Source organism: Suncus etruscus, chromosome 11 (genome assembly GCF_024139225.1).
Source record: "Suncus etruscus isolate mSunEtr1 chromosome 11, mSunEtr1.pri.cur, whole genome shotgun sequence".
Taxonomy (NCBI): Eukaryota; Metazoa; Chordata; class Mammalia; order Eulipotyphla; family Soricidae; genus Suncus; species Suncus etruscus.
The window spans coordinates 80850718-80952815 of NC_064858.1; the positions used below are offsets into that span (position 1 = coordinate 80850718).

Here is a 102098-nt window from a genome sequence, read left to right on the forward strand (position 1 = left end):
TTCAGAAATCAAGCAACCTCTGCATCAGAGATGTTATGCTGGGCAAAGTCTCTGCATTCCCCCAGTTCTTTTTGGGACCACGCACCTCTCAAACACTCCCAAGATTGTGAGGGAAAAAACAACAACAACAACAGAGGATTAGCTGGTGGAGAGCTGGTGTGAGAAAAAGCACTAAACTCAGAGTCAGAGATTTAAACTGCTCAACCATTGAAAAGAGTTATTTCTTCTGTCTCACAACTGAAATAAATGAGAATAACATTAACCACTCAAGAGGGACTTCATAGTGATTAAAGGGGGGGAAAACAGCTCATGAAATGTTACTACATGTTCCAAAATCTTGGATTCCTGAATTGCAGGCAGGTGATGGGAGGGTCTGTCTTCCATACCTCCCCCCACCACCGGATCCCTATGGGAGGAAAGCACCTGCTCTCACTCCAAACCAAAAAGCTTAAGCGACAGAGGTTTCCAGGGCCTCCCATTTCACCAGCAGCGTTCTGGAAAGAGGCCTCGGGCTGTAAGACAGACTTCTAGTTAGGGTGGAGGTCAAACAGAATAGTCTTCGCTGCTGTTCCCCCGACAACTACCAGGGGGCAGCACAAACTCCCAAATCACCCCAGGCTGCCTAACTGGCTAGAGGTATTTAGGACATCTAAGAAAATGAGTCCTAGGGCCAGAGAGACAGTACAGAAGATCAGGCACTTGCTTTACAAGTGTCTAACCTGAAGGAAAAAAAAAGAAAAAAGGAAAAAGAAAAAATGGGGCCGGAGAGATAGCATGGAGGTAAGGCGTTTGCCTTTCATGCAGAAGGACAGTGGTTCAAATCCCGGCATCCCATATGGTTCCCCAAGCCTGCCAGGAGCGATTTCTGAGCGTGAAGCCAGGAGTAACCCCTGAGCACTGCCGGGTGTGACCCAACCCCCCCCCAAAAAAAAACCCAAGTGTCTAACCGGGGTTCAATCTCCAGGACCCTCTACAATCCCCGAGCCCGCCAGTAGTAAGCTTTGAGCACTGCCAGGAGTGACATCCCGCCCACCACTAAAAAACAAAACAAAACAAAACAAACAAACCCACCACAACCAACAAAAAAATAAAATCCTGGTCTCCACCTCCTTCCCCTGTTCTTTCCATCCACTTTAGGCAAATGTTGGTGTCCTGAATTTACTACAACTCAGCTGTAGCACATTGGAGAATTGAAGTATCATTCGTTCATCCATCATGCTTTTCTGTTTTGTTTTGGGGTCACACCCAACAGCATTCAGGGGTTACACCTGACTCTGCGCTAAGAAATAGCTTCTGGAAGGCTCGGGGGATCATATGGGATGCCGGGTATCGAACCCAGGTCCATCCCAGGTTGGTGCGTACAAGGCAAATGCCCTACCACTGTTTTGTTTTGAGTCACACCTGATTATTCTCAGGATTCGCTCTTGGCTCTGTGCTCAAGGATCATGCCTGGTGGGGCTTGAGGATGTCGGGATTTATTTTGTTTTTTGGGGGACCGTATCCGGTGACACTTAGGGGTTACTCCTGGCTCTGCACTCAGAAATCACGCCTGGCTTAGGGGACCATATGGGATGCCAGGGATTGAACTGATGTCTATCCTGAGTCAGCCATGTGCAAGGCAAGTGCCCTACTGCTGCGCTACTACTCCAGCCCTGGGTGCAGGATTTAAACAAGGGGTGACCACCTGCAAGGCAAGTGCTGCCTTTTGCTCCACCTCTCATTTTCTCTCTCTGCTTTTCCTTTTTTCCATACCCTTTCTACTCCCACTTATCTTTATTGGATGGGATCATCTTCAGCTGGTGGGAAGGCACCAGGATCAAATCAGTGGCCTCCTTCCTTTGAAGTGGCTTTCTAACACTGAGTGTTCAGAGGCAGAAAACTACTTTCTGAACCGTTCTTTGGAAATCCCAAACTCAGAAAATAACACCTGCTACTTCAAGGTGTGTGACTTCTGTTGGGAGGGAAGCACCTGCCATCTCACCAGCCATGGTTGGTGTGCCTGGGGAGTTTTGTACTTGATACTAAATTAGACAAATCCAAGCTCCCTTGATGCCGGATCAAGTCATTATTTTATTTATATACCTACTTTGGGGTTTTAAGCCATACTCATAGACTTTGGGGTCTATATGAGATGCCAGAGATCGAACCTTGGTCACAAGGCAAACACTCTCTTGCCTCTCTACCTATTTACTGACACCAAACTTGTTGCTTGCAATTTCCTGCTTCTGCTCTGGATGGCAGTTTGGATGCATAGCTAACAACTTTACTTTGCCTCAAAAGGCACCTCCAAGACCTGTCCCCAGTGTAATCTGAAGTGCTTTTCAATCAAATTCATAAATGATTTGCAGATTATCTTCTGCTTTAAACTACCCAGGCCACTGCTTTCCTGCAATTAGAGTGGCTCAATTTGGACTCAGTGGAATAGAATTTATTCAAATGAACACAAACATGTTTAGAGTTTTATTCAATCAAGGCAAAGACATTCCTCCAATCCATTTCGTACACACACACACACACACACACACACACACACACACACACACACACACACACACACCTGCATTTCCTTGGTGAAGAGGGATAGTCGGTTTGGTCATCTTTTCTTGGGCCACAGCAACAGCTTTTGGGTCCAAATAATCTTTAAAGCACATTAGGGGGGGCCGGAGAGATAGCATGATGGTAACGTATTTGCCTTGCATGCAGAAGGACGGTGGTTTGAATCCCAGCATCTCATATGGTCCCCAGAGCCTGCCAGGAGTAACCCCTGAGTGCCGCCTGATGTGACCCAAAAACAAAACAAAACAAAACAAAAAAAGCACATTAGGGTACCCGTTCTTTTGTTTTGTTTTGGGGGTCACACCTCACGGCGCTCAGGAGTTTCTCCTGGCTCTATGCTCAGAAATTACTCCTGGCAGGCTCAGGGGACCATATGGGATGCTGGGATTTGAACCAATGTCCTTTTGCATGCGAGGCAAATGCCTTACCTTCATGCTATCTCTCAGGCCCCAGGGTACCCATTCTTTAGCCAATGTTACCATTATAATTCCTCCCACCAAGAAAAATGCCCTCTCATACCCTTCCTGGAATCACTTGAAACAGCCCTGGGAATTGAAGGAAGAAAGAAAACATCAGGTCCTTCACCTGAAGTTACTCAGGGTGCAGTCTGAAGTAATCTAAAAAAAATTTTTTTTATAATTTCAGGGCAGTTATCCAGAGCATAGACTGTTCTAACTCAGAACACATGAGGGTAGATGCTGAGCTGATTCATTACCCAGAGGACTTCAGCAGCAAGGGCCTCTGTGTTCTGGAGGTTTGTGGGAGTGGGGGTCAGTTTGCCCGAGGGGGCAGAGGATTTGGCCTTGGGGGTGCCTCTGGGAGCCTCTGGAGCCCTCACATATGGGCTTTGGCACGCTCAGGCTCCTGGCACATCATCTGTTTTTCCAACCCTGTCATCTTTGTTCTCTATTCATCTCTCTCCAGTCTTCCAGATTTTCACAGAGACAACTTTGTCCTCATTCTCCCTTGCATCTCTTCTTAGCCAAATATGGAACGTCATCCCCAACCAATATAGCACCTTAATCCAAACTAGTGAACCCCTGGGGCAGCAGGAAGGATGCAGGGATCACCCTGCCCCCAACCTATATCTCCCACCAGCATCCAATGTGTCAGCAAGCTTGAATCTCAGCACCCTTTTCTCTCTCCTTGGCATCTTACCAAGCCTGCTGAGAAGGGGCACTGGCTGTGGAGCCCACCTCCCCTTTTTTGTTGTGTAAGGGGCCATCTCATTATACACAGAAAGATATGCACCTGTTTCCAGGGGGGGCTGGGGTAGACAGAGCTCATAAAGTGTTGCAGTTTATTACAAGACAGCAACAATTAAATGGGGTTGAAATTCAACGTCCAAATTAAAGCTACTTGTGAAATTTAGTGAGAGTGGAATAGGGGAGAAAAATGGAATGGAGACCAGAAACAAGAGTGCAGAAAACACACAGAGCTAGTAGACAAAGGGGAAAAAACATTAAAAAAAAATTACAGCTGCACAAATAAAGGCAGAAGCTACGAGAAAAGAGCAGACACCTGGAAAGCAAGCTGGTGAGGCATCGCAGAGCAGGGAGCCTGTAGGAGGCCCAGACAAGGGCCAAAAACAGGCAGCTGGAGCAGACGCTGGAGGGCCCTTAGCTCAACTTTTAGCACCTGATTTTCCCCATCTCTGGAGGAATCGGCCTCCCAGCACCTGCAGGACAGGCTCCTGCACAGCCACTCCCACCTTCTGCCTTGCATGCATGTCTTTTTGTGCACCCCCCCACCCAAGGCTTGGGTAGCAGCTTAAACCCACAGACAGGAATACCCCCAGCCCCATCTTCCCATGTTCTTGTGTTGCATTGGGGCTCTTAGCCCCTTACCCCTCCCCCCCCCACACACACACCATACTTCAGCATGGGACTGAAGCTGGAGCAATAGTACAGTGGGTAAGGTTCTTGCCTTACATGCAACAGAACTGGGTCCCTTATGATTCCCCAAGCACCGCCAGAAGTGATCCCTGAATGCAGAGCTAGATATAAGTTCTGAGTACCTGGGGCCGGAGAGATGGCATGGAGGTAAGGCGTTTACCTTTCATGCAGAAGGTCATCGGTTCAAATCCCGGCGTCCCATATGGTCCCCCGTGCCTGCCAGGAGCAGTTTCTGAGCACAGAGCCAGGAAAAACCCCTGAGCACTGCCGGGTGTGACCCAAAACACACACACACACACACACACACACACACACACACACACACACACACAAAAAAAAGTTCTGAGTACCTATGGGTGTGTCCAAAAAAAACCCAAACAAACAAAAAAAAACACAAGAATTCACCACCAAGGCTGGAGCGTGGCTCAAGTGGTAGGGTGTTTGCCTTACAAGAGCTAACCTAGGATGGACCATGGTGAGATTTCCCATCGTCCCTTATGGTCCCCCAAGCCAGGAGTGATTTCTTTATTACTATTATTATTACTTTTTATTTTATTTTATTTTATTTTGGTTTTTGGGCCACACCCGGTAACGCTCAGGGGTTACTCCTGGCTATGAGCTCAGAAGTCGCTCCTGGCTTAGGGGACCATATGGGACGCCGGGGGATCGAACCGCGGTCCGTCCTAGGCTAGCGCTGGCAAGGCAGACACCTTACCTCTAGCACCACCGGGCCCGGCCCCCTTTTTTTTATTATTTTTATTTTTTTGGTTTTTAGGTCACACCCGACATTGCTCAGGGGTTACTCCTGGCTCTACGCTCAGAAATCGCTCCTGGCAGGCTCGGGGGACCATATGGGATGCCGGGATTCGAACCACCGACTTTCTGCATGCAAGGCAAACGCCTTACCTCTATGCTATCTCTTCAGCCCCAGGAGCGATTTCTGAGCACATAGCTAGGAGTAACCCCTGAGCATCACGGGGAGTGGCCCAAAAATTAAAAAAAAAAAAAAAAAAAAAAAAAAAAAAGAATTCACCACCACCACCACCACCACCACCACATCTTTCCAAAGATGTGAGTAGGCTTCATCTAACCCTGCAGTTTGCAACCGGTTCGACGTGGGTCTTCACCCCAGGCTCCACCCACCCCACCTCCACTGTTCACGCTGCAGCCAAAGCCCGGTGGCCCTGAGCGCAGACAGACAGAACTGCCGCCTCCTGACACCGACAGAACACCCAGAGGCAGGATTCTGAGAAGAGTTACGAGCACCGATGAGCTCATCTGCCAGTGCCACACAGGCCCACCCCGAAAAACACAAGAGGGCAACAAAAGCATGACAGTTGCTGAGGAGCGCGGGTGCAGCATCACCCCTAGAAGCCAGAGCTGCCAAGGGCCCGAGGCAGAGACAAAGTGGCCTGGAGGTGAAAGGAGGAGAGCGGAGAGAGAAAGGGGGCAAGCAGTCCCCAGCTTCAGATAGGAAATAAATAAGACCCAGAAGGGTCTGGCTCTGAAGTGGACCAAATGGCTCTCCTGTCCCATGTTTATGGGGTCATGGACCATTAAGTCAGCCAACCTACAGATGTCTTCATAGGATTTTACGAGATTAGACTGGGAAAACCCTGTAATTCAGCTGCAAGAAGGGAAAAATAAATAGGGGGAAATGCAAATCAAACAAGGTGGAAAAGAAGGTTCTTTCAGTCACATCTCAGGGGGAGATGTCTGGGCTCTGGGATCCCTCAGTTCCTTCAGTCTTTTGTGGGAGTCTCCCTAGAGCCATTATGCAGAACTACATCAGGCTTATAATACTCAATAAATGATGATGAGGGGGCCGGAGAGATAGCATGGAGGTAAGGTATTTGCCTTTCATGCAGAAGGAAGGTGGTTCGAATCCCGGCGTCCCATATGGTTCCCTGTGCCTGCCAGGGGCGATTTCTGAGCATAGAGTCAGGAGTAACCTCTGAGCGCTGCCAGATGTGACCCAAAAACCAAAAAAAAAAAAATAAAAATAAATGATGATGAGGATGTTTGGGGGGCTATGCCCAACAGTGCTCAAGAATTAAGGGGCTTTTAGCAATGCTTAGGAGACCATGAGGTTCTGGGAAATCAACCTTCATGCACAAACCTCTAGACTTTCTTCATGCAAAACTACACTAGGTTTCTATTTTTTTTTTTGGTTTTGATCAAGCACCCCCATCCAGCAAATTTTTTTTTGGGGGGGGTCATACCCGGTGGCGCTCAGGTATTACTCCTGACTCTCCACTCAGAAGTTGCTCCTGGCAGGCACTGGGGACCATATGTGATGCCAGGATTCAAACCACCATCTGTCCTGGATCAGCTGCATTCAAGGCAAATACCTTACCAATGTGCTCTCTCTCTGGCCCCCAAATCCAGTAAATTAAGATATGCTCATTTTCCTTCTTATTCCAACCTCCAATTTGCCTCCCTAGCCCCAAGTCCTGACCCACAATTATTAAGTGCTCCAAGAAGACAGTTTCTCTAGGGTCTAGAGTTTATTATCTGGGCCAAAGGCACACAGCCCAGCCAGGAGACCAGAATGCAGAGTTGAAATGAGTAGGGCAGGAACTATCTGCAGAGCTCAGGAAGTTTCGGACAGGTTTTTATTCCCTCAGACTTGTGCCATTGTGATTATATGCAGAAAGTCACACGTCGAAAATCCTAGAACAAGGATTTCCTTATATCCAAGTATCGTCTTTATTTGAAGGTGGATAGTGTGTGTGTGTGTGTGTGTGTGTGTGTGTGTGTGTGTGTGTGTGTGGTAGCTGGCAGAACCCTCCCCAACAATGCTGGGGTGGGGATACAGCAGGCTCCTCCTGGTGATACCAGTCTGATGATGGGCATCAAACCCCCCAGGTTCACAGCTAGAGAGGGTCCAGGAACCTGGTGCTGCCTGGATCCTGGGTGAATATATGGGATGGTGATAGAAGAATGAAGCTCTAGGCATCAGAATCAAGTTCTCTACATGCAAGGTATGGAAGTCATCCTTTCGCGCTATCTTCCCAGCCCTTGCTCTCCTTTCTTAAATGGGCATGTGTGACTTCCGGCTGACACTTTTGGGAAGAAATTAAGTTCAAGGATGTACAACCTTCAAACAACACTCAGGATCCATATTTGAAAAGCAACCATTTATTAGAACCAATACAAGAGTATGAAAAGAGGGAAAAGGAGGGGAGAAGGGGAGAGAATGAAGTCTGCATCAGACATCAGTTGTGGGAACACATAAATTGCCTACTTTCAAACATTTACATTTAAAGTCAAACATATATATGTATATACATATACATATATATACACATACACATATCATTTACCCTAAAAAAATCAAAAGTAGACATGTTTGGCTGAAACAGAACAACAAAAACCACAACCAAAGTTCCCGCACAAAGCTAAAAGGTCCATAGAGAATTTCCCATTTTTCCTTTCAGAAATCTGGCTACCAAGTGTGATTTGTTTTAGTCCAGAGGCTAAAAGCCACCTCTTGAGTTTCTTAGGTCCCTTTCTGTGGAAAGGCCAGTGGGCCAGGGGAGTCAACTCCTGGCTACTTGGCAGGGCTGGGGGTGTGTAGACCATGCTCTCTCCATCTTTGGGGCTGAACCGTAGAACCATCTAGTAAGCGAGTACTAGAGGAGAAAAGTTCACGATCTATGGAGAAGCAGAATATGACCACAGCCAAGGGGCTAGGACCTTGTGCTTTTTCATGGGTTATAATCCTGGGGCCAAGGAAAAAGAGTAGAGAATGAGCCCTATAGGGAAGATGATCCCTAATCGAGGATGGAAAGTAAGGCTCGAGTCCACACCAAGGCAAAACAGAAAGAGTATACAATACAAAGTTTTCCCAAACCAGGAGATCAAAATCAAATTCAGGCTGTGGACACTGAGAAAGAGTAACAGATGCTCACAATGAACTGGATAAAACTTTAAGGTGTATCACCACCTTCCAATTGGGAGTTAAATGTGCTTCTAGAAAAAAAATTTACCATGTGGCTTTTCTGTGATAGAGGACAGAGGAAGTGGTTATATTTACTGAACCATGTATCCTGCCTTCTGGGGAGGCAGAAGCTTGGTACTGATATCTCAGAGTATTAACCAGCTGTCCGAGGTCCTGTTTGGGGAGTGATATGCAACACTATCAGTCAAAACCAATGGGTTTCTTTTATTCCTAAGACAGCCCAAGTCTGTTCCAAGGGCACCTTCCTTTCCTACTTGCACAGAGAAAAAAGCAGTAGCACCCCCACCACATGATTCCTCAGTCTTGGTTCTTGGTTCTGAAACAACCTCTTGTGGATGCAAAAACAGAAAATATTAGGTGCCTCCCTCCGTAACATCCTAATAAGTCTGCATGACTGAGACTCCAACACTCACGAAAACACTGTCAACATCTGAACTAGCAGCTTTAAGGAGGGGTGGGGGGCAAAGAACTTGCCAAGGTCACAAAGCAGTTCCAACCTTGGGACAACTAAGTGAGGACTAAAGCCTTTTAGGCTCAAGATGTCCTCCACAGAGGACCCGAACATATTTGATCAACTTGGATTTATAATGCCTCACAACACCCCTGTGAGGTAGGTCAGTATTATTACCCCCATTTGGCAGATGGGGTACTGAGGCATTGAAAGGAGTGACTTGCCCAAGGTCAGCCATTATGAATCAGTTGAGGAGGTTGGCAAACACACTCAATTCTTGTTCCACTCCCTAGAGCAGTCTACTTCTCAAGAGTACATTCGCCATGTGCCTTGCCTGTGAGGGCCCTGATTGAATGCCTGGCACAACAACCACCAGAAAAAAGAGTGGAGGCTGGAGAGATAGTATAGTTATAGGGTAAAGAGCTTGACTTGTAAGTGGTAGACCTGGGTTAAATTCCCAGAACCCCACAATTTGATCCCTAGCACCCCATAATGTCTTCTGAGTTTCCAAGGAGTGACCCCCTGCTCACATACGCAGGAATAAGCTCTGAGCCTATCAGGTGTGGCCTAGAAATCCCCACTCCCCCCAAAAAAAGTGCACCTAGAAATAAAAGGAAGTTGGTAGGTATAGTTCACTATACAAACTAGATGAATTCAATCAATCCACAAATTTAACATTAAGAGCATAAGTTCTTTTGTAAAGAAATAATCAATTTCAAACTGTGGGTACGGTACAATTGTAGAATGAATGCCTTGGAAATGAAGTCCTGGGTTTGATCCTTGGTACAACAGCCTCTCCCCCAAGAAAAAGAAAATTTCATTTTTAGCTAAGGTGAAAGACCGGATTTCTCAAAGATGTCTGTACTGAGTAACCCAAATTCTGAGAAATCCTGAGCAAAGCAACATGCAAGAAGAAAGGACTGCTGCCCCGGTGCTGGTTGGGGGCTACTCTGAACAGCCGAGCTGGTGGCAAAGGGCAGCAAGAGGGAAATTAGTGGCAGCAGCAACATGTCTACAGGGTAACACTGGCAGTATTGGTACTGCCTATCACCTCCTTCGGCTGAGTCCTCTACACAATATCCTGATGGTAGCATCTTTCCAAGCTTTCTGCCTCAACCCAACTCAAGTCAAAAACTAAAACCAGTTGTGCTATTTTTAGAAGCAGCTCAATAATAAGAACATAAACTGTGGGCTGGAGAGATAACTCAGTAGGCTGAGAGTATGCTTCGCATGACAGGGGCACAGGTTCAAATCCCTGGCACTATATGGTCCCCTGAGTGCTGAGCCAAACAAACAAACAAAAAAAGAATATTACGGGTGAATCCTAATTTTTCCTTCAGGGAGATATAAAATATTCTCTGTAACAGTCAGTCAGACTCTTGTAGAATAATTCTTTACTCATCTTGAGGCATAACTCTTTCACAAAAGAAAGGCAAAGATAAAACAAAAGCGATCTAAATTGCAATTAAGAAAAAAAGATATTAAAAACAAAAAGAGCATCACCACCCACACTTTGGATTTACCCTGGACTCTGGTGGAAATCCTAATGTCCCTTGATCCCAAAAGTGGGGATGGGGGGAAGGAGAAAACAACAGTCAGCAGTGGGCTCTCAGGCCTTCTCAAGGAATCTCCAGACAGGAGGCTCCTACATTGAACAGAAGAGTAAGAATGCTATATCTATCTATCTATCTATCTCTCTATCTATCTATCTATCTCTCTACTTACCTACTTACCTACCTAACTACCCACCTATCCATTCATCTACCTCTGTCTATGCCATATAACATTCACCAGTGTTACCAATCATCCTAAAACTGAGATAGAATATAAACCCTCCCTCGCTGATTGCTGATCACAGCGAGGACATCCAGATGATTTAAAGCTGATGAAAGCAGCAATGACAGTTCAGGTTAAATCTGTGTCTGGATTCCACAGTATGCGACAAACTGGCCACTGGGAACTGGGTCAACTCTAAGGGTCATGCAGCCAATGCCAGGAGACATCACATGCAAAAAAGGAGAGAATGACAAGATAAAAAGTTCACTGCATTCAATTTGGTCTAATTTCTTGATAATAGTTTCCTATTAGATTTTCCGATTAATACTGATGGCTCTTATCTAGGTTGTGATAATTAGGTTTTGATCTATTGTGACATTAATGATCACAATCGGTTGACTTTGAAATTATCTTAATTAATGGCTCTTCCCTTGTCAGCAACCTCCATATAGGTCGGTCCCTCCCCCATCTGCTTGTTTTAACTCTTTCTCTTACTAACCTCAAAGACAAATAGTGTTAGGGATGATTTTCTCCCCCTGACCCAAGATTTGTTTTAGTTTTTGAACAACACCTGGTGACCAGGGCTAACTGCTGGTATGCTCAGGGTCAAAGTTTGGGGGACCATGTGGGGTTCCAGGGATCAAATCCCAAGTCGTGATCATGCAAGACAAACACCCTATCTCTCCAGCCACTCAAAACAGAATGTAAAACTACTACCAAACATTTCTCTGGTGGATAGACAATGTGATCTACTCAGTAAAAGGAGAAGCTGAATGAAAAGGCAAAGAGAAGAGTGTGCTATCACTGAACAGGGAAAAAACAAAAGCAAAGTCAAGATGACATTAAAGTGACAATAACAAGTTGAAATAACTAAAGAAAAGATGAGGTAGATTAAAATTCAAGAAATCCAGTACAAGCCGAAAGAGACTAGAACATTTTTATGAAGCTATCCAAAGAAACTTCACACTTAAATTGTCCAGGAATTACTCTAGTTCCTGGGAATCCTGACTTCCAGAGAATTGGATTTTTTTCCCTGTGGTTCCGAGTCATAATTCCAAAATTTGTTAGGTTTTTGACAGTATATCCCCAGGCCGTCACTTAGACCTAATGATTCGTGTGTGTGTGTGTGTGTGTGTGTGTGTGTGTGTGTGTGTGTGTATGTGTGTGTGTGTGTGTGTATTTTGGGGACAGATTTCCACATAACTGACACCAATATCTGCTTAGAAACAGTTTGCAGTGATGAATGAAACTACTCAAAATATTTGTCCAGATGTTAACAGACCAAAAACCAAGCTGCTTCCAAGCCTTCTTTTGAGTAACTGTTACCACTCCTAAGTTTGTCTCTATTTTAGGCTTAAAGCCAGTTCCAAGTTAAAGTTCCTCCAAAAGGCATGAGCCACTAAAAGAGGAACGAGGGACTCAGAGGACCTACAAATGTTACAGTAACACGTAACTGTATCTACCACAGTTCTTTCCACAGCAAGAATTAACTTTGCTATTAAACACTTTGGAAAGAATCTAAAATTGGGACCCAAATCAGAACATTTCAATCCCTATCACCTGTTTTCTCTCAGTCATAGCAGGATTTTTTCTAACTAACCTTTGTCTTATTTTATGGAATAAAACAAGTCCTTGTGGTCTATAGATAGTAAGTCCAGTTTATTCAAGATCAGAGTGTCATTCCTACACTAAACTGAACACCACCCTCTTCATTTAGGGTCACAAACTATCAACCTCAGAGTTGTTTCTGGCCCCCAATCAAGAATGTATCCAGTTACTGCTTTTAACAGAATGACTAATAGTTCATTCCACAACAATGTGAACATTCCCTGAGGTCAGGGATTGCATCTTTTGATCTTGATGCCTCAAAGTCAAAAATTATGAGTCGAAATGCTGATCTACACCACTGAGCCTGGGGCATGGAGAGCTCAATATGAATGTACCTCAATTCTCCCAACTCAGAGTGCAAGTTAGTAACAGCTCTCCTTTTGAGAACATAATTCTTAAGAGTAGATTCAAGCCAGCATGAATCTGGATGCATGTTGGAGCTATTCACTGTCCAGACATAAGTGGTCAATACCCGAGAAAACAGTCCCCAACACTCTACCTTTTCTTCCAAAACCAAAACTAGGATACTGAGGTAAGGGCATAAAAGGATCTTCCTTGTGAACAACACTACATTCTAGTGACAAAGCAATTGCTGGACTTTTCCTGTGATTACACAATAGTATATTTTAGGTCCTCAAATTCAGACTGTGAAAGTAGAGACAGTAACTTTCCAGTTGAAACGCACGATCTCCTTTCTGCCTCTCTGTTCCTTAGGAGAGTTGGTGTGAACTACAGAACCAGAAAGATGAAAATCTCAAAGTCCTATGACTTGGCCTCAATACAGAAGAAATGGAGACTATCGAGTGGACATAAAAAATGGAAAGAGAGAAAAAAGTATAAAAACAGACCAGGAATGTAGCTCAGTGGTACGAAAGAGCATTATGTTTCACATGTATGAGGTCCCGAGTTTGATCCCTGGCATCAACAAAATAAAAATAACCCAAAGCACTATGGGAAGATGACCAACATTTTTCATCCACAGAAAAATAGTAGTAAGCAGTTGTGGGGTCAGTCAAGGACCAGCTAGACCTCTGAGTGTTAAGGCCAGTAAACCCCAAAGCCTCAGGGACCACTCAGGAATAAGTCAATTGGTATCCAAACTCCTCCCGCAACCCCCCCAACAAAAAAAAAGGTACTTCCGGCAGGGCTGACATGCTGATTTGGGGAGAGACCTTCAAACTTATTTGCCATCGCTCAGACCCCAACCTGCTGATCTTAAATGGGAAGGCGCTGGCCCAATCCAGGGTCAGAAAATTATCTCCATTGGCCTGGGCAGCCTACTGGATGTTAACCTTCAACTGTCTGTGAAAAAGAGTTGCTCAATGGTTGATTAGCACAACAGAACATTATACTTTCTGAAAGAGGACTGAACACAGAAAAAATGTATATACATGCACCCAAAACAAAGATATTTAAGAATGGTTAGCCCATGAATTACTAGAGGAAAAGTCCCATGGAAACAAATTTGTTGCCAGAACAAACTACTTAGCACTAACAAGTGCCAAAGGCACAGGCAGGCATTTGGTCTCCTCTGTTGAGGGTTGAATTCAGTATTGGCCTCAGTTTCTACATTCCTACAGAAACAGTCATGAGTAGACAGACACTCAAGTTGCTCTGCTAGCACTCAACAAAAAACTAGATAAAAAAAAAAAAAAAAAACAAAAAAAAAAAACAATGGAAGAGCAAGGTACTAAAGAAGTAATGAGTATTAGGTGACACTAGGGTTATTCTACTTAAGAAATAAGATTTTGGGGGCCGGGAAGGTGGCGCTAGAGATAAGGTGTCTGCCTTGTAAGCGCTACCAAGGAACGGACCGCGGTTCGATCCCCCGGCGTCCCATATGGTCCCCCCAAGCCAGGGGCGATTTCTGAGCACATAGCCAGGAGTAACCCCTGAGCATCAAACGGGTGTGGCCCAAAAACCAAAAAAAAAAAAAGAAATAAGATTTTGAAGAGTAGCTTCAATATTACCTATTATCATAGCAACCAGGTATACCAGAATCAATTTTTTGTCTTGCTCTTTATACACATGCAAGAATTTGATTGAAAAACTAGGACCACTGCTCCTGGGGACAAACACTAGCTACACTGTTGTTTTCTCTCATTTGCAACCTGAGAGATCCTGATTCCCTCCTCAGGGTCTTGTTCTTGCTTATTCCAACTGAGACCCTCCATTACTGTGTGTGACCAGTCTATTTCCTGACCATTCTTCCTTCCTTTTAAATGCCTATCAGATTGAGTACTAGCATGGGTCAATTATCTAGCACTTGATCTAGGCTTTTAATTCTTTCAAAGAGGAAAGGAAGATGGTGATGAAACTCCCACCCACTTGAGGTATGGGCTCTTGAGTTTGCATCCAATCACATTACTATTCAGAAGAATTTTCCTGGGTGACTTAAACCCAAAGCTCCATTGTTCCAGTCTGTCATGTCACTGCAGCAACAGCTGTCTTCTCAACTGTGCAGTATAATTTCTGACATAATTTATACAAGCACGCAGAATTCAATCAGCAGCTGAGCAGGGAAGCAATGTTAGCAAATGCTATGAATGGGTATATAATTTGCATATTATTTGGCTCATCTGCGGACTGGAGCAATCCATCTATTTCCCTCACTATTCTGAATAGCCTAGAAATGGCTGAATGCTCTGACCAGACAACTCATTTTAAACATCAAAAGTAACAACGAAACAACTTCAGTGGCTCTAAAGTTAAGGCTATTTCAAGCATTTATTCTTATTTCTCAGTTTTGGGCTGGAACAAAGATACACACTCAAAACCCTGCTATTCCCTTTTCATCTTCTTTTCTAGTGCCCCTCCCACTCCCCCTCCCCGACTACAAGAAAAGTAGGACATTTGTTGGGGGACAAAAGTAGGAGGTGATAAGAAAAATAATCTCTCCTTATGACAAAGCAAGAGGAAGCCAAAGGGAATTATTTTGCAAAGTACGGAGAGGCTGTGTCAACATGCTAATACCAGGGCCTGTCACTTTTTGAGGTGATTGTTTTCCAAAGAAATGCACAAAATTTTTTTTAAAATACACAACTAAAAGTTTGAAGATAGAAAAAAAAAAAAAGGAAGAATGCTAATACTGTGAGGACTCTTGGTGGCAAATCCAGGAGTCAAGAGAGCAAGGAACATATGAGGGGAAATGCTATGAATATTTGAAACTGGTGTTGTGGCCAATAGTTCCCCCTGAAAACAATGGCATGGAGGAAAACAGATCCACTAAGAAGAGTGTCATGCCTGAAGCCTCTTTGGTAACAGGAATACTTTGGGAGGCCACGAAAGTTGGCAGGAGTAGAGGGTGCCTAGCACCTTGGCACAAGCAAGCACCAGGCAGTCACTCATACCTACAGAGTCCAAATATGAGGAATTGAAGGAAATAACACATATATACCATATGTGATAATAAAGACAATTGTATCCAACCTCCCATTAGCCTCATGTACTTTTAGCTGAAAAACTCCACAGTCAGCAATCTTTGTCCTTTTATGACAGACTGCAACATCTTGCAAATGTGGAATCAGGGACTGCTAATGAAACAGGCCAGGAGGAGCCCTGGAGTAACAAAGGTGTGCCCTGACCAACCTCAGTGCAACATTTCAAACCCTCTGAAGGCTGGAGCTACTCTGAGAGGACAGTTGAGGATAAACAGGACTCTAGAAGAGACTCTAGGAACCCTGCATCTTCCAGGGGGAGAGCAGACTGAGGCTGGGAGGCCTCAATAGGTAGGCAGTTGCTATTGGCTTTTTAAAATGATGGGCAGCATCTTTTCCATCCAACAACCTCTAAACAAAGGCCAGCAGGTCATCAACATGTTAAAAAAAAAAAATGTAAGAAACCAAATTTATCATCATTGTAACAAAATTTCCCAAACTAAAAAGTGACCAATCCTGAAAAGATCAAAACTCAAAATAAGTAAAAAGTTAAAGGTCACAGGGGAGTAGAAGGGAGAGATCAGGGTAAAGGAAAAAAAACATGGGAATTACATACAGTATGTAAATGCCTGGTCTTCACAGAGAGACACATATCATGAATCAGACCATCAGTTATGTTAACAAGAGAACCAATACCAACATTTCTCCCGTGGAACACAGTGAAAAGCACATTTTTATGGATATGTTTAGGATAGAAGGGGGGTGGGTAGAAGGAAGAGGAGGCAGGAAAGTAAATGTATTATATACAAAGAGAAATGACAGTGCTCCTCCCCCTCCTTTAGCTCTTTGCTGTTTCTTTCTCTTTGTTTTCCGCATCTTCGGGGTATGCATGCCACGTCAGTCTCTCTTCATAAAATGCTATCACAATCTGTGGACATTTTACATTTGCTTCTTTTGCCAAAACCAGGTCAGCTTCATCTGTGTCTTTCCTGGGAAGAAATAATATAAGATTTAGAAGGACGGGTATTTGGGAGAATCTCGGGATGGAACTATTGAGTCAGCACAGCTTCGTATACAGGAGGTGATTTTAATCCCCCAGCATCCCAGGGTCCCCTGAGCATCACCTTCAAAGACAGAATGGTAGTATCCCCTGAACACTGCCAGGTGTGGCCCCAAAACCAAACCAAACATAAACACTGGATAACCTGTCCAAACACAGGTCTGTCATATTTTATTTGTTTGACGACCACACCCAGCAGGTGTTCAGGGCTTACTCCTGGCTCTATGCTCAAGAAACACTCCTGCCAGGGCTCACCCATATGGGATGCTGGGGATCAAACCCAGGTTGGCTGCCTGGTGCCTGCTAAACTATCTCTCTGGCCCCAGGTCTATGCCATTAAATGGGTTCAGTTGATAAGATTTCCAGTGGGATTTCAAAGTGAAAAGAACCCTCATGACCCTAAACTTACTTTCTTTCTTTCTTTCCTTCCTTCCTTCCTTCCTTCCTTCCTTCCTTCCTTCCTTCCTTCCTTTCTTTCTTTCTTTCTTTCTTTCTTTCTTTCTTTCTTTTTTTTTTTTTGGTTTTTGGGCCACACCCGGCGGTGCTCAGGGGTTACTCCTGGCTGTCTGCTTAGAAATAGCTCCTGGCAGGCATGGGGGACCATATGGGACACCGGGATTCGAACCAACCACTTTAGGTCCTAGATTGGCTGCTTGCAAGGCAAACGCTGTGCTATTTCTCCAGGCCCAACTCTAAGGCAATGAATGAATTTATATGCAAAAATAACAGACAGGGCCAGAGAGACAAGAGTTAAGATACTTGCCCTGCATGCAGCTGTTAACCAGTTTGATCTCCAGCACTGTATATGGTCCCCTAAGCAGAGCCTGGATTAAGCCCTGAGCAATACCGGATGTAACTCTAAGCCCCTTCCCACAAAGTAGTCTTAATCAAAAAGCCTCAAAGTAGCTTTGTGCAGTGGCAGTATCGTAGCCAATGAGGTTTATCTGAGACACGATTATTGTTAATTAAAAAAAAAAAGCCTCAAAATGAGGATGGTCATGGTAGTAAACTTAACATAAGAGGGTGGGCTGAGAAGGAAAAAGTGCAATTAGTATAGGGGACCACTTAGGGCAGTGATAGTTGGAAATATCACTCTGGACAAGAACTGGGTGCTGAGACCAGAGAGATAGCATGGAGGTAGGGCATTTGCCTTAGACACAGTGGTTTGAATTCCAGCATCCCATATGGTCCCCCGAGCCTGCCAGGAGCGATTTCTGAGCATAGAGCCAGGAGTAACCCCTGAGCGCTACCAGGTGTGACCCAAAACCCAAAAAGAAAAACAAAAAGAAAAAAAATAGCATGATGACCTTTTCAGTAACAGTATTGCATATGAGAGAGAAAGTATCTACCACAAAGGCAGGGAGAAGGGGCGGGGCAGGAGAGGAAACTGGGATCATTGGTTGCAGGAAGAATAAACACAACAGGGAACGGGTGTTGAAACATTGTATGACTGAAACTCAACCATCAACAACTTTGTAACTGGAAATATTTTTAAGGGGCCGGAGAGATAGCATGAAGTTAAGGCATTTGCCTTGCATGAAGAAGGGCAGTGGTTCGAATCCCGGCATCCTATATGGTTTCCTGTGCCTGCCAGGGGCGATTTCTGACCATAGAGCCAGGAGTAACCCCTGAGTGCTGCCAGATGTGACCCAAAAACCAAAAAAAAATAAATAAATAAAAATAAATTTTTTAAAAAAGAGAAGTTAAATCTGATTCCAAAATGTGTGTATTTGTGTGTTTTGAGATCACACACGGTGATGAAAATCAAATTAGAGTCTGCTGCACTGAAAGAAAATGGTTTGGGGCTGGAATGATACCACAGAGGGTAAGGTGTTTGCCTTGCACGCAGCCTACCTGGGTTCGATCCCCAGGATCCCATATAATCCCTGAGCCTCCCAGGAATGATTTCTTTTTTGGGGGCCATACCCGTTTGACTCTCAGGGGTTACTCCTGGCTATGCGCTCAGAAATCGCTCCTGGCTTGGGGGGACCATATGGGACTCCAGGGGATCAAACCGCGGTCCATCCTACGCTAGCGCTTGCAAGGCAGACACCTTACCTCTAGCGCCACCTTCCCGGCCCCAGGAATGATTTCTGAGCACAGAGCCAGGAGAAATTCCTGAGCACCGCCAGGTGTGGCCCCCCCCAAAACAAACAAAACAAACATAAACAAAAATACAAAAAGACCCCACAAAAACAAACAAAAATCCACCTGAGATGTGAGCAAAAACAATTACTGTCTTTAATTCATAAAGATAAGAATTACGGAAAAAAAAAAAAAAAAAGAGGGAAACAGGACAACTTAAAGCAGAAACCCGTATTTGAGCTAGAGTGGGAAAAGAGAAAGTTTATCCACAGTGTTATTTTTTGGTTTCGAAGTATACCCAGTGGTGCTCAGATGTTACTCCTAGTTTGGTACTTAGGGGTTACTCCTAGCAGTGCTCAGGAAGGAGCACATCTGGGTCTCCTGTAAGCAAAGCGTACACTCAGTCTCTGAGCTATCTCTCTCTCGCTCTCTCCAGGTCCCCAGTGTGTAAAATCTAACTGAAGTAACAGACATGGCCAAGTAAAAAACAAAACAAAACAAAACAAAAGAACAGTCAACCAAATCCCCTTACCCTGACATTCTGGTGATTTTCCCCCCTCAATTTTAAGTTTTCAGATAATTTACCAACAGAATTTCAATCAGATAAAATATTAAATTTTCATGGTCATGAGCTTCCTTAGTGGCACTATAGCATGAGCTCTCTATTTAGAGACCAAACTTAAATCACAAGTCAGAACACTAGGAAACAGAGAGGTAGTGAGGGCCATACCATAAATTACCCTGTCTTCAAGAAACCAACCCGAGGGGAAGTAGCTGCACTTTCCTCTAAGAGCTGTTCCTTCTACCGGATGAAGTAACTTGTACCACGGCCAGTCTTAGTCTTAATGCTTTTTGTTGAAAATTTTTTTATTTTAGACATTATTCAGCGGTCAAGGACCTTAAATGATAGCAAAAAGCCTCACTCACTCCCCAACCCCCCGCCACAGGCAAGAGTCTGACAGTAAATGATCTGAATCATGTGCAAACAGATACTTAGGTCATGTTATGCTTCCTTTTCTGGTATGTGGGCTAATAGAAATTTGGCTGAATACCAATACTTGAGAATATCTTTCTTACACCCATTCAGAATGAAAATTCCCACTTACTACAGACATCTGTTGTCCACGATTCATTTACTCATTTCAGAATTTTTTTACCGAGATAGCATTAATTGGCACAACTGTATATGTCTTAAGGGGTATAAGTTCATATTCTACCAAACCACTAAAATTTCTTGAGAAATAAAACTCTGTGTTGGAGATTACTCAATCTTCCTACCCTAGCTTCTGTACATACTTAAGTCATTGACAATGAAAAACCAATTGTAGCGTAAGTGCAATCTCTCTCACCATTTCATTAAAAACATTAAATCGCCACAGGAATCTGTTGCCCCAATGATCTTTTCTGGTTCCAGTCCTCTCTCGAAGCCCCGTGCGATATCATTGCTTTGCTATAAACAGAAGATGAAGAAAGGTTACATCCTGCAAAGTGTAAACAGGCTCCCTGTTGTCAATTAAATAAAGCACAACTGAAGTTATCACATAATATCACTGCTGTCAATTTATAACAATTCTTAGAATTTAAGGAATACAAAACCAGGCTCAGCCAGTTAGTGATGTCGAGGCAGTTTTAGAAGGAGAGCAGTATTTCCTACTGGTATTTCTTCAAAGAATGAGACGTAGCCCGAAAACTATATCTCTTAAGATATATTGCGGGGGGGGGGAGGGGGGGCCCGGAGAGAGAGCACAGCGGTGTTTGCCTTGCAAGCAGCTGATCCAGGACCAAAGGTGGTTGGTTCGAATCCCGATGTCCCATATGGTCCCCCGTGCCTGCCAGGAGCTATTTCTGAGCAGACAGCCAGGAGTAACCCCTGAGCACTGCCGGGTGTGACCCAAAAACCAAAAAAAAAAAAAAGAGAGAGAGATATATTGCGGGGCTGGAGAAATAGCATGGAGGTAGGGCATTTGCCTTGCATGCAGAAGGACGGTGGTTAGAATCCCGGCATCCCATATGGTCCCCCAAGCCTGCCAGGAGCGATTTCTGAGCATAGAATCAGGAATAACCCGAGAGCTGTCGGGTGTGACCCAAAACCCAAAAACATATATATATATATATATATATATATATATTGCAATCATCAGCTAGGAATTTCCAGTTTCAATTCCTCAACAGTATAAATTGACTATCCCTAAGTTGTAGCTTTAGGTGATAAACAGGTACAAGTTTACTTGAACTAAACTTTTTTCCATGTTATGTTTACAAAACATTTTTGCAAGGCAGGAGAGATAGTAGAGCAGGGATGGTGCTTGCCTTGTATGTGGCCAACATAGATTTGATCCCCTTCACCACATGTGGTCATCCCCTGAGCCTGCCAGAATGATCCTTGAGTGGAAAGGATCACCTGAGCAGCACCAGATATGTCATCTAAAAAAAAAAAAAAAAAAGACAAATCGGGGCCGGAGAGATGGCATGGAGTTAAGGCATTTGCCTTGCATGCAGAAGATCGAATCCCGGCATCCCATATGGCTCCCGAGACTGCCAGGAGAGATTTCTGAGCGTAGAGCCAGGAGTAACCCCTGAGAGCTGTCAGGTGTGACCCAAAAACCAAAAAAAAAAAAAAAAAAAAAAAAGACAAATCAAACCCCACATTTTTGCTGTGGAGGTATGGCTAGAGGTGCAAAGGCAGGGGCAGAGTGTGTCAGGGATTAAACCCCAGAGCCCCAAACATGTGCTTTGCTTCTGCCGCTGAACTACCCCCAGTCCTTTTTTTTTTTTTTCCATAAACATGCAACACACCACCTCTCAATCTTTTTTTTTTTTAGACATTTCGTTTACTATAACACTGATCAATATTTTTAACACTGCTTTCCACAGTCATCAATATTTATGAAAGATCACAGGTAAAAAAGATTTAAGGCAGTAGGATAAAACAGCAGACTTCTTTTGTGGCTCATCTGCAGCAAAGCCTACTGGACTGGGACAAGAGGCCCAGCCTGTGCCTCTCTCCCCTCCTGATATGGATGAGTGGTTAGCATCAGAGGGCAGAACTGCAGGGTGATTTAAAACAAATCATTCTCCAGGGGATTGTTCAGACTTGGCACAAATGCAATCAGGCTAGCAAGACACGGAACACAGTCTGATTCGGGTGTGATGGCACTGGCGGAACAGGAGTGTAGCATTTTATACAAACCCAGTCACTGAAAAAAAATATCTTACTGTGGAAGATAATAGGAGCTGATCTAGTGGCGACAAAAAGATTTATAAAAACTGCCTTAATAAATTAAGTCTATGATGTCTGACTTTTATAATCCAATCTCTTTGATCTAACATTCATCTTGCTTTCTTCTGAGACACACAAAGCATTTGGGGTCCAGGTGGCCCCCAGAAAAATACCAGAACCCACAGTGGGAAGGAAATTCCAAGCCCAGATCAGGGGAGATACTGATTCAAAAACATAGCCTCTTTTGGGGGCACTTAAGGGGAGGAGGTTCCCAGATGTGAACACAGCTGCTCACAGCTGGAATGCTGGCGCATGGACCGAGTCGTAAATCATAGCTGGCGGCTGAAAACAGTTTGCCACATAGGGAGGGAAGGGAAGAAAAATGTTCAGGCTGCTGAAGAGGAGCCGAGGCGAGGAAAATGCTAAAATCATCACACAGGCAGTAATCTTAAATCAGGCATAATGCCGACTAACAAATTTCTTCTACAGAGGTCTAAAGAAACAAATGCACCCCCCCCCTTAAAATATACAAGCACCCCTCTTCTCGGCTGCCTACCTGACAGCAATGCTTGCCGAGAAGGCAGGCAGGGGCCCTAGATGAGCACTGCAGTGTTAGGTTGGATGGAGATAAGATGGTGGGTGGTTTTCAAGGTCAGCAATCTCAGAAACTGGCCTGGGAACAAGAACCAATGCACTGGCCAGCATAGTTCTAAGCTAATATTAGTGCTCCTTTTATTTAAAAAAAAAAAAAAAAAAAAGGCAGCTCAGGTTGAGGTTATGCTATTAGGTCAATATCAGCTGGTCTTGGGATGTATTGTTCTCATCCTCGTTACTTGGCTACTTAGCTAGAAAATGAATCAAAGGACAAAAGCCAGAACATAAAGGACTAATAAAAAGAAGAAAATAAGGAAGCCTCCTGTCAGAGAAGGAAAAACATTTTCAAACCCTTTATCAGTACAATCTATCAGAATAATATACAGGCCCCACCAGAATAGAGCAGTTTTAATAATAAGACTGTAAAAAATAAAATTCATTAGGAAAACAAGGAAACAGACACAAATCCAGGGTCCAGTTTCACTCATAATCTCCAATATTTCATTTTTCAGTTCCACCTTATTTCATATGAAGACCAGAGTGACTTGAAAATGTCCTTAGAAAATGCCTATATACTGATGCTGAAATTTTCCCCTCAGAAATTTGAATGTGGGGCAAGAGATAATACAGAGGGGTAAGGTATTTACCTTATACACATTCAGCCAGGGATCCATCTCCAGCAACCAATATGGTCCCCACAAAACCTGCCAGGAGTGATTCCTGAGCACAGCCATGAATAAGCTCAGAGTAAGGCTGGGTGTGGCCTAAGAACAAATCTGAATGTAACTGGTTACGGTGCTTCCTAGGCACTGCAGATTGTTTTAAAGTCTGTTTCCTGAAGTATCATATTATTGTAATGTACAGCCAGGACTGAGAATTAATACTGCAGGGTATCAAGAAGAATGAAGATAAGGGGCCGGAGAGATAGCATAGAGGTAAGGTGTTTGCCTTTCATGCAGGAGGTCATCGGTTCGAATCCCGGAGTCCCATATGGTCCCCCGTGCCTGCCAGGAGCAATTTCTGAGCCTGGAGCCAGGAATAACCCCTGAGCACTGCCGAGTGTGAGCCAAAAACCACAAAAAAAAAAAAAAAAGAGAATGAAGAAAAATAAGAATGCTTTATGACAACAATGCTAGATTAGATAGAAGTGCACTTACATTTTTATTTGATTAAGCTTTACAGAATATCATGCATTCTTTAACACAAGAGGTTTCATGACCTTGAAATAAATGAAAGGAGATGAAGGCTAAGGGCTGGGACCTGTTATCTGTGTGTGCACAGATGGAAAAAAATATACCTAAAGGCCAAAGAGTTGGCTCAAAGGGCTGAAGCACATGCTGTGTATGTGGGGGCCCCTCTGGGAATGGGCCCAAAAGAAAGACAGATGAAAAGGACAGGCAGTAATACTATTCATGCTCCTTGAGACTTAAATAAAAAGATCAGAAGGCAACTATGACTCAAACCCAAATATCATAAATAACCTTTTTCTCTTGGGGAGAGGAGGAAGGACCCCACACGTGGTAGTGGCTCAGAGCTTACTCCTGGCTCTGAGCTCAGAGATAACTTCTAGCAGGCTAGGGGGACCATATGGGATATTGGGGAGCAAACCTGGGTCAGCTCTGTACAAGTCAAGAAACTTACAGCTGTACTATTTCTCCAACCCCATAAATACACTTTCTAACCTGGACAACAGAAAGATTCCAAAGGAAGATAATATCCTGCTCAAAATCTAAATAAGTGGATCAAAAAAGAACACATTTGTCATTGAGCTTGACATTTTATTATTTATCAATGATCTTTTTTTAATTCAGTGTCACAGAGAATGAATCGTAACTGGGCAAGGTCAACAGTGCTCCTCCAGATCATATCCCCAGCCCTGAACTTTACATCTTACTTTATTTTCGGAGGTTTTCAGGCAAACTATGGCCCGCAGGCCACATATTGTATTTGTATCTGTTTTGTTTCTTCATTGCAAAATAAGAAAAATACAGTGTGCATAAGAATTCGTTCATAAGTTTTGTTTTCACTATAGTCAGACCCTCCAATGGTCTGAGGGACAGTGAACTGGCCCCCTGTTTAAAAAGTTTGAGGACCCCTGTGAGCCATGCATGCCCTGTAATGCTCAGCAGGTATTCTGGCTTTGTGCTTAGCAGTGACCCTAGTGGTTCCCCGGGGCCATGTGTGGTGCTGGGGATCGATGAACTTTTTCTGATTAACTATATTGGGCAGGAGATGGCTTAGGAGCTGAGCTAAAGTGCCTGTTTGGCACTAGTCCAATCCTAGTGTTATCCTATGCAGAGTGCAAACCCTTTTAGTTCCACTATTTGTGACCCCTTCTCTGCAAGCATTTTCCAGTGCACTCTCTTCCACTTCTGAACCACAGCAAAGCTGAAAACCTAGGTGAGGGGCCGGGCAGTGGCGCTAGAGGTAAGGTGCCTGCCTTGCCTGTGTCAGCCTTGGACGGACCGCGGTTCGATCCCCCGGTATCCCATATGGTCCCCCAAGCCAGGAGCAACTTCTGAGCGCATAACCAGGAGTAACCCCTGAGCATTACTGGATGTGGCCAAAAAAAAAAGAAAACCTAGGTGAGACCTGACAATGAGAAAACACTAGAGATCCTCCTCTCCACCACTGCAACATCAGTAGAGAAAGGAAGGGGAAAAGAAATTAAAAAAAAAAAAAAAAAAAAAAAAGGCCAAAGGCCAGAGCCTAGCATATCTGGTGGGGCATTTGCCTTGTACATGGCCAACCAAGGTTCGATCCCAGCTATCCTATATGGTCCCCCAAGACTGCCAGGAGTGGGGCTGGAGTAATAGCACAGGGGTAGGGTGTTTGCCTTGCACGCACCTGACCCAGGATGGACCTCGGTTCGATCCCTGGTGTCCTATATGGTTCCCCAAGCCAAAAGCGATTTATAAGTGCATAGCCAGGAGTAACCCCTGAGCATCACCGGATGTGGCCCAAAAACCAAAAACCAAAAAAAAAAAAAAAAAAAAAAAAAAAAGAAGACTGCCAGGAGTAATTTCTAAGCACAGAGCCAGGAGTAACCCCTAAGCACTGCCATGGGGTTACTGGCTGGGTTACCCCCTCAACCCAGAATGACAGTATACTGTTCTTACATACAACTGGTTTGGGTTCAATCTTCAGCCCCATGTGGCCCCTGAACACAAAGTGATCCCTGAACAGAGCACAGAGTCAAGAGTAAGCCCTGAGCACCAATGGGTGTGACCCAAAAAGGCAAAAATAAATTCATTTTTTAAATTTCAATTTTTAGTTGACTAAAATTAAAAATTGTAGAAAGGGCCAGGAATATATAGTTCAAGTGAGTGGATGGAGCACATGCTTTGCACACAGGAATCCCATATTCTGACAATACCACGTGGTATAATAATAAATGGTTTTGGGTGTAGACAAAAAAACTAACAATTACAAATCCTTTTCTGTCCTTAAGGAATTTTCTAGGTCTGAGCTTGCTCTTCAAAGCCTGTGTTCTCCCTTGAACATGGATCCTGCTTGTTTGTATCTTTTTTTGTTGTTGTTTTTGTTTTTGAGTCACACCCAGCAGCTCTCAGGGGTTACTCCTGGCTCTACGCTCAGAAATCGCTCCTGGCAGGCTTGGGGGACCATATGGGATGCTGGGATTCAAATCACCATCCTTCTGCATGCAAATCAAATGCCCTATCTTCATGCTATTTTTTTTTTTCTTCATGCTATTTCTCTGGCCCCTTGTTTGTATCTTTCTTTGATTACTTATGTTTTTCAGTCTGAGTCTTAAACACACATATCCTCTTTCCTGACATTTTTCTTTTTCTTTTGTTTTCTTGTTTGTTTGTTTTTGGGCAGCTCTCAGGGGTTATTCCTGGCTCTCTGCTCAGAAATCGCTCCTGGCAAGCACAGAGGACCATATGGGATGACAGGATTCGAACCAATGCCGGTCCTGGGTTGGCCGCTTGCAAGGCAAATGCCCTACACCACTGTGCTATCTTCCGGCCCGCTCTCACATTTTTCTAAATAAGTTTCAATAAAAGCTACCTTGTTCCACTAGCAAGAAAGAAAAGAAAAAAGAAAGTTACATAAAGAAAATAAATTCGGGCCCGGAGAGATAGCGCAGCGGCGTTTGCCTTGCAAGCAGCCGATCCAGGACCAAAGGTGGGTGGTTGGTTTGAATCCCGGTGTCCCATATGGTCCCCCGTGCCTGCCAGGAGCTATTTCTGAGCAGACATCCAGGAGTAACCCCTGAGCATCACTGGGTGTGGCCCAAAAACCAAAAACCAAAAAAATAAATAAATAAAAAAAATAAAGAAAATAAATTCACTAGGTCTGGGCCAGAAAGCTAATATAGGAGGCACAGTGCTTGCCCGTATGATACCCTGAGTACCACCAAGCGTGACTCCTGAGTACAAAATCAGGAATAAACCCTAAGCATTGCTGAATGTAGCCCCTCTTTCCACCTCACCCCACCCCAAAAGAAAGAAATCCAAGTGTTCTGGATAGCTACAGAGACAGCTTAAAAGGCTGAGTACACAGTTTGCATGCAGGAAGTCTGGGTTTGATCCACAGCACATTTCCTTAAGTACCATTCGAAAGCAACCATGAGCATTACAAGCCTGACATTAACTCTGTGCCCGAGGATTACAGGTTATGACCCCCAAAAAACAAAATTTCATCATGCCAAAGAAAAAAGATTCAACTGATTAGAGCATGAGCTTTGCTTGGAGAAGGCATGGGTTTAATTTCTGGTTCTTTTTTTGGTTTTGTTTTTTTTTGGGGGGAGGCCACACCCAGTGACGCTCAGGGGTTACTGCTGGCTATGCTCTCAGAAATCGCTCCTGGCTTGGGGGACCATATGGGATGTCAGTCCATCCTAGGCTCGTGCCAGCAAGACAGATGCCTTTCCACTCCGGCCCCTAATTTCTGGTTCTTTATGGAACCTCAACCACCTTTGGAAGCAGCCTACTAACACAGAACAGGAATAATAGCCCCTGAGCTAAACCAGAAGTGGCTCCAAAACAAACAAAAAATTCACCTAAGGGTTAGAGCACATGCTCTGCATATAGGAAGCCTTGGTACTGCTAGTTCTCCAGCAAACTAAACTAGGATTAAACCACCACCCCAGACCGAAGCCAGGTGTGGCCTCAAGACAAAAAGTGTTCACCAAACATCCTCCTCTGTAAGGAAGTTGTTTTCTATTTACAGGGAAGTTAAGAAAGTGGCTGAATTTTAACCGTGATTTAACTTATTTGTGGACATAAATCATTACACACCCAGCCAGGAGGGGGCACTATAGTAAAGCAACATACTTCTGGAAGTTCTTTTGTTAACAATCTTATCTGGGAGGTGTACTTAAAACACAAAAATGAGTCAAAAAAAATGTTTGTGAGTGGGTGAGCATAGTAAGGAAGGCAAGAGAAGAGTTTGTGGGGGGTGAAGAGGGATGAAAGCTTACCTCTCTCTTTTTTTTGGATTTGATATCATCAGCACTGTTAGAAAAATTAGATTTCCGCTTATTAGTTTCTGACTTCTCCCTGGGTTTGTTATTTTCTCCCTCCTTCATCTTCTTATACTTTTTCATAAACTCAGAAATTAGCTCAGGACAATCCAGGTTTTTCTCAGGCTCCCAAGTATTGTGCTCCCTGGTAAAAGGAATGGAGAAAAAAGGAAAAGAATGAAGAAGGAAAATTTAATACATTATTTTAAAAAAGACAAACAGGCAAAAAAGGAAAGAAACTAGGACCCACCCACAGAAACGAAAAAGATGTTCAAACAAATACTTGCAAACATTTATACTAGCATTTTAATAGGCAAAGATAGTAAACAATTCAGTTGTACTGTACAGCAAGAGGACGGAACGATAGTACAGTGTGGTAGAACATTTACCTCATGTAAGGTGGACCCAGGTTCGATCCCCATCATCCCATATGGTTCCCCAAGCCTTCCACAAGTGACTCCTGAGTACAGAGCCAGGAGTAATCCTGAGTATAACCCAGTGTGAACTCCCAGCCCCCGCAAAAAACTGTACAGCAGGTAAGCCAATATCTGCACACAACTGACTCAAGTTCAATTCGGTAACTCTTATCATTTCCCCAGCCCCATCAGGAGTGATCCCTGAGCACAGAGACATGAGTATGTCCTCAGCATGGCTGTGTGGCCTAAAAACAAAAACAAAGAAAATTTCAATTGTAGGGGCTAGAGAGATAGTACTATGAATAGGTACTTGCCTTAACAATGGCTGACCTGGGTTCGATCCCCAGCACCTCATATAGTCCCTGGAGTTCACCAGGAATGGTTCCTGAGCACAGAGCTAGAAGTAAACCTTGAACACTGTTGGGTGTAGCCCAAAAACCATGGAAAAATTCAATTGCCATCAACTATTAAGTGAAAAATTGTGGTACAGCATACAATGAAGTATTGATTTTGCAACAAAAAAGGGAAAAATATTGGGGCCAGAGACATCAAGCATAGCATGCTTGCCTTGCATTCAGCTGACCTGGGTTGAATTTCTAGCATACCATATGGCCCCCAGAGCACTGTAAGGAGTGAGTTCTGAGTGCAGACCCAGAAGTAACCAGAAGCTTTGCCTGGTGTGGCCCCAAAACAACAAAACAGAGGACATCAGAAGTGTGCTATGTGAAAGAAACCAGATATGAAGACTAGAGAGAGAGATACAGAGGTTTAGGTGCTTGCCTTGCATGTGGTTGACACCATTTAAATACCTGGCAATATATAAGGTTACCCTGAGCACCACCAGGGGTTCACAGAGCAAAGAGTCCCCAAGCACTGCCAGTTGTGAACCAACCATCTGCCACCAAAAAAACAGATGCAAAAAAACTATTGTCTAGTTCAATGTTATTTTCATTTAAGATTTTGGGGCTGCTGCTGGAAATATTAAGAGACTATCAGTGCTGGATGAACCAAAAATATGATCCCTCTATGCTTCACTGCAGCCTTATGAGTTCTCTCTCCCTGGCCCTATTTCTTCACATCTCTGCTATGCTACACTAGTAATTGAATTCAGAGTGTCATACATGTGAAGCATGTGCTCTACCACCCTGACCTTGTCTGGTTCCATTTACTTGAAATATTTAGGAAAGACAAACTTAGAAACAAAAAGCAGATCAGTGATCTCTCTGGTTGTGTCTGCACTTGAGCTAAAAACTTGAGCTAAAAAAAATTTTAAGGGGCCGGGCGGTGGCGCAAGAGGTAAGGTGCCTGCCTTGCCTGCGCTAGCCTTGGACGGACCGCGGTTCGATCCCCCGGTGTCCCATATGGTCCCCCAAGCCAGGAGCGACTTCTGAGCACATAGCCAGGAGTAACCCCTGAGCGTTACCGGGTGTGGCCCAAAAACCAAAAAAAAAAAAAAAAAAAATTTTAAGAGGGTAAACATCAGGAGTCTATAGTAATTTGAAGACACATCTCATTTATTCACTTAAATAAGGAAGATTTCTGGGGCTGGAGCAATAGGACAGTGGGTAGAGCACTTACTTTGCACAAGACTGACCTGGGTTTGATTCCTTGATTCCATTAAGGCCCCTGAGCACTGCCAGGAGTAAGCCTTAGGTGGCCCAAAATACAGAGATGGGGGTGAGGTATTCGGTGGGGGAATGATGCTAATCTTTCTTCTTGAAAAAGGGCAGGCAGTAGCCAAAGTTTGGGAACCACTATCTATGCAAATTCTGAAAAGATAGTTGTTTTTTTTTTAAAAGAAGCAGTAACATCTTAGATTATTAAATATAAGCAAAAGAATTTGAAATGTATTAATTTAATGCCCCGTTTATATTCACTGGGGAGTGAAAAAATACAGATGTATGTAAATAAGAAAAATGAAAATAAACCCTCATGAGATCTAACTTAACTTGAACCAAGCAAGTATTATAAGGAAAAAAACAAATATTTGATACTCACAATTGCTCTGTGTCTTGGCATAGAAACCCAAACCACTGAGCCGGAGAGATAGCATGGAGGTAAGGCATTTGCCTTGCATGCAGAAGCTTGGTGGTTCGAATCCCGGCATCCCATATGGTCCCCTGAGCCTGCCAGGAGCGATTTCTGAGCACAGAGCCAGGAGTAATTCCTGAGCGCTGCTGGGTGTGACCCAAAAAACAAAACAAACAAACAAACAAAAAAAGAAACCCAACCACTAACTACATGATAAGTCTGTAAAGTCAAAGCAACAAATGTGCCTTGGACTGGTAATGAGGCCTAGTGATAAGAGCACCTACCAGTCTTGCAAACTGAGTTCCATTCCCAGCACCTGGGGTGGATATATATATATTTTGGTTTTTGGGTCACACCCAGCGGCACTCAGAAATCACCCCTGGCAGGCATGGAGGACCATATGGGATGCCAGGATTTGAACCACCATTCTTCTTGGGTAGGCTGCGTGCAATGCAAATGCCCTACGACTGTGCTATTTCTCCGGCCCCCGGATAAATCATTTTTAAGTGAGAAAATCTAAATCTGACCTTCTTTTTGTTCCTAGCCAATGGACAAAGTTCTTCTGGTTATATAATGCATACTAATTTATATTAATAAATCTCTGTAGAGGTAGATATATCACAGAAACAAAATCTATGACCCCTCCATTGAGATGGGGAACCTTTTTTAAAATTAAGATATCCTCAAAGGGTATAGTGTACGCTTTGCATACAGAAGACACGAATTCATATCAACAGTATACATCAAGCAGTTTTCACCCAAAAGAAAATATGGCATTATTTTTGAAGAGTCTGGGCTTTGGCTCCAAGACCAAAGAAATCTCATAATTGATCCTTATTCTAGCACTAGTTACGTGTTCCTCACAAGTAACTTCTTATAAGATATCTACGTACTTCTGATAGTGATGTAATGGGCCCCATAAATATACTTTCTTAAGCTAATGTATATATAAAACTTAAAACCTTGGGCCATGGGGCCGGAGAGATAGCATGGAGGTAAGGCGTTTGCCTTTCATACAGGAGGTTATCAGTTCGAATCCCGGTGCCCCATATGGTCCCCCGTGCCTGCCAGGAGCAATTTCTGAGCCTGGAGCCAGGAATAACCCCTGAGCACTGCCAGGTGTGACCCAAAAACCACACACACACACACACACACACACACACACACACACACACACACACACAACCTTGGGCCAGAGGTGTTGGGCCGGAGAGGTAGTATGGAGGTAGGGCGTTTGTTTGCCTTGCATGCAGAAGGACAATGGTTCGAATCCCGGCATCCCATATGGTCCCCGAGCCTGCCAGGAGGGATTTCTGAGTGCAAAGCCAGGAGTAACCCGAGTGCTGCCGGATATGACCCCCCCAACAACAACAACAACAAGTTCTTCCCTCCCCACAAAAGACGGAGGGTATAACCTTTTTTTGTTGTTTTTGTTTTTCGGTTCTTGGTTTTGGTTTTTGGGTCACACCCGGAAGCGCTTAGGGGTTACTCCTGGCTCTATGCTCAGAAATCGCTCCTGGCAGGCTCAGGGGACCATATGGGATGCCAGGATTTGGGATTCGGGATTCGAACCACCGATCTTCTGCATGCCTTAACCTCCATGGTATCTCTCCAGCTCGAGGGTATATCTGATTGCACACATTTAGTCTTGGGGTACGCCAAAGTCGCCAAGTTAGTATCTCCAGAATCTTATGTATATTCTCAAAGCTCCTGAATTCATGCCTCTTTCCAAAGATTCTGTCAAATATTGAATCCTACCCCATCCTATTGGTGCTTTATTGCAAGTCAAAACACAAATCTCTTTCAGATTCATCACCAACCACTTCACTAAAAGCAACTAAAACTTCCCTGGTATCTGCCAAGATCCTGAGCCATTTTTTATGGGGTCACACCCAGCAGCGCTCAGGGGTTACTCCTGGCCCTACATTCAGATATAGCTCCTGGCAGACTCAAGGAACCATATGGAATGCCGGGATTCAAACTACCATCCTTCTGCATGCAAGGCAAACTCCTTACCTCCATGCTATCTCTCCAGCTCCAGTCCTGAGCTTTCTAAGGCTGCTGCAATGAATTTCTTTTTTGAACCAAAATAGTTTTTTTTTGTTTTGTTTTGTTTTGTTTTTGGGCCGCACCAGGCGGTGCTCAGGGGTTACTCCTGGCTGTCTGCTCAGAAATAGCTCCTGGCAGGCACGGGGAACCATATGGGACACCGGGATTCAAACCAACCACCTTTGATCCTGGATCTGCTGCTTACAAGGCAAATGCCGCTGTGCTATCTCTCCAGGCCTGAACCAAAATAGTTTTATTTAAAAAAATTTATAGAGAAATGTAAAGGGAGAGAAACAGATACGTGTTCATTCAAGAGAGAATGTGGAGGGCTGAAGTGATAGCACAGTGGGTAAGGCATTTGCCTTGAATGTGGCGGACCTGGGTTCAATCCTCAATATCCCATATGGTCCCCTGAGCCTGCCAGGAGTTACACCTGAGCCAAAAAAAAAAAAAAAGAGAGAGAGAGAGAGAGAGAGAGAGAAAGAGAGAGAGAGAGATAATGTGGGCTTCTTAAGAGAAGAAGTCCAAATATTGAATCCTATTTTGGGTTTATTTGTTTTGGGGCCACACTCAGCAATGCTCAAGGGTTATTATCTGTACTCTGGTAGTACTTTAGGGATCATATGAGATGCTGGGGATGAATCCAGATTAGCCATCTACAAGGCAAATGCCCTACCTGATGTACTATCACCCTGACCCAACCGAATCTTTAATTAGTGGTCTTTCTCTCCACATTTTTGTTTATCTGTTCTGTTTGTGGTGGCACAGTGGGGTCCATAAATAGTTTCAAATATGCAAGGGAAATGCTTTACCACTGATCTTTCATTCATTTATTTTTGTTTGAAGTCACACCCAGCAGTGTCCAGAGATCACTTCTGGCAAGCTTGGATCACCATTTGAAGTGCCAGGCCATGTTGGCTGCATACAAGGCAACTGTGCTGCCTCCTTTACTATCTCTCTGGCCCCTAAAACCTACATTGTAAAGCTATGATGTTTAATATAACTACTAGCCATGTGGTTATTTAACTCTAGGAATGTGACTAGAGTGAAGATGTGCTAATAAATGTAAAATACACATCAAGTTTCAGAGACTTTATATAAAAATATAAATAATTTCAATAGTTTTATTAATAAATATATAATTAAAACCACCCCCCTTTGCCACACCCCACCATGCTCACAGTTTACTCCTGATTCTGAACTCATGAATCACTCCTGGTGGCTCCAGAGACCATATGTGGTGCTGGGGATCAAACCCAGGTTAGCCACATGGAAGGCAAGTAGCCTACCTTCTATACTATCACTCCAGCACCTTGACTTAGTTGGCTCTGTACTCAGGAATCACTCCTGATGGTGCTCAGGGATGCTGGGGATCAAACTCAGGTTGGTCACATTCAATGCAAGGATCCTACCCACTGTATTATCTCTCTAGACCTTTATTTTGTTTAAATGTTGTATATTTGTTTAAACTTTGTATTTGGAGAAAATAAATGGGGGGAGGGGGCTCGGAGCCACACCTGGCAATGCTCAGGAGCTATTCCTGGTTATGTTCAGAGATGAACTTTGGCAGTGCTTGTCTTCTCCAGGACTATGTATATTTGAAGAAACTTTTAAGATTTTTTTTGTTATTTTGGGGCCATATCTGATTGTTCTCAGGGCTTACTTCTGGTTATATGCTCAGGGATCACTCCTAGCAGCTTGAAGAACTATATGGGATGTTGGGGGATCAAACCCATGTCAGCCTTGAGCAAGACAAATGCCCTATCCACTCACTATACTATCACTCAGGCCCTGTCTTTTGATTCTCTAAAATAGTAAGAGTACAGCTAGGATAAGAAAAAGAGATGGATGTAATTCTTAGGGAAGTAAGTCAAAGCCTAAGAAATGGAACTTACTCAGAAAAGCCTTTCCACTTTAGTAGATATTCCACTTGCCCTTTAACTACACGTCTGTCTAGCACCTTCTCCACGACGTACTCCTCCTCATCCTCTGAAGAAGAACTGTCAGCTGTTCGCTTGGTTTTCTTTCCCATGTCGCACTCGATTCCACCTGAAGAACTAAAGCTACCGGATTCCTGCAAAATAATAAGGAAAAGACACTCAGACTCTTTAAGTCACAAAACTTTGACACATTTTGATGGGATACACAAAACTGTCATGCATCCTTCCTTCTCGATGAATTTGACAAGTCCTATTAAAATAAGTACTAATAACAAGTCAATCCCTACTTTACCTTTATTGAACAAGACCAAAATCACTAGATTGTCTATCTTCTCTAATTTCTGATTTCAAAAGACAAGTGATATGTTAAGTTACTCCTTTACTGGACTTATTAAGAACTCATGATAAAATTAAAACCCTGCCCTTTAATTGATTCTTTATAAGAGGAAAATCTAAGTCACCAAAGTGTAACTTTCTTCTGCTTTTAATCAATCACTTAGCACAGAAAATGGCCTACTTGGGCCTTTCATGGTATTTTCAGTGAATCGGTACATTTCTCTTGAACAAATTGAGCTTGTTTCTTCGGACATCCATCAGTTTACAAAAGCAAGGCTGACATCTTAAGCATTAAGTCTCCGTTTTCATTTGGGGATGGGAGGGAAAGGAAAAATGTTTTTAGTCCAAAAAAATTAAAAACTAGCTAATAAATTGTTTACAAATTTTCAAGGCCCAGCCAATTTAAATAGTTAAGGAAGTACCTCTTCTCTTAACTGAAACTGGCTTTGGGCCAAAGAAAAGGAGGAGAAATAAGTTTGGCCCCAGACTCAAAGCAATGCAAAGCCTCCAAGCACAGAGGAACTATTCAGACTCAAGGAAAGCAGCAACAAGGCAGCACAAATGGAAATTGAGTTAAGCTCAGAAATATGCACAACTTGGGGGTACTCAACAGAAAATCTGTTTGTTTTTTTTTTCAAATTCCCACAATTTGCTACAATAATCATTTTTTAAGAATTCTCCCTTGACCATAGTAAATGATGCCTACAGTCTGCATTCAAACAGCACAAACTGTTTTCTTAGCTGAACTCCATTTTTATTATGCTGTCATCTTTAAAGACTTCTTTCATCAACATGTTCTAAAATATTTCCATTCTGACCAGTAGACCACTGCCATGAATAGGGGAAAAGCCACTACTAATTTCAGATGGGCTCAGTCAAGTAGCATGAAAAGTTCCATTTAACAAAATATTCTAGCAAAAAAAAAAAAAATTTAAGAGGAACTATTCCAAAAATACATAGTTGGCAACCAAATCACCAAAACTTACGAGCAATAGATCTACACATTAAGAAAAAAGAAACACGAAAAACACAAGAACACAACTGTGTTTGCACCGATTAGTGCCCTCCAGTAAAAGCTAAGTTCTCATTAAAATGCTTTATTTGGAAGAAAACACAGAAAAAATGGAGCTAAGAGGGGAAGGGGGTCTTCTAATAATTTTCTCCATTAATGTATTAGAAGAGTGAAGGTTCCAGAAAGAAAGCAAAAGGATTTTCGAATGCAAACAGCCTCCAACCTCCTCTGGAACAGGAAATGTCATATTCCAGGGGGAGTACCCCACACCCCACCCCCACTCACCTTGGAATTTCCGGGAGCTAAGCAGCTTAGGTCAGAGCGCTGGGGTTAAAACCAGCCCCGGGTTAGAGGCCTGCAGTTAAAGCATTGTGCCTATGGCCTCCTCAACCTCAGGAGGAAAAACAAGTATTTTTACGTTTGTGTTCTTCAGTTTGAGGGAAGAAAGGGGGGTGGGGGGAGATATTCCTTTAAACCTTCATGCAGAAGAGGGGCCCCAAAGGGGGGAGATGCATGGGGGTTCCCTCCTTTACCTACCCGATCGCCCCAGTTCTCTTTCTTTCCCTCTGGGCTAAACAGGAGGGGCCTCCCTTCCCAGGTCTAGGGCTTGGCGGGCTGGCAGCTCCCCCGCCCCCACCCAGCTGCCTGGGCGCCACTGCGCAGCTGTCCCAGCCCGTTGCCGTGGCAACTGGCAGCAGCTCTCCACCGAGGGGTGGGGGAAAGCAGCGAACGGGAAAAGTTGAAAGGCTTAACTTTCCCTTTCGGCCAAGACTGGGCGAAGTTGGAAGGGACCTCCCTGGCCTCCAGGCTCGGGCCTTCCTGAGGCTCGAAGGAATTGTTCCAGGGGGTTTAAAATCCATAAACGTACACGCATTCCTCCTCTACCAACATTGGGAGTCAATCAACAGCATTTTAGGATCATAATTATAAAACCTTGAGTGGACGGGGGAGGAGAAAGGCGATGTATGTCCTAGTACAACAGAATCAGAACGAACCATCCACCCCCTAACCCAGCCTACCAGAGGCACTAGACTAGGCCTCTCCCACCATCTGTCACTGAACAGTTAATTAAAATTGCTGGGGGGGATAGAGAAGTGGAGGGAAGGATAACAGCAGGGGGGAAGGGAAGTCTCTCACAGATGCTATACAACTTTCCTTCTTTGAGGACTACTAGAGACAGAAATAAAATCCAGGGACTTGAAGCACTACCAAAGGACCTTTCAAATCGAAGGATAGGGGCCCGGAGAGATAATACAGTGGGTGAGGTGCTTGCCTTACACAAGGCCTACGGGGGTTCAGTTTCTTGTACCCCAGATAGGCCTCGAGCTTTGTTAAGTGATCCCTGAGAGAAGAGCCAGGAGTAGCCTTGGAGCACTGCTGGATGTGACCACAAACAAACAAATCAAATGAAATTATAGGTAAGAAAATAAACCTTGGGGCCGGAGAGATAGCATGGAGGTAAGGCGTTAGCCTTTCATGCAGAAGGTCATCGGTTGGAATCCCAGCGTCCCATATGGTCCCCTGAGCCTGCCAGGAGCGATTTCTGAGCATGAAGCCAGGAGTAACCCCTGAGCGCTGCCAGGTGTGACCCAAAAACCAAAAAAAAAAAAAAAAGAAAATAAACCTTAATCTTTAATTGGTTTAATAAAAAGGGAGGGATACAGCAAGTGCTTGCTTGCCTGCACTCCACTGACCCCAATTCAGATCTCTCTACTATATACGGTCTCTGAGCCCTGAGTACTGATTGATAGGGTCGCCAACCTATAGGTAAGTATAAATGAAAGGACAGAGCAGTTTAGCCACAATCGTTACGGTTAAATTAAAATTTAGGGGCTGGAGAGATAGCATGGAGGTAAGGCGTTTGCCTTTCATGCAAGAGGTCATCGGTTCGAATCCCAGCGTCCCATATGGTCCCCCGTGCCTGCCAGGAGCAATTTCTGAGCATGGAGCCAGGAGTAACCCCTGAGCACTGCCGGGAGTGACCCAAAAAAAAAAACCACAAAAAAAAAAAAAAAAAATTTAAACAAATTTGTTATATTATGGAAAAAAAGTTTTTTTTTTTTTTTTTTTTTTTTTTTTTTTTGGTTTTTGGGTCACACCCGGCAGCGCTCAGGGGTCACTCCTGGCTCTATGCTCAGAAATCACCCCTGGCAGGTACGGGAGACCACATGGGACGCCAGGATTCGAACCAATGACCTTCTGCATGAAAGGCAAACGCCTCCATGCTATTTCTCCGGCCCCATTATGGAATATTTTAATAGTTACTATCCTCATGAACCTAGGAGTGGAACCTTAATACTTGAAAAAGATATAGAAGAAATACATAGAGGTGCTGGAGAGATAGCATGGAGGTAAGGCATTTGCCTTTCATGCAGAAGGTCATTGGTTCGAATCCCGGTGTCCCATATGGACCCCCGAGCCTGCCAGGAGTGATTTCTGAGCATGGAGCCAGGAGTAACCCCTGAGCATTGCCGGGTGTGACCCAAAAACCAAAAAAAAAAAAAAAAAAATTAGTTCTCAAACTTCCTTGGCTTTATCTAAAAAGTATTTGAGCACTCTGGCTTACAGAAAGTCTTTAGACTCTAAAGTTTAGAGCCAGACATTGCTGCAAGAGTCAGAAAAATTAAACAATCAAAAAAGAGTACGATTTAGGAGGAAATAAAGAGATTAATTTGGTTATCAAATCAAACAAAAGCATCATAAAAGATCTAAGAGCAGAGCCGCAGAGATAGCATGGAGGTAGAGTGCTTGCCTTGCATGCAGGACAGTGGTTCGAATCCCAGCATCCCATATGGTCCCCGAGCCTGCCAGGAGTGATTTCTGAGCGTAGAGTCAGGAGTAATCCCTGAGTGATGCTGGGTATGACCCAAAACAAACAAACAAAATATCTAAGAGCAGAAGCCAAGCAAGCCATAGCACAGAAGGTAGGGCGGTTGCCTTGCAAGCAACTGAACCAGGTTTGATCTCCAGCATCCCACAGCATCCCACATTGGTCCCATGAGCCTGTCAAGAGTAACTCCTGAGCACCGCCAGGTGTGTCACCCCCATAAAAATAAAAGTATGAGAGCAAAAGTAAACATTTCATTTTTCTTTTTCTTGGTTTTAAGGTCAACCCAGTATTGTTGGGTGGCAATTGAACTAGGATCAGGCCATGTGCATGGCAAGTAACTTAAATCCCTGTACTATCAAATATGTAAACATTTCAACTGCCCAAAGGCAGACATTTCAACTACAAAAAAATAAGTCCTTGGGGGGGGGGTCAGGGTGTTGCACACTTACACACCTAGCAGTCAGTACTCAGGGATTGCTGCTAGCACTACACTCAGGAATTACCCCTGACAGGAGACTGAGGAATTGAATCCCAGTCAGCCACAATGTGCTATACTAACATAAGCACTAATATAATACTAAGCACATTGCTATACTAATCTCTTGCCCTGAATTTCCGGTTTTGAATGGCCCTATCAAGAATGGTAGGAGTAAAAACTGCCTCTTTATTTATTTATTTTTATTTATTTATTTTTTTGGTTTTTGGGCCACACCCGGCGTTGCTCAGGGATGACTCCTGGCTGTCTGCTCAGAAATAGCTCCTGGCAGGCACGGGACCATATGGGACACCGGGATTCGAACCAACCACCTTAGGTCCTGGATCGGCTGCTTGCAAGGCAAACACCGCTGTGCTATTCTCTCTGGGCCCCTCTTTATATTTTTTATAATTGTGTGCGTGTGAAACAATATCATTTGTAATGAAACTTATTTAGAAAGATATGAGGAGAGATGAAGTACATGTTCAAGAGAACACAGGTTTCTCCAAAGTGGAAATGGGCAAAGAAAAGTGGACAAAAAAGGCAAGCAAAAGAGGCCAGAGCAGTGGCGCAAGTAGGGCATTTGCCTTGTACGTGCTGACTAGGATGGACTGCAGTGGTTTGATTCCCCTGGCATCCCATACGGTCCCTCAAGTCAGGAGCAATTTCTGAGCATAAAGCCAGGAGTAATCCCTGAGCATCATGAGGTGTACCCCCCACCAAAAAAAGCAAGCAAGATACACGTTCAGGGGCCAAAGAGATAGCATGGAGGTAAGGTGTTTGCCTTGCATGCAGGACAGTGGTTCGAAGCTTGGCATCCCATATCCCCTGAGCCTGCCAGGAGTAACCCCTGAGCGCTGCTGGGTGTGACCCAAAAACCAAAAAAAAAAAAGATACATGTTCAAAGGAGAGAGAACACAGGCTTCATGAGCAAAACTCTCCTTTTTAAACTCTTCATAACTGGTTTTTGGTTTGTTTTCACTGTTGTTTCTGGTGGTGGTGTCAGGGACTGAACTAAGTCCTCATATAAGTCCTACCATTGGGCTCTATTCCCAGATCTCTTCCTAAAAACATTTTGGCCACACCCAGCAGTAATCAAGCTCCGTGCTCAGGGGTCACTGGGGGACCATCTGATGCTACCCTGGGGTCTCCCACATGTCTTACAGGCCCCCCCCTAACTCTTTTTTAACTCTATGAAAATACCAAAAAATTTAGATCCGGACTCTAATTTGGTGACAAACTGCACATTAAGTAAATTAAAAAAATTTTGTTCAGGGGCTGGAGAGATAGCATGGAGGTAAGGTGTTTGCCTTGCATGCAGAAGGTCGGTGGTTTGAATCCCTGCATCCCATATGGTCCCCCGAGCCTGCCAGGAGCGATTTCTGAGCATAGAGCCAGTAGTAATCCCTGAGCGCTGGCGGGTGTGACCCAAAAACCAAAAAAAATATTTTTTGTTCATAAAATTAAGAAAGGAAAGGGAAAAGAATTTGGCAGGGAAGTTCATGGATTATGGGATGGTGGGGGGGGGGGGCATCCTTAAATAGGACCTAAAATGGGCCAAATGAATCCCTACTGCCTACTTCCCAGGAGAAGAGCAAGTTCATAATGAAATCAAAGTGCTATTAAATCCCCCAAAGAGAATTTTTGTAAAAGTATTACAGGGCTGAATAAAACAGCAAAAATACACGACCTTCCAAATTCCTAAACCTTTAAACCATGACATGCAGTAACTTTCCCAGTTTAACATGTTAGCAGACAGCAAAAAGAAAAGTGTCTTTGCTAACTAGTTGCCTGTAAGCTTTAATCAGCCTTCGTAATAGGCAGCTATGTTTGCCTCCAAGGATAAAATACTTAACTCAAACTACCTTCAACTCAAAGAAACTACTAGAGATAGCAGAATGAACAGTGTAACAGAAATCCTGTGAAGGAATATTGGACAGGAATGAATGATAGCAATGCCAACACTGTGGTAAAACCTTTCAGGAAAGAAAACATGAATTCAACATGAAAAGGGACAAAAATACTCTGGGGTCCACCTCACCTCCCTAAAACATAAGAAAACAGTCAAATCAATTCTCTCCTTTCTGTTTGTAACAACTGTAACATCCTCTTATCTTTGGGAAATAGATTTTGTAACAGCTGACAAATCAAATTGGGTCTAATGCCAGGAGTCAGAGTCCAACCATAATATTCTATAAAGAATGGCATGCAATTGTCTTGTAAATCTCCTGGACAGTCACAGATCAGAAGCTGGCAAGGATGACGACATAGTTCTGATGGAATGTGTCTTATCTTAACCTTGAAGTTACAGATCTGCTCAGGAGCTGCAGTAAGAAATGAGAAATGCACTCAGACATTGGAGGGGACATAATTCTCTTTAGACAGTGCGACTCAGCGTATTAGGGTCAAATGAAACACAAAGCCAGACGAACAATTTAAGGGCTACCGAGACTGGAGCAGATAAAGCATCCAGACTGGTGTTTCCCACTGAGCTGGGGAGAAAGGAGCTTTCCAGTATGAGAAATGAGACATGGCTGGCAGGATGATGGAGTGATTAAGGTGGATTCCCGATACCATGACGGCGGAGGAGGGCATGAGTCTCTGAGAGCAACCTTATCCTTGTGGAAATCTCCATGGGAAGGGGCAAGCAGCTTCTCAAGTTTCTAGACAGCCTTTCAGCTGTAACAGCTCTCAGCCTTGGCTTGAACAGATACACAAGAATTCTCTGGAAAAGGTATCAACGACTCTAATAGATTCTGTTTATTTAATTGCCCAGCAGGTCAAGAAGAAAGAAGTAAATTCTCCTTATAGGTCTCTGAGCACGGAGGGGTTGGGGAGACATGACGGGGACCTAAACCAGGGATATGATTAGAAGTTAGAAGTTAACTTTGGAAAGACATCAAAGAGATTTGCGGTCAGGCCCAGTCAGAGCCCACATTCCAAATAACTGACAAAGATGAATCTTCCAGAAAAAAAATAAAGAGGTGAAGGGGAGACAGACAAGGAAGTGAAGCAGAAAAAGAAGGGCAAACAACCTACATACTCTAAGGCTAAGAGAAAAAAAAAACTGCGTAAAAGCCATGAGAAAGGAGCCGAAGAGATAGCATGGAGGTAAGGCGGTTGGCCTTGCATGCAGAAGAACAGTGGTTAGAACCCCAGCATCTCATATGGTCCTCCGAGCCTGCCAGGAGCGATTTTTGAGCGTAGAGCCAGGAGTAACCCCTGAGCGCTGCCGGGTGTGACCCAAAAACCAATGAAAAAGAAAAAAAAAATTGAGTAGAAGCCACCAATCCTCAGCAATTAGAGAGGGCATTGACGACTGGAAGATGCAAAGAAACAGATGTAATGGTTCTGCTATTTGCCAGAACCAGACAGTTCTGGAAACAGAATTACCCTATGGGATCTCTGGTGACTGACTGTGCTAACCAATTCAGTTTCCTCAATGCCAGCTGCCCTTCTTCTTTCTCTCCCCTTCCTTGCCAGTCCTGGTGATATGAGCTTATTTTAGCAATGAGGGTTTAATACTTGAAGTTCAGACCCAGAAACATGTTAATGCTCAGGCCCAGTGGTATTTGTATACTAGGGGCCACAAGGAAGGTTTTTTTTTTTTTTTGGGGGGGGCGGGGGTGAAGAGGTGGGAAATGCAGTACCTACAGATAAAACCTGGGCTCCTAGCAAATCTGGCATGAATGCTGTTCCTTTGTGTTATCCCCTGGGCTCATTAAGAGTTTGTATAATGGAGGGAGGGGGGAGAGAGATAGCACAGCAGTAGAGCATTTGCCTTGCATGTGGCTGATCTGGGATGGACCCAGATTCGATTCCCAGCATCCCATATGGTCACCCTTGCCTGCCAGGAGTGATTTCTGAGCGCAGAGCCGGGCGGAACTCCTGAGCGACAACTGGTGTGACCCCAAAAAACGAGTGCATAATGGTTCAGTATATTGGTGGGGAGGGGACACACAGGGGCTACTCCCAATTCAGTGCTTGAGTGATTATGAGGTGTCAAGGATCAAAACCAGGGCTCCTGCATTCAAAGTATAAATCAAAGAGCTCATTGAGCTCTCTTTCTGGCCCTATACATTTTATTTGTAATACTAATTACAGGCAATCAATCTGCAACACAATTCTAAAGCTAAGCTTTCTATGAATTGTATAAAAAAGTAATGAAATTTTAGATTTCCTCACTGAAATATCTGTAGGTTTCACTAGAACAAATGTTAAAATGTAAATATTCAAGGAACTCGCTTCATTTTTAAGTTTCAATATAAATTCTGTAAACTCACCAAGGCAAAATCCCCAGAAAACAAGCCAGGCCAAACAGCAGGAATGGATAAGGATATATGCAAATCTCTCTAACATATATACTAATTGAAAATACAACTAATGTGGCCTGGAGAGATAGCACAGCGGCGTTTGCCTTGCAAGCAGCCGATCCAGGACCAAAGGTGGTTGGTTCGAATCCCGGTGTCCCATATTGTCCCCCGTGCCTGCCAAGAGCTATTTCTGAGCAGACAGCCAGGAGTAACTCCTGAGCATCGCCGGGTGTGCCCCCCCCCAAAAAAAAATACAACTAATGAGTAATTTCAATAGGTCCAGAGTTGGAAATTCCCTTTTCTCACGAAGGTCTTTGGGGAAAGCTGGTGTGTCAGGTACAGATTAAATGAACAGCTATGGGGGCTGGAGAGATAAGATAGCACAACGGTAGGGCATTTGCTTTGTAATGTGGCCTACCTGATGGACCCAATGTTCAATCCCCAGCATCCCATATGGTCCCCCAAGTCTGCCAGGTGCAAATTTCTGAGTGCAGAATAATCCCTGAGCACCACTGGATGTGGCCCAAAAACCAAAGCAAATAATCAGTTACAGTACTGTACTCAAGAAAACATCTATATAGCATAACTGTAGCAAATAAAACATGAAAAAGAGGGGCCAGAGAGATAGCACAGTGGTAGGGTGTTTGCCTTGCATGCAGTTGATCAGGGTGGATGATGGTTCAAATTCCGGCATCCCATATGGTACCCGTGCATGTCAGGAGCGCTGAGCCAGGAGTAATCCCTGAGTGCCACAGGGTGTGACCCAAAACAACCCCCCCAAAAAAAAACATGAAAAAGAAACTGTTTTTACAGAACCTTTTGTTTTAGCACCATTTTAATCTAGTCTATCCTTTGTTCTTATTGGATCTAGCTGTTCCAATGGTTTTAGGTTAGTAACATACATAGCATAAAACTAAAACACTCTTCTATAAAGATGTTTTGTTCCCTTAGATTTATGATTTCCAAAGTATTAGCCATGTGGCATTTTAACAAAAACACACCATAGAGATGCACATTACAGCTGTCCTGGCTGTCTCAGGTTTTGTTAAATGGGTTGATTACTATCTTTCCACCTCCACCAAAAGCTCATGAGCAACCAATTCAAGGGGAGTTAAAAGCCTTTTAAATGCCTATTTAAAAATACTGTATTAGGAAAGAGTTGAGGAGAAAGATTAACTGTGGTCGTTAACACCCCTATCATTAGCCAGCTACATACAGACAACAGAAACTTTATTAATAGAGAGGCATGTTGAGTGGGAACACTAGCTCAGCTCCAGTTCATGATCCTTTAAAAAAAAAAAAAAAACAGGCTAACAGGAGCCAGAGCCAGTGCAGTGGGTAGGAGCATGCCTTGTAGTCAGCGACGAGCCTGGTTATTGCCAAAAAATACAAAACTAAACAAAAACAGGCCAAAATAGTGCTTCCACTAGCCATAGAATTATTCTGTGGCAAAGTACCCATTTGTTGATCATCTATACTTCCAGCACCAGAGTGAAGGAGTAAAGAAGGGCCTTTTGTTCTTTCAAATTAAGACATACATTATCTACAGGATAAAAGATGTCTTATGATTAATTTTTGTTTGGGAGCCACACTTGCCCTTGCTCAGGCATGACTTTTTGCTCTGTACTTAGAGATCATTCCTGGTAGGCTTGGATATCAAATGAAGCACTGAAATGAACTCAAAGTGTGCAAAGCAAGCACCTTACCAAGTATACCACCTCTTTGTTTCCTACCTTATAGATTGTATTTGCTGTTTTGTCCTCTCAGTTCTGATCACCATTTTATTAATGACTGTAGGGGCCTAAGTGATAGTACAGTGGGTAGGGCACTTGCCTTGCACGTGGCCGACCTGAGTTCAATCCCTGGTAACCCATATGGTCCCCGAGCCTGTCAGGAGCAATTTCTGAGCACAGACCCAGGAGTAACCCCTAAGCACCACAGGGCGTGGCTCAAAATTCAAAAGGGAAAATAAAAATGAATGTTATTAAGACAATGATAGTGAAAAATAATCATTTCTGGACAAGACCTGTGTGCTGAAAGGAGATTAAGTGATAGGCCTGATACCCTTTCAGTGAGAACATTGCAAACCAGTGCCTAAAAAATAAGGGGAAGAAAAAGACAGAGGGGCCGGAGATAGCATAGTGATAGGGCACTTGCCTTGCACAAGGCCAACATGGGGTGGACCTGGGTTCAATTCCCAGCATCTCATATGGTCCATTCCACCCCACCCCCAGTCTGTCAGGAGCAATTTCTTTTTGTTTGTTTGTTTGTTTTGTTTTTGGGCCACACCCGGCAGTGCTCAGGGGTCACTCCTGGCTATCTGCTCAGAAATAGCCCCTGGCAGGCACGGGGGACCATATGGGACAACGAGATTCGAACCAACCACCTTTGGTCCTGGATCGGCTGCTTGCAAGGCAAACGCTGCTGTGCTATCTCTCCGGGCCCAGGAGCAATTTCTGAGCTCAGAGTCAGGAGTAACTCCTGAGCACCACCAGGTTTGGCCCAAAAGTGATTTAATAAAAAATAAAAATAAAATAAAAAGAGTGTATATTGAAAGAAAAGAATGTATACTTCAGGACGTAGTGACTGCTCTAAAGTTCTGTGTTCGGTTCACTGGCACAATTAGCATAAGTTCTTAGTGTCTCATCAGTAATAATTTTATGTAATTTGTTCTTTTTTCCTTTATTAAAAATATTTTATGTTTTCTCTAAAAATGTGAGTTATCTTTAAATTTGGTTAGGCACACCCTAAACCCATCACTGGGAAGAAATTAACTATACAATTGCTCCAAGATTTATGAGAAAGTAGAATTTGGCACCAGTATGGGAAAATGTTTTCCAGATGGTGCTTTCCCACTTTATCCTTGGAATGTAATGAACTCATCTCAAGGCACTACAGTCTCAGGTGGGTGTTAATCTCACACCTATTCCTCCTTTAATTAAATGTGATGAAGCATGAACTAGTAGATCCTGTCACCTTTTGTGCAGAACCTGGTAATTTCATCATAAATAAACCCTAAAATGGGCAGTAGCAATATTTGAGTGGATTACCATGATTCTAAGTTTAGTTTTTGTTTTTTTGCCACCACTTTAGAAAATTATGTTCACAGTGTAAAAGAAGGTTAAAAGAGAACTGCAGTGTCCACCCTACATAATGACCATAAAACATTTTTCACACAACAGTCATAAAATTAAGACTCAGTGGGGCTGAAGTAATAGCACAGTGGTAGGGCATTTGCCTTGCACGGGACCAACCTGGGACAGATCCAGGTTTGATCCCCGGTATTTCATTAGTCCCCAGAGCCTGCCAAGGGTGATTTCTGAGAGAAGAGCCAGGAATAAACCCAAGCACTGCTGGGTGTGGCACTAAAACAAAAACAAAAAAGACTTAGTGCTTACCCTAGTGTCACCTACCTAAAGAAATTTTGATTAGCAGCAGGGTAAGAATTACAAAGGCCCTTTCCAACAAATTCTGCATTCTATTTTAGGGAAGTACTTATACTATGCCAATCAATTTGCATTCTCTCACAGTTTAGCAAAGACATGGAAGAGGCATAAAATTAATTTGTATAACAACTAAAATCTCTAAAATATTTCTAATTTACCTGAAATTGCAATTAAAATTATATCAACATGCAAAATCTAATAAAACATATAGTCGATGAAGGAGATTTTATGTAATTAGAATTAAAAACTATCTCTGAATATTTCTGAATAAAGTTTCAGAAAGTAAAATGCCTTTAATGTATAACATAATTTTGTGTTTTATCAATATCTGATATAACTGCAACAAGAATCAATAAAAATCAGGACCGGAGTGATAGCACAGCGGTAGGGTGTTTTACCATGCCACAAAATCATAAAAATGTGCTCTCCACTTCATATATATTAACAGAAAGAAAAAAGGAAAAAAATGTCATTGTAAGATAAACAGCTAAAGCAATGGCCAATCTTAGACCACCCAGCTTTTCCAAAGTTTTATTTTGATTGTGTAACATAAGCCAAATAAGGTATTTCTGATACTTTTTGTGTCAATCCCAACTCAAATCTAATGCCAAAAGGCCAATATGTTAATTCTGATCCTCACTCTGATTATTTTATTTCCTTTGGGATATTTATTAGGGGTCCATAAAGGTTAAGCAATCCAAGTGTCAATGTGTAGGAGTTTAACCAGTGTTGAGGGCTGGGATTTTTTTTTTTTTTTTTTTTGGTTTTTGGGCCAACCCGTTTTACGCTGAGGGGTTACTCCTGGCTATGTGCTCAGTAATCGCTCCTGGTTTGGGGGGACTATATGGGACGCCGGGGGATGGAACCCTGGTCTGTCCTACGCTAGCACTTGCAGGGCAGACACCTTACCTCTAGCGCCACCTCTCCGGCCCTGGATTTTTTTTTTTAACTTGTTGCAAGGATCATATCAGCCAATAATCAGGGGGTTCAGGGTCAGTCCACATCCAGCGGTGCTGGAGGTGAGTGAGGTCTGAGGTACTAGGCATTGAACCCGTCTGTGCCCCTTCCCCAAGCCCTAGCCAGTGATCAGCAACCTTTTTTCAACTGAGCCACATCTCGACAAAACCACGATTGAAATTTATTTTGAGAGCCACACAGGGCGAGCACTTACAGAGGCTAGGAGCAGAGTCTTGACTCCTGGAGCGGCCGCCCAGCACACAGAAGAACCAAATTAGAAGTGTAAAGAGCCACAGGTTGCCAACCACTGCCCTATCCCATCCCAGGAAAGTCATGTGAGCCACATCCGCAGTCCCAAGGGCTGAGAATTTTGTTTGTCCTTGGTTAAGTTAGCTAGCTATGTCTCCAAAGGGTGTTAAAGGGCAACAGTGACAAGTGCTAACAGTGACAAGATGTGGGTATATCACAACTAAACACTGAAAGATGTCTCAGGGAAAATGCTTTGCATTCAGAAACCTCAGATTTGATCTCTGGTACCTCACATCACCTCAAGAATGGCAAACCCCCTTACCCCACTGATTACATCAAGTGCCATATTTTTTTGTACCATAAGACACACTCCACCCCATCCCACCCCCAAAGTGCATCTTATGGAGCAAATGTCACCTGGAGCTGAAGCCTGAGTGCAGGGGAGAAGAGCATCTAAAAACTATGTGTGTCTGATGGTCAGGTGCATCTTATATCGAAAAACATGCTATGTTAAATGCATGGTAGTAGGTGAAGTTAACTAATGAACACTGGGATCAGGGATAGTACAAGGGCAGGGATCTTGCTTGCACAGGACCGACCCACGTTCAAAATGGTCCCCTGAGAACCAGAGTGCTGAGCTCTGCCAGGTATGCCAACCCCAAAATAACACTTTGGGAGGCAAGCCCTTCTTTATAATTTTGGGGAAGTTTGCACAGAATTGTTTTTGGTTTTTGGGCTACACCAGGTGATGCTCAGGGTTTACTCCTGGCTATGCGCTCAGAAATCGCTTCTGGCTTGGAGGACCATATGGGACATAGGGGGGATCAAACCGAAGTCCGTCCTGAATCAGCCACATGAAAGGCAAATGCCCTACTGCTGTGTTATTGCTCCAGCCCCAGAATTATTTCTTAAAAAAACTTGTGAAGGGGCTGGAGAAATAGCATGGAGGTAGGGCTTTTGCCTTTCATGCAGGTCAGTGGTTCTAATCCCGGCATCCCATCTGGTCCCCTGAACCTGCCAGGAGTGATTTCTGAGCAGAGCCAGGAGTAACCCCTGAGCGCTGCTGGGTGTGACCCAAAAACAAAAAACAACTTGTGAAAATTCACCGTTGAGCACATCGGGAGTGTGTTTTCTTGGTGTAAGATTTTTAACTATAGATTCCACTTTCTTGATAGAGTAATAAATAGATTCCTTTTTTTAAAAAAAAAACTTTATTGATTGATCAATTGGTTTGTGGGGCATACCCAGTGGCACTCAGGGGTCACTTTTGGTTCTGCACTCAGAAATCGCCCCTGGTAGGCTGGGAGACCATATGAGATGCTGGGAGTTGAAAGGGTCTCTCCCAGTGAAAGGCAAACACCCTAACGCTATGCTATCTCTCTGGCCCCATAAATAGATTCCTTAATAGGCTAGTGAGGTTCATTATTTCTTCTGAAGTCTGGCTTGTCTTGGTAACTTATCTTTCAAAAAAGTTATTAATCTCATCTAAGACACTAAATACACATGTAGAGTGGTTCATTACAATCTTCTAGTTCCTTTTTCGATGTCTATAGGAGCAGCAATTACATCATTCTTATTCCTAACCCTGGTAATCAGATTTTTTTTTTACCTCATCAGATACGCATGCTTAATGTTTGTAGTCTTTTAAAATATATCAATCTTCAGAACTTGAAGAAATAATGGTCAAAGCACTTACCTTGCATGCTGTTCACTCTGGTTTGATCCCCAGCAACACAAGTGATTTTCTTTTTTTTTTTTTTTTTTTTTTTTTTGGTTTTTGGGCCACACCCAGCGTTGCTCAGGGGTTACTCCTGGCTGTCTGCTCAGAAATAGCTCCTGGCAGGCACGGGGAACCGTATGGGACACCGGGATTCGAACCAACCACCTTAGGTCCTGGATTGGCTGCTTACAAGGCAAACACCACAGTGCTATCTCTCCGGGCCCCACAAGTGATTTTCTGAGCAGAGTCAAGGAGTAAGCCCTGAACAAAGCCAGGTGCGGTCCCAAAATAAACAACCCATACTTTCAGCTTCACTAATTTTTCTCCCATTTTGCTTTGTGCATCATCACCTATATACTACTTTTTTCTGCTTTCTTTGGGTTTAAATTGCTCTGCTTCTTGGCTAAAATAGAACTCAGGATACTATAGACTGTTGTGCTTTTGCCTGTTATTTGGTTTTTGGGCCACACCCTGTTCTCCTCGGGTTACCTCCTCGCTCTGAGCTCAGAAAATATGGGATGTCAGAATTGAACTTGGGTCAGCCAGCACAAGGCAAATACCCTACCTGCTGTGCTTTCACTCCGGCCCCATGTTCTGCTTTTTCTGAATTGAAGCATTAAAAACAACAAAAAATAAATATCCCTCTAAGCACTGCCCTTATTAGAACCTACAAATTTCTATATGCAATATTTTCTTTTTTCCTACCCAATATATGCTATATTTTCTTTTTCTTTTATTTATTTCTTTTTTGGTTTCTGAGTCACACCCAGCAGAGCTCAGGGGTTAGTCCTGGCTCTACATTCAGAAATCGCTCTTGGCAGGCTCGGGGGACCATATGGGATGCCAGGATTCAAACTACTGTTCTTCTGCATGCAAGGCAAACTATCTCTCCATGCTATCTCTCTGTACCCATATGCTATATTTTCATTTGTATTGAATTCACTGTTACTTTCTAACTTTATAATCTTTCCTTTGATCCATGAATTACTTATGTTAGTTTCCATGTAATTGGGCACTTTCCAGGTGACTTTAAGTTTTAATTTATTTTTGAGCCATACCCATCAGTGTTCAGGAGTTACTCCTGGCTTTCACTCAGAAATTACTCCTGGCAGGCTCAAGGGACTATATGGGGATGAAGGGATTTGAACCCCAGACAGCAGCATGGAAGAAAAATGGCCCTACTCACCGCAATAATGCTCTGGCCCAACCTTTGTTATTTGTCTTTTGGGCCAAACTTGTGGTGCTCAGGAATTACTCCTTGCTGTGCACTCGGAAACCATTCCTAGCAGGCTTGGGACCATATCAAGTTCTGGGATGCTGGGATCAAACCCAGGTCAGCCATGTGCAAGGCAAACAACCCTACCTGCTCTGCTATGGCGCTGGCCTATTATGTCTATTGTAACTCCAGTCAGAAAACCTACTCTTAGTAGTAATCAAATCCTCAATCATTTTACTGAGGATATTCATCTTGTTTGGGGGCCATACTTGACTATGGTCATGGATCGCTTCTGGGAATGCTCAGGGGACAAGATGGGGTACAGGGACCAGATTTGAATGTAAAGCAAATACTTTACTTGCTTACTATCACTCTGGCCTCGGAGAGAGAAGAGAGATGAACAGTCCCAGTATGGATGTTGTAAAGTTTATAGACCAGAGTTGGTATATGGGCAACTCAGAGTTGGATGGAGGGTAAAGTCCTTTTAATCTTCAGACTTACTCTTATAATAGAAGATGGTATAGTCTAAAGTAAACTTTTTTTTTGGGGGGGGGGGGGGCCACACCAGGTTACTCCTGGTTGTCTGCTCAGAAATAGCTCCTGGCAGGCACAGGGGACCATATGGGACACAGGGATTCGAACCAACCACCTTTGGTCCTGGATCGGCTGCAAACCCCGCTGTGCTATACCCCGCTGTGCTATCTCTCCGGGTCCTAAAGTAAACTTTTTTTTTTTTGTGTGGTTTTTGGGTCACACCCGGCAGTGCTCAGAGGTTATTCCTGGCTCCAGGCTCAGAAATTGAAGGCAGGCACGGGGGACCATACGGGACGCCGGGATTCGAACCGATGACCTCCTGCATGAAAGGCAAATACCTTACCTCCTTGCTATCTCTCCGGCCCCTAAAGTAAACATTTTAATACTAGGAAAAGTTTATAAGTATTTCAAAAGAATGTATATTCTGCTGTCATCAGAATGGTCAGCTGGTTGACAGTGTACAAGTTTCATATTTCTTTGATAGTCTATTTGCTCCTTTAATTATTAGAAAAGGGTGTTGAAGATCTCCAAATATTAATGCAAATATCTGGAAATCCAACTCATTTTTTTCACATGTCTTGAAACTTTATTATTATTTGCGTAAACTTTTGGATTGGTGTCTTCTTGATGAATGTCCCCTTTATCATCTAACTGGGGATTAGTTATTTATACTACCTATCTCACATCTGTTATGGAAAAAATCCACAAAAACATTCTGGAAAATACACAGGAAACAGAAGGTATAATACTTGTGATGATAGATGAAGTTAAAAATAACTTTAATGAATTTTCTGAACTATCTGTAAGTTTTATCTATGCTTGTCTCCAACTACTCATACAAATGAGGTTTACTTATGTTTTATCAGATCCTTAGATATAATTTACTGTTGTGAAATACTGAACAAATTAGCAGTACTCTATCCTCCACAACTCCCTGTGAGGTAGGAGTTTAACTAATTTAGGAATGAGACACAAGGCACATGGAGTTCAAGGTTTTGCTTCAGAAACCAAATTTAAGATAGATTCCCAGTCTGTTAGTTGACCCTATTCAGCACAGGGCATTTTATTCCAACATAATTATGCCTTGGCTCATATTATAAACTTGCTTTATTCTAAGAAATGTAGATTACAATCAGAGAAATACTTGAATTCAATTTGGTTTCTTCTCTATATGGAATGAATTATAAAACTTGATCTTGAAATAGTCCTTTCAATACCACCATCTTTCATTCCATACTTTCTAGTGTCTTTAGCAATAAAGCAAAACAAAACTTACTAAGTTTGAAAAATAAAATTGCATTTGGGGAGGGCTCGAGTGACAGCATAGTGGGTAGAGTGCTTACCCTGTAAGCAGAAGACTGGTCCACAGCATCCCATATAGTTCCCCAAGCATTACCAGGTGTAATCCCTGAACACAGAGCCAGGAGTAAACCGTGAGCACTGCTGGGTGTGACCCAAACAAAAAAGAATGGTTCTTTTTTTGTTTTGTTTTGTTTTTGGGTCACACTCAATAGCTCTCAAAGGTTATTACTGGCTCTGTGCTCAGAAATCGCTCCTGGCAGGCTTGGAGGACCATATGGGATGCTGGGATTCGAACCACCATCTGTCCTGGATCAGCTGCGTGCAAGGCTAATGTCCTACCTATGTGTTATCTCTCCGCCCTCCCCCCTGTTGCAAGTCAGCCCCTGAAGAGGTTGACTGATGGAGGGATGCGGATGAGGTCTTTCTCCTCCAGCTTGGAGCACGCGTCTGCCACCCTGTTCAGCCAACGATTCTGAGGTGAAGCGGTGGGTAAACAGCTTGCAGACAGTCAGGCTTGTGGAAATATTAGCTTTATTCGGTGGACAAGACTGAAGTCCAAAGCCTCAGCATCAGTTCCAGCCAAAAGCCCCTCGCCTTCCACAGACCTTTGTTTTTATCCCCCAGAATCAGGTACCACCCAATGGTGGGATCAGATACCACCCAATGGTGGAAGCAGAATCAGGTACCACCCTATGGTGGGGGCAGAATGCCAGGTCACACCCTAGGGTAGGGCACAATCACCGATTAGGGTAGGGTTAGTAACACAATAATCCCATAAAATGTTTACATACGGGCCCGGAGAGATAGCACAGCAGCGTTTGCCTTGCAAGCAGTCAATCTAGGACCAAAGGTGGTTGGTTCGAATCCCGGTGTCCCATATGGTCCCCCGCGCCTGCCAGGAGCTATTTCTGAGCAGATAGCCAGAAGTAACCCCTGAGCAACGCCGGGTGTGACCCAAAAACCAAAAAAAAAAAATGTTTACATACACAACACCCCCTGTAGTTTTTGATCATATCCATCAGTGCTCAGGTCTTATTACTGGCTCTGCTCTCAGATATCACTCCGGGTGGAGTGGGGACATACTATGGGGATTATACTAGGTGTGGAGATAGAATCTAAGTTGGTATGTGCAAGGCAAATGCCCTACCTGCTGTACTATTAGTCTGGCCTGGAAGACTGCATTTGAGGATTTGAGAAATATGTTCTGCAAAATGGAGGCCAAGGTCCAAGTCATGGCACTGTATGGCCCCTGAGTACTGAGTGTGATTCCCTCAAGCACAGAGCTGGGTGATGTCTCCAAGCCCTGCTGCATGTGGCCAAACCCATCACTCCCCACCACCACACCCACATACATTAAAAGAAAAAAAAAAATTGGTAGGATAGAGGGCTTTGGGATTCACCCAGTAGCACTCAGGGTTACTCCTGGCTCTGTACTCAGAAATCACTCCTGGCAGGCAGGGCTGTGGAGTCAGTAGATAAATGCTCAGGCTCCGACTCCTCAGTCTTTTGTACTACTGACTCTGACTCCAGGTACCCAAAATTTCCTCCAACTCCGCAGCCCTGCTGACAGGCTCAGGGGACCATTGATTGGATGCTGGGGATAAAACCCAGGTCAGGCACGTGCAAGGAAAACAAACACCTTCCCCTGCTGTGCTATCTATTGCTCTGGTCCATGAAGAAAAAATAAAAACAACAACAACAACAACTCAGTGTTGGAGCAATAGTTGGGCATTTGTATCTCACCAACCCAAATTCTATTCCCAGTATCCCATATGGTCCTCCGAGCTCACCAGAAGTGATTCCTGAGTGATTCCAGGAGTAACCCAGGTGGATGTGACCCTTCCTCCTATGCCCCCCCAAAAAAGGAGGGGAAAAAAACATTTGAAAATTTTATCTCTTGGTATTTGACAAACTATCCTTACTAGAATGAAAAGCCACTTACAGTTCACAGCTTCTTTAGAATATGAAAAATGATCTCCCGGGGCCGGAGAGATAGCATGAAGGTAAGGTGTTTACCTTGCATGTAGAAGGACAGTGGGCATAGAGCCAGGAGTAACTCCTGAGCACTGCCAGGTGTGACCCAAAAACCAAAAACTGAAAAGAAAAATTATCTTCCAGCTAGTCTTTTCCATGCTTTTTTGAAAGTTACAATTAACAAGTGTTGTTCTGTGTTAATACTGAGGAGTTAACAGTCAAGAACTCAAGTCTTCCCTCCCTGAAGTCCAGCACAAGATCACTAAGGCTAGGTGGGGAAGACTGCTTAAAAGCGGGGCAGGAGAGAGATAGCATGGAGGTAAGGCATTTGCCTTGCATGCAGAAGGTTGGTGATTCATGCGGTGTTTGCCATGCAAGCAGCCGATCCAGGACCTAAGGTGGTTGGTTCGAATCCCGCGTCCCATATGGTCCCCCGAGCCTGCCAAGAGAGATTTCTGAGCCTGGAGCCAGGAGTGACCCCTGAGCGCTGCCGGATGTGACCCAAAAACCAAAAAAGAAAGAAAAGAACTGGAGCACACACTACATAGGAACCCTAGGGTTTGATTCCAGGCATGGTATGGTCTTCTAAACACTGCGAGCCTGCAGTACACCCAATGGAGATTATCCCTAAAGTATCCCCTCACCGGCCGAAAATGAAAACAAACTGAAAAAGGTCACAGGACTACATAATCCCAAAATGTTAGATTGTGTTTTTGAGACACATTTATAATTAATTACTCCAAGGACCTGTGCCTAGATCAGTAGGTAGCACAGAGCCTGGCTTGAAGGAAAAAAGTGAAGCACTTGGCCACCTGCACTGCTTCATGCATCAAGTGCAATCCCAGCAGCACTGCTATTGGGAGATCCCTAGTGCCAAAACAAGAGTTATGGAAAGCCAAGAGAGTACTGTAGTTAAATGTGCAGAATTGGGGCCAGAGAGATTGTATAAGTGAGTAAAGTGCTTGCCATACACACAGCTGACCTGGCTTTGAGCCTCAGTATCAATTTCATGTGGTCCTTAGAGCACTGCCAGGTTGATTCCTGAGAGCAGAGCCAGAAGTAAACCCTGAATATGGCCAGGTGTGGCCATCCCCACTTCCCAAAAAAAGTACAGAACCCCCATTCTTAGCAAGGAATAGGGGAAACTTTGGGGGCTGAAGAGATAGTCAGGGGCTAATTGTGTTTGGCCTTGTACACAGCTGATCCCTAGCACCACATATGGTCCTCCGCTCAGTCAAGAATGATTCCTGGGCCGGGCGGTGGCGCTAAAGGTAAGGTGCCTGCCTTGCCTGCGCTAACCTTGGACGGACCGCGGTTCGATCCCCCGGTGTCCCATATGGTCCCCCAAGCCAGGAGCAACTTCTGAGCACATAGCCAGGAGTAACCCCTGAGCGTTACCGGGTGTGGCCCAAAAACAAAAAAAAAAAAAAAAAAAAAAAGAATGATTCCTGAGCACAGAGCCAGGATTAAGCCCCAAATACCACCAGGCATGGCCCCAAAACCAAAAAACAAAACACTTTAATCCATTCTAAAGTGTAAATTGAGGCAATTACAGAATATAAATTAACCCCCCAAAAAATAAACCTGGCAGATCTAAGACGAAAGGTCTAATATTTACATAGCTGCTTACAGAAACAGTGTAAGTTTTTCCTCAAACATGCTTGCTGGTAGAGCTCCTGGACAGACTAAACACAGGCAACAGTTGTCAACGTGGGTATTCTGCCAACACAAGTGTAAAGTTGTCATCAGAAATGAGTACATGGCTTTGAATGGTTTACAGATCTGCATCTTGGATTCAGCACAGTTAACTCTTCTTTGACCTGAACTCCTTTCCATTAGTATAATGATCAGTTAATGATTTTTGATTAGAAGGGAAGAGAAATCAGTTTATGTAAGGGAAAAAGGATGATTGCTCACAGTCCAAGTTCATGACAAAGTCTAAGTGGTGCCAAAGTGTTATCTGACACTGGAGAAAGAGGATAGGGTTCTTGTCTTACATGCACCATCCTCAGGTCTATATGGTTCACCATCCCTGCCAGGAGTGATCCCTGAGCAGAGTCAGGAGTAAGTCCTGAACTCCATTGTAGACTCAAAACAAACAAAAAATCCTAGAACTTTGGGGCCAGAGCAGTGGCGCAAGAAGAGGGCATCTGCCTTGCAAGCATTAGCCTAGGACGGACCACAGTTAGATCCCCCAGCATCCCATATGGTCCCCCTAAGCCAGGAGCAATTTCTGAGCACATAGCCAGGAGTAACCCCTGAGCATCAAACAGATGTGTCCCCTTACACAAAAGATCTCAGAACTTCAATAAAAAAAATATAGACTAAAATTTCTCCAACAACAGAGAAATGTCATCAGATTTATCACCTATGACACTATAAAGAGAATCCGGGCCTCACACCTGCAAGGCAAGTACTGATCACTGAACTATATATATCTAGATCCTAAATAGAAATTTTTCAGGATATAGCCTGCTTATAAATAAAAACAAGTCGCTTTTATTTGCATATAATAGGGACGTCCTGAAATCTTTAAAAAGTTGTTTTTGGTTGGGCCAGAAAGATAGCACAGTGGGAAGGGGGTTCAATCTCTAACATCTCATATGGTTCCGAGTCTGCCAGAAATAACCTGAGTGCTGCCAGGTGTGGCCGTAAAAAAAATTTTTTTTTAATTTGATTTTCATACCATACCTGGCTTACTTCTGGCTTTTCTGGCTTTGCACTCAGGGATTACTCCTAGCTGGGTTTGTGGGACATGAAGTGCAAGAGATTGAACCCTGGTCAACCACATGCAAGACAAGTGCTCTACTTGCTGTATTATCTCTCCTGTCCACTGATATCTTTAAAACTAAAAATATCGGGGCCGGGCGGTGGCGCTGGAGGTAAGGTGCCTGCCTTGCCTGCGCTAGCCTAGGACGGACCGGTTCGATCCCCCGGCGTCCCATATGGTCCCCCAAGAAGCCAGGAGCAACTTCTGAGCGCATAGCCAGGAGTAACCCCTGAGCGTCACAGGGTGTGGCCCAAAAACCAAAAAAAAAAAAAAAAACTAAACTAAAAATATCGGGGCCAGGTAGGTGGCGCTGGAGGTAAGGTGTCTGCCTTGCAAGCGCTAGCCAAGGAAGGACCGCGGTTCGATCCCCCGGTGTCCCATATGGTCCCCCCAAGCCAGGGGCGATTTCTGAGCACATAGCCAGGAGTAACCCCTGAGCATCAAACAGGTGTGGCCCGAAAAACCAAAAAAAAAAAAAAAAAAAAAAAAAAGTTTAAGCACTTACCTATGTCCTGCAGAAGCCATATATGCTGCCTCATTATTGGAGGTAGGGGATGACTCCTGAGCTGAGACCCAGTATACCAGCTGTGCCCAAAGCCTAAATAGTTTATATCAAAGGACTTATCCTTTACTTGTATGGCTAAAGGTGTTTCAAGACTCAGAATAAAATGTTGGGTGTGGATCACATCCAGCAGTGTTCAAGACTTAACTCCTAGTTCTTATGCTCAGGTGCAAAAGGCACCTGTACTACCTGTCCCCTAAAATGAGTTTCTTACTGAGGATCAAGAAAAGAAAACAATATTGAGCCTAGAGGATTAAATAAGATGAAACACATAAACTGAAGCAATATCTATATTCTTCAAACACTGCCTTTTAAATCTGAGGCACCAACCATTTTTGGGGAGAGATACCACGCCTTTTGGTGCTTGGGGCTTGTAGCAAGTCAGCCCCTGAAGAGGTTGACTGATGGTGGGATGGAGGATGAGGCCTTTTTCTTCCAGCTCGGAGCTCGAGTCTGCCACCCTGTCTAGCCCACGGTTCTGAGGTGAAACGGCAGGTAAACAGCTCGCAGACAGTCAGGCTCGTGGAAATATTCGCTTTATTCTGGAAATATTCGCTTTATTCGGTGGACAAAACCGAAGTCCCAAGACTCAGCTTCAGTTCCAGCCCAAAAAGCCCCGGCCCTCCACAGACCCTTGTTTTTATACCCCAGAGTCAGGTACCACCCAATGGTGGGATCAGATACCAACCAATGGTGGAAGCAGAATCAGGTCCTACCCTAGGGTGGGGGCAGAATGCCAGGTCACACCCTAGGGTAGGGCACAATCACCAATCAGTTTAGGGTGAGTAACATAGTAATCCCCCAAAATATTTACATACACAACAGGGGCTTACTACTGGCTCTAAACTCCAGGATCACTGCTGGCAGGGGTTTGGGTACCTGGGATTGAACTTGGCTTGGCTACAGATACAAGTGTATAGACATATACTTATTATATTGCTATTTTATTGCTCTGGCATCAATCTTTTACAAAAGATGAAATCATGTTCAGTTTCTAAGAATGATGAAATTTTCATGAATTGTTTCTTTTCTCCAATGAAACAATCACTCAAAATAAAATTTTTTTTTATTTCTGAGCCACAACCAATGACGCTCAGAAATTACTCCTGACAGGCTCGGGGGACCATATGGAATGGCAGGGATTGAACCCAGGCTATAGCCTCGTGCAAGGCTGTGCTATCACTCCAGTCCCCATCACTCAGGATTTAAAGACATAACTTTCAGGGACCCATTTACCAAAGGTCAAACACTTCTTACTCTACTTAGAAGCTAATTGCAAAATAAAAGATTTTGCTAAAACAGTCTCATCTGTTATTAAGGGACTATAGCATAGCCCTTTGAAAACAATTGTTTCAACGGGGGGGGGGGGGTGGTGGTAGATTTTGCACCAACTTACTATTATCTGACAATGTCTGGCGACATTCTGATTGCCATAAAATGAGGATGTGAGAAGCTGGATGCCCAAAGACTATCCCCTGCACTGTGCTTAGGGATCACTAGGAGGCAGAGAAAGCTATCGCTCTGGCCCCTATATGTTTCAAATATCAAGAATCATATTACAGGAAAACATCCTCTCTCAAGGTTTAAAAAGAGATGGTGATGGGGGCCGGAGAGAGAGCATGGAGATAGGGCATTTGCCTTGCATGCAGAAGGATGGTGGTTTGAATCCCGGCATCCCATATGGTCCCTCGGTGCCTGACAGGAGCGATTTCTGAGCTCTAGAGTGTGGAGCCAGGAGTAACCCCTGGGCGCTGCCAGTGTAACTCAAAAAGAAACAAAAATAGATGGTGAGAAGCACAGGCGAATGACAACACAGAACAAATGGCTTTTTAATTTTAATCAGTTATAATCCCAGAAAAAAGTTTAAAAAGATCCAACCTGCCTGGATCCCCATTGAGTCCCCTACATGTAGCACTTTGGTACGATGCTTTCCACAATATTTTTCTTTTTTTTTTTTTTTTTTTTTTTGGTTTTTGGGTCTCACCCGGCAGTGCTCAGGAGTTACTCCTGGCTCCATGCTCAGAAGTCGCTCCTGGTGAGCACGGGGGACCATATGGGACGCCGGGATTCGAACTGATGACCTTTTGCATGAGAGGCAAACGCCTTACCTCCATGCTATCTCTCCGGCCCCTCTTTTTTTTTTTTTTTTTTTTTAATATATTTTTTATCCACAATATTTTTCTATGGAGTCACAAATATCCGGGAACTATGAATAATTATGTAGATATTTTTTTCTCATTGCCTTTCCAATACAGTATAGAGATTTATCCTATTCGTTCCAACATTTCAATTCAGTTTGCCTAGAGAAGTAAATATTGAAAGTCAAAAAAGTCTTTTTCCCTTGTTACCCCAAAGTTTAAAAAAAAAAAGGTTGTGGGGCCCGGAGAGACAGCACGGAGGTAAGGCGTTTGCCTTGCATGCAGAAAGTCAGTGGTTCGAGTCCTGGCATCCCATATGGTCCCCTGAGCCTGCCAGGAGCGATTACTGAGCATAGAGCCAGGAGTAACCTCTGAGTGCTGCCGGGTGTGACTCAAAGACAAACAAACAAAAAAAGTTGTGAAGATGTCATGTCATGTACTGATTTGGAAGGTGCACACAGGAACTTGCAATGGGTATGGGTGTGTGTGTGTGTGTGTGTGTGTGTGTGTGTGTGAAGATGTCATGTCATGTACTGATTTGGAAGGTGCACACAGGAACCTGCAATGGGTATGGGTGTGTGTGTGTGTGTGTGTGTGTGTGTGTGTGTGTGTGTGTGTGTGTGAAGATGTCATGTCATGTACTGATTTGGAAGGTGCACACAGGAACCTGCAATGGGTATGGGTGTGTGTGTGTGTGTGTGTGTGTGTGTGTGTGTGTGTGTGTGTGTGTGTGTGTGTGTGTGTGTGTGTGTGTGTGCTGGACAGTCATTGCCATTCCCTCCTTACACTCATTGCCATTCCCTCCTTACACTCAAAACCTAAGACTATAATCTTCTGGAGCGTTCACTGGCGACCCACCAGCCCGAGTCCTCTTCCTAGACTGCCCGCTCCTGACTCCAGATTGGGGTGCCTGCAAGCTGAACAGCCCCAACGCAATCCCCCCATCCATCCATCCATCCATCCCCATTCGAGTCCAACCGCCGTCCTCTTCGGAGGAGCCCTTCCTACGGCGCGCTCGGTGCTCATTGGCTAAGAAAGATGCTGCTCAGGAGGAGGGGGAACCCGCCTTCCACATTCCGATGGCCCAAGGACCCATCAGTCAGTCGGCGGCTCGAGGCAGACACAATCGGTCTCAAGCCTCACCCCCAAAGTCTTACGTCCGACGCACCTCCGAGGGATGAACCAGCCCGCCCCTGGTTTGCCATTGGTCGGCCAGACCCACCGCTCCCCCATCACTCCAGCCCCGGCCCCGCAGCTCCATTCATTTGCACACAATAACGGGCCCCCGCCGGAGTTGAGCTCCAGAACCCCCAGACCCAGGGTGGGTGGAGGCCGGCGGGTCCCGCCACTTACCCAGAAGCGATACCGGCCACTCCACGCCTCCCACTTGCCTTTCTGACTCTGCCTGCGGCGAGGGCCGGACCACAAGCCACCGCAGCTGCCGCCGTCTTCTGCGCAACGCCGACCGCCCGCCAAAACGGATCCTGCTCTGCGCCTGCGCGAACCAGCCAGGGACCCGGACCCCCCCCCTTCTCCGCCGATTACGCTTGCGCAAAACGAAGCGTTGAAACTCCCGCTACTGCGCATGCGCCGCCGGCTCCCGCTCTCTCGCCCGCCAGCCCGCCATTTCACGTGTTGCCCAGCGCCTGGCGGAACTCGTTAATGCGCCGGCGTAAGCCGCGCCATTTTACTACTACCTAAAGCGCTCAGGGAGGGAGGTGGTTGTTCCAAGAAAATAAATACATAAAAGTTACTTTTTCTAAAAGGAGTCATTTTTTGACTTAAACTGGCTTTACATCCCTTGAGGGCATGGAGAATTAAATTAAGTGAGCCGGGGAGGGCGGGGGGGGAATATTCAAGTCTGACTGACGGGCCGGCTGGCCAATCAGATTCGTTCGGGAGTGTTCCCAGGGAACCAATGACCGCGAAGGGGTGGAGCTCTCTGCGGGAACCGCCCCCGGCGAGTAAGTTTAACGGCGATGCTTTCTTTTAGGCCAATAGCAGAAGAGGAGCTGCTTCGAGTAGCCAATCAGAGCCGTCCGTGGGCGGAGTCTACCAATGCGGAAAGCCGGGGGGCGGGATAAAAATGCGAGGCCGAAGCTAGGCTGCCAGAGACGTTGAGGAGGTGACTCCTTTCTCCTCACGGACGCCGCCGAGTCAGCATCGTCGAGGTTTCGTGGATTTTCTTTTTTTTTTTTTAATCTCCAGCCGTCATGGTGAAGTCGGAGGTGAGTAAAGAAACTTCTCAGATTGATTATTTTATTTTTCCTCACCTTTTTGTAGTTTGGGATGGCTCCTTCAGTTCTCGAGTCGCTGTGAGAGGGAGGCCTACCCTACCCCTCCCTCCTTCCCTCCCAAAGTTCAGGGCGCCATTTTGTCCTCATCGTCGTCGCCATGAGGCCTCAGGCCCCCGCAACCTGGCGTGCTGGTGACCTCCTAGCTTGTTTCTCGTGGATATGCTGGGTTGTTTTTTTCCACTTTGGACTCATGGGAACGAGTTCTTTTCAGGAGCGGGGAAAGTCCCTCATGGGGCTAACGCCGCTTCCGCCCATTTCTTTTGTTGCGCGTGCGCACTAGGGAGAGCCAAGGTGCGCATGCGCTCTCGCCCTCCCAGCCCCTTCCCCAGTGGGGAGAAGCACGTGGTCCCTGGGACCCAAAGGAACAATAAGTATCTATTACCTACCGTTGGATTTAGCTTGGAAGGTGTTTTCCCATCAGATCCGCCCCCCACACCTAACTTTTTACCCCCTTCTTTCTAGTCGTCCCCTAAAGAGCCCGAACAGCTACGGAAGCTCTTCATCGGAGGCTTGAGCTTTGAAACGACCGATGAAAGTCTGAGAAGCCATTTTGAGCAATGGGGCACCCTGACAGACTGTGTGGTAAGCCTTCCAAATCAAATGTAGAAAGCCTCACGACTTGCTTTATCTTTTGGGTGGTGGTTGACGAAGATGAATTAACGATTGTAATTGGGACTAAAATTGGTGAATGCTGGGCTGCTTCTTATCTAAATGGGCGGGTGGGAGGAAACCTAGGGGAACGAGCCTTTTGTTAAGGATTGGTAAGTAAGCCCTGTTGATCTTATCTTAGAGGGTTAATTGTACCGAATGAATTTCCATCCCAGGTAATGAGAGATCCCAACACCAAGCGATCTCGAGGATTTGGGTTTGTCACGTATGCCACAGTGGAGGAAGTGGATGCCGCCATGAATGCAAGGCCCCACAAAGTGGATGGGAGAGTTGTGGAACCAAAGAGGGCTGTCTCCAGAGAAGTGAGTGGAAGTTTCTCACCTGGGGTAAGGGTGGGGCTCGATCCCTTAATCTTGATTTGGATGTTCATTCTAATGATGTGATTGGATTTTACTTTCAGGATTCTCAAAGACCTGGTGCTCACTTAACTGTGAAAAAGATTTTTGTGGGTGGCATTAAGGAAGACACGGAAGAGCATCACCTAAGAGATTATTTTGAACAATATGGGAAAATTGAGGTGATTGAAATCATGACTGACCGGGGTAGTGGCAAGAAGAGAGGCTTTGCTTTTGTGACATTTGATGACCATGATTCCGTGGACAAGATTGTCAGTAAGTATTAAGACAACTGGTATTTCCTAATCGTTGGGATATAGTGTTGTGTTTTTAAAGTTCTTCCTTGTTTTTTTAGTTCAGAAATACCATACTGTGAATGGCCACAATTGTGAAGTAAGAAAAGCCCTGTCTAAGCAAGAGATGGCCAGTGCTTCATCCAGCCAACGAGGTGGGGTTCACTACTTAGGTAACTTTGAGACTAAAAGTAAGATGGTTTCGATATGGTTTACCCTTTGAACTTTTTTTTTTTTTTTTTTTTTTTTTTTTTTTTTTTTTTTTGTGGTTTTTGGGTCACACCCGGCAGTGCTCAGGGTTACTCCTGGCTCCATGCTCAGAAATTGCTCCTGGCAGGCACGGGGGACCATATGGGACGCTGGGATTCGAACCGATGACCTCTTGCATGAAAGGCAAACGCCTTACCTCCATGCTATCTCTCCAGCCCCTGAACTTTTTTTCTTTAGGTCGAAGTGGCTCTGGAAATTTTGGTGGTCGTGGAGGAGGTTTTGGTGGGAATGACAACTTTGGCCGTGGAGGAAACTTCAGTGGGCGAGGTACTTTCTTTAGTAAATTCTTTTAGTGTTGTATTAAAAAGAATAGTGTTGTAAACTTGTAATTAAACTGGTTTATATTTGTTGCAAGCTATGGCACAAATGATAGCTGTTTCCAAGATACATTGTATTTAATGTTATTTTGGCTTCTGAAACTAAAATGGGCCCTTTTTTTGCAGTATGGAAATTGCTGCCTAAAGCCTTAAATATGGCAAATGCCATCCATAAATATAGCTTAACTTTTTTTGCAGGTGGCTTTGGTGGCAGCCGAGGTGGTGGTGGATATGGTGGCAGTGGGGATGGCTATAATGGATTTGGCAATGATGGTGAGTTCCTTTTGATTAAGAAATAGTTGAAAAGATATTGCAATCTTTAGACCAGGTTAGTAAAGAATAAATTTCAAGTGCATGAATGACAAAGTTTAACTTAACCATTGAATAGCATGCTTTGCACAAGCCTTTAGCTATTACACTTGAACAGATTTTGATTGCTGAATACTTTTGTCTTATTGAGAAGAATTGTATTCTTGTAGGTGGTTATGGAGGAGGCGGTCCTGGTTACTCTGGAGGAAGCAGAGGCTATGGAAGTGGTGGACAGGGTTATGGAAACCAGGGCAGTGGCTATGGCGGGAGTGGCAGCTATGACAGCTATAACAACGGAGGAGGCGGAGGCGGCTTTGGCGGTGGTAGTGGTAGGTATCCAGTGATCCAAGTACTTGGTGGTGCAATAGTTAGATTAGTCTTGTGGAGTGTATGCCTTTGTGGGGATTTGATGCTCTTAAAAGCATTGTGTGGCACACTGCATGGTGTTCTTTGAATGGGCTTCTATGCTACCTCCTCCTAGCTTTAAGCTGGGGCCGCCTCACTGCCAATTAGGTAGATGTGGATAAATAATAAGTGTCTTCAATTAAAAATTAGATTAGCTTCCAACAGGATTTAGCAGCTTTACATCCTTTGGGACTATAGGCACTTAGTTGATGTATCCAGGAAAATGTCTGCAGTACTGTATGTGGGTAAAGACCTGCAAGGCTGAAAAAAGTATGTTGTGTTGGGTCACGTGAATCCTCTAATACTGGATTATTCAACTGAATGCCTTCCCCAGAAAGGATACCATAACAATAAGATATTGCAGTCATCAGTTTGGGAGGAAGGCAGGCATTTGTGCAACTTATTTTGCTATGAGCTTTAATTAGAATTCAGAGCTGTTGTTTATCAGGTGACAGATTAATGTTTTCTTTTTCTTTTCCTAGGAAGCAATTTTGGAGGTGGTGGAAGTTACAATGATTTTGGCAACTACAATAATCAGTCCTCAAATTTTGGACCCATGAAGGGGGGAAACTTTGGAGGTCGAAGCTCAGGCCCCTATGGTGGTGGAGGCCAATACTTTGCCAAACCACGAAACCAAGGTATAGTATATTGTGTTGTAGGAAAACCAAATACCTATAGTTAATCTTGACACTACATCCAGAAGTGATATCTCTAGAGAGTTAAGGAAAGCCACAAATATGGCTTAAACCGTGGATTTGGAAAGATGTGAATTCTTAAATTTTTCATCATTGCCCAAAATAAAGCATTCCTCAGAAGACTTGGGGCCGGTGAGGTGGCGCTAGAGGTAAGGTGTCTGCCTTGCTAGCGCTAGTGTAGGACAGAACGAAGTTTGATTCCCCCGGCGTCCCATATGGTCCCCCCAAGCCAAAGGGGAATTTCTGAGCGCATAGCCAGGAGTAACCCCTGACTGTCAAACGGGTGTGGCCCAAAAACAAAAGAAATGTCTTATTTTCAGGTGGCTATGGCGGTTCCAGCAGTAGCAGTAGCTATGGCAGTGGCAGAAGGTTTTAATTGCCAGGTAAGTAAACCCCTTTTTGCAGTTGAATTTGATTTTTTTTAATTATTGCTAATGAGCCCAGTAACCCTAATGTAGCTGAGCAGTGCAACATAGTTAACATAATAATTGCAGTAAAAATTATGAATTTTAAGTTAATATTCAGATCAGCAAAAGATTTGTGGGAAACAACTTGCTATTGGATTGTAGCCTTGAGTCTTAATATGTTTAGATTAACAACTTTATTCCATATTGTTCAACAGGAAACAAAGCTTAGCAGGAGAGGAGAGCCAGAGAAGTGACAGGGAAGCTACAGGTTACAACAGATTTGTGAACTCAGCCAAGCACAGTGGTGGCAGGGCCTAGCTGCTACAAAGAAGACATGTTTTAGACAATATTCATGTGTATGGGCAAAAAAACTCGAGGACTGTATTTGTGGCTAATTGTATAACAGATTATTTTAGTTTCTGTTCTGTGGAAAGTGTAAAGCATTCCAACAAAGGGTTTCAATGTAGATTTTTTTTTGCACCCATGCTGTTGATTGCTAAATGTAATAGTCTGATCATGACGCTGAATAAATGTCTTTTTTTTTTTAATGTGCTGTGTAAAGTTAGTCTACTCTGAAGCCATCTTGGTAAATTAACCCAACAGTGTGAAGTTAGAATTCTTCAGGGTGATGCCAGGTTCCATTTGAAATTTATTTATATCCTGCTTGGGCAGAGAAGCCATGGTCTTCAGAAATTTTGGTGTAGATGAACTGACAGTTTATTCCTGTATTATGACCCTGGAATTCATTATTAAAGGGGTCACCCAAGCAGTCAATAAAGTTTTATTTGGTTTTTAATGATTGTTGGCACATCCTATGCAATATACCCAAATTGAATTATGGTACCAGATAAAATTATGGATGGGAATGAAGTTTGTGTATCATCCATTATCATGTGTAATCAATAAACGATTTAATATCCTCTTGAATGGAATGACAACTGTATGGATTTGGGACTGGCAGAGCTTTGGACTTTCCTGCCCACTACCCCCCTGAACATGTTGAATGCTTCTGTCACAATTCAAGTTCAAAGCTCTGCCAGAGAAACCAACTGTTGGCTAATGCCACCCGTAATTCCAGATTAGTAGTATTCAGGAGATTTTTTTTAAAACTGGCCAGTACCAGTAAGAATTTCCTTTATCAAATAGACCCACATTAAAGGAAAACTGCAGTTCTTGTGTGGGTGGGTGGGTTTATAGATGAATCATACTGCTTATCTTGGATAATGAAAATTGTAGAGATGATGAAGAGCTGTATTTTTAACTAAAAATGTGTTAACTGCAGTTTTCCTTTAAGTTGACACAACCACGACCTTAAAATGTTTAAATTGTACAAAATATTAAGTCTAACAGTTAAATATCCAATCATTGTTATTTGTACATAGGTTCTTTACTGAGTCTCCCTTTATCCTCAGTTTCAGTGCCATTGTATCTAGTGGCATAGATTTTCTCACTAGGACTATGTAATCCATCCCATGGGGAGGGTGTAACTTGGAGGTTTGGGGTGGAGGGAGGGCAGAGCTGGGGAGGTGAGGGTGGAAGCATGGGTGTTATATATAGTTCCATGGGTTTGATATTGGCTGAGTTTGCAATGGCAGGTGGAACCTTAACTATTGAGGGAGTTTGCAGATACCTCAGGATTCGTGACAATGCCTTTAAAGATCCAGGAGAGATGTTCAGCTACTAGGAACTGCTAGCAAGCATAGCGCGAATGGCTCCGAGCTCAGACACTCGACAGCTGAGAGTAGACACTTGTGGTATGTGGAGTACAGATAAGCCAGGGGCAGGCCACCCGGCATGCCCCATGAAAGCTAGGAGGGAGAGAAGTTTGAGTGACCATCGCAAGAAAGGAGGCAGAAAAAGAGTAAGGCACACCTGGCTTGACTCTTAGGACTAGCAAGCAGTCAGAACCAGAAGGAAAGGTTTTATTGCTATGCTGGTAGGTAAGAACAGATTTTACTTACAGTTATCTAAAGTCCAGTTTTCTGTTTATATTTTCTTAATAATTGAGCCAAAACTAGTCCAGTTAAGCTGAACTTGGTTTTTCTGGAGATATTTTTAATTAATGCCCTAGTCTTGGTGATTACTAACTGAAGAAAATGAGCACTATTTGTGCTGTGATAATACATTTTTGCCCTTAAGGTTTTTCTTAACCTTTGACCTGTTTAAAGCATGGCTCAAACAGAATCTTCCCAAAAGTGTGGTGGGGAGGGGTGGTTGGACCATTAATTAGTAGGGTGGGGGTGGGTGGGTCTAGCCTGAAATGGGACTTGATCTTTGAAAAGCTAGTTCTAAAGATTGTTTGCTTTTCTAGGGAGGATGAGTCTGCTACTACAGGCTTTACCATTGTTAAACCAGAAACTCATCTGCCAAGGTTCATGGCTAAAAGGTAAGTTTTCATACTGAAATGGCTTGGTTTGATAACTTAACAGGATAATGGCAGGCATCTAAAAATATTGAAGCTAGTGGATTCCCTGATGTTACGGTAGTATCTGATTACTTATACAAATATTATGTAACTTTTCTTGCAGGAACATTCTAATGAGGACAGCCTTTATGTGAGCCACTGCACTTCATTTTCACTGCCATGCAGTTAAGCTGGTTTGCGGATCACTATTCATTCGATTTTATGAATGAACTTTTAAATAAAATAAAATATTTATATATTGTTATCTTAGTCATTGTTTTATTTGTGAAAAATAACTTGAAATGGTGTAAAATTAGACCACTTTCAAATGGGAAATAGCATATCTATCTGCCTGCCTTTAATCTAGATTGTTTGGGGTTGCCAGTGTTTTGGTTTGTGTAAGGATCAGCCTTTGGGGGCAGGATGTGATTCGGTGGATAGAGCACAGTGAACTGTGTGGACATAGTACCCACTCTACACTAAAGAATAAAACTACATAAACATCTTTGCTTTAGTTGGCAGTGACTGGGGTTCCATGTGGGCCATATCAAGGAATGGATTCATATATATAAAGCAAGTGCTTTTGCTGGTGTATATACTTTCATCTTTGTGGGGTAAGGGCATATCTGGTTCTTGAGATGGGATACCAGGATTTAACCCAGGTAAACCATGTCAAAGCCCATACCCACTGTATCACACCATTCCCCAGTTTGTGGGGTCATAATTGGAAGTGCTCTGGGCTACTTACAATTGCTTTTTTCTTTTTTGGGGGATGACACTCAGGAATTCTGGTAATGCATTCAGAAATCTTTCCTGGCTTGGGGAACTATATGGGATGCCTGGGTATCAAAACAGTCTATCCTAGGTTAGCGTATACAAGGCAAACGCCCTACCTCTTGCTCCACCACTCCTGCCCCAACTTTACAACTTGATTACATTGTTTTCAATTTATTGAGAACAGTTGGTCTGGAATAAAGGATAATGGTCTTCATCCTTTAAACCTGGGCTTGAGACTTTCAGAGGTAGGCGTGAAGATTACATAACATAACTTGGTTAGTAAGAATAACCTGGGATCAGGGGCCGGAGAGATAGCATGGAGGTAAAGCGTTTGCCTTTCATGCAGGAGGTCATCCGTTCGAATCCCGGTGTCCCATATGGTCCCCCGTGCCTGCCAGAGCAATTTCTGAGCCTGGAGCCAGGAATAACCCCTGAGCACTGCCGGGTGTTACCCAAAAAAAAAAAAAAGAATAACCTGGGATCAAACAAAATTGGGCTGGCCACCGGGAAGCACCTTAACCCCCTATAGTACCTCAAGATAGTCATTTCTGCTTTTATGTCTAGCATATGGCATTTTGAAAGTAAGGTAACTTTCTTGAACTGAAAAATTGAATGGAAGTGTAGAAGCTAAAATTATCAGAAAAATAGTTCAGTGGCTAGGAAGACTGAAAGTCTCCCAATTCTAAACAAGGAAATCTAAACAGACCTGAGTAATCTGTTAATAGCTAGGAAATCTGAAACTTATTTTTCTGTTTTGGTTTTTGGGTCACACCCGGCAGTGCTCAGAAATAGCTCCTGGCAGGCACAGGGGACCATACAGGACGCAGGGATTCGAACCAACCACCTTAGGTCTTGGATCAGCTGCTTGCAAGGCAAACGCTGCTGTGCTATCTCTCCTGTCCCGCTGTTTTGTTTTGGGGGCCACATTAGCAGTATTCAGGTTACTCCTGGCTCTGTTTTCAAAGTTACTCCTGAAAGGCTCGGAAAACTGGGATGCTGGGGGTGGGGGTTGGACCTGGGTCAACTACATGCAAGCTAAAGGCCCTACTGCTGTGTACTCCAGCCCCTGAAACTTAATTTTTTGTTTTGTTTTAGAGACATTTGACATGATTTGAAGGGTCACTTAGGCATCCTGGAGTGCCAAGCTTCCCACAGGCAAAATAAGTCAACCTATTGAGCTATCTTTAACACCTTACTCTTTGTTTTTTGTTTTTGGGATACACTGCAGTGCTCAAGGTTTTTTTGTTTGTTTGTTTGTTTGTTTTTGGTGTTTTGGGCCACACCCAGCGATGCTCAGGGGTTACTCCTGGCTGTCTGCTCAGAAATAGCTCCTTAGCAGGCACGGGGGACCATATGGGACACCGGGATTCGAACCAACCACCTTTGGTCCTGGATCGGCTGCTTGCAAGTCAAAGGCTGCTGTGCTATCTCTCCGGCCCCTCAAGGGTTATTCTTGATTCTGCACTTGGATATCACTTCTGGTGAGCTTGAGGGCCATATTGAAAGTCAGATTGAAGCTGGGTTGACCTCAGATGAAACAATTGCCCTACTTACTATCACCCTGGCCCCTTGAATATATCCTTTCATTGGGTCACACCAACAATGCTCCGGTTACTCCTGGCAGGCTTGGGACCATATGGGATACAAAGGATTGAATCTAGGTGCAAGGTAAACCTACCTGCTATGCTCTAGCCATGATCATATTTTTCTTTTTAAGGATTTTGTTTTGTTTTTGTTTTTGGGCCACACCCGGTGGTGCTCAGGGTTTACTCCTGGCTATCTGCTCAGAAATAGCTCCTGGCAGGCACAGGGGACCATATGGGACACCGGGATTCGAACCGACCACCTTTGGTCCTGGATCGGCTGCTTGCAAGGCAAACGCCGCTGTGCTATCTCTCCGGGCCCACGATCATATTTTTCAAAAGTTCCTTAGTTTAAAATTTAAGGTAGGCCGGAGAGATAGCGTGGAGGTAGGGCGTTTGCCTTCCATGCAGAAGGTCATTGGTTCGAATCCCGGCATCCCATATGGTCCAAATTAAGAAAGTCAGCTTTGACAGTTCCCCGTAATAAAGAGGGATACTAGGGCAAGTAGGGCTCTCATCTATGGCCTTCTGCCTCTGAAGTGGAGGGAACACCTCTGGTATATGTAGTTCTCATGGAGTTAAAGAGAAAAGTAATGAGCTTGCCAGGGTTCCTTCCCCACTGCAGTAAGGAAGACTCAGCTTCATCACCCTTCATCACTCCACACGATGGAAGTCTTGTTTCTGTAGATAGCTTTATAGACTAAAGCTCAAACAAAGTGAGAGTGGAGACGTGGGAAGCTGAATGAGAGAGGCCAGTCCACTCACTTTTCTCTTTAAACAATACCTTGCAAATGTTGGGGTTCCCATTTGTAGTCACTTTCTGGCCTCCATCCGTGTTTTCAGCATTTTTACACAGTAGGCATTTGACGATTGCTGGTTATAGAACTCAGCTCTAGAGGTTCAGCTGGGGAGTAACTTTATTAGAAGGAAATGTTTTTAAATTATTTATTTTGGGGTTTTTGGTTCACATCCAGCAGTGCTCAGATGCTGGGGGACCCACTTATGGTGACTGGTACCCTGTTAGAGCTTCTGCATATAAACCATGCAGTCAGTCCAGCCTTATGAACTATCCTTTGGGTCACCCTCAGCAGTGTATAAAATAGCTTCATAGGACTAGTCCATCCCCATCCTGGGGTGACTCAGTCTGTAGCTTCCATCTTAATACCCCGGGGGACTAGGAAGATGGCCCCATCTGCAGCCTGCTGCAGCACATACTCCTCAGGGGAGTACCTGTTGCCTGCCTCGTCCCGCAGGTGCTGGAAAATATCACGGTACAGCTCAGTCAGCTGCTGACGCATGATCTCCAGGGTCCGGTCGGTTTCCCCTCGGGCCTGGAGAAGTCGCTCCCGCTCACTGCCCAGATGCTCCAGCTCCCGTTCCAGCTGCACAATGGTCTCCAGCTTTCTCTTGCGACAGTTCTGGGCGGCCACCTTGTTCTTGCCCCGCCGTCGGATGTCCCGAACTAGTGCCAGCTGGCTCTCGGTCAGCGGATACCGTGCTAACAGCTCATTAAAGTCATCCACCGGCAAGTTGACAATCTTGTCTGTTGGGAAGGGGATCTTCATGGCCAGGGCCCGGCGTTCATCTCGACTCCCTGCTTCCCCCCGTGCAGGGGGTTTGGCTCTCACATGGCCTGAGGAGGGCTCTAAGGCTAAGGGGGTCTCGGTATGTGGCAAGGTGTAGTTGGGGTTGGGGTGGGCCAAAGAGTTGGGCAGAAGTGAATAGGGGTACTCCACTGGATACATTTCTACATACTCGTTGCGCCTCCGACCAGCCTCTGTCCCTTCAAGCTCCAGAGATTCCGCATCGCTATAGTTGAGGGATAATCCTGAGTCAGATTCCGGATCTTCTTGGGGTTTGGGTGGCCCCGCTGGCATCCCAATGTCCAGGAGAGTCAAGGGATCAGAGAGGGGTTCGCTGAGCAGGCCTGAGAGGCTCAGGGGCTTAGAGACTGGTATGGCCATATTGCTGTAGGAATATGAGGGGTCTGGAATATGAGATGTGGGTACCGGGAGTTCATAAGATGGTAGAGGGAAAGGGAAGCCAGTATCTGGGTGAACAGCGCAGGGACAGTAAGTTGGGGCTGGTGGGGGTCCTGGGTAGGGGGTGGGAACTGGGGGTTCAAATGATGGTTCACTTGGAGAATTTAGGCCCTGCAAGGGAAAATACAAAGAGGTTTGGAGATAGTCTGAGGGAAGGAAAAAGGAAAAAAAAAACAAACACACAATTCTCTTAAAACTTGGGTCTAAAAGGCCTACCCAGTGAGCTAATTAGGAAACAGAGAAGCTGGTACTAAAAGTCAATGGAGGGGCCGGGCGGTGGCGCTGGAGGTAAGGTGCCTGCCTTGCCTGCGCTAGCCTAGGACGGACCGCGGTTCGATCCCCCGGCATCCCATATGGTCCCCCAAGAAGCCAGGAGCAACTTCTGAGCGCATAGCCAGGAGTAACCCCTGAGGGTCACAGGGTGTGGCCCAAAAACCAAAAAAAAAAAAAAAGTCAATGGAGATCTGCCCGTGAAGTTGTAATGCAGTTTTTCCCATACTCCCATTTTTTTTTTTTTTAAAGCCCAAACAGGAATGGCAGTTTCTAAGGTCACACTTCAGAAAGGACTGTCTGGAATCAGAAAGACAGTACAAGGGTTAAGGTGCTTGCCTTGCACATAGCTGACCTGGGGCCAATCCCTGCACTACATATAATCCCCTGAGCATTGATAGGGTGAAACCTGAGCTCAAAACCAAGAGTAGCCCTGAGTACAGCCAGGTGTGATCCAAAATTAAAAATATTTTTGTTGGGTTTTTTTGTTTGTTTTTTTGTTTTGGGGCCACACCCTTTGACACTCAGGAGCTACTCCTGGCTATGTGCTCAGAAATCGCTCCTGGCTTGGGGGAACCATATGGGATGCCAGGGAAGCAAACAGCAGTCGGTCGTCCTAGTCTAGCACTTGCAAGGCAAGATGCCTTACCTCTAGCACCACCGCTCCGGTCCCCAAAATAAAAATGTTTTGGCTTTTTTATTCTCTTTGGTTTTTAGGCCAAACTTAGAGGTACTTAGGAGTTACTTTCTGGCTTTGCACTCAGGAATCACCTAGGCCAATCAGTGGTCGGTAATCTGCGGCTCTCGAGCCACATGTGGCTCTTTACACTTTTATTTTTTTTGTTTGTTTGTTTTTGTTTTTGTTTTGGGGCCACACCTGGCAGTGCTCAGGGGTTACTTCTGGCTGTCTGCTCAGAAATAGCTCCTGGTAGGCACGGGGGACCATATGGGACACCGGGATTCCAAACAACCACCTTTGGTCCTGGAGCGGCTGCTTATCTCTCCGGGCCCTCTTTACACTTTTAATTTGGCTCTTCTGTGTGCCGGGCGGCCGCTCCAGGAGTCAGGACTCTGCTCCTAGCCTCTGTCAGTGCGTGCCCTGTGTGGCTCTCAAAATAAATTTCTTTTTTTTTGTTTGTTTGTTTGTTTGTTTTTGGGCCACACCCAGCGATGCTCAGGAGTTACTCCTGGCTGTCTGCTCAGTAATAGCTCCTGGCAGGCACGGGGGACCTTATGGGACACCGGGAATCGAATCAACCTCTTTTGGTCCTGGATCGGCCGCTTGCAAGGCAAACGCCACTGTGCTATCTCTCCAGGCCCTCATAATAAATTTCAATCGTGGTTTGGGCGAGATTTGGCTCAGTTGAAGAAAAAGGTTGCAGACAACTGACCTAGGCAAGCTCGGGGTACCATACGGGATGCTGGAGATTGAATCCAGGCCAGCTGTGTGCAAGGCAAAATCCCGCTGTGCTGGCTCCTCTCCCTCCCCTCAAAAATGGACTATTTAACATGATAGCTGTTATGGAATCTCCTTCTCAGAAGAAGTTCCTATTGGATTGAAATAGTGAGTGCTTCTCAGTTTCCTCCTGGAAGACTGTTATTGTATTAGCCTATAGTGTGCTCTTCTGAATCCTTTGCTGGTAGGGTTATCTAAGGTCAAAAACTCAATCAGACCCTGGTGTGCTCTGGGTGCCCAGCAGGGGGAGCTGCTGGGTGGGAGGAGAGTTAGGGCAGATCCTGAGCACCCAGGCCGGCAGAAGGTGAGAGAAAGTAGCAGATGCAGAGCCAGATCTGGGGGGGGGAGGGGGGGGGGGGTAAAAGACACCCTGGGTAACCAGCAGAACTCTGGCCTCCTCTTCAGTGACTTGTCTCTGGCCAGGTGCATGGGAGAAAACATATTGGAAACTAGGCTCCCCACCCAGGTCAGGAAGCCACCCTGCTCCAGTCCAGCTTGCGACAAAGGCATCATTGTTAAGCCAACAGATACCCCTTTGTCCAACTAACCTGAGCAGAGGACCCCGGCAGAGTCTGACCTCCCTTCCCCAGGCCCCTGCACTACTACTATGCTACCTGGGGGAAAAGGGCTCAGCAACTGAGGGCAAGTCGGAGGGGTAGGAAGTGAAGAAAAAGATGGAGCAGTCAGAAAAGGAGCTGAGCTGAGCAAGACAAGGCCCACCCAGCAAGATGCACATAGAGGGATGTAAGCAGAGTAGCCCCTGAGAAAGCTTCACCCCTGTCAGATCCTTTGCACTGGTTTTCCCTCGCTCGTCCACAGTCCGTCTTCTTTGCACTCTGCTTGTCCTCACCACTGTCCCCTTCCCAGCTGAAATCCAGAACCCTGCTAGCTTCAGCCCAGCCCAGTTCCCCTACTTTGGCCCCAACCCAGCTCACCTGCAGCTCCGTGATGGACATGATCTCTTGCCAAGTGAGTTCCATCTCTCCCGGCTCCAGAGTGGGCAGCTGTGTCCCTCTGTTCCTGCTCTGCTGGGGAGGACACGGGGGCATCCTACTGGGCCAGGACCCCCCAATGTCCACAGAACCCCAGAAACCTGTGGAAGAAATAGAACTTAGGATGTCTCTTCCAAGGACCACAGTTTGGCTCCAGCTTCCCTGAACAGATTCCTTCTAGCTATATGCCTCAGCCCCCTCACATGCTGGCCTCATTCATCAACTCATTTTTACTTTTTTATTTTTTTAAATGTTGGGGTCACATGCAGCAGAGCCCAGGAATTACTCCTGACTCTGCATTCAGGGATCACTCCTGGTAGACTCGGGACCATATGGGCTGCCGGGGATTGAACCTATGTGGGCCAAGTGCAAGGCAAGTACACTATCTTCTGTATTATCACTCTGACTCTGGCTCCTTAATAACTTTGTGTTGTTGTTGTTGTTGGGTTTTTTTGGTCACACCCAGCAGTGCTCAGGGGTTACTCCTGTCTTTACACTCAGAAATTGCTCCTGGCAGGCTCAGGGGACTATAGGGGGTGCCGGGATTCGAACCACTGTTCTTCTGCATGCAAGGTAAATACTTTACCTCCATGCAATCTCTCTGGTCCTTCCTTTTTTTGTTTTTTGTTTTTGGGTCACACCCAGCATCACTCAGGGGTTACTTCTGGCTCTATGCTCAGAAATTGCCCCTGGCAGGCACAGGGGACCTTGTGGGATGCCAGGATTCAAACCTTCTGCATGCAAGGCAGACGCCTTACCTCCATGCTATCTCTCCAGCCCCTGGCCCTTCCTTAATAACTTTTTAAGACTGTGCCTCAGTCTTCACCTCACCTGCAGTGGCTGTCATTATTGTGTTCCTTTGGGAGCACAGTAGATCTTTCCCTGGCTTTTATTTTTTTTATGTTTTTCCCTCAAACAAATGACTTCTCTTTCTTCTCTTTCTTTTTTTTGGGGGGGGGGGGGATCACAGTGGGCAGTGCTCAGGGGTTACTCCTGGCTCTGCGCTCAGAATTCACTCCTGGCAGACTCGAGGGACCCTATGGGATGCCGGAAATCGAACCATCGCAGGATCGGCTGCATGCAAGGCTGTGCTATCTCTCCGGCCCCTTTCCCCTATTTCTTACTTCCCAAAAGTGTCTCATTAGCTGGAGCAGTCACATCATATATGGGTTTTTCTCCCTTTTCTGGGGCAACACCAGGGATTACTTCTGCCTTCTCTGTCTCAGGGGTTTTCTTCCCAAGATGAGAGTGAGTACATGGGGATCCCCAAGGAGTATGTTGTGGAGAGAGCAGACAGCTCCTCCCCTTCTCTGGTGCCTGATAGCAGCCCTGCCCTCTCCACTTCTGCTGGGCCCTGGCTCCTCTGCTGGCCCTGATAAGGAGTTTATCAGCTGGAGGCAGCAGAGAAGGAATGGCCTTTGGGGACACTGGACCTATAATCCAGGTCTGCACAGGGTCAGCTTGTCTGTAGCCTAATGTACCCAACTAGAGGGTCTTTCTAAGGTTGTATAAAAACAAAAAACACATTACATTTTTGTTCAAATTGATGCTGAGTATTCGACAAGAATTTATTTGAGAATTATTTGCATAATAAATCTACAGAATCCATTCAGAAACAGAGACACAACTTGGTACAAGGCAGGGAGGGTCACATCTAAAACCTATTCTGGTTCTCCAGCCAGCCCTCACTGCTTCCAAGGTAACTGTTCAGTCCTTATTCGTGTCTCCCTCTTCCCAGGCTTTCCTAGAGAGCCACATTCATCAGTTTGGTTCTTTGTTTGTTTTTTTCCTGTGGAATTTGTCTTTTCTTCTTTGGGGATTATCTTTTTACAGCCTTGGGGACACAGTCCCTTCCATCCCTCTCTTCATAATCTAGTCAGCCACCACCAGCAATGCAGTATTGGGCAATGATGCTCGTCTCACTTCTCTGAACCTCTGTTTCCTCATATGTACAAGCAGGGATTTGGACACCTTGAACTTGGAAGTCCCTTTTTACATCGCCTATGTAACATTCTCAGCCCCTCACTTCCTGTTCTTTTTCTTTCTTTTTGTTTTTGTTTTTGTTTGTTTGTTTTTTAGGCCATACCTGGCTGTACTTAGTCAGGGCTTACTCCTGGCTCTGCACTCAGAAATCACTCCTGGCAGGCTCAGGTGACCATATGGAATGCTGGGGATCAAACCTGGGTCAGCTGTGTGCAAGGCAAACACCCTACCCACTGTGCTATTGCTCTACCCTATTCTTTTTTTTTTTTTTTTGGTTTTTGGTTTTTGGTTTTTGGGTCAGACCCAGCAGAGTTCAGGGGATACTCCTGGCTCTATGCTCAGAAATTGCTCCTGGTGGGCTCAGGGGACCATATGGGATGCTGGGATTTGAACCACCATCCTTCTGCATACAAGGCAGATGCCCTACCTCCACGCTATCTCTCTGGCCCCTAGCCTATTCTTTTTTAAGAAAAAGAAAAGCCTTGCTTCCCACCTCCTCTTCCCTGACATCATCTCTCTCTATTTCTGTTCACCCACCCTGCCTTCAGCAGAGATTCTAAGTAGATTTGGCCAAGTCCTCTGATCTCTTAGGCACGCAACACTAGTCCCCACCCCTGCCACTACAGAAAAGACTTGGCAAGAAAAAGCTTATAGAAGATCTAGGGTTGTACTGGATGACTTCAAATTACACAAACTTGAGACCATACAGTGAGTAGGTATGGTGTTTCCCTTGCTCACAGCTAACCTGGGTTCAATCCTCAGTACCCCATAAAGTCCCCCAAGCTGGCTAAGAGTCATTCCTGAGTGTGGAGCAAGGAGTACCACTGGATGTGGCCCAAAATCACAAAAGAAAATATTGCACTAAGTCATATCACCATATGGGTCACCTCTCCCAACCTCTGACATAAAACTCATAAACACTAAAAATTATCCCATTGAAGGAGGCGTCTCCATAGACCCTCTTTTCCATCCTTTCATTTCTATTGCTATCCTCCAGAACTGGACGTTGGTGTAGGAACAGGCCCTTGACTAGTGGGCAGAGTGTGTGGGGTGTTTATGTCTGTCCAGGATGCTATTGCAACACCGGAACCCCACCCTCCCCCACCCAGGTTCAGGCGGAAATTGCTCAAAGACAGAGTCAATGGAGAAGGAGTTGGGGGGGCAGGGACAATGATTCGTGCCTTATCCTCATTTGCAGCACACACATACACACACTTCCCTGCCCCCTGTGACCTTTCATCTTCCTGGATCTGACTCAGGTACAGTACAAAGATGCTGAGCAGACCAGATTCTATGGTTTGAATAAACCTTTAGTGGTTCAATGCTAATAAGTGGGGAGAGGCTTGGCGAACCTCCTTGAGGTCTTGAGGTGAGGGATAGCAGATTGCCTTTAGATCAGGTGGTTCCAAGCTTTATGGTATGCCACATTTTTTCTGGGCACCCATGAAAACATCAAATCCCAAAACCTGAATAGAATTCCAAGGTGTGGAGCCCAGCACTCAACCTATTAATTAGTATTCTGGTGTTCCTTCCTCCTTCCCACAGAAATGTCAACTTACCCAATTATATGGATTTTCAAGAAGGGACACAAAGCCAGAAAGAAGAGCACTGAATGCCCTCTAGACTTCTAATTTCAAACCCTTGCCCTCTAGACTTCTAGTTTCAAATTTGACCAAATAATGCTGAATTCAAAGTTGCCCCTATGTCTTAGACAACATATTAGCCCCCTTTTATGAAAACCAGTAGCTCATTCTCTCTGACAGGAAAATGAAAATTGGAAAAGGAGAGCTAGTAGGGGCCAACAAGATAGTAGAGCTGGTAAGGAGCCTGCCCTGCATAAGGCCAACCCAGATTCAATCCCCAGCACCTCATATGATTCTCTGAACCCCACAAGGAGTGTTCCCTGAGCACAGAATTAGGAGTAAATCCTGAGAACTTCTGGGTATTACACCACCCCCAAAAAAAGAGAGAAAGAAGAAAAAAGAAGAGCTTCCAGAGCAGGAGACCAGAGAAAGGAGAGTTACGAACCTCTGGACTGGAACAGCTCCATCAGTTCGAATGTAGTGTCAAGTCTACACAGATAGTACAGTGATAGTACAATGGGTAGGGCTCTTGCCCTGTACACTGCCGACCTAAGTTGGACACTCCATATCCCATATGGTTCCCTAAGTCCCATCAGGAGTGATCCCTGAATGTAGAACCATGACATCCCTCAGCAAATTGGGGGCAGCCCCAAAACAAAAACAAAAAAAAACTTTACATAGGCCAAAGTGTGCCCTGGATTTCTCATAGTCTTTCAGAGATGAGAAATTATTTACATCAGGGGTCTCAAACTCAATTTACCTGGGGGCCGCAGGAGGCAAAGTCGGGGTGATCCTTGAGTGTAAAATCAGTAGTAAGCCTTGAACATTGGGGGGTGTGACCCAAACAACTAAAAACAAAACAAAAAAAGATTCCTCTAGGGCAGGGCCACAAAATGTTGTACGAAGGGCCGCAAACGGCCCTTGGGCCACCACGAGTTTAAGACCCCTGATTCACACCAAGCATAGATCTCCCAAGGACCATGGTTGTCTAGACTAGAGAGTGGGGGAGAGAAACAGATCAAGCAATACATCACAGGGGACAGACACTGCAGAGTGACTAGTATAATAGAACAGCTCCCTACAGCCTACTCCTCTTTACAACAAACTAACTTGGTTTTAGTCCATACTCTGAGGTCACACACATACATCTTACTCCCCAACCTGATATGTCAGAGAAGTCTGGATGTGTCTCTGAAGCCTATCATCCTCTCTCCAGATGGTTCTGCTCAGAAAGATTTTACTTAGCACAATTCCCTAGTACTCACAACAGAGCTGTAACCTCAAGGTTCTAGGATGAGAACCCTCAGGAGAAGGAGATGGGGAGAAAAAGGACATGGGTCCCAGTGCTGTCCCAAAGCCAGCAGTGCCTTGTCAGGGGAGAGAGAATAGGCAGAGACTTCTATGAACTTGTTCTGAGGATTATGAGGCAGTAGTGGTTGGGAAGGGATCTAGGAAAAATGAATTCTGGGATGGCAGGTGGGCAAATTATTTAGAAATAGTAGGGGAAATGCCCTCAGAGGGAGATGCACACAGAGGTGAGAAAGAGGAACCCAATAGGAAGGAAAGAAACCCAATGAAAGGAAAAAAAGAGAGACTTGATCAGAGTGAGCTTGCCCTGTTAGTGTACCTGATCCGGCAAGTACATAAAAAGAGAGAGGAAGAGAGAGAAGAGAGAGAGAGAAAGAGAAGAGAGACAGAGCAAAAGAGAGATTCTGTTATTCTGTCACTTTGTCCCTAGACTCCAAGCCTCCAGTCCTTTCATTCAGAGTATCCAACTAAATCCCCCCTTTTTCCCACTGCTCCCAGTTCCCACCTTCTGAGCTGCCAAGCTTTCCAATGAGAAGGGGCCCCACAAGGTTGACACCTTCTCCCTTCCAATTTCAACTGTTCTCTGCCACTCCAAAGTGAGCCAAGGGAGACAAGAACTCTGTACCCCATATCACCCTCCCACCACAACACTCAATTATCTTTGCATCCAGTCTTCCAATTCCTCTACTTCTCCAAACCTTCCCAGCTGGCTGGACAGAGCGTGGTATAAGTGAAGGGGATGCTCCCCAATACCTGAGAATCTATGAACTCTCCTGCGGCAACCAGCCTGTACAAGAGTTACCCAGGGTCACTTCACAAGTCCCTTGGGGATACCTCCAGAAAACACAGCCTGATTTCCATCCCCAACCTCTCATCCCCAAAATTCTTGAGGGTTCAAGAAGTCATCTATGTTTTCTGCCAGAGTTCTGAGCAATGCCAGATACTGAACCCAGGGGCTGCCTGGAAAGGCCTGAGTTCTCCTAGGAATGGGTAGGCAGTTAGTTATTTCCGCTCTCTGCCTCTTCTACCCCTCTCATGTGCCCCTCAGATCTCACTGGAATCACCCTCCCTCCTTGCCCTCAAGGCACCTGTGACTGAGTCCCTGGCAGGCCAGCAGCGTAGAGAGAGAAGAGGCTCCGCAGCTGTCTCAGGGAAGACTGGATCTGAGCTGACACCTCTGGGTGCTACCTCTGAGCACCGTGCAGGGCTGGGCCCCGCCCCTGGACCATTGCTGAGCTGGAACCTGGAGGCTGGCTGGGCCCTAGGAGCTCCAGTCTCCTCTCTGAGGGCCAGCCTGAGCAGTTGGTCCTTCCTCCAACCCTCCCCTTTCCCCATGGCCCACCTCTCCTCCTGCCCCTTCTGGCCAAGAGAGGAAACTTGAGCCCCGTGTGGTTTCTGTCCACACCCCGCCCCCAGCGCTCCCTGCCAGCGGGGGGCACACGAGGCTCCCAAGCTTCTCTCCACCCCACCCCCACTCCCCTTTTTGCCCAGGAGTCCACTCAAAAGTGACCTTAAACTTGATATAAGCTGTAACCTTCTTCCCTTTGCCGCCTTGAGCTTCCTTGGACTGGGAACTAAGTTATAGCAAGGTGGTTAAGGGCTGAAGACAGGGACCAGACCAGAGGTGCAGTATCCAGCTGGGGCGAGGGCAGGTGAGGCACTGCTTTAATTTGGGAGAGCCTGGGTTTTAGGAAAGGGCTAAGGGGGATCCTCTGAAAGGGAGTGAGGTGGAGGGCAGAAGGGGTGTGGAGGCAGGGGGCTTTGATGTTCCACCTGGAGCCTTCTCCCCTCCCCTTGCAGCCTCAGATGTCCTAGGACAAAGGCCTCTTTCTTGGCCAGGTTTACTGCAGAGTTTGGGGGGGGAGTTGGGAGAGCTCCCAGGTGAGACATTATTCACCTCCCTTAAAGCGGACCCTCATGCTCTCTTGCCTCCTTTTTTGTAGGCAAAGCATCCCATCCATAGGTTGGACAGATAGCACAGTGGGTAAGGTGCTTGCCTTGCATGCAGCCAACTGGAATTTCATCCCCACATCAGCACCAAGAGTGATTCCTGGGGCCGGGCGGTGGCGCAAGAGGTAAGGTGCCTGCCTTGCCTGTGCTGGCCTTGGACGGACCGAGGTTCGATCCCCCGGCGTTCCATATGGTCCCCCAAGCCAGGAGCAACTTCTGAGTGCATAGCCAGGAGTAACCCCTGAGCGTTACTGGGTGTGGCCCAAAAACCAAAAAAAAAAAAAAAAAAAAAGAGTGATTCCTGAGTACAGAGATGGGAGTAATCCCTGAGCATCACCAGGTATAGGTCCAAATTTAAAAATTAAAAAATAAAAACATCCCAGCCAAATGATAGCCACAGATCCTGGACAAAACAGAACCATGTGGGTCAAGTCCATCCTCCAGTACCCACAGTAGTTGTCAAGTCGGTACATAATTCCTTATTGGGTTACCTACTCATTCATCTGTTTGCCTCCAGTACACACCTCAAGTCTCAGGTCAAACCTTTCTCTCTAGGAGCCAGAGTGATATAGCACAGGGTAGGGCATTTGCCTTGCACGTAGCTTATCCAGGTTTGATCCAAGCACTCCTGACCCCCACAAGGAGTGATCCCTAATCACAGAGGCAGGAATAAGTCCTGAGCACCACAAGGTGCATCCCCAAAACAAAAAGCAAAAAACAAAGTTTTCTCTCCAGATTTTCATTTTGAGTGACTTTCAGCCTAGGGACAGTTCTTCCTGTCTATTTTCAGTCCTTACAAATGGGGTTTACTTACATTCTCTGTTTTCTTCTCATAGGCTTTAAGTTCAACTACAAAAATCAAAAACTTGGGCTGGGGGCAGACAGATGCCCTGGGAAACAGGGATAAATTTCATATGGCTCTTGGAGTCACTGTTACAACAGTGAAAATGTTTTCTCTCTGCTGATCAACTATAGCTACGAGAAGACTTTTTTTGTTTGTTTTTTTTTTTTTTTGTTTTGGTTTGTCTTGTTTCAGGGCCACACCTGGCAGCACACAGGGGTTACTCCTGGCTATCTGCTCAGAAATAGAGCCTGGCAGGCACGGGGGACCATATGGGACGCCGGGATTCGAACCAACCACCTTAGGTCCTGGATCGGCTGTTTGCAAGGCAAACGCCGCTGTGCTATCTCTCCAGCCCATGCTATGAGAAGTCTTAAAAATGTCCCCCCGACATACATATTACCACTACATTTGGTCGCCACCATTCTTCCTTTGGACAATCCAAACTGCCAAGCAGCTCAAGAGACCCTGTGGGGGGGAAAAATCCAGAATGATAGCACAGTGAGTAGGATGTCCACTTTGCACAAGTTTGATCCCTGACATCCTATATGATTCCTCAAGCCTACAGAGTAATTTTTTTTTAATAAAAATTTTAAGCACCATGATTACAAGCATGATTGTAGTTGGGTTTCAGTCATAACAGAAATAATTTCTGAGTGCAGAGTCAAGAGTAACCTCTGAGCACCACTAATTGTGGCCCAAAAACTAACAAAAAAGAGAAAGAGAGAGAAAGGGGAGGAAAGTCTGCCACAGAGCAGGCAGGGGAAAGGGCAGAATGGAGGGCTGGAAATGTGCACTGGTGAAGGGTATTGTACATTAGTATAACTGAATCTCTATCGTGAGCAACTTTGTAAATGAAAAAGAAAACGAGATCTCTCTCTCTCTCTCTCTCACACACACACACACACACACACACACACACACACACACACACACACACACACACACACACAAATAAGGTGTTTGCCTTGCATGCAACCAACACAGGATTGATGGCGGTTCGCATCCTAACATCTCATATGGTCCCCCGAGCCTGCCAGGGGCAATTACTGAGCACAGAGTCAGGAGTAACCCCTGAACGCCACTGGGTGTGACCCAAAAACAAAACCAAAAAAGTAATTTTTGGGGGCCGGAGAGATCGTTTGCCTTTCATGCAGAAGGTAATTGGTTCAAATCCTGGCATCCCATATGGGATGAGTCTGCCAGGAGTGATTTCTGAGCGTGGAGCCAGGAGTAACCCCTGAGCGCTGCCGGGTGTGACAAAAAAAAAAGTAATTTTTATTGTTGTAGTTGTTGTTGTTGTTGTTGGTTTTTGGGCCACACCCAGTGGCACTCAAGGATTACTCCTGGCTCTGCACTCAGAATTGCTCCTGGCAGGCTCAGGATACCAAATAGGATGCCGGGGCTCGAATTGGGTAGACTGTGTGCAAGGCAAATACCCTACTGGCTGTGCTATTACTTTGACCCAAATAAAGTAATTTATTAAAAAGAAAAGAAAAGAAAGGGGCCAGGAGAGATAGCATGGAGGTATTACGTTTGCCTTGCATGCAGAAAGACGGTGGTTCGAATCCTGGCATCCCATGTGGTCCCCCAAGCCTGCCAGAAGTGATTTCTGAGCATAGAGCCAAGAGTAACCACTGAGTGCTGCCTAGTGTGACCCCCCCAGAAAAAGAGGCCCTGTGGCCTGTGTATGGGACAGGAACCCCTGCCATGCCAGGTTCTGGTTAAATGTTTGAATCTATAACCAACGAGATCATGATTCGAAAGGCATGATTCCTGTAAGATAAAATCTTTGACTCCTATGGGATCAAAGGTAACCCAGGACTTCCTTAAATGGTAGCTTAGAATGTGAACTCAGAATTCTTTAATGAGTTGGTAATGAATCCGGGTCACATAAAGGGGCATTCAGCTATGGCTTTCTCATGCCATGCACCTACTGAGGCCCTTCAGAGGGGATGAGGCATAGTGATAGTCATACTTGGAACTGACTAATGATATCAGGTTTTAGCTAGTCAACAAACACTTTTTGAATGAAAACAACCAGTCCAGGAAACTTGTGGCATTGTAGATACAACAATAGATAACAGTGCCCTATCATTCATTATTCAATAAATATTTATTCCACATCTACTATGTTTTATACTCTAGAAACACAGAGAGAAGACAGACTATCATGCCAGATGATCAATTTTCATTTAGACGAAGACCAAATGGAATTGCTTGCCCCCAACTCCTTCCTATAAGAGAGATCACGACTGAGGTTTCCAGGTAGCATCCTGTCCTCAATACACTCTTCACAGTTCTCCGAGGAGATAAAGATCACTTTAGTCTCTCTTTCCAGATTTCTGATGTCTAGAGTCAACACCTTCCGCATATCTTGTGTCTTTATTAGCAGGGTTGCATGGGACTTGGTAAAATAAGATCCAGAAAATTCTTCTTCTCCCTAAGATTTAGACTAGAAGGCAGACTCTGAAGACAAATATGGCCCTATTCCTGCGCATCATTCTCATCCATGCAATTTACCTACCCCAAAAGGCTGATGGGTTGTCACCCCTCATCTACCTACTCCAGCCTCACCCCAACTCCTGTACACAGTGCCACTAGCATCAGGTCAAGCCACAAGTCATGTTGCCAAACACCCTGCCGGCTTATGCAACAGGCTTCCCGAGAAGGGTGGGGCGGATAGAGGTGGAACCTGGGGTGGGCTGTGGGTCCCTTGGGAGCTGTCTGCCTTACTAGCTTGCCTGCTGCTCTGACCGCAGCGGGCCCAGGGGGCGGGGGCAGGGCTGTCTCTTTATCAGTCGCCTGCAGGGCTGCACCCATCACCCCCTGGCTTCCTCTCTCAACAGACGGAAAGGGGAGGCAGCCACAGGGGGGCAAGGGGAGGGCTGAGCGTTATCCAAGGCTGCAGAGCCTGGTGGTTACCACGATGGCTGGGGGAGGTGGTAGAGGAGTTTGGGACCAGGGTATAGTGGGACTCCTCTCACCAAAGTAAAGGGTATCTGATGGGAGAGGGGTGGTGAAGGTTTTAAATTGAGACCCAGATGATGGCTTTGACTCTCCCAAGCCTCCCACTGGGTTTTCCTTGGGTTCTAATTTGGATCAGAATAGGATCAAAAAAGGTCTTCGAGGAGTTTCCTTTCCTTGAATAAATGTTCTAGGAACTGGAGAGATAGCACAGCTGGTAGGTGCTTTCCTTATATGCAGTTGAATGGGTTCAATTCCTGGTACCCCGTGTGATTCCCAAAGCTCCGCTGGGAGTGCTCCCTGAGCACAGAGCCAAGAGTAAGCCTTGAACACTAGTTGTTGTGGTCCCTCGGAAAAATAATAATAATAATAATAATAATAATAGTCCAGAATGATAATACAGCAGGTAGGGTATTTATCTTGCACTCAGCTGACCTAGGTTCAATCCATGATTTCCCCCAAACACCACCAGGAGTAATTCTTGAGTGTAGAACCCTGAGCATAAACAGATGTGGTGCCATTTTCACTGACAAGTGGCTCTGGGCAAGTCCAACCTTGTTGACCATTTTATTCTCTCCTGAAAAATGGAAAGAATGATAAGACTTATTCAGTGGAGTTGTTGGGAAGAAGAATGAGGTGTATACTCAAGAAGTCTGTGATTATTAGGAGAGAAATAGAGACCTGAGACCAAAATGTTTCAGGGCTTCAGTGTTCAGAAGCTTCCCAGTGTGGATGCCAGACTCCTGGGATAGCAGAGTGTGGGGGAAGCCTAATTCTGGGTGAAGGCCAGGAATGTTTGGTAGGGGCTGGAGTTGTGACTTGATTTCCAGGGACTAGTACCCAGGTCAGGCCTCCCCACTTATGCTACTGGGCAGGACTACTTTTTGAAGCCACACAATAGGCATTGTGCCAGCCTTCTGTGTTTCAGTCACCTTCCAGGAACCCCAGAACCTTTGCCCCGCCCATTCTGTTGCAATCCCTTGCAGTAGGCAGAACTGCCTAGAAAGTCCCACCCTCCTTGCTCCCTAGCAGAGGAACTTTTCTTGCCCTTTATTCACTGCTTTTCAAAGTTTCCTGTCTTTGCCCTGCCTTTCTCCTTCAGATAAATGTTCTCCCTGGTCCTTTCTGTTATCTGGAGCAATATACAGAAAGCTATCTGGCAGTGCCATAGGGTCTATGTGGTGCTAAGGGTCAAACTTAGGGCCTCTCTCACAAGACATGTGATACACTCCAGCACTCTGTGCTTTCTCCTTAGCCCTTCAAACATCACCCTTAATCCAGACCTAATTTTGCTTTCTGCATTTTATAATTTTCATCACGCATGATAAAATTGTTGAAAAAAATTAGTAAGAAAATGGGGGGCCGGGCGGTGGCGCTAAAGGTAAGGTGCCTGCCTTGCCTGCGCTAGCCTCGGACGGACCGCGGTTCGATCCCCCGGCGTCCCATATGGTCCCCCAAGCCAGGAGCGACTTCTGAGCGCATAGCCAGGAGTAACCCCTGAGCGTTACCGGGTGTGGCCCAAAAACCAAAAAAAAAAAAAAAGAAAATGGGCATAGGGGCCGGGCGGTGGCGCTAAAGGTAAGGTGCCTGCGCTAGCCTTGGACAGACCGCGGTTCGATCCCCCGGTGTCCCATATGGTCCCCCAAGCCAGGAGCAACTTCTGAGCACATAGCCAGGAGTAACCCCTGAGCGTTACTGGGTGTGGCCCAAAAACCAAAAAAAAAAAAAAAAAAAAAGAAAATGGGCATAACTGGTGAAGGACTGCTGTTAGACCATTGTATGCCATGGGGCTGAAGTGGTGGTGCAAGTGGTAAGACATTTGCCTTGCACACGCTAACCTAGGATGGACCATGGTTCGATCCCCTGGTGTTCCATGTGGTCCCCCAAGCCAGGAGCGATTTCTGAGCGCATAGCCAGGAGTAACCCCTGAGTGTTATCAGGTGTGTGGCCCAAAAAAAACAAACAAAAAAAGAACATCATATGCCTGAAATTTAATTACAAATAATTTTATAATTCACAGTGATTCAATTTTTCTTTCACTCCGGTGGTGCTCCAGGGTTACTCTGTGCTCTATGCTCAGAAATCACTCCTGGCAGACTTGGGGGACTATATGTGATGCTGGGAATCAGACCCAGGTCCGTCTGGATCTTCAGAGTACCAAGCAAAGGCCCTACCACTGTGCAATCACTTGGGCCCCATGGTTCAATTAAAAAAAATGGGTATAAGACCAAAACAATAGAATAGTGAGCAGGGTACTTGTTTTGCACATGCTTGATCTGGATTTTTGACTCTCAGCACCCCATATGGTCCCTCAAGCCTTTCCAAGAGTGATTCCTGAGTGTACAGCCAGAAGTAACCCTTGAACATAGCCAGGAGGCCCCAAAACAAACAAAACAAAGGGCCAGAGCAATAGCACAGTGGGTAGGACTTTTGCCTTGCATGCAACTGACCTGGGTTTAATCCCTGGCAAGCATCCTATATGATCCCCTGAGCCGACAGGAGTGGTTTCGGAGTGCAGGACCAGGAGTAACCCCTGAGCACCACTGGGTATGGCCCCAAATAAAAACAAAACAAAACAAAACAAAAACAAAACTTGAGTAGAGGAAGGGTTGTAGATTTAGTACAGCAGGTAAGGTGCCAACCTGGGTTCTATCCCTGAGCATAGTCGGGAGTAAGCCCTGAGTACTGCTGTGTGACCTCAAAACTAAAACAACTAAAAAGGTATTTAGTGGGGCTGGAGAGATAACATGGAGGTGGGGCATTTTCCTTGCATGCAGAAGGACAGTGGTTTGAATCCTAACATCCCATATGGTCCCCGAGCCTGCCAGGAGTGATTTCTGAGCATAGAGCCAGGAGGAACCCCTGAGCGCTGCCAAGTGTGACCCCCCCCCCCAAAAAAAAAGGTATTTAGTTTATTCGTTTGGTGTTTGGTATTATATAATAATGTACTTACATGAGGATTGGTATTATAACTCAATGGTTGAATACTTGTTTTGCATGTTTGAGAAAGACATAAACAACTTCCACTCTACCCCCGGAAAAAAGGCTAAATGGAACATATATTATACATCTAATATTTTGTTTGCTTGTTTGTTTTGTTTTGGACCACACCAAGCTGTGCTCAGGGCTTACTCCTGATTCTGCTCAGGGGTCATTTCTGGTGGTGCTTGGTACTTGGGGGGGGGGGTTATATGTGGTGCCAGGGATGGAACCACCCAAGAAGTTAAATAGCAATTTAATTTCTTCACAGCTCACAGCTGTACCTGGCAAGTAAATACTAATGGAGCAAATCTCAAAATGTTGCTGACTAGTGTGATTGGGGGGTTTTGTTTTGCTTTTTGCTTTGTTTTGGAGCTACAGCCAGCGATGCTCAGGAATTACTCCTGACAGGCTCAGAGGACCAGGGATATAATGCAGATCGGCCACATGCAAGGTAAACTATACTATTACTCTGGTGTGTGTGTGTGTGTGTGTGTGTGTGTGTGTTTGTGTTGGTCATGGCAATGCTCAGGGGTTACTCCTGGCTCTGTACTCAGGAATGATTTCTTTTTTATATATCTGGGGGGAGTGTTGGGCCACACCTAGCTGCACTCAGGGGTTACTCCTGGCTCTGCACTCAGAAGTTGCTTCTGGCAGGCTCAGGGGACCATATGGGCTACTGGGAATTAAACCCAGGTCCGTCCTGGGTCAGTTGGGTGCAAGGCAAACACCCTACCACTAAGCTATTGCTTTGGCCCCCTTCCTTGGTAATTTTTTTTTCTTTTTTCACTCTTCCCTATTTGTTGTGCTAGTGAGAGTTGCACTTTGTTGTGGTGCTCACTGAAGGAGGAATGTGTGTGGAGGGAAGGAGGGATGGTACCCAGGCCTGCCACTGGGCCATCACCATGTTCAGTAAATTCTCTTTTCTGCTCTTCTCAGAAACTGCTCAAACTTTCTCTTCTATCATCTTTAACATACCCTCTGTTTCATTGACACAGATGATCATGCCTCATAATTCAATGATAAAGTAAATAAGACAGTTACAGATTGTATAGAAGAGATAGTCTTTTCCTTTAGTGTTGGGCCATACATACCCTGTGGTGTTCAGGAATGACTTCTGGCTGTGCACTCAGGAATCACTTCTGGCAGGGGTTGGGCTATGTAGGGTTGGGGATTAAACCTGGGTTGGCCATGTGTAAGGCAAGCACCCTACCAGATTTACTATCACTCTGGTCCTGAGATGGTCTTATTTTCCCAAGTTCAAATCCCTCAGGTGGTTTACATCCAATCTCACATATTCAGTCTGCTACCTTATTAAGATGAAAAACAGTGCTCAAGCAGCTGACACTGGCCCAACTGTAGGCATTATATGTCTTCCCAGAGCCCTACCAGGAGTGATCTTAGAGCACAGAGCCAGGAAGGAGTAAGTCATGAACAAGTTGTGTGTGACCCAAAAATCCAAACATAACAGGGAAAACATTACAAGGTGACCTTGTGTGAGATCCCAAGTTCTTTAGGCTTTGCTCATATCTCCAACTGTGGTTCTAGATATTATCATTGGGCACAACAGAATCACTGCTGTGCAATTCCCAGCATAACACAACTCAGTATGTGTGAGTCCTGCAACCAGCTATGGTACCCTGACCTTATGACCAGGGTAACATCACAGAGAAGGGCAGATGAAGGAAAGGCATAAGCAAGCAGCCTTCCCTGAGCAAGTTCCTCAGCACTGTGATGGGAATGAGAAAATCCCATTGCTCCAAGCAAAGGTCTAACATTCAGTCTAAATCACTGCAAGGGTGATTTCTGTGTAGCTGGCAGTTGTTTTCCTTGCTCTGAAAATGATTCAGAGTTAAGGCTGGATGGCAAGGTGACAATCTTGAGTGTTCATCCAGAGCTACATAAGAGCTCAACAGGCTGATCATGCTGCTTTATATTGAGGAGTTTCTGATTTCATCTCAATACCGCATGGCCCCCCTGATCATCACCTGAAATCTTTCTTTCCCACCTACAACCACGCACTCAAATGTAGAGCAGGGTGTGTCAACTACAGAGCAGAGCATGGTCCCCTGACCACCACTGATATGCCCCCTCCCAAAAAAAGGGGGAAAAAAACGGTCTATCCAGATGGTACTCCCAATCCATGCCTTTGGTTTAAAACAGCAACTATATAATCACCCAACACTTCCTCATTGTGGTCTTAAGTTTGGGGAGATACTTCCTACACCTCAAATATAAAACCCAATTGCTTATAAGATTAGAAGACTACTGCTGGGCCAGTGAGACAGTTCAAAGGAGTGGAGAGCATGCCTGAGGACTAGGTCCAGGCTATAGCCCCACTCCCACCTCCAGCATTACCACAGTGGCATTTTTCTTTGGTGGGAGGGCACATCTAATGTGCTCAGGAGTTAAACTGGGTTTGCAATCATGAATCACTCTGAGTGGTGCTTGGGGGACCATATGGGATGCAAGGGATCAAACTCGAGTCTACCACTTGCAAAGCAAATTCGGGCAAAGCAAGGGCTACCCACTGTACTATGCTTCCTGCCCCACAATGACTATAAAATATGCATATAGCTATCAAAAAGAGAGATAGGAAGATAGGCTCGAAGGCTGGAGCATATGCTTTGTATGCATGAGTCTAGCATCTGCTGACCCCCGTAAGTACCAAGTCTGTCACAAATCCCAAACAACTGAAGATGATCCAAAAAATAAAACAAAAACAAAACAAGAAATAGAGATAGTAGAGTGGGTAGGGCACTTACCTTGCATGTGATTGACCCAAATTTGATCTCGGCATCCCATATGGTCCCCTGAGTTCAATCAGGAGAATCCCTGAGATCAGAGGTAGAGTAAGCCTGAGCATTGCCTCCCCCTCATAAAATAAATAAATAAATAAATAAAGGCCCAGAGAGATAGCACAGTGGTGTTTGCCTTGCAAGCAGCCGATCCAGGACCAAAGGTAGTTGGTTCGAATCCCGGTGTCCCATATGGTCCCCCGTGCCTGCCAGGAGCTATTTCTGAGCAGACAGCCAGGAGTAACCCCTGAGCAACGCTGGGTGTGGCCCAAAAACAAACAAACAAAAAAAAAAAAAAAAGAAAAGAAAAAAAGAAATAAAGATGTCATCTATTGACTCGCCAATATCTGCTTCACCTTCAGGGAGTCTCTACTGAGTGCCCAAGATGTGAGATGCTCTTACCAGAAAGTCATCTTATAGAGCGGATGCGTTCAAGTGTTCACACTTCAAGTCAACAGCTGAAGCTGCTTACAGAACACTGTTTGCAATTGTCCTACACACTGTTCTACAAGGGTGGATCTGCAACAGCTTGAGCAGCAGCTTGAGCTAGAGGCATAACACATCCTGGACTGGAAGTTTAGCACCTAATCTAGGGGAACTGTCCAGGACCTTTGGCAACTTAGATCACTAGTCTGTGTCTCTTGTCTTGGTAGAGAGACTCCCTGAGTTCCCACCCTGGCATTGTTTTATTTAAAAAAAAAAAAAAAGAAAGAAAAAGGAGGGGCCAGAGAGATAGCATGGAGGTAGGGCGTTTGCCTTGCATGGAGAAAATGGAGGTTCGAATCTTGGCAAACCATATGGTGCCGTTCCTCAGCTCCCCCAGCCTGCCAGGAGCAGTTTCTGAGAGTAGAGCCAGGAATAAACCCTGAGCACTGCCGGGTGTGACTCAAAAACAAACAAACAAAAAAAAGGATGAGGCCGGAGAGATAACATGGAGATAAGGCATTTGCCTTTCATGCAGAAGGCCATTGGTTCGAAACCCAGCATCCCATATGGTCCCCGAGCCTGCCAGGAGCCATTTCTGAGCCTGGAGCCAGGAGTAACCCTTGAGTGCTGCGGGGTGTGACCCAAAAACCAGGAAGAAAAAAAAAAAAAAAAAAAGCAAAACAATAGAAACATGTTTTTTTCCTCCATTCTGAACGTCTGAACTTAACTTGAAGGCCTTGAAGTTCCTCCAGCTTTTTGTATGTTTCGGTTTTGGAGCCAAACCTGGCAACGCTCAGGACTTATTGAGCTCAGGAATCGCCTCTGGCAGTGCTCAGGGTTTTTATAGGGTGCTGGGGATCAAAGGATTCAGTTACATGCAAGGCAAGCTCCCTATGCACTATGTTTCACCAGCCTAGAAAAACATTTTTTTTTAGCTTAAACCCTCTTCCCTTACCTCATTTGTGCTATGCTGACCAGAATCTCACACACATGCTTGGTGTGGTGTTCACAAGATTGTTTGCACATGGTTCAGCAATGGTCACACCTACTCTCTTCCTCTTTAGTTGTGATGCCAGAATACATTCTGGTGGCAGCACTTGCTAGTAGGGGTGTGGGGGGTGGAGGGTACAGTCTTCCATGGGGCTCACACATCTTTCAGTTTGGGGGCTTATATATGCATGGGTGTGGTACAAAAATCTCTTGTGAGTAGGAGCTTACAAGTAGCAGAGGTGCTGGGATCTTGCTCAGAGAATCATGCGGCACTAGAGATCCAGTCTCGGCCTTCTGCTTATAAGGCAGGCGCTTTAGCTAGTAATTTATATTCTGTCTGGCTCAAGGCTTGGGAATTATCCCTATGGTGCTCAGGAGACCGTGGGCTATGGAAATGGAACCTGGGGGATTCCAGCATGCAAAGCATATGCTCTAGTGCTTTGAACTACCTCCCTAAGTCCCAAAATTGATTTGATTCAATTCACCTTGGAAGAATTAATTTAAGTTAAGACAAATTTAAAGCGCATGATATGATCTGGTCTTATGACTGAATTACATAGTTCTGCAAAAAAAAACTTACAGTAGCCTGAACAGTCCTCTAGACTAAATAAAATACTCTTTTTTTTTTTTTAGGTGTTAGAATTGAATCCAGACTGTCCTGGGTTGGTCACGTGCGAGGCAAATGCTCTACCACTGTGCTATCACTCTGGCTCCTGATTTTGCTAATGATAGCAATATTTTGGTTAGGGAGGGTGGATTCGATGCAAACTATCTTTCCCTTCTAGGAAGACAAGGTTCAGTTTGATTGAATTTCAGCTCTAGCCAAGTTAATCTCTTTATGCTCACTTCAGCCATCTTACTATAATTGATTGGGTTAGAGTTTGTGTTAGGGCTACAGTCATTTTATTTTAAGTAATTAAGTTGCTGGAACTTTAGAAATATTGATAGACTTATGCTTACCTGAAACTATAACAGGCCATTTTACATAAAGCTGATCTCATCCATTTCATTTTTACTTTTTTTGTTTGTTTTCGGGCCACATCTGATGACACTCAGGGGTTACTCCTTGCTATTCGCTCAGAAATTACACCTGGCAGGGTTGGGGGGCTATATGGGATGTCGGGGATAGAACCACTGCCTGTCATCTGTCTGAATCGGCTGCTTGCAAGGCAAACACCCTACTACTATGCTATCACTCTGGTCCTACTGTACTTATTTATTTATTTATTTTGGGTTTTGGGTCACACCCGGCAGCGCTCAGGGCTTACTCCTGGCTCAAGGCTCAGAAATCGCTCCTGGCAGGCTTGAGGGACCATATGGGATGCTGGGATTCAAACTACCACCCTTCTACATGAAAGGCAAATGCCTTACCTCCATGCTATCTCTCCAGCCCCTATTGTAATTATTTTAATCAGAGTTTAATCCAACTTCTGTTCTTCTCCTTGGTGTTGATCCCATCTTCCATTTGTAATCTCCAGGGATGCCCACAACAAGATATATGTGTCCTTTTTTAATTTTGCTTTTGGATCACATCCAGTGGTGCTCTGGACTTACTTAGTTCCCCTCTTCCAGAAAAAGTAGAATCCACATACTTGGAAAATATGGTGACACCTTAAAGAGTCCTAGTATTTCAAAATGGTTATGAAGGTGTGTTACCTAACATTTTGGTTATTCTAGTAGTCTTCTACATATTTAAAATTATTACTAAATCTACATATATATAGCTTTATTTAATTTTTAGGGGAGGACAGGCAGCTGTGCTCAGGGTTTATGTCTTCATTTATTTATTTATTTATTTATTTATTTATTTATTTATTTATTTATTTATTTGCTTTGTTTTTTGGCCACATCCGGCAGTGCATAGGGGTTACTCCTGGCTCTGTGCTGAAAAGTCAGTCCTGGCAGGCATGTTCCTTATCCAATGTGCTTTTTCTCCAGCCCTGATTAGTCTTAAAGATCTTCCAGTCATATGGAAGATGGAAATAAAAGGAGCTATAACAATTATAAAATTTGAATGTTATTTCAGGCCCTGATAAGTTTGGGCCTGAGTCTCTCCACTTTCCAGAAGTGGTAGCAGTAGTTCAAAGAAGGTACAAAGACTTGCCAAAGGGGCCAGAGAAATAGCACAGTGGCAGAGCATTTGCCTTGCAAGCAGCAGATCTAGGATGGTTTGAACCCCGGCATCCCATATGGTCCCCCGTGACTGCCAAGAGCTATTTCTGAGCACAGAGCCAGGAGTAACCCCTGAGTGCCACTGAGTGTGACCCCTCCCCCCCCCCCCAAAAAAAAGACTTGCCAGAAATTTCCTACTTAATGAGGGGAAACTGAGTTCCCATATGATCCAGCTATACCACTCCCAGGATATACCCTAGGAACACAAAAATACAATTCAAAAATCTCTTCCCCACACCAATATTCATTGCAGTGCTATTTACAATAACCAGACTTTGGAGACAAAATCATGACAATTGGGGCCGGAGCAATGGCACAGTAGTGAAGCATTTACCTTGCATGCAGCTGACCTAGGACCTAAAATGGACCATGGTTCGAGTCCCCAGAGTCCCATATGGTCCCCAAGTCAGGGATGATTTCTTTTTTTTTTTTTTTTTTTTTTTGGTTTTTGGGCCACACCCGGCGTTGCTCAGGGGTTACTCCTGGCTGTCTGCTCAGAAATAGCTCCTGGCAGGCACAGGGGACCATATGGGACACCGGGATTCAAACCAACCACCTTTGGTCCTGGATCGGCTGCTTGCAAGGCAAACACCGCTGTGCTATCTCTCCAGGCCCTCTTTTGTTTTTTTTTTTTGGGGGGGGGCGATTTCTGAGCCAGGAGTAACCACTGAGCATCATTGGGTGTGGTCCAAAAACAAACAAACAAAAAATCTTGACAACAATTAGTTTTCTTTCTTTCTTTCTTTCTTTCTTTCTTTCTTTCTTTCTTTCTTTCTTTCTTTCTTTCTTTCTTTCTTTCTTTCTTTCTTTCTTTCTTTCTTTCTTTCTTTCTTTCTTTCTTTCTTTATTTCTTTATTTATTTTTTTATATCTTTATTTCTTTCTTTCTTTGTTTATTTATTTCTTTTTCTCTTTATTTTTTTTTTTTTTTTTGTTTTTTTTTTTTTTTAGTTTTTGGGTCACATCCAGGTAACCCAGCTCAGGGGTTACTCCTGGCTCTATGCTCAGAAATTGTTCCTGGCAGGCTCTGGGGACCATATGGGATGCCGGGATTCGAACCACCAACCTTCTGCATGCAAGGCAAACATTTTACCTCCGTGCTATCTCTCCGGCCTCTCTTTCTCTCTTTCTTTCTCTCTCTTTCTTCCTTCCTTCCTTCCTTCCTTCCTTTCTTTCTCTCTCTTTCTCTCTTCTTCCTTCCTTCCTTCCTTTCCTTCCTTCCTCCCTCCCTCCCTCCTCCTTCCTTCCTTCCGTCCGTCCTTCCTTCCTTCCTTCCTTCCTTCCTTCCTTCCTTCCTTCCTTCCTTCCTTCCTTCCTTCCTTCCTTCCCTTCCTTCCTCCCTCCCTCCCTCCCTCCCTCCCTCCCTCCCTCCCTCTCTCCCTTCCTTCCTTCCTTCACACTTGGCACTGCTATGGCTACTTCAGCTAGGACCAAGATGCAAAAGAGGCTGTACCGTAGATGGAAAGAGGATTGTGGATAAGAATTTGCTTTAGGGGCCGGCGAGGTGGCGCTAGAGGTAAGGTGTCTGCCTTACAAGCGCTAGCCAAGGAAAGGACCACGGTTCGATCCCCTGGTGTCCCATATGGTCCCCCAAGCCAGGGGCAATTTCTGAGCGTGTAGCCAGGAGTAACCCCTGAGCATCTAACGGGTGTGGCCCAAAAAACCAAAAAAAAAAAAAAAAAAAAAGAATTTGCTTTAGGAGACTCCTATAATTTGAGAGATTCCCTTTTACTCTTCCTTCCTTTCTGTTTCCCTAAATAAAGTTTTTATTGAATTCAGAGAAAAAAATTAGTTTTAGAACCAGACCTATTATACTCAAATATATGCATGCCAGTTATTAGTTGTTTGACCTTCAAAATTACATATGTGTGTGAGTGAAAGAGGGAGAGAGAGAAAGAGAGAGATTTGGGGGCCCACACAGTGATGATCAGGGATTACTCCTGGCTCTGTGTTCATGAATCACTCCTGACATGCTCAAGAGATTATATGGGGTGACAGGGATTGAACCTGGGTTGGCTAATGCAAGGCAAGCACCCTAACTGCTGGACTATTGCTTTGGTCCCTTACATATTTTATTTAACTATTTCAAGATCTATTTTTTCCAATAGCTTATTCAAGCTCTATTCTATTCAGCTATAAGACTGGAGTGATAAGGGGCCAGAGTGATAACATAGCAGGTAGGGCTTTTGCCTTCATGCAACTAACCTGGGTTTGATTTCTTATTGATTTGTGGTATACAAACCCGCTAGGAGTTATTTCTGAATGCAGAGCCAAGCATAACCCCTGAGTACTGCCAGGTGTGCTCCCCCTCCAAAAATGGAGTAATGGCCACATCTATTTTATTTTATTTTTTGGTTTTTGGGTCACACCCGACAACACTCAGGGGTTACTCCTGGCTCTACGCTCAGAAATAGCTTCTGGCAGAGATGAAATCATGAAATTTTCCTATACATGGATGTACATGGAATCTATCATGCTGAGTGAAATAAGTCAGAGGGAGAGAGAGACGCAGAATAGGCTCACTCATCTATGGGTTTTAGGAAAAATAAAAGTCATTTTTGTAACAATCCTCAGAGACAATGAGAGGAGGGCTGGAACACCAGCTCACTCCATGAAGCTCACCACAAAGAATGGTGAGGACAGCTATAGAAATAACTACACAGAGAACTACCATAATCAAGTGAATGAATGAGGTAACTGGAAAGCCTGTCTGGAGTACAGGTGGGGGTGGGGTGGGATGGAGGGAGATTTGGGACATTGGTGGTGGGAATATTGCACTAGTGAAGGGGGGTGTTCTTTACATGACTGAAACCTAATAACAATCATTTATGTAATCAAGATGTTCAAATAAAGAAGAAAAAAAAAAAAAAGAAAGAAATAGCTCCTGGCAGGCTCAGGGGACCATATGGGATGTTGGGATTCGAACCACCGACTTTCTGCATGCAAGGCAAACACCTTACCTCCATGCTATATCTCCGGCCCCTTTATTTATTTATTTATTTATTTGTTTGTTTGTTTGTTTGTTTTGGTTTTTGGATCAAACCCGGCAGCGCTCAGGGGTTACTCCTGGCTCTATCTTTATGCTCAGAAATTGCCTCTGGCAGGCACAGAGGACTATATGGGATGCTGGGATTTGAACCACTGTCCTTCTGCATGAAAGGCAAATGCCTTACCTCCATGCTATTTCTCCAGATCCTATTTATTTGTTTATTTTTAATTCAATTTATTTTTGTTCTTTTTTGTTTTGGTTTTGGGTCACACCCAGCAGTGTTCAGGGGTCACTCCTGGCTCTACACTCAGAAATCGCACCTGGCAGGCTCCGGGGACCATATGAGATGCTGGGATTCAAACCACTGTCCTTCTGCATGCAAGGGAAATGACCTACCTCCATGCTATCTCTCTGGCCCCAATTTTTATTTTATTTTATTTATTTATTTATTTTGGTTTTTTGGGCCACACCTGGCAGTGCTCAGGGGTCACTCCTGGCTGTCTGCTCAGAAATAGCTCCTGGCTCCTGGCACGGGGACCATATGGGGAAGTTTTTTTTTTTGTTTGTTTGTTTTTTGTTTTTTGGGTCACACCCGGCGGTGCTCAGGGGTTACTCCTGGCTGTCTGCTCAGAAATAGCTCCTGGCAGGCACGGGGGGACCATATGGGACACCGGGATTCGAACCAACCACCTTTGGTCCTGGATCGGCTGCTTGCAAGACAAACGCTCTCCGGGCCCCCAATTTTCTTTCTTTCTTTCTTTCTTTCTTTCTTTCTTTCTTTCTTTCTTTCTTTCTTTCTTTCTTTCTTTCTTTCTTTCTTTCTTTCTTTCTTTCTTTCTTTCTTTCTTTCTTTCTTTCTTTCTTTCTTTCTTTCTTTCTTTCTTTCTTTCTTTCCTTTCTTCTTTCTTTCTTTCCTTTCTTTCTTCTTTCTTTCTTTCTTTCTTTCTTTCTTTCTTTCTTTCTTTCTTTCTTTCTTTCTTTCTTTCTTTCTTTCTTTCTTTCTTTCTTTCTTTTCTTTCTTTTTTTTTGGGGGGGTTTTTGGGCCACACCTGTTTGACGCTCAGGGGTTACTCCTGAGCTATGCGCTCAGAAATCGCCCCTGGCTTGGGGGGACCATATGGGACACCGGGGGATAGAACCATGGTCCGGTCCGTCCTACGCTAGCGCTTGCAAGGCAGACACCTTACCTCTAGCGCCACCTTCCCGGCCTTTCTTTCTTTCTTTCTTTCTTTCTTTCTTTCTTTCTTTCTTTCTTTCTTTCTTTCTTTCTTTCTTTCTTTCTTTCTTTCTTTCTTTCTTTCTTCTTTCTTTCTTTCTTTCTTTCTTTCTTTCTTTCTTTCTTTCTTTCTTTCTTTCTTTCTTTCTTTCTTTCTTTCTTTCTTTCTTTCTTTCTTTCTTTCTTTCTTTCTTTCTTTCTTTCTTTCTTTCTTTCTCTTTCTTTCTTTTTCTTTTTTTTTTTTGGTTTTTGGACCACACCTGACGGTGCTCAGGGTTTACTCCTGGGCTGTTTGCTCAGAATAGCTCCTGGCAGGCATGAGGGACCATATGGGACACCAGGATTTGAACCAACCACCTTAGGTCCTGGATCGGCTTCTTGCAAGGCAAACGCCGCTGTGCTATCTCTCCGGGCCCCAATTTTTGTTTTTTGAAGTAAAATAGTTTTAGTTAAGAAAGTACTTAAGGGGGCCGGGCGGTGGCGCTGGAGGTAAGGTAAGCCTTACCTGCGCTAGCCTAGGAGACGGACCGCGGTTCGATCCCCCGGCGTCCCATATGGTCCCCCTCGCCAGGAGCGACTTCTGAGCGCATAGCCAGGAGTAACCCCTGAGCGTCACCGGGTGTGGCCCAAAAAAAACCAAAAAAAAAAAAAAAAAAAAAAAAAAAAAAAGAAAGTACTTAAGGGGGGGCCGGAGAGATAGCATGGAGGTAAGGCGTTTGCCTTTCATGCAGAAGGTTGGTGGTTCAAATCCCGGCATCCCATATGGTCCCCTGAGCCTGCCAGGAGCAATTTCTGAGCATAGAGCCAGGAGTAACCCCTGAGCGCTGCCGGGAGTGACCCAAAAACCAAAAAAAAAAAAAAGAAAAAAGTACTTAAGGGGCCGGAGAGATAGCACAGCGGTAAGGCGTTTGCCTTGCATGCGGAAGGTCGCTGGTTCAAATCCTGGCATCCCATATGGTCCCCCTAGCCTGCCGGGGGCGATTTCTGAGTGTAGAGCCAGGAATAACCCCTGAGCATTGCCGGGTGTGACCCCCCCCCAAAAAAAAGAAAGTACTTAAAAGTGGTCGAAGAGATAGCACAGAAGTAGGGCGTTTGCCTTGCATGCAGCTGATCCAGGACAGACGCAGGTTCAATCCCTGGCATCCCATCTAGTTCCCAAGTCAGGAGCAATTTCTGAGTGCAGAGCCAGGAATAAACCCTGAGCATTGCGGGGGTGTGGCCCAAAAACCCAAAAAGAAAGTACTTCAGAGAAATAGAGGGGAGAGAAAGAGAATGAGGGCTATATGTTCCAGAGAACATAGGGGCCAGAGAGATAGCACAGCGGGTAGAGCACTTGTTTTGCTTGGGGATGGCCTGAATTTGATTCTCAACACTCTACATATGTTCCTCCAAAACCTACCAGGAGTGATCTGGCACAGAGCCAGAAATAAGACCTGAGAACTGCCAGGTGTGCTCTTCAAACAAAAACAAAGAAAAAAACAAAGAAAAAATACACGACAATTTACTTTATAAAGATTTTATTTATTTGTTTATTTTTGGTGGGAGTTGGCTTACACCGTGCAGTTTTTGGGGTTATTCCTGGCTCTGTGTTCAGAAGTCACCCCTGGCAGTGCTTAAGGAACTGAATACAATTAGGGTCAGCTGCCTGAAGAAAAGTACTTTATCTTCTCTAGTCCCCTATTTGTTGATTTGTTTTGTCTTGTTTTTGGTGCTATATCCAGTGATGCTCAGGGGTCACTCCTGGCTCTGTGCTCAGGAATCACTCCTGGTGATGTTTGGGGAACCATATGCGAACTCAGGTAGGTCATGCACGGAGTAAACACCATATCTGCAGTACTGTTGCTCTAGCCTCTACTTGTTAATTTTTATTATTGTTGTTGTGTTTGGGCCACACCTGAATCAGTGCTCAGAGGTTGCTGTTGGACCTGGGGTTAACACATTCTTGGCTTGATCTCCATCAGGCCTCCTTTTTGCATTCCACCTCTTCCCTGCTGGACACTTTGTGGAGCTTGATGACCCCTTCCTTCACTGA

At 44.8% G+C, this 102098-nt stretch overlaps 3 protein-coding genes, 1 long non-coding RNA gene and 1 pseudogene across 8 annotated transcripts; 2 read left to right on the plus strand and 3 right to left on the minus strand.

The window, feature by feature from the left end:
• Window positions 1-10243: 10243 nt before the first annotated feature.
• On the minus strand, window positions 10244-13330 carry LOC126022684 (uncharacterized). Its single transcript, XR_007500271.1, has 2 exons — window positions 10596-13330; window positions 10244-10551 (listed from the first exon to the last, which is right to left on the minus strand). It is a non-coding gene; the product is annotated as an uncharacterized LOC126022684 (long non-coding RNA).
• A 3017-nt stretch (window positions 13331-16347) lies between these two features.
• Window positions 16348-61798, minus strand: CBX5 (chromobox 5). Of its 2 annotated transcripts, none has more exons than XM_049783612.1 (5): window positions 61698-61798; window positions 34466-34644; window positions 28033-28219; window positions 20122-20222; window positions 16348-16616 (listed from the first exon to the last, which is right to left on the minus strand). In XM_049783612.1, exons 2-5 carry the CDS (start codon window positions 34600-34602, stop codon window positions 16466-16468), a joined length of 576 nt encoding a protein of 191 aa, XP_049639569.1. In that variant the 5' UTR covers window positions 34603-34644; window positions 61698-61798; the 3' UTR covers window positions 16348-16465. The 2 variants fall into 2 exon arrangements, with proteins under 2 accessions (XP_049639569.1, XP_049639568.1); XM_049783611.1 differs by lacking the exon at window positions 61698-61798 and adding an exon at window positions 36144-36301.
• Window positions 17592-17675, plus strand: LOC126023385 (uncharacterized; annotated as a pseudogene).
• Window positions 61799-62468: 670 nt separating the features above from the next.
• HNRNPA1 (heterogeneous nuclear ribonucleoprotein A1) lies at window positions 62469-68989 on the plus strand. 4 transcript variants are annotated; one of them, XR_007500270.1, is made up of 12 exons: window positions 62469-62572; window positions 63104-63223; window positions 63466-63612; window positions 63711-63921; window positions 64001-64093; window positions 64386-64475; window positions 64724-64798; window positions 65005-65163; window positions 65722-65877; window positions 66255-66317; window positions 68653-68727; window positions 68870-68989. XR_007500270.1 is itself a non-coding variant. In XM_049783514.1 (11 exons), exons 1-10 carry the CDS (start codon window positions 62558-62560, stop codon window positions 66308-66310), a joined length of 1122 nt encoding a protein of 373 aa, XP_049639471.1. In that variant the 5' UTR covers window positions 62469-62557; the 3' UTR covers window positions 66311-66317; window positions 66557-67268. The 4 variants fall into 4 exon arrangements, 3 of the variants coding, with proteins under 3 accessions (XP_049639471.1, XP_049639470.1, XP_049639472.1); XM_049783514.1 differs by lacking the exons at window positions 68653-68727; window positions 68870-68989 and adding an exon at window positions 66557-67268; XM_049783513.1 differs by lacking the exons at window positions 68653-68727; window positions 68870-68989 and having other exon boundaries at window positions 66255-67268.
• A 3255-nt stretch (window positions 68990-72244) lies between these two features.
• NFE2 (nuclear factor, erythroid 2) lies at window positions 72245-75922 on the minus strand. Its single transcript, XM_049783516.1, has 2 exons — window positions 75809-75922; window positions 72245-73258 (listed from the first exon to the last, which is right to left on the minus strand). Exons 1-2 carry the CDS (start codon window positions 75920-75922, stop codon window positions 72245-72247), a joined length of 1128 nt encoding a protein of 375 aa, XP_049639473.1.
• Between the last annotated feature and the right edge of the window lie 26176 nt (window positions 75923-102098).

Excerpts from the sequence above, each read along its gene's own strand:
- CBX5 (XM_049783612.1), bottom strand. The coding sequence starts at position 34,602 with ATGGGAAAGAAAACCAAGCGAACAGCTGACAGTTCTTCTTCAGAGGAT. Across the intron at positions 20,223-28,032 it reads AATCCAAAAAAAAGAGAGAG|CAAAGCAATGATATCGCACG; the intron begins GTAAGCTTTCAT and ends TTCTGTTTATAG. Across the intron at positions 16,617-20,121 it reads TTAATGTTTTTAATGAAATG|GAAAGACACAGATGAAGCTG; the intron begins GTGAGAGAGATT and ends ATTTCTTCCCAG.
- HNRNPA1 (XM_049783513.1), top strand. Across the intron at positions 63,613-63,710 it reads AGAGGGCTGTCTCCAGAGAA|GATTCTCAAAGACCTGGTGC; the intron begins GTGAGTGGAAGT and ends TTTTACTTTCAG. Across the intron at positions 64,094-64,385 it reads TGCTTCATCCAGCCAACGAG|GTCGAAGTGGCTCTGGAAAT; the intron begins GTGGGGTTCACT and ends TTTTTTCTTTAG.
- NFE2 (XM_049783516.1), bottom strand. The coding sequence starts at position 75,922 with ATGCCCCCGTGTCCTCCCCAGCAGAGCAGGAACAGAGGGACACAGCTG. Across the intron at positions 73,259-75,808 it reads TGTCCATCACGGAGCTGCAG|GGCCTAAATTCTCCAAGTGA; the intron begins GTGAGCTGGGTT and ends TTTCCCTTGCAG.